Source organism: Oenanthe melanoleuca, chromosome 4 (genome assembly GCF_029582105.1).
Source record: "Oenanthe melanoleuca isolate GR-GAL-2019-014 chromosome 4, OMel1.0, whole genome shotgun sequence".
NCBI lineage: Eukaryota > Metazoa > Chordata > Aves > Passeriformes > Muscicapidae > Oenanthe > Oenanthe melanoleuca.
This window is the reverse complement of record NC_079337.1, coordinates 65,098,503-65,242,681: the sequence shown is the minus strand read 5'-3', so window position 1 is coordinate 65,242,681 and position 144,179 is coordinate 65,098,503.

The window sequence follows — 144,179 nt, the reverse complement described above, 5'->3', positions numbered from 1 at the left end:
AATTAAGTATAATTTATTCAATTGTTTTGTCTACAGCAAACCTTGCTAGCAAAGGTTAGGGACCAGTGCACTGTGTATGGTGCTCAGCTTAGATGATTAATTTGTAACAAGTCAGAAGAAAATATTTGAGGTGTATAAACACAGGAGTTGCCTCAGGTGTAAGATTGTGATTCCCTGTGCCCTGATTGAAGGAAAGGTCCTGGTTAAAGTTTGGGGGGTGGAAGTCATGGAGCTGGTTTGTTCATGTGAGGTCAAAAAGAGAACAGGTTAGGGACACCTGGTCAGCACCAGAGACTGACTGGGACAGACTGAGGAGAGGGAAGGGAGTTGTAATTATCAGTACAAAGTATTTCAGAATGAGATAACAATAATGTATCACATCTCTGTTGAATCTGAGAATCATAAAATCACAGAATGGCTCGGGTTGGAAGGGATCCTAAGGATTATCCAGTTCCAACCCCAGGTTTCTCCAAGCCCTGTCCAGCCTTGGACACTGCCAGGGGTCCAGGGGCAGCCACAGCTTCTCTGGCACCTGTGCCAGGCCCTCACTACTCTCACAGTAAAGAATTCTTTCTTAATATATAATCTAATCCTCTTTCAGTTTAAATCCATTGCCCCTTCTTCTGCCATGCTCCTGAAAAAAGCCCCTCTCCAACTTCCCTGCAGGTTCCCTTCACTGGGGGCCACCATTAGGTCACCTTGGAGCTTCTGTTCCCAGGCTGAACAATCTCAATTCTCCTCCTTTCCTCCCAGCAGAGCTGCTCCATCCCTCTGCCCATCCTGCTGCCTCCTCTGGGCTCTCCAGCAGCTCCAGGCCCCTCCTGTGCTGTGCCAGGGCTGGGGCAGCTCCGGTGGGCTCTGAGAGCAGAACCCCCTCTCTCCCTGCCCAGGATGCAGCCAGGGCACAGCTGGGGCTCTCTGGGCACAGGGTGGGTCATGTCCAGCCTCCCTCCAGCCCCCAAATCCCTCCTCCTAGGGCTGCTCACCCCAGCCTGAGCCCACCTTGGACCTTGGCTGTGCTGAACCTCTCGGGATTCCCAAAGGATTCATTTCCAGCACCCAGCACTCCAGCAAAGGCTGCTTATGTCCCTGAGTTGTTCAGACCCTAAGCCATGCAAAAGCCAGCTAATGTGAAGAAAAATAGGTTTTAGTCAGGTCCTGAGCATGGTCTCAGGTGCATTTTCACTTTTTCTGGGTAGTAGGTGTGCAATATTCCCCACCAGCCACTGCACAGTATTTATAAACCTGTTCTGTCATTAATGATATTTTAGATTTGTCTCCAGATGTGCTGTTTTCCTGCTCAGAAAGCATCCTTACTTAGATGAAACACTATTTATGAAAGAAATCAAATGCCACTAGGGGAGTTCTCTATGTGAGCCATGGCTCCTAAGGCTCCAGGTCTTCAACAGATAAATTTTAATTGGCTTATGTTGCCTTGCGTTGCCAAGAGCTTTCTGCTGATATAAAGACCAAAATTTTTTTAAAACTCTGGACTTATCCCCAAATGTAAAAGCTTTATTTGGGTTTAGTGTTTAGAATCCACAACACAAACAAATAAAATGCTACCACAGAACTTTAAAAGAAACAGATCAGTACAAATCTTTTTATTGTTATTCTTTATTCTGGTTTGTTTGTTTGGTTTTTTTTTTTTAACTATATACTGCCTGAAAGATACCAGCAAACAGAGAAGGATGAAAAAATTTAGATTAATGAAAAAAAGATAATGATAAATGACATAATAAAGTAAATGATAAATTGTAAAAAAATATAACAAATCAATTACAAAAGATAACCAACTTCCTTTTATAATTAGAGTGGAAAGAAAAATTAGTGGATTTTCCTAAGAACATACATAGATTAACATTTCCAAAGGGAAAGTCTTTAAAAGGATTAGATGTGCATACTCACAGGTGGATTAACTGCTGTGAATTTAAAATGTCAACTCTGTTCCAAGACTGTAATACCAAGAATATTGAACAAAACCTCTTGTCCCTTAACACAGAAAGAAGTCTAAAGAACAAACACAGCTCAGAGAGTAATTAATTATAGAAATGGGATCATCCAACAATTCCCTCTGTACAGGGAGAGATGAGAGAAGAGTTTCCATACACCATACTTTGTTCAAAAATCAAATTCTCTGGTAAGCAGGGGAATGTATTACATTTTAATGGTCTAGACAGACTAAAATAAGTGAAGATAATATTCCAGTAAATTCCCAGAGAAGGAAATTTTGATGAAAACATTCCATTTCACCTGAGCTTTAGTGCTGAAATTCTTCAGTGTGTGAGCCCATCTGAAGAAGGAAGCCCAAAGGGACACTCAGGGACAGACAGAGGGATAAAGCAGCAAGGAAAATCAGAATTCACAGCAGAAGGAAGCAAGATAAAGACCCTTCCACACCCTGCCATGGGTCCTTTTGGAGCTAACATGGAGATTATTGCATCAATGCCTTTGCTGCATCCCCTGCTAAGCACAAGTGCAAGGTAAATGCCAAGGGCTCTGCACAAAGGGTGGTTTGCCTGAGATTTTCTTGCAAATCCAACAATTCTGATGATGAATCATCTGATCCACTCTTTACAATTTTATCAATACAACCTCACCAAGAATTTGTTTTTCTCTCTGTAATTTATTAAGAGATAATTCAGACTCAGATATCCCATTGTCCTGAAAATCAAGAAGACCAAAAGCAGCAGCCATGGAATATCCCATTTTGACTTTAACCCTTAACTCTACAAAGCATATGCTGATTAACCTTGTGTGTGCTCTGCTCATTTTCCTGGTAACCAATTCTTTAATCTGATTTTCCCATCATCTGTGGCATTTCTACTCTGATTTATGGACTGAATTGCTTTGTCACAGTCATTGGAGCTTTTGGAGGAAGGGGCCATAGAACTGAAATATTGCTCTTTCAGTCAGGAGGCAGACCCTGGAAAAGAAAAAAAAAATGTGAAGCTTAAAAAGGAAACTGAGGGTTTTTTTGTGTTTTTTTTTAATTATTATTATTTTTCCCCCTTCTGGTTTCTTGAGCCCTAAAGCATAACAATTTCAAAGTTTTCTTTGAACTGCTGAATGACATGATTCCAGAAGCTATGGCTGTTAATTGCCAGATTCACAATAAAAATCACAAAACATAGCAACCCTAAATAATAAATTCATTTTCCTTCCACAAATTTGTGTGATTTAGTGGAGGTAGGAAGGGAAAAATGAGTTTTCATTTCATTTAAGAAGCAATTGGGAAAGTAACTTGAGAAGATCAGCTGAAGCCGTTGGGGAAAGCATGAAATAAACATTTCCAGAATACAAAGACAGAGAATTTTTGTATGACAAAAATTGCTGTATATGACAGGAAATGAGATATTTTGTCCCAGCAGAGAGCAATCTGATTGTGTAAGGCACTCAAGGTGACAAGAGTGATAATAAAACCTCCTATGACAAATTAGCAACTGCAATATTATATCAGCTCATCTGCACACCAAGGCTGCAGGAGCTGAAGTACAAATACATTGCATTAGATGTACCATTGGCATTGCTTTCCCTGACCTCCCTCTCTGAATCACAGCAGTCCCTCTGTATTCAGCTCAGCTGGATACAGAAACAGAAAAATACTCAGCAGAATGCACTCTGAAATCCCATTTAACTCCTTAATCTCACAAATTCAATGAGAGGAAGCTGAGGTGGGAAAAGAAACCACCAGGTTATTCAGACATGGTTTGCCCTGTGTGAAACCACTTTGGATGTCTCTAATCACCTCTGTCAGCCACATTCCTTCACCTGTCTCCCAGGTGCATCCTTCCATGATCCTAGAGGTGAGGCTGACTGGGGAATAACTCCCAGGGTTTTTATTTTAACCCTTTATAAAAGTGGTTGTGATGTATTGTCAGTCAGGGGAACAGGCTGCCCAGAGAAGTGCTGGAGTCACCACCCCTGGAAATGTCCAAAAGGCATTTGTATGGGACATTTGGGAATATGTTTTGGTGGGGAATGTTGTGGTGCTCATTTACTGGGAGGTGAAGGTACAACCTTTTGTCTTCCTTTTCTGAATAATCTATTTGTAAGACACATGGCTCCACCTTGTGCTACAGACCCTGTTTATCCAAATGTGTCAATACATTGAAGAAAAAATTTTCCTTCTGTTTTTCTCCCAGATCCTGATTCCTTGGTCTTACATTCACTGTGTGTTGCCTCATCTGGTTTTGAGCAGACTAATTTCCCCTGCTGTTATGTACATGTGCTCTTGATGATATCTGCAATTCTAAAATCTGAATTAGTGTGAGGGATCTCAAGTGATCATTAATTCAACCTGCTGCTCAGGAAGCCTAACACACAGTCAGCTCCCTGCCTGTGGGTCTGCACTGGTGGCAGTCTCAGGATTTTCTCTTTTTAAAATGAACCTCATGATGTTCCTGTCTGTCTATGGCACTTCAATGATGTTCATCTGATTGTGTTTTCCTTAGATTTTCCTTGGACTCCTTGGCACTACAGATTTTCATGAAAGCTACTTGAAAAAGAGAGAGGAGTTTCCAAACAAGTTCTCTGTTTTCTAGTTTGTGAAATATTACAGAAAATACAGATTTTGGTAAAGGAAAAGGAAATAATTGCCAGGAGGGCTGGGGGCAAGGTACTGAGGAATTCAAGGGCTCTTTGGTCCCTTAGGGTGCATCCCACTGCCCCCAAAGACAGCAGGACACTCAGAGAAGAGAAAAGAGAACCCATTTCTGCACAAACTCTGCCATCTCACAAGTGGCAATTTTGCCTAAGACAATGGGACCAAGCCCTACACTCTCTTCATGTAATATCATTAATCCAAAGGATAAGGAGTAATTATTATTGCTGGTTTGTCACAAAATGCAACCCACACTAAGTGGTACCATAGACACAGATATAATTTGACACACAATGGAACATAACACACTCACATCCAGATGGCCACTGATAAAAAGATGGTTTTAAATACAGCCAGGAAATGCCCAGCCTCACTTGCATGGAGATGTGATTCAAGCCCCTGATTTCTGAATGCCCATGGAGCCCTGGAAAGAGGAGCAAAACACTGTCAATATCCTTATCATTTATCATTTATGAATTATCATTAGCAGCAGGAAACTAACAGTCAGAACCCCACCACAGCATTTATCCTACAGTGATTGTAATTCTGATGGTGGGACATTTTAACTGCAGAAAAAAGTGCTGCTCTGAGACAGCTAATCAAAAATATCCCACTAATAAACATAGTGGTCCTAATGATAATTTATGATCAGCTCACAGCTCTAACCAACATTTTGCTGTTAATGGATGGTGCTAAGTGGAAAATAGAAAGTAAGGGCTCAAAGGGAGGTTTTACATGTCAGAAAGCAAGCTCTGCTCATGCTGCTCTAAAGTGATGGCAGAGATGTTCAGTGCTGTGGAGTCATAGAGATGATTGAGATAGAGATAGCTATTTAGAAAGCCAATCCAGGAAGCTGCAAGCATCCTTTAATTCCACCTAAATATTATTTTAGTTACTGCCAGTTACTGCAAATATAAACTAATGTTCTTTTTACTTGTATCAGCTAAAGAAATATCATGATAGATTACACCAGTTATAGAAAAAAGCAGACTTATTCTGGCTTTGCTGTTACAGCAGTTCAAATCACAAGCCAGCATCAGTATTTTTCCTCATGGAGTCTGAAGGCACATAAGTATTAAAATGTAATTTGAAATTTCTGGCCAGGTCCCAGAACAGTATTGTTTATGCAGTGTTTGACAGTGCTATTCAAATAAATCAAGTAACAAATGTGTCATGATTACTGTTAAAGTGGAAACTGCAGCACTAACAACTATTAAGATAAATGATGCCATGCGTGGAAAGTATTTTATGGGTGCTCTGTCTCTGTGCAGGGGTGTGCAGGCATGCACAATCAGCTGTCTCCCAGGAAAATTAAAACTGCATCCAGGGATGAATATTGCAAACAACCAGCTCTGCAAACAACCAGCAATGACAGCATATTCTCTTGCTGTGCATGGCATAAAATAGACTTCTGCTTTGATATTTCACTAAATCTTGGCTGCTTTTGGGTAAGCTTGGGGTTTGGGGCATTTTGTCTTATTATTATTTTTTTCCCTAACAGAAAGATTTTTGGCAGTAAACAGAAAAATACAAGGAGTTACTATAGTCAGCTGTCTGCTTCTTTTTGTAGCAGCATGTTGTTGGGAGATATTAAATTGTAATCAAAAGTAGAATTTAATCTCCAGCAAAAAGAAGGCTGGAATTAGAGATTTAGGGAGGGACTGATCACGTTCCAGGCCCCATCTCCACAATGTGGATGTCTACAGCTGAGCCATTCAATTCTGTATATTGTCATGTGAGGGACACAGGCATTTTTAGAGTAATCATCTGGCCTAATTGAGATGTTTATATTTAGCCAATGTCACTGTGACACTGTGAGCATCTCTGAGTGCCTGTGGGCACTGTTTGCAGTGGTGCCACATTATCTCCATGCAAGGCCTGGACCATGGTGGGATGTTCTTCTGTCTCTGGTGACCTGAAACCAATAGAACATGGGAACATAATTATTTTGTTGGCTGTACAAGGAGCTTAGAAATGTTCCTCACCTTCTGGGGGTAGCAGGAACGAGTCTGAACCCAGGCAGTGTAAATTAATGCAGATTTCAACGGGTGGGCATACCTAAAATGCAGAAGCCTGACACAAATAAAAATAAAAATTTGATGAGGATCACAGACCAATGAACACAGGCACATCTTGTACTGTTGGTGGTAAAAGATGCCAAGCTCTGAAGTCTTTAATCTGACTCTGTAGGGTCTCAGAACTTGTGTGAGATCACCTTGGCTTTGCTCTGACCTGTGGTTGTTTCTCTGTAGTAATAAATATTAAAGAATCTCTTGAATGAGGAATTGTGTTCTAGTTTAGTTTTAGTTTGCAGTGATAACAAGTAAAATTAGGAAACTGAGTACAATACCAGAGTAAAGGGTTGTCCAGATTGAAAATGAACTTATACAACCATTTTAATTGTATTATTATTAAGCTTTACTGTGATTATATATGTAATGACACTGCCCAAATTAACCAGACTGTTAAAAATTTAATTGTACTAACAATAGCTCCATATGTATGGTATGCTCTCTTTTGGCCATAACAAAACTTTGGGTATAACAAGATACTAATGAGCTTGAGTAATTAGGTATCAACAGCAGGTTTAAAGTCAGAGGAATATCAGCTTAGCTTCTATCCTTCTTTTAGCTTTGGAAATAATAATGAGACTAACATTCTCATCAGAAAATTGATTAGAGTGTACAAAATCCATTGGCAAAATCTTTGATTAGGACATTGATGATGCAATACATTCATTAAAGAGCTCTTGATGGCATTTACACTTGTCTACAGTTCAGCAAAATTCCTCTGGCCAAAAAGGTGAGAGTCATGTTTTAAAACTGATTTTGTAACCTGGGAGATCAAGGTCCTGGCTGATATGAAGAAGATGTTGCCCTCAGGGGCAGCAGCAGATCTCAGATGCCAGGATATGCTGCAGGAGTAACACAGCCTCTGTACCTGTAGAGGAAATTTCAGTTAAAGGCTCATTTTACTAAAAGAAAGAACAAATGAGTGCACAGCTCATCCTCAATGTCTCTACCTGTTATCATGGCTCTATCCACATGGCAAAAATCCATGACCACTCATAGTGGAATTTCCACACACTTCATCAGCTGAGCTCAGACAAACCATGGACAAACTTGTTAAGCATGATAAAAAAGTGTAGAAAGGAGGAAAGACTTTTATAACCTTTCTGAAGAGTTTGAATACCATGCTTGTAAATAAAACTCTTGTACTGCTTTGCAGCTAAATGCACCTATTAAGATTTTAATTAAAGCTGATGGAGCATGTACAGAAAAACTGAAAGAAAATCAGGACTTCAAGGAACATTCAAAAATTTAAGGAGGCATTTGAGACCATTTGAGAGCAGATGGGAGACTGGGGAAGGCCAGTGCCAATAGACCTGCCAGTCCAGCAGAAACAGGTGAAAGCTGATATTTGGCCTGCTTAGAAAACTCATTTATAAAGCAGGACTTCTATATGGGTGGGAAATCAAATCCAGCTGTAGAGTAAGATTCAAGCCTGAGCATGAATTTCCCACTGTGCACTAAGTCTAGATATGCTGATTGTGATTTTTTAAGCTATAAATCATGTGATGTTTCATCCTGTCTTAGGCAGATAACTCATTTTATGGAAATGAATGGGGAATAGATCAAATAAACACTTTGTACAACAAATCCAGTTAGTTTGGTATTCACAAAGTATCCCTTAGCCATTAATAACACGAAACAAGAAGAAAAAACTGATTTCAAACATGATCATGTCATTTTTGATGTCTGGAATCAGTTGCTCAGGGCTCTTTAAAGCAGTCACTTGTGTTTCAGGATAATGATTAATCAGAATATTTTAAAGGCTGATGGGTAATTCAGTATTTATAGGAAGCTTAGTTTTTGGTCCCCATTTTACAGCTCCCTGTCACAGGATTGATGATTGCTCTCTGTAGCTGACCAGTGGAAATTAGTGTTGCTGTAAATTTTCATCCAGCTAATCAGCAAATAATATCCAGAAAGAAAGTAAATTCGTACTCTACTCATTCATTATGAAATGAAAAATAATTATTTTTGTCTTGGCTGATTGCTTATTTTATATGTATGCATATGCAAAATAGAGATTCAGATATAACATTGTGTCATCTCTGCTCCCCAACTTATTGTGAACTGTTTCCATTTTTTTTTATCCTATAGCATAATTAAAATCAGTATAATATTTTCCTTTATGTCTAGTCAACTGTAATTTTCTATTCCTTTAAACATTTTCTTTTTCCTCAGACTTATGAAAGAACATAGGAGAATTATTTTTAATACTTCCACAATTGTTTTTCCTACCCTTTCACCTCAAAGTTTCATATGAATGTGATAATTTCCTACCTTCCTCTTTTGTTGTTTCTGAAATAACACAGAAGTCAAACATGGAATTTCTTTTCTTACCAAGACATCACCAGACAAGAGAGTCAGTTTGGACATGCTGAGGGCTTTAATGTGATGAGATGCCCAAAATTTTTTTAACTCTTTTAGTTTGTTTCTTTTAAATATATATAGATTGTTCTACATCCACTTTCTGTGAAAAGAAAACAGCACTGCCATTTGCTAATAATGGATATCTGGGAAATACAGTATACCATAAGATCCCTGAGGAGAACAGAAGTAATTTTCAGTTCACTTAGAGCCTGGAGAAAAACAGAATTTTCTCATTTGTGGGGAAAACAAAAATACAGTGGTTTATGTACTTTCTAGGGTCTGCTGTTCAAAGTCAGAAATGCACATGCCAGAAGAGCTGCCAGTTTGTGCACAGATCTAAAAGGTGTTTTCCTGAATTATTAATTCCCATGCCCATGAATTGTTTTGGTTTCAGAGTACAAACAGTCATTACAAGAAATGGCAGCAAAAAGCTGAAGACAATGAGGCAGCTTGCCAATATTGCAGAGTTAGACTAGAATGTGAAAACCTTGTGCTGAAGGTTACTGTCATGCCTTAATGAAATTTTTTTGAAGTTTATGACTAAAAAGTCCAGATGGTAAACCAACAGCTCAGGTGAAGGAATGAACCCACCTCACATCTTATAATAAGCCAAATGTATGATTTAAAATGGCACCCAGGTGAGTTTTTCATTTCCAGCTCCCTCATAGTTCTACATAATGAAAGATTTGATAATGTATAAAAGTGATTAAATGCAATGCTGATATCCTCAGAGTCATCTTTTTCCTATGATATTGAAAATATCTGTGGTATATTATGTATGGTTTTGTAAATGATATACATTTTTCATAGCTGCTTTCACTGGCAATTTTCTTCTTCTAATGGCTGCATAATTAAACAGTAATGGGATATTTAGGCTTATGTATATTCATGGAGAAGTAGTTATAACAAAAACCCCTATAATTAACTATGACCCCCCCCAAAACACACTTGTTTATGCACCAATTTTTATTTTTTATAGACCTTATTTTTTCCTGCAGATAATAATATTGACAGGCAATATAGAATATGAACTTCCAAATCCACATGAGTTCTTTGTGGCTAAAGGTTTGTTTTCTGCCAAGTTTGTATTAACTCTACAGCAATGCTTAGGGCTGGGATTTGTGGATTTTCAATGATCTTGGGACACATTATTGTCTAGTCCAAATATACAAAGAGGAAAAACTCAGGGAGATTTGTTTGATGATTCCTTTACTGAGCCTGTGGTGCAAAATTTGCTTCTTCAGTATCTTTTCCAGAATAACGAATTTAAAATTGTATCCACTTAAAATTTGCACCATCGTCTCATGATGGTATTTTGTGGTCTACCAGCTATTGAAATATCCAGATCAGTAGAAAATAGGATATTTCATGTTTCCACTCCTTCCCAGTGCTCTGCAGAGAGGCATGGGAGTTCATGCCCTCTTGGATTTTCTGAATTTAAAATATTAAGCTCATTAAATTCAGGATAATTTTGTCATTGACTTCTATGGTGCCAGCATTTAGTCCTTTCTCTTTTTTTAAATACTATATCTATTTATAGATACAACCTCGAATTTCAAATTAATATTCATATCATAATTGTGGATTTTCAACATTAGCAGGACAAAATAACAATCTGAGTAATTAGATTAGCATCTGTCTTGTGGTGGGCTTTATAACTCTTCTTCTTCTTCTTCTTCTTCTTCTTCTTCTTCTTCTTCTTCTTCTTCTTCTTCTTCTTCTTCTTCTTCTTCTTCTTCTTCTTTCTTCTTCCTTCTTCTTCTTCTTCCTTCTTCTTCTTCTTCTCCTCTTCAGCCCTGCATACTTTGATGGGATTATGGATGATCTTATGTTTTCAGAGGCTTGTAAAACCTAGAGTCATGCTGAGAAACATGAGTGAGGACAGAAGGTGTTTTTCTGGCTTGTAACTGTTTTCTGACATATTTCTAGGCTCTGATTTTCAGATATAATAGATGAATGGAGATTCTGCTGACTTTGAGGAGTCATATTCTTCTTGAATAAAAATGATGTCCCAGACTGCACAATGATATATTGAGGTTGAATTATTGTTTGTGGGTTATATTGTATTTTTTTCTCTTGATGCTAGGCAGTTTGGCCAAGAATTTCTGCTCAAAACATTTTCTTAACACTGGATGAAAAAACGACTTTTGGTGGTATTTGTCCATCTAGTATTTTTAAAATGTGAGACTGGAAATTTATTGCTTTAATCACAGTAAAATCTAGATTATTGTGGTCCTCATATTTCTCTGTTGTGTCCCACAAGACTTGTACTGAGGCTGAGATCTGAACTTTTGCTTCTCCAGCCAAGATCCCTCAGGCTGACTTCTGCTGACATGCATTATACACATCTGGCTGCCATGAGAAATCATTTCTGTGGACTTAGAGGTGAGACTGTGGTGAATTTTGGGATAGATAATTCAGTGAGAACCTTGTCTAGAATGATTTTGTTAAGTACCTACATTGCAACTCCTTCAGCTTATCTTGGTGCCTTTTGAACAAAAGTAGCTGGATATCAGCTGAGATTTGTCCAAAGATTTTTTTTTTTTTTTAACTGGATGCTTTTAACTGGAAAATTCGCAAAAGGAAAGCCAATTCCAGTAAGGTGAAAGTAATCCTGAGATCACAGCTAGTCCTGCTTCTGGTTTTATAAAACTGTCTTTTTAAACATAGGGATTTCTTGCACACACACTTATTCCCCAAAACACTAATGAAAGTCACAATGGCATCATGTCCTACTGCATTTAATTCAGTGGAGTAGAGCTGAGAGACAGAAATTATTATTGGCTCCTTTAGCCAGCTTTCTGCTACTGTGAGGTGATTTTTTTTTTCCCTCTCTCACTCCTAATATCAGGACCTTAAGAACAAGAGGTTTATTTAAGGTGAAAGCAATATCAGGAGTCCAGAAATCCAAAGCAATATGTGAAATCAAATGTGATAAATTGCAATGAAAAGGCTGTGGTAGTAGTCTCTAACTCAGGAAAATTGAATTCTTAGGAAATAGAATACAAATTAAGTTCTATCTATTGTACAGACCTGAAAAACTAAAATATAGGATCAGAGCTGAAAAATGTATTTTTGCAAAAAGCAATGCAGATGTGCTAATTTGGAATGAACAGTAATGGCCCCCTAAAATGCACTATGTCATAGATAAGTAATTATATTAAATATGGAATTAAGTATGTATGCATTTTTGTATATAATAATGTTTGGCTGTATGGTTCAGGAAAAAAAAATTCAATAGTAATTTTTAATTAAGCCCAGAATTAGCATCACTATTTTATGCTGTTGGTCATCCTTTATTTTGAAAGAATTCTTTAAAAGAGATCTTTTAATCTAATGCTTATTTAGTCAAATAGTAATAACTTAAGGGAAAGCTGGTCAATCAATAGTAAAAAAGGCACCAATTTTCACAGAGACAATATTCATAATCTTTCTCTCTAGCTGTAATTTAAACTGACTGTTCTGTGTGGATCAAATGACATGCTTATTTATGGAGAAATTACCCTTGATTTTAACAGCATGGTGGTAAAAATTATCTGATAAATCTGGGAGTATTTTTATGGCATTTTTTTATCAAAGGGGTAATGGTATAACAACATTGCAATCAAATAGTTCATATTCCTGTCATTGAGATGTTCCTACCACTGGACATGTGTGAAAAGTCTTTCCAACCATGTTTTGGGTTTACATTTCATTACAAACTTAACTGGAACATCTTTCTGTACAGATCTCCAAAAGATTTTCTAAAGTATGACAATGGGGGCTGTAAAGATTGGTGCAGAAATAAAGAAGTTTTCCAACCAGAAAAAAAGTACTTTGAGAATACTTAATTCTCAAAAAGTGCTCAAAGGTTGGCAGACATGAGGAAATGGTGCAACTCAATGAACAATGATTTGCTGGTTCTTCATTTTGTTCTACTGGAAGATTAAAGTGTGGATATTTTGGATTTGTTCTTTCTGAGGATTGAGTGACTGAGGTTTTTTGTGTGAGCTCCACATTTTAACAGACACTAAAACTGCAGAGCAAACAACTGTTTTTATCACACCTCTCTCTTCCACAAATTCAGCCTCTTCTGTTGAGAAACGTGATGACAGCTCAAAATAATAATTCATCAGTGCCAGAATTTACCATCAAATGGAGAGCAAAGACTATTTTAGTGGAATTTTGGTAACCATCTGAGCAGCTTCACTTCTGGTTGTGCAGACAATGTTACACCAACCACCTCTGGTTTCAGCATTTTTATAAATTATTTTTTCAGCATAGCTAAGCCATTTTTATTCCAATATTAAAAACAAGCAAAGAGCTCAGGGAGAAAAATGTTTTCACAGACTTTACAATCAGAATAGCAATATGTACAGATGTTTCCCTTTCAAAATAATTTGCAGTTTGAGAGCTATTGAAGATGTCTGCTATTGAGATAAATTGTAGGTGGATGTGTTAGTATCAAAATTGTTATTATAAGAAGCCAGAAACAGAAATTATTGCAGCCCAGATAGACACACAAAAATGGTGTTCTGAAGAAGAACATTTCATCCTTAAAAGAATAATAAAGAATCCAGCATCATTGGTTTTGTTCTCTCAACTTTGTTGCAAACTTTTTTGTATGTATCCATGTAAAGCTGCACACTTGTACAATTGAGAATATAGATAAATAAATCTTCACATTTAATGCATTTACACACTAACCCATGCATATTGTGTGTTCAACTCCCTTCTTTATAATACTCTTCTTTCTTTTCAGACATTTTTTTTTTATCATTTGAGATATTCCAGTTATGGATTCAGATTTTTTTTTCTTTTCCCCTGAAAATTCTCCTTGAAAAAAATAAAAATCCATTATAAACCCTATGCTCTATGAGATAATCAGGCTTTGACAGTGGTTGGGATCACTGCTGAGGGCAAATTCAGTGCTGTGTGCAATTGCTGGTGTGGAAATAGATGAACTCAATAATTCTATGCTCAAAAAACTGTTCTTTCTTTTCTGTCAGCCCCATTTCCAATTCTTCACATTGGCTTCTGAAAGGTCAATAACTTACAAGGAATTATACAGAGCTTTTTTAGTTTGTTTGGTGTTTTTTTTTGTTGTTGTTGTTGTTTTGGTTTTTTTTGTATGGTTCTGAAGATTAATCATAATTCAGCAATTTACTTCAAAATTTAAGAAGTCTTTGGAGAAGCAGAATAACCTTTAACCCAGAAGTGCTTGAGGAGAACACAAGTCAGACAGTGACATTATGATACAAATCTGATTTTCCAAGAAGGGCACAAGGCTCACACGGTGGTAGAGCTAAGCTCTAACCCCTGAGGAATTTTTCAGTGAACTAGTGAAAATTTAGATCAGTTGTTCACTATTACTTTACAGTGTGGAGATTCACACCAAGCCATGCAGAGAGCTGTAAAACCAGCACAGTACATCAAAAGTGAGCTACCCATGTCATGAAGATAAGAGCATCATAAATCTGGATCTGAGAGGTAACAAAATGCCACGAGTGATAGATCACTTCAGCTGTTTCAGCAATGCTGGGATCACAAAAAAACGAGTGGTGGAAGAACTGAAGGTGGGATAATGCACTCAAATGAACAACCAGAGAAGAGTTCACAACAGTGGAAAATTTCTTCTTGTGCTAAAGAAATCCAAATCACTGGCACCAGTGATTTATTTATTTATTTGAGGAAAAGAGTGGAAGAGTGCTCTGAGAAAGTTTCAAAACCCGTGTTATGTTGGGGCTACTACCAAAAACATGCTATGATTTCACATTTTAATGAAATGGCTGATTTTGGGTTTTTTTTTTAAGAATGTGAAGCAATTAATTTTTTTAAATGGTGTCAATATGCTTAGTCTATGCTTTTGCTTTTCAGTTTTTAACTCCTTTAGAATCAGGACAAGGCCTTTGTGTTTTCACAGCTACTCTCACATCACTATTGTTAAAAAAAATATTATTTGGAAATTTATCCACCATCACCAGCTGAAATTAGACATAATTTCTTTATTGTTAGTTTTTTTACAATAATGGAATTAAAAGGCATAAATTTTGTGGAATTATATTATTTTATATGTTTACAGGGTTTTTTTCACATCTTTAAAAAAAATAACAATTCATTTTTTCTAACTTTTCGGTTAAATCTCCTTTCAGATTATGAATTCTATACTTCTTATGTCATTTTAATTGCCTGTGCTGTGGATGGAGGCCTTCAACCTGCTGACAGCATTAGGTATGACTGCAAAATGCACTTTCAGGATTGATAGGTATTTCTACCTATATTATTGTTCATAAATAAAAATTTCTTCAGCAGACATTGTATAAAATTGTTCTTCTAAAGATAATTTCACACTGGATTTTCTTTACAGATAAGATGAACTATGGAAGAGATAAAACAAGAAACATAGAGTTAAGGCTGATTACAATGAAATCCTGTTATATAAAGCAGTGATATCTAAAGCCTAACTCCTAATCACCTTTGAAAATTAGTGGATTATTCTGAATGACTCTGCAAGAAGCAAGAAATTAAAAGTAGTCTATAGTTCACCCCTAAATTCCATGATAAGTCACAACTTAAAAAATAAAATCAGGGAAGCTCAAATTTGAAAATGTTTAACACCTATGATTTAAAATAAATAAATTAGTATTAAAGTTTTAAAACAACCTTAACTGTGCCACATAGTGATAGAATCCAGATGTGCATGTATTGTTGTGAATTTATAGAAATAGATGCCTGTCATCATGACAACCTGAATAAATGAATAAATCTTTTCAGAATTAGTATTTGTGCCACTGCATGGTGACTTTGCATTTCTTGTGTTTTCTTCCAGCAATACAGGGACTCTAAAATGGTTTCATAATTTAATGTGCCTTTTTGAATTAAGGAAAAAATAAGTTAAAGGTGTCCTTTCATTTTCTTTTTTTTTTCTTTTTTTTTTTTTTTTTTTTTTAACTTATATGAAATTATTAAGCAAGTAATACCTAATGATAGAACAGTAATAAGGAACTGGGATTAACACAAATGGGCCACAGATCATAGCTGGTTTATCTGGAAAGCTGCATTCCCAGAGACTGAATAGCCTGGAAGAGTTGTGTGGTATCAGAGTTATTTTAAAACCATCAAGATCCTGCTTTTATTTTTTAATACTGATATTTAGTATTTCGACTCAGAAATACACAAACTGAGCACTGCTGGAAATAGGGCTGATTGTAATGAAACTTCATTCAGAACATTCAGAATTATGTATTTTTTATTATGTAGTATGTATTATTAGTCCTGGCAATACTGCAATTTCTAGATTACAGAGAAAGGTAGAGAAAAAAAAAAAAAACAACTAACTTTTAAAACCCACTTGAAGACAAACTTTTTAAAATGCCACACGATGATGTTTTCTTTCCCAATTGCAGACTTTCCTTTCCCGGTTGCAGACTTTCCTGATTGCAGACTTTCCTTTCCTGGTTGCAGACTGTTCTTTCCTGGTTGCAGACTTTCCTGATTGCAGACTTTCCCGATTGCAGACTTTCCTTTCCTAATTGCAGACTTTCCTTTCCTGATTGCAGACTTTCCTTTCCTGGTTGCAGACTTTCCTTTCCTGGTTGCAGACTTTCCTTTCCTCGTTGCAGACTTTCCTTTCCCGATTGCAGACTTTCCTTTCCTGGTTGAAGACTTTCCTTTCCTGATTGCAGACTTTCCTTTCCCGATTGCAGACTTTCCTTTCCTGGTTGAAGACTTTCCTTTCCTCGTTGCAGACTGTTCTTTCCTGGTTGCAGACTGTTCTTTCCTAATTGCAGACTTTCCTTTCCTGGTTGCAGACTTTCCTTTCCTGGTTGCAGACTTTCCTTTCCTGATTGCAGACTTTCCTTTCCTAATTGCAGACTTTCCTGGTTCCAGACTTTCCTTTCCTGGTTGCAGACTTTCCTTTCCTGGTTGCAGACTTTCCTTTCCTGGTTGCAGACTTTCCTTTCCCAATTGCAGATTTCCAGCTCCCTTTGCCATCAGGGAATGCTGCAGAGGGGCTCAGCTGCCTGTGCAGCCCAGAGCTCTGGAGGTGTGATAGAACCAAGAGACAGAACCAAGAGATGCTTAAGGGAAAGCTGTGCTAAAAACTTCAGTCAATAATTGATCATCAGCTGGAGAAGAGTCAAGTGGCTGGGCTGGAAGGTAAATGGGGTCTAAAACTCAGCAGGTTTTCATCTAATCTCTGGTAAATCCATCCCTGAGTGCTCCTGGTGCAAAGATAACATCGTGTCCATGTGCTTTGGGTGTGAAATGCTTTGTTTGAGCAAGAGAAAGACTGCCAGTGGAAAATAATGAAAGTAAAGACCTCCTAAAGACAGCCAGACTATCCTTCTGCTCCTGTAGGCTTGCTCCTGGCACTCTAAATTCCCTGGATTTATCCTTTCCTGGGAGATGAGAGGATTGTTTTTTCAGGCAGCCCATTTGAGAATTGAAGCTAATCCAATTTAAATAGCCATGAAAATTTAAAGTAACCTTCAAACAAGCCAAGGTGGTGCTCCAGGATCTTTTTGTACCTTTGTGCTCTCTCTCATTTCCCACTCCTACATTCTAAGTTCCACAGGTCAGGATAACTCTCATGTTAACAGCACTCTCCGTGTCTTCAGAAAGGTGATTTTCTCTGCTGGGAATCCTAAATTAGCTTTCCAAACAAACTGGTTTGGGTTCTGGAGTTGTCCCTCTTTTACTATTAACTGTAGATAATATCTCACCTTTAATTAGGAGCTTTGTTTTAGAAAGGTTTGGTGAGGTGGTCAACTGTTTTAATTGATAAGGTGTATAATTTTTTTGTTTTTAAGAGCATATCTATATATATAGATTAAAAAAATCCCTACATTCCCAGTGTCTAGAAACTGTGGCCTTAATTTTGTAAATAGACACAAAATTTGTAAGAAGTCTGGAGAAATTAGATAAAAGGCTGCAGTTATATCTGCTGTCCTGAAGGAGTGAGAGAACAGAACAGGTATTTATGACAATTAGCTCGAAATGGTTGTGGCAGGAGTCATCTTGCTTTGTTTTAGAGCCTGCATTGCAGAGGTCCCTGTGTGAGCCCTGTGCCCACATCCCTGCTGGACCAGTGCATCTGACCAAACCCAATCAGCCAAAACTGTGAGAGATGAATCCTGTCCTTAGTTTAGCTATCTCTAAGCTTTAATCCTCCCCCGGAGGTGTCTTTTCACATGGAAAATAAGGGAACTTCTGCCCTGCATGGGTGCTTGGGAGAAGAGCTGAGAGTCCTTCTCCACTGCTTGTGCCACCAGGAGCCACATCCTGGGGCCATGGGGAGTCCCTTTCACCCTTCAAAACTTTTCAGAAAAGAAAATAAATCTAATTTTCACTTCCAGCATCCTAAGAATTGCTCCAATAAAGGTTTTTCCTAATCCAATCTCCTGACAGCACATTGCAGAATAGAGTTGAAATATAAGCATGAAATATAAGCAATCAAAATATAGAGAGTGACTGATTCAAACTGACATGCTCTGCCTTCCTTACAAATAAACAGATTCACTCTATTTGTTTCAGTTTGGGACAGAAGTTCAAACTCACAAAAATACCCGCAGGACAGAAAGTTCAATTTTGTTTCTGATGTAATCCTGTCCTGAAATCTATTAGAGCCTCCTGAAGAGAATCCTTTTAATTGACTCTTTTTGACAAGTCATATAGCTTTAAATTAACATAATGCTCTCATGTTGCTCATTAAATAGGAGATATGATGGTAAAGTAGATGCAGCTAATTAGTAATGAATAAATTATTTATGGCTTCTTAAAAAGATGAGTGACCTGTAAGTTAACATTGTTGGAGAATTATTTTTTAATTGGATGTGATCTTACTGCTCTTCACACTTCACCTCAAAGTTTTAAGCAGCCATTTCTTAATTCAAAGATCTGAAAGTTCACCTGCCAGAGGTGGTGGAACAGGGCAAAGTAAGAGTACACTCCTGTGAACTGTCTGTGCTGGGATCACTGGAACCTCAGAGTTCTGCAGTAAACAATTTGCAGAATGAAATCCAAACCCACCAAATCAGCAAATAAATTAATTGTAGGTTCAACCTTAAGTCTGGGGCACATTTACAAACATAATTAAGTGCTGAGGTACTTAAATCTTATTTTTCTCCCAGTAACATCAAAGAATTGCTCGTTATTGGGAGAAAAAGAGACAGGCTACAGCTTTTCCCTATTGCAGCCTCCTGCTTGCCAACAGGATAGTTGGATTAAAAAAGAAATAGTCATTATGCAGGCAGATTTTTCTCTGGGGACATTGTCTTTGCAGTCAGCAGTTTATGGACTTTCTGGATGCCAGTTTATGCATCTGATTGTGTTTAGCACTCAAAAGGATGGAAATTCTGAAATTGCAGAATCCTTTTCTAATCCATTTAAACTTTTATGGGAACTTCCTGGCCATTTCCTACTTGTTTCTATATAATTTGTTCCTACAATTTGAATTAAAAATCTCCTGAATATTTTTTAGCAATAGATAAATACATCCTCTATAAATCTATAGATAGATACAGATACATCCTCTATAAAAATATGGGGATATACTTTGCTTTCCTGTGCAGTGATTAAGATGTCTAAAGACAAAGTGATTTTTACTCTCTACTGCAGCCCTATAGCATTTTTATTTCTTCTTCAATTTCAAAAGTTATGTTGAAGATTTATAATACATTTTTAATAATTTATAACAAATTCTACATAGTTTTAAACAATATTATATTAATTATATTATATTAATTATATTATATTATATATATTATATTATATTATATTATATTATATTATATTATATTATATTATATTATATTATATTATATTATATTATATTATATTATATTATATTATATTGAATACTGAGTATGTTCAACATCCTCCTCAAACTTTCCCACAGAATCAGAGAATGTTTGGGAAGGGATGTTAAAGCCCCTTGAGTTCCAGCCCCTGCCATGGGGATTTCATTAGACCAGGTTGCTCAAAGCCCCTTCCAGCTTGGCCTTGAACACTTGAACATTTTTAGGGATGGGACCTCCCTGGAATAGACACATATTTTTTACTTACACACACATATATATATTTTTTTTTTTTTTTTCATTTTAGTGCTAGTGCTGCTTAACAAACTTAATAGTTGTATTACTTCACCTGGTTATTCCAACAAGATTATGACACCAAACATAAGGACATAATTTCATACAAATTTACTTGAGCTTTTGTAATGATTCAATACTTTCTGTGGCACATGAAAATATTGTAGTTATTTTAAATTTAGTTACAAATCACTATATAAAAGTCCTGCATAGCAAATACAATGTAAGGATCATGTTTTTCTCAATAACTGCAATGTCTCAATCAGTTCAGAATCAGGAAAAAGAGTGTACTGCAAGTGTGTTTATTTTTCATTTGAATTAAGTTATTGTCACTATTAATATTTTAGACATGTCATAAATATTCAGGAAGTTTTCTTTATGCTTATAGACTCTGCAGCTGATGCATACATAATTCAAGGGGAAAAAATATAGATACTCAGGTATTTATTAGAACCACATAGTCAGAAAATGTCCATGCACAATTTCTGTGAAGATTATTCTATATGAAATTTATCTTTTCTCCTTTACTAATTTACCTTACTTGATTTAATAATTAAAGCTGATAAAAAAAAATCTTTTGCAAACCTGAGCTTTGAAATATTTATTAGAAAGGAAACAAAGCATCATAAGAGATAAATAAGTGAAACTGGTTGCTGGAGCCATGTTTGAGGAGTTCCTAAAAGAATGAATATTTCCTCCTCCAATACATGGTGTTTTCACTAGAACCTGCTCCCTTCCTTATGGAATGTCTCATATTTTAGATGTTTTTTCCTTCTTACCACAACAAAATTGCAATGGATCCAGGGTTAATCACAGGGAGAGCTTCAGGCTGCTAGTGAAGCCAGGGCTTGGGCAGCCAGCTGTTCAAACAACCTTTTTTGGTTTTTTCCTCCAAAATGCTTCAGAAATTAAAGCATTTCTGGAATAGTCAAGGCTTTGGCCTTCATAAAAACAGAAAATAAAAAAGTTCCTGGTCTTTCAAGTTGAATTCTCAGTCCATTATGACTGTGATTGCTTTTCTCCCACTTTTGTTCTTGTTTTCTCAATCTAAATAAGATTATTGCAACATCTGGCTTCTGATACAGCTGTGATCTTTTCAGATGTGCTGTGTTCTTAGGGATTTACTGTTTTCTAGGGATTAACTGTTTACTCAGCCTGATTATCCATTTTAAAGTCATGAAAGGAGACCCATCAAGCCAACTCTTCTTGGAGTTCTCTTTTTTCCTGAGTGCATCTAAACATTTATGTGATAAATATAACGATGGGCTTGAAAACAGATGTCAGCTTTCTGCCTGACATCCCTTTGTTAAATGCCACCCTTAAACCATCTCCAGATGTCCCTCCCATCTTTCTCTGTGTTCTTTACATCCATTACAGGGAAAAAGAGTTTTAAGTGTTTTCACCCTGACCTTGATCCCATTGTCTCTGATCTTGTTAAGTGGGACATCAACATTTTTTTTTCCTGGTGACCTGATTTAGCTTCACAAAAGATTATTTTCTCATTTAGTATCTTTTCCATACCAAATGGCAGGTGATTTCCATCTAAACTCTAGTTAATTGCACAGGTGCTGTGCCTGGAAATACAGCAGGCTCCAAATGGTTGAGTGCATCTGAGTGCCTAAAAAATACCAAAGGGACTTGCCTAATGATATTCTTTAAAAAAAGGGGAACCTTCCAATTTCCAATTTTTTGACTGGCAATTTGTTTCTGACTGACCATTGAGGAACACAAAAGGAGTGAAACACAGTCAGCTTCCAGGAGCATTAACAATTTTTCTAAGATTTACTTGAATGCTGTGTTGCACACCAACCTTGGTTTTAATGGAGAAATAGATATTTTAGAAAGATGTTTTTGGCAGAATAATTTTGGGTTGAAAATAGGTTTCCCTTTCTTGGGAAAGGAAAAAGCAAATAAGTCTCCCCAAATAAACCCACTCAATAACTGCAGGAAAGATTATTCAGCCATGTCCATTATTTTTCCTTAAGATTACACCTTATTTCCTTTGGAAAATGGAATATTTTGCCTTTATTTTATATTGTTTTGAACACATATTAAAGCAGTACCATTTTTTAACTCACTTGAAACTTTATCCTGAGACAGTTAAACTTGATTCTGAGTCAATTAAAGTGTGCCACACTTTCCACGTGACTGGAAAAACAAATTGTATTTCCCATAATGTGCTGCACCTGTCCTCTACGGAAAACATGATGAATCACATCTCCAGATCTAATGTGAAAAATGCATTTTGATCCCCAAATCTGAGGTGAGAACAAACCTTAAAGCATTTGAAGCTCAAACCTCATGCTGCCTTTCCTGTGATACCACATTACTGCACAATGCCAACACTCTTCCAAAATAAATTGTTACTTCAGTCCAACAAGTCAAGAAGTTTCTCTCCTATTTATTATTTTTACTGCATAATAACTAATTTCACTCTATAAACAAGGCCAAAACACATCCTGGTTTCCATCAAAAAGGTATTCAGAATTTTGTGAGATATTGAAATATACAAACTTCCTCTAGACAGAACATTGGTTTTTAAACTCACTTCTATATCCCATTTTTTTGCAAAATGTATTAAAATAATACAGAACATATACCAAGTATAAGTAATAAAAAAATAATAACTGTGCTGCCTGTACATAAAGAAATTAGTGTTTTCTTCTGACTTTTTTCCATGGATTTTACAATGACTTCTTCATGGATTTTATGATGACTGCCCTCAGACATAGATCAGCTCACCCAAGCTGTTTTTTGCATTGATATTTACAGTGGTTTTCTTTCTCTATTTCCTTCACACTATAGTAATATTTTACCATCCCATGCCTGGCTAAAATAGGAGCATAGCATCTCATTACACTTTCTATTTCTCATTGTCTTTTAATGAAGTGTCCCCCTCTGGCCACACAAAGTGAATCTAGTAATTTTCTGAACTGATTGCTCAGTGCCTTACAGCTTCAGGGGCGTTTGCAGGAGAGTAACATGAGACTAAACTCACTGGAGCTGCAGGGCAGTCTTACATCTCCTTGTGTTTTCCAGCTCGCTGCCTGAAACTCAGAGAAACTCAAGAGTGCTGAGGACAAAAAAAACAAAAAAAAACCCCCCAAAAATTATTATTTTCCCATTATGTGTGTTTTTATCTCAGCTGTGTATTCACTGTAAGTCCTAATATTGATTGTAACATATTTCTTCATTCCCGTACAATGGGAAGTTTAATCATCTGCTGAATGAGACATTTCTGTTTCTTGTAAGTTCTGCTTTTTCTCAAAACCACTGAGTTCTTCAATTCAAATTTATTCTTCTATGTTTCTAATAAGGTTCTAAATTCTTTTTACTTCTATCATTTCCTTCAGGCAGACAGAACATGCCAAAAACCTACAGAACTTCCTACAGAAAATTTATCTTTAACATCATAAAATTTAGGATTAACTTCTGGAAAGAGTCTTCTGGAAGGTGAAAGCAAAGCTTTTGCTCAGTGAGGGCTGCTGAATTTTCAGTAAGACTTTTCCCTGCAGCCAGGCAGGATTTATCATTCAGGAATGTGTTTGTAAAGAAGTTTCTGGGAAGGAAAAGCAGGAGATGGATCCTCAGCCCGATGGATGTTTGGACATGGGGCAGGGAGAGCAGGCAGCCTTAGATTGTGCATTGCCACTGCACACCCAGGGTTCAGTGTCATCTGGCATCTGAGTATCTTCACAGGACATCATTACAACGTCTGTTAATTTACCAAAAGTATCAGTTGCTGTAAGATAAGAAAAAGGTATGATAGAGAAAAGTCAGCACACAACTTCGTAGGGCTTGCGTGCCCCATCACAGAGAGATTTGGGATTTCCATTTTTTGAGGTCATTTGGACATATCCTGGTAGGGGGAAGTTGCATTAGAACTACCACTGGCACCACCAAACTGCCTCTAGATGGAACTTGAAGCACTTTTGCTTCAGACTCAAAGTAAAGTTGCATGAGGTGTGGAGATGAGAGCAGTAAGTCACCATCAGTAAGGGTAAAACCTGGGATTTTGAACAATAAATGCAGGCAAAAAATCTTCTCTGCATGACAAATGCTAAAGTGCATTGCATTTATTTAGGGAGCTAATTGGAAACAAATAAACATTTGGTGCTGCCTCATGAAACGTTCTCTGTACATCGAACCTTAAAGGCATTCCTCAAACTTCAGATTTTCAAAGTTAGGGTTTTTTTACAAACATGTTTTAAAATATGCTTTGTTTAGGATTGTTATTCTGACTTTTTGAACTCACAGGAGATTCATAGATGGAAACACACATGAGGAAGGAAGTATTTATCAGGGTATAATAAAGCTGGATTTTTTTTTGTTGTTGTTGTTGCATTCTTATATTTTCAGAAGAAATTTTTCTTCTTCCTCCTCCCCACCAAAAATCATGCAATTACATTTTATCTTAAAATTTAATTTAAACAAATGAATCTGACCCCAAATATTTCAATCCCCACCCTCCTCCTTCCCCCCCCCCCCCCCACCCCCAAATAGCTATTTAATGATTTAAGTTCACATGTTAAGGGCAGGAAAGAAACCAATCCCAAACCTCTGATTTTTGACTGGGAGACAAACATGAGCATGGTTACGAGACAGAAAATAAATTTAATAAATGGATAAAATTATAATCTGGATCCAGATGATTCAAGAACTGAGATAAAACCCTTCTGGAACTTTTGGAAATAGCAGAAAGTTGAACAGCAGTTGTCATACTCTGTATATAGAGTTGTCCAAGGGAAGAGTGGCTACATTCCTGTTGCCAATACAAAATCAGAGAAGAACTTTAAATATTATTTGTCTAACAAGATCAACTCCTCTGGGGAGAATAAAATAATTCAGCCATTATTTGCCTCTCCCCTCCTGTACCTCTCACACTCAGTAGGCTGAATTCTTTTATTGGTTATATTTAAGTGGGAAATATATATATATTTTTTAAGAATACACAAGCCATGCCATTAAGTTGCTCTCTCAGAACTAAGTGAATGTATCCATACATTTCTTTTTTCCCTCCCAGATGTTTTTTTTTTCTTTGAAACTGCTCACATCTCTATTTGTCTGGTGCAGTAACCATTCCAGAGCATTTCCTGGAGCCTCTAATGTGTCTCTTGATTTATATCAGATTAACTTTCAGAAGGGTGAGTCAGGAACAAGCAAGGAAACTGAAATAAGGTTTGTTAAGTGATATTTATTCAGGAACACCAGAGAGAGAAGAGGCTGCCCAGTTTTTTCATCCTTGCAGACTTTTGCAAATCCAGGGAAGGTCAAAATGAGTTTCTGAGCTTTGGTTTCATCCTTTGTGGATGTTTGTCCTCATCATAAGATCCAAATGGGATTTAATTCAATTGAGTGGAAGGCAGGAATAACAGACATCACAAGCCTCAGTTAAAATGTGTTGGCAGCAGTATCTGGGAATCTTGTGAGACAGCTGCACTGGCCCTTAGCAAGATTTTATTGTTGGGCTTTCAGTCTATTTGAACCTAAAACCTCATCAAATCAACAACTGAAACAAGTTTCAAAGTTAGGAAGAAGAAAAAAAAAATATAATTCACTGCAACAATACTTCCTAAACAGCAGAGGACATTAGAGAAATGAAAAAAACAAGATGAAAGAAAAAAAAAACCCAAGAAGCAAAATCTATTCTAAAATTATGTACTTACAAGACAAAGAGAGGAGAGGAAGAGGAAAGAGCACTAAAGAAATGCTGAATATACTCTCTCAAGAAAAGTACCCAGACCAGACTGGCTTGTGGGAATTTTTATTGGTTCTGAAATTAGAAACAGGGCACTGAGGTTGGGGAGAGGGGAGTGTCTCAAACCAGCTGCAACTCATTTTAATTAAGGGCTAATTAGCAAGTAGAGCCTGCTGGAAGTGGGAGAAGTCAATGTCCCTATACAATACAGAGCAGCTCACTAAAGCATTTTTTGAGCAGTTAAGGACATAGGAGAAGGGAGAAAAAAAATAGATAAAATGTAGAAAATCTTGTATTTTTCTGTAGGTATTTTCTTTCCAAAAATCTGTATTTCCTTAGAAATTCTTGCTCTGTTGATAGAAAAGGGTTAATGATGAATATCTAAAGAAGTCAGGTATAGAAATTTAACTGCCTAAATCTCTGCTAGCAAGTTTATGAGATTTATTTTTTCCCTCCTTTTTTTTTTCCTTTAGTTCCAATGGTAATTATTCAGGAAGTTGTAATTCATTATGGTATGGATTATTTTTTTTTTTTTTAAGTTCAATAACAGAGAATGGTAGTAGTAGTCTCTAATCCTGAGATATTTCTGTGTTGCCTGGGTACTTATGATCTGTACCTCATTACAAGATATAAAGTCGATCTATGTTTGCAAAATCTGCTTTAATCTTCATTTATCTAAATCTAATCTCTTTCATATGTGAGATCTTAATAGGTGCCTATGTGATATTTCCTGCTGTACTAAATTCAGTTTATCAGGGCTGTGAAAAAAGATAAGAAAAAGAAACTAGGACAGTTTCACCAGCTTATTTAATATTTTGAATTTTTCCAGAGAATAATTAGCTATTTTTGTGAGTAATAACAGCAGAGATATTTTCTGTCTAGAAATGGCAGTGTGGTCTCATATTGTGAGTTCTGTGTGTATTTAAAAAAAACATTCTCTGATTCTATGAGTAAGAACTTTTAACTTTAACATTACCCAGTCAATCTGCAGACCAGCTGGGTGAAGGGCAACAGCTCTGAGGGAATTCTTTTAATGGGAAAGATGCAACTGTATAAAACTTAAATATCTCAGGGCTGTGAATGTGTTTGCCAGTATTTGATAAGGTTTGGAACGAACGAGATGGAGATAAGGAGAGTTTTAATGATTGAAGGAATGGCAGTTGTGCTCACCTTTTTAATCAGTGAGGTGTCAGAAAAGAACAAGCAAAGGATAGAAATATTTTAAATTTCTGATCCTTTGAAAAGTATGTAATAAGTGTTCTTGAAAGTCAAAATCAGGTGCATGAGCAAAAGGAAGGTGACTGCCCATGGGAAGTGTGGATTTAAGTGTAAGTCGTGGGTAAGTTTTTGGGGTTGTTTTTTGGATGTCATTTACCTTGACTTCATTAAATTTTCAGTATATTCTTCCATGCCATCCTTTTTGTCTATAATCTAAAGAAAAAACAACTCCCAAAAAAACCAACAGAACAGAAACAATAACAAAAGAAAAACCTAGCAAACAAAAATCTACAACCAATTTATGAAGAAAATTTCATATGTAGCTTGGGTAACAATGTATTGTAGCTGAATGTGAGAATAGTGAAATTATGATGAGAATAAGAATTCATATTAAGCTCTATCCTTTTATAAATTCTACCATCAAAGAACCAAGCAGAGGCATATAGTAATAATTCATAGCATGATATATTTACTCCTAACTTGCAGATATCTTCTAAGTAATATCCAAATAAGAAATAAAACTGCAGAATGAAGTGGCAACTACCATTTGGAATAACAAGATTCTTAATGTGAATTAGGTGAAATAAAAGTGAAGCCCAAATCTAAAGCAAGAGAAAGTGATCTGGTAATTCAGATAAAGTAGTTGTAGGCAGGTCCTGGCAGGACCTCAGAACTTGGAAAATTACTTTGTCATTGTTGTTTGTTTGCCTAGGAGGGAAAGGAGTTCTTATTTTCTGAAGCTGTGAAACTGTCTGTTTAGAAGATGTGTCTTCTCATTAACATGAAATTTCTTCAGTGCTGTAATGAAGGGTTGGCTTCTGGCTATGTTAAACTTAATTTTAATTATTTTTGACATAGTGCCTTTGTATCTGGTGATTCTTATCAAGCTGGATAGCAGATGAATAATCAAAAGGAAAAGTGTATCTAATGCTTAATTCATGGTAATTGGATTGATTTTTTGTGATCTGAGTAAGATAATCTGTATAAGATAATGTATTGGATTAATTTTTTTTTGTCCTGGTTTACTGTATTAATTTGGAAACATCAAATAACTACAAAACCCTAATTTAGTTGGAGCATATTTCTATAAATAACTTATTTGAATTGTTGGTTTGGGCAGCCAAAACAAGAAATTTAGAATTGCATGTGAGATTGTTGAATATGTGGATGTCATAATTTTCTCCATAAAATGATATTTGGCAATACCTCTCCTGGTTGTATTAGGGTGAAGCAAGTTCATAGTAATGTTATGCTCTGGAACTATATTTGCCAGCATCAATAAGTTAGTTAAAATACAGGGATTAATCTTATCTGACTTTTTTTTTTTTCTGGACTCTAAGGTCAAGTCATAACTTCCTCTAAAGTTTTACATAAATAAAGTTTTCATCACTCTTAGTAACATTTCCAAAACCTGGTCTGGGGGACTAAAGTGGAGTTCAGGCACCCTCAAAGGTGATGTTAATACTTCCATCAAAACAAGATTGTTTTGTTTTGTTTTTTCAGTTACTAGCAATTATTTTGTTTGCTTTAGTCTGATTTGGGTATAATTAGAACTACAAATAGAGAAAACTCAGTTTTCCTGCCAGCTTGGTTGCCAATGTTTTAAGTGGAAGTTGGAATTCAAGTTCTTCACCTCCTTGCTGTTCCTAGCACATGGCTACAACAAGGGTAGGTAAACTGTGTCTGCTTTTTGCTTTATTAAATATCAGGATATTTCAGTATTTTTATGTTCTCTTTTACATTGGCAAAGCAGCTTCCTGATCAAGAAATTACCTCATTCTTTATGAGAAGCTTGTTTCTGTGCTGATCAGGATTAAATTTATTTCTTGTTGTCTTGAGGTCTCTGAGCAGCCAAATTGATGGTCCAAAAGCTGGAAATATAAGGTATGTAGAGCTTAACTTTGATGGTTGGTATGGGTTGGATATTGCTCCATTGTTAGAATTAGAAGTTTTTGAGCTGTGATGAGATCTCCAGCACTGCTCTTTTGGTCATTATATCTACAGAAAAAGCCTGGAAGTAATTTTATGACAGAAATATTGAATGAACAGCTTGTTCTCGAGCTTAAAGGAGAGACTGAGTTCTAAGTGCATGGAATTGCAGCTTAGAGTTACTGCCAAGCACTATTACTATTCCAAAAGAGAAGGAAACTATTGTGACAGTTCTGAGGAAAAAGAGAGTTTGGGTGTGTGGACAGAAGCTCTGTTAGGGCTCTTTGATTCAAGGTCAAACAATCATTCTGGTCTGACTTATTTGGAATTTTCTGTTGCTTTGCAAAATGTGTTATTAAGTATAAATCCACAACCATTCAGCAGCCAGATCTGCTTTTTGAAAGGGGTTCTTCAGGGACAATGGGAACCTCGTGGGAACAGCCACTCAGTAATACAGAATTAAACTGATGAAACTCTCACAAACCTCTTCTGAAGGGATGCTCAGATCTTTGCAGCTAGGAAGATCAAGAGAGTTAAACATTACCTGTGTGAAAATGAAACTATTTTTCTCTGTGAGGTCTAGCTATGGACAGGAGACATTTTCTACATATTTCTAAGGATCCAACTTTGGAATATTTTGAATATTAAGCTGCCAAAAGGGTTGGCAAAGGCACTTTAACTTCAAGCTGATTTTATGGTGTTTATTGGCTTGATTTAGCTTTATCCAGTTCTAGCTCTTAAGCTCATTTTTCCCCCATCATCCCAAGTATGATTCAATGTCTTATTTCATACACTTGGTGAGCCTTTAGAGATAAAATAGGAAGTATTAAGTTTAGGGCAGGATTGAAGTTTAGGACTAAATCCAGACAAGCAAGGGAAGTAGTGCATTTCTTCTGATTTATGAGACACACTGTGCATTAAAATGTTGTACAAAATATATTGCAGTATTTATTTACTCCTACTTTTATGCCATAGGATTTCAGTTCTGCATGGCTTAGGAAATAACTTCTTAATTTGTATCTGCAAGCAATTATGTCAACATCTCACATAAACAATTTTATTACAAAGTATTAAAACTAGTATCTGGAAAAACACTGAATATCTCCCATGTGTCTGTCAGCTTATACTAGTTGCAAGTAATACTGGAAGAAGCAGTTTCAGTGTTAATTCTATATTTAGCAGTGGTTTTTTTATAATATTCTTTGATATCAAGGGTGGTAATATTCTGTCTCTAGCTGCACAGAGAAGCCAAAATCCACCTCAAAAATATTCCAACCAGTAATAATTGAAATTAATTTTTTATGCTAATCAGTCACTTTAGAATACGAAGACACTTTTGTGCTCAGTAAGCCACACTGCCATGTCCTGCTGTTGACCCAATGAAGATTTCTGACTCATGTTAGTATCTTAGATGGAATGATTTCTTCCTGTTTGGAATAACTATAATGCAGAACTTGGTCTAAAGTATGATCCCTGTTCTCAGAAATGAGGCTTCAATCTAACCTCCAGATTTATTTAGTTCTGAGGGAAAATTATGATGGAAATTGCATAGACCATGTAAAGCCTTTCAGCAGCTTGGGGAAATGTTGAGTACAGATGAAGTCTTTAATTTAATGAGTATTTGTGGTGCTGAAGGCAGGAGTGGAGCTTGCAGTGACTTGAGGTGAATCTGACTAGAACTGACTTCTCCAGATCTAAAGAGCTGCTTTTGACCTCTGCACAGATTTTTGGGCTTCAAAGTTGCTGTGATTGCCTCTGCCTGCATTTTACCCACCATATATTTGTGAGTTTTTGTATTTCAGAGGGTGTAGGAATAAAGCCTAAAGAAATGAGATATGTGCTTGTGCCTCTGAATACACTGGAGGATACCTGGGTAAAATTAACTGATAGCACAGCTAAGCTTAACAAATTTCCAATTAACATTAGAATTAATGTTGGAATGTGCTTCTTGTGTAACATTGTCCACTCAGAGCAGATGTGTGCTATGGATTATTTCTAACAGCAAAGCTCACTGGGCTCAGTAGCATACACAGAACCCTGATTTCTAGAACAATTTTAGAGCACCTGATAAAATCAAGTAAAATGCAAGCACACTTCTGATTTTTAAAAGCCAGACCCAAGTTGATCAGATTTTGAGGAATAAAATCTGAATTACAAGCTGGTACATGACTATCTAAGAAAAATTTGATTGCAGCTAAATTTTAGATTGAGGTTTAGGGCAGCTTGGGGCTTTTTACAAGATATATGCAAAACAGCCTTGCCTCTAGGTTTAATCAGTTTGGAAATCTTTGTCTTTTCAAAGAAAGGCCAGGCAGAGGCTTTTAGTCACAGAAGATTAATGAATGCTGTTGGGGATTTTAATGTTAGTTCATTCTTCTTTCCTGTTGTCTGCAGTGATGTCAGTTGCTCGTGTTTTCAACCAGTGAAACACAAACTGAAATTATAGGTTGCTAAATATAGATAACTTGCCACATCATTTAGTTTGACAACTTGTTTGTAATGAAGACCCCAAAGCGAAATCCAAAATGTTAATTGGGGCAGAAATGAAACCTTGCAATAATGTTTGCTCATTGCTTCTTAATTACAAATTAATAACGGGTAGAAAATATGATTATAAAGCCCAACAATAAATTATATATGACTGCTGTTACATCTGAGGAGAGTTTTTTTCTCTCTGGATTCTGTTTAAAAAGCAAGGGTGACAATTTCAAGGTAAACATTCTGCAGCACAGGGATCTTTGTTAAGAAAAGTTAAATAAAATTGAACTCCCCCTTTATAAAGAGATTAAATCACTTTTAGCAGTATAGGGAAAATAAATAATGCATGTTTTATAACCCTAGGTTGAATTTAACTGCCTTGAAATCAAGGTTATTTGTGAAGGGAATTCTTAAATCTCTAGAAATTTGAATTCTAAGTAGGAATTATTTTGTTTATTTGTGCAATAACATTAGTACAAAAAGATGCAGATTTACTATCCATTAACTGAAAATAAAAGATGTGGGATTATATAATATATATAAGTAAATGCAACTGAATATGTTTTATTTGTCTTGAGGGTGCTCATGCATGTGTGCATGCAAACAGGGAATTGCAGAGTTTTCGGAAGACATATTGCAAAAATTATTCATTTGCATATATTAAAGTTGAAATTCATCTGACTTAGAAATTAATATCCCAGCTCGGATTTTTTTCTTTTTTTTACTAGAAAGGCTTTTTCTTTTTTTTTTTCCTATGAATATCCATGTCCCATGAAGTAAAGATCAGGTAAATCACTCTGGTAGAGGGCTGGGTTCCCAAGACTTTCCCCTCCATATGAGAAATTTATCACTTAGGTTACACAATCATGATTTTTGCCTAAATAACCCAATCCTACTTTTACTTCTGTAAATGACAGAGGCAAAACTAGTGGTGACAGCAGCAGTAGATTGTTGTGGGGTCCCTAAAGGGATGTGCCCATCAGAGGGAATAATGGTGAACACCAAGATTTTCTGCATTAAATTATTTTGATACATTGATACAAAAATTATTCAGCATAACCAAACTAAGACTTATTTAAGAGTAGAACAATCTTACTGTGCTGGTGATCAGTTGGCACAATGGCTGAGGCTGGCACAGGTGTAGGATTAGCTTTCCCTGGCCCTTCCTTTTTGTCTGAGGTGCCAGAACACTTCTTACCTGGCTGTTTCTCTTCCATTTTCACTCATTGCAGCTTCACTCATGCCCAGCAGAGTCCTCTTTGCTATTAATTCTTCAGTAGATGCTTCTATTTATTTTTATTCCAGAAATTTTCTCCCAGTGTCCATTTTAATCTTTGGTTTACAGACTGGTTTAGACATTGGCATTTTGTCTCCTTCACACACAGATTTTAATGAGTGAGAGGAGCTGCATCACAGCCATGGTTATCTCTGCAGGTGCTCACCTGAATAATGGAAATCCCACAGGTTTATTAGCAGCTGCCAGACCTGGGAGTGTGCCATCCTGGCTCCTTCCTTTGCGCTTCTACTGACAGAATTGATTAAAATAATTATTTAAACCCCATGCTCTGACAATTCTCCTATGGATAAACTCCTATAACTAGCTATGGTTTAAGATCAGAATAGAAACTGCTTGCCTGGTGTGTTTTTTAGCATTCTATGATGAGGCAACTTAGCCCAGAGGAGTTTTTCTTTCTTGCAAAGCAGTAATATACTTATAATTTCTTTACAAAGAAAAATACATAGTCTTGTAAAGACTTTCAGCTCTTCAGGGTCAGAGGATGGTGGTTAATGTAGTGACATGAGCATCCTTGGTTATTCCAGCAAAGATACTAACACAGGATGTTATAGGAAGGCTATTGTAGTAAATAGCTTTGCAATAAAAGCACAGCCTTTTGTAATAAAAGCAAAGAGTGGAGAGCAGGTGCAATTGTTCATTGCATTCAAAGTGTCAAATGGCTTTTTCTACCCATTTCTATAATAAAAGAACAAAAAAAATATTAATGTAGCTGCTAACTAAAAATCCTAAACTGCCTTTGAGACTGTACTTAAAAAGCTAAATGGACTTTTCCATTCTGCCTATCTGGCATTTACACAGTGTTAAACCTAAATGCATAATTTTCTCATTAACTGATGTTGTAGATCATGACACAGTTATAAGTGTGAATGCACCCCATGCATATAAACATGAACTCTATTGTCAGCTAATTCCATAAGTGTCTGCTTTGAATGCCAAGGGAATTGTCACTCCAACTGTAATGCAAGAATCTACCTGTCTGCTAACAAATAAGACTGATCCATGCACAGTGTATGAATATGAAAAGATCAAGTTTTTATCCAGGGACACACTAGGTTGAAGGTTGTTATTTTTGGTTTTTGTCTGGGAGCACAGAACTGGTCATATGACTTTTTTTTTTTTTTGGTCTTTTTATGCAGAAACTTAATCTTTGAATGGTGGTCTGCCCACTCCTCAACTATTAAATAAAGATTCATTAAAAGAGCAAGAGGAGAAATTATAGGAAAATTGAGAGAGAAGAGAGAGTAGAGATATGAGAAATTATTCCAAGACTCTGAAGTTTTTTGCCTTCATAGTACCAACATAGATAAATTGGATTCTGGTAGTTTCTGTCATTACTGTAATGCTGAAAAATGTTGCAAGCAGAAATTTGGGCCTAAGTTCTATTCTTACAACACAAGGTATTTAGAAGAATAACTATACTACTTTAGAAGAATAAACTCCCTCCTTCTCATCAGAATTCTTTGAGGTGTTTTAAGTCAGTCACATGCAAACAGAGTAATTTTTAAAGAGCAGGTCTATCATTTCCAATATCCAGTTTATGGAAGACTGAGGAGCTAACTTTGAGTTGATAGCTGTATAGTTCATAAATTTAAAGATGTTCTTCAAGCCAAAGGGTACCTCATGATGATTTATCATTCTGTGCAGTTTGACTCACAGAAATTCAACTGATGCTTCTTTATTAGATCCAATAATTTTATCACTTACTGGTTCATGAGCAGAGTATGTGACATTGGGAAAACCTCAGATGCACAGTCAGAGCAATTTGTTAAATAATTTGTTAACACTTTCTGTAACTGGATACCTATTTGAACAACCTCCTCCATAGAAAAATGGAGATATGTGAAATTCTTTTTTGGTCCCATTTGGGGAAATTTTCATCTGATATTTTCATATAACAAGAAGACATATTAAGGTTGGTATAAGCACTGCTGTATTCTGTAATGACAGAATCCTTGAGCTAAAGTTTCCAGGGTCCTGGTACCCTTTATACAGTATGCTACAGTAATATTTCATACTTCAAATGAGTTTGCAAGGCATTCAGAAAAATCTGTTCCTGACATGAAAATATGGGAATGGCTGTAGTGCATCAGAGGAAGTGTGCACCTAACCTTGTGTTCTGTCACACAACATGACCAATATTTGGTAAATGGAATAAAATATAGGAGGGAGAGAAATCAGCAATGATCTTTTTCTGGAGTGTTTTCTTCCAGTTTGATGAAATTTCAGGTTAGAGTCCCTCTAACCAGCAGAAGTGCCTTTCCTTTATAGCCCACAGTGAAATGTTTATTTTATTATTATATTCAACTTCATCAATTGCCTTTTCAATACTTCTAAAAGTTTGATGCACAACAGCCTGTTGCAAGGAGTACTCTTTTAACTCTCCACTTTGAAAATGCTTGCTTATTTTGGATCTGCCTGCATTATAGTTCATTCCATTGAAAGAGACAATGAATGACTTGTTATCTTTTTATCTTTTATGTGCCACTGAAGGCATCTGTCATGTACTTCTTCACTCTTTTTTTTTTTTCCCAGGCTGAAAAGAGCTGGTCTATTATACACTTATTATGCTGATACCATCCTGTACCTTTGATCAGCCTTGTATTTCTACAAGGACTTGCAGAGGTACTGAGAAGCTAAATGACATTGCAGGGCAATTCCAATGCTGGGATTACAGGTTTCTCTAAAAGATAGATTGTCTTACAATGCTGATTGCTTTTGAAGCCACACATTGTACCTCAAAGTACCTCTGCATCAGCTGGAAGTGGCCATAGCAGATTTTCTTTGAGATGATTATTAGTGTTACATTCTCCTCCAAAAACACATGAAGCCAATAAAACCCAGGAAGAGAGGAGAAGTATAAAGGAAAGTGGGATTATATCCATGCTCATATTGCTGAAGAATATTAAAGTCAAAAGTTGTTTCAGGATCTGACACTGTTAGAAGAGCCAGGTAGCTGGATCTGTATATCTAATGTGATCTGTATGTCTAAGGTTTAATACATCTAACATTTAAAGGAGTGGTAGGAGATTTTACCATTTGAAGAGTCTAAAAGACACTTCAGACAAAAAAATGCTTTGAAACAGTTTATTTGCTTTTCTAAAAACCACTTGTCTCACCAAGAAGGACCTGCTTTCTTCCTCCTTGTTTTGTATTTCATATGTTGATTCTCTCAAGAACATAATATTTTTAAGGATTCTCTTTAAACTTTGCCTTGCTTAGAGCAAGGGAAATGGACTCTTCTATGAAAGAAAGACATTTGAGAACAGGTGTAGAATTTACTTTCTTTGCCTGAAGAGATGTCCTGGGAGCAGTGCTTGTGGTGTAGCCTGGTTCTGAGAACAGCTGTAAAGCCCTGTACATCCAAGCCTGTCTCCATGTGCAGTTCAAGCTGCTTGAGTTCCAGCTGTCCACAAATCCTGCTTGTGTCAGGACAGTCTTTGTGGCCTGTCAAGAAAGAACTCTGCAAAAATGGGTTATGCTGAGATAATATGCATACAGTTTTCAGGACACTCTCAAATGTATTCCACTTTAATTTAATTTTTAATATTTTTCCCCATCCTGACAAATGCAATGAGATCTGTCTAGAAGAGACCACAAGGACCATTGCAGAAAAGCAGTGAAGGAAGGTTAGTTTGCTCCTAAACTGGCTCTCACATCCAGAAATTCCATGGAGATTCTATTTAACCTGATAAGACTAAATAATCAAATGAAGCAAGAAGAGAATGAAAACCGAAAAAAACTCCGGAAATCTTTTAAAGTGAGTTCAAATATTTAGCATCAGAAAATACTGAGGACAGGAAATCCACAAGAAAGGAAACACACAGAAAAAGAAGTGAGAGAAAATAGATGTTCTCAATAGAGCACACTTCCACAGAATAAAGAAATAGAAGGGGGAGAAAATAGTTGAATCTGAAAGATGATGTAAATTTTAAATTTTCTGAAAGGTATTTAAAATTTAATTATTCTTTTCTTTTTTTCACTCTTTCATTACCAATATGCCTTGAAAGGAGCCAAATCTTCTTTCAAACTTGGTTTCAGATCTATTGCCCTGATGACCTGATCTTACTTGACATTTGCTTTGCTTTTAATTTCCATTTTTTTTTACCTGTGTGCCAAAAACTAAATTTCATGATAACCCAAAGTATCTGTGAATCATTCAGGAATATTTGTTGAATGAGCAGTAACTTATCTTTATTTTCCTCCATTTGCTTCCCTGACTCTTGCAACATTTAACCACAATAAAACTGAGAGGAACTTCTTGATTCTTCTAGTTTCTTTACAATGTTTTGGAATAAAACTTAATTAGATGTAAATCCTAACCAAAAAAAGGTGATATTTGTAAAAGAAAAACAATTGGCAGGATTTCTCTTTGGGTAGAGAGTGAAAATTGAAAGATTTGTCCTAGAGTAATGTAGAATAAATTTTCTTCTTATAGTCACAAAATCTCCTTGTGATATTTTGATGGTGACCAACATTTTTATGAGCTTTGCCAGCAACCTTTAATAGGCAAAGAATAATTTGAACTATACATGACATTAATCTAATTTAATACAGTCTTGGAGGATTCACAGAGCCAAATCTTACAGTTTTTTTACATTTCCATAATTTTCAACAGAACTGGGTCTCTTAAAGACCATATGTGTGTGTACATATATATATATATATATATATATATATATATGTTTTTCCTTGACACTGTTTCATTGGTATTTCTACAGACATTTTAATCATCAGCTAAATTTTCTCACAGTGACTGGGTAGCTTCCTGAGTAGTAAAATATAGTGTATTACTGAAAATGAAACAGCTGCATTGAAAGATTTAGCTATATTTCATATCTTGTTAGTCATCCAAAATACAGTCGCTCAATAATAACATAGCTCAATGGAAAAGCATTTTACCCAGCAGCATGAGAAAGAACCAGAAATACCCAAAAAAATTGTCATGAAATTTTATGTTTCCAGGACCAGAAGGAGACTGGCTGTCACTGACTGTGTCTGACTGAGGTCAGTTCAAGCCCAAATGCCAAACCCTAAACCAGCAACCTTGAATAGAGAAATGTCTCATTGTCTCTTAATCATGAATGACTTATCCCAGATTTGCTGGAAAATTTTCAGATCTGGGAAATGAACAGACACAATACAGTAATAAGTGCAAATCTGTGTGCTCCCTGTCCTAAGAATACTCTAAATTTTTGCAGGGAATCTGATGTTGATTGAGAGGAGCATAAATGAGACTAAAGACTAATAATTACCTTTGTCTCAATGTCACTCCTTTTGTTTTGAGAATTGTTCACCTTCATCCATCTCCAGCATCAATATTTCAGTTTGGAACTACTGCTGTCATTCATGCTCATGTTATATCCTTCCAGCCATGTTGATCTATCTGCAGGATTGGGGCCTTGATTTACATATTTGAGCAGTATAATTATGAAGGATGTTATCTGGGTGAAAATGTGAGACTGCCAAATAATTTGCAAACTACACAAATTCAGAGCGTCTGCCTCCTGAGTATTTTTGGAAAGGTATGGGGAACAACCAATTGATGATTAAGAGACCTCCCAATAGACAAACTAAACAAAAGGTAACAATTTATCCCAATGTTTTGGTTCACTGCTGATGAATTTTCTTAGCATCTGCTTAAATGTTTGATTATTCTACAACCCCATCTGTTTCTGGCTGATATGAAACTCTGTGTGATGGGGGAATTTTTAACAGCTTGCACACCTCATTTAGCAGAGAAGACATAAAATTAGTGCCCTGATCTGTTGAATTTTCTAAGGGTAAGCCCACTCTGATAACAGCATTAATCAATTCATTAGCTGAATGTTTTGCCAGCTTTCTTCATGGCACTACTGTGGGGTTTGAATGTCCAAGCATCCCTTCCAAGATCTGTCACATTCCTCAGACGAGAAATTTGGCTAAATGAGAGTTATGATTCAAATTAAATGTTCCTAGTCTGGCAGCACAACATGATTCTGGATCAAAAATGGAGAGGACATACCTAGGATGTCTCTTAAATATTTTCTTGTTCCCATGGGAAGCTACAACTCCAGATGTCTGCTGGAAAGGCAGCAGTCTGCTGGCCAAGGAGGGCAATGCCCAGTGCCTGTATCAGCAATAGTGTGGCCAGCAGGACCAGGGCAGGGATTGTCTCCTTGTGCTGGGCACTGGTGAGGCTGCTCCCCAAATCCTGGGACTCAGTTTTGGGCCCTGGTCTCTGGGAGAAGGGAATTCAGCCACCATTAAACTTTTCTGTGCTTCCTACCATGGGGCCAGAGAATGCACTTGGTGCTATTATTTACTGTTGTGAAATAACTCCAGGAATTATGCTACTGTGCCGTGCAGTCATTCTAAAGGCAAATTAATAAATCTTTCTGTGTAGCAACTTCCTCTCTGTGAAGTTAATGTCATGGTACTGTTATTTTTATAAAATCTGTTACAGGGTGCCAGGGAAACGATTTTTCCTTTGCAAGAGTGAATTTTCAGGGTGTATAGAAGGTGACAGCTAAGCCTGAGATTATCATGACCCCAGGCCAATGTGTATTTTATTACATGCAGAAGTCCTGCTCCTGTGCTGCTATCTCTATCAGCAGGAGAGTTTTGTTCATCTGTTCTATTTGTGCAGTTTCTACACAGGGGTTCCCATCTCAGGTGAAGACCTTAGACAAGGCTTTAATGTGAAGAAAAAGAAAAGTATAAACATTATTGGCAGGAGGTTCCTATTGGGGCAAATTTCCTCCCACTTTATGGCAGCAGAAGGAAACTGCTTAAGAATTGCTCATTCCTTTCTACAAATCTGCATTAAAATGGATCCTTTGCTTCAGGAACTCCTGCCCTATGGAGCATGGGTGTGCCAAGGCACCCACATTGTTAGGATAAACTTTTCTGCCTGCTCAGAGAGTGTATAAATAGTTTAGAAGAAATCAAGGGCTTGTTTTTAATATCAGAAAAGTGGGCATATGCTGAGCTCCCAAACTATTACTGGCAGAGTTTGAATTAGGGATGAGCTCAAAGCATTAAATCCTGATGCTGGAGAGAAGCCTGGGAGCATCAGAGAGAACTGAGCCATGGGTTTTTTCTGGAGTCCTCCCTAAAGTAGAAATGGAGGTATCAGCCCCATTTACTTACAGACTCAGCTCACATGATTAATCTACACTACTGAAAAGTTTCTTTACAGTACCAGACACATTTTCACCACGAGTGGAAAGGACAATAATAATACATGGGAAGATAGAATTTTTCATCTCTCCTAATGTTTGTCATCACAGAGCATATCAAATTCTAGGTCTCTGTCTGGAACACAAAGTGATGTTTCCTATAGCAATGCATAATTCTCTGCATCTCTTTCTCATGGTGTGAATTCCATGATTTCTGTTGTGCAGTCATCTCAAAGCAGCTTTAATTTCCCTTTATTCACAGGTGTTTGTTACACTTCAGAAGCTCTCTGTCTATATTATCCCATCTCTGCTAAAGAATAGCCCAAGATTAAACAGAAAGATGTTAGCTTTAATTCTAGCATAATTATATTAAATTTCTACTTATGAAAAGAAAGATTAGTTTCCCTTTTTGGGGTACTTTTAAATGAACGAGCAGACAAAGCAAGGTAGTTTCTATGCTGAGATGATGTAACTATTAAACCTAACCTAGAAGCTTTTCTGAAGTTCAGTTTTTCCTTGTGTATAAGAAAGCATTCTAACTAATATAATCAGCCTGAATAAAACTAATTATATTCTTATTTGCTATCCTATGTCATGTGTATAATATTTGCCTTTTCCTGTAATTAGGAGACATAAAAAAGCAGAAAGGTTGTACTAGTAATTAAGCTACTGGAAACCAAGGTGCATTTTCTTATGTAAATGCAAATAAGTGAGTCTATCACCCACAATCAGCAGAAGCCCTGAGAGCTTTGAAGAGCAAAAGGGCATTTCAAGACTGCTGTGTCTTTCACACTGTAATTTTCAGGTAATTTTTTAAACTCCAATTGCTTTCTCTAACTTCCTTAGAAACTTAGTGAACCTTTCCTTTCCCTGCAACAAAACCCTGAAGCCAATGGTTGGAGATATTTTTTTCTTCCTATCAGTTGCTGCTTTGTTGTTTTAATGTTCAGCTGCACAAGTGGGTTCTCAAAGCAGCAAGAACATTCATTTCCTCTAAAACTGAGGAAATTTTCTTCACATCACAAATTACAGAAAACTGACAAATGCAATAATAAAACTATTGTGTGTTTAGGCCCTTATGTTTGTGAGTTCCTCAGAATTTGCAGGTGTTCCCTAAGTTTTGAACATTCCTAGATTTTAAGGCATTGCAATTTCTCCCCCAAAATCTGATGTTTTGTAACAAGGAGGGAAAAACAGGATCAGGCAACTTAACCTTGTGCATCCATTATAGGACCACATCCCAAATCCATATGCATTGAAAAACCTTGTTCTCCACTTCCTCATGGCATAAACATTTGTAGGTATATTTGTTTTAATGTGGTGTGACTATAAATTATCAGTGTTATGCATGAAGCTGGAATATTTTCAACAGCAAAAAACTTTCTGAGTCAGTAAAGGCCAGATGAGTGTGTGAGAGCTTTCAGAGAGATCCAGTTAAATTACTGATTATTATTTTCAAGATCACCAGGACTGTGATCCACCACCACATGTGGTTTTTCTGTGATGGAAGGCTGAGAGAATACAGTGGTCTTTTCCAAGAAAATGAACAGAGTGAAGGAATGCAGAATTCAAATGCTCAGATTGTTTTTGATAAAGATCAATAAAAATACCTACTCACTGCATTGAAACAAGTACCAGTGAGCCTCAGCTTCTGCCTCAATATTAACAGAGATTAAACACCAGGCAAGCCTGTGCAAAAATATTGCAGCATTCTTAACTGGAATTCAAAAAGAAATATTTAGAGAAACATTTGTCACTGAAGATTTAGGTCAAGTTGGTATTGTTTGGTGGAGGGAGCTGACTTCTAATGTGCCCTCATGTCCATACACAGTTCTTTTGTGCAGATCATCTGTTTTTCTCCACTACATTAACTCTATTAATTTATGGAGTTGAACTAAAATAGAAATTTTAGATATACTTAAGGTAAGTGTGGCATAACAGCAATTGAGCATTCAACTGTGGAGACAAAGGTAACAAAAAATGAAAAGATAGCAAACATAAACTGGAACCTACTTAGACTGCACCTCAAATCATTACAGAAAAATGCTTTGGAGTCTTTAGAACTAATTCTTTGTGTAGCTGAAACTTAAAAACAAAACATAAAGACATTTAGAGAAAGTCTAAGAACCAAATTTGAAACTATAATAATATCATCAAATGCCTTCCTGGCTTAGCCTTTTGTAGCACAGTTCTTTGTCCATTATCTCATCTCAAAAATGCATAGCACAAATGAAAAGGACCCAAAGAACCCTGATGAAATTCTTGAGGGCATAAGAAGAATGCTCAGTTTTGAGATGATTAATATAGGATGTTGCAGAACTGTGCAGGGTAATGAATGTCACAGAGAAGGTAAATTGAGAAGTCTTTGTTTACTTTTTCTTTTAATATAGCCCAAGGGTATGTGTTTAAATAGGAAAGAAATCAGTATGAAACCAATGACTTGAGCATGAGTTCTTGCATGTGATATAATCACACTGCTGAGCTCATTGATATGGTACTTAATGGAGGATCAAGCCCTAGAATTGTTCATTTACTAAAAAAGACTAAAGTTTTGCTAAATGCCCACAGTACCAAAAGATAGGCAATGAAACTATTGGGATTTACCAAAATTCAGGCAAAAGAAAAAAAACAAAACACTTAATAGTTAGGTGTCTAATTGTTCATAGCAATGTACTTTTGAGTACAAGGCAAAGCAATTTGCCACTGATGATTTCTGTATCTAGTACATGATGGGTCTCACCTGGATTCATTTTTCTAAAAGTTTCTAGAAGTTTCTACTCAAAGCCAAACATCCAAATTCCCCTCTGTAGTTACTGGCAGGAGGCAACTCCAGAGTTAGGCTGTTCAATCTCTTCCCCCAGCTTAGATAAATTAAACTATGTTTGAGTTATACTCAGGCCTGAATGACATGTTAATATCACAAATAACCAGTTTGTTCAGCTCTGGACAGCCCTGAAATTTGTTCATTGCATACCTCACCTCTATGGATGTTTCCAAAGTAACAGCAAAGCTTTCTGCAGCCAGAATTTCTTTGAGAAAACCTATTCTGCTACCCAGCAGTAAAAAATATGCTCTTCAGATGATGTAAACAGCAACTAGAAGTATTATTCATAAAAGAGGATCTTACAGAACATTAAAAAATAGAAACTGCAGAGCCAGCTGCTGAAAATGTCCACTTTGGAAACAAAAAAACTGGAAGAAATGCATTGGGCATTTCCCAAATTGGGTTGTTCTGCTTGTAACACTACATTTTTCAGCTTAAAGACATTCTTTTGTAGCTCTGCCTCTTCAAGTGATTGAAAATGAAATATTCAGCAGGTTTCCACTACAATCTTGTAATGCATATTTCTGAAATATTACAACCCACTTTTTGAAGGATGAAGAAAAAGCACCTGAACATGTACTGAAGTCTGCAGTTTGTAAATTCTTAGTTCCTGAAGTTTTGGTCTCTTTTCTATGTCATTGGCAATTAAATCACCACCATCTGCTGATCAAATAGCAAACACAGAATTCCAGGGTGACAGCATTATCTGTTATGAAGTTTCCCTGGTGTGTCACATAACAAGAGAGTCCTTATTAATTCTTACCTCAAACAGCAATAAATTGGACTGAAGAGGCCTTTGTGCTCATTTTTCCAATGCCATGTGTCTGCCTCATGTTTCATTGCATGGGTTTTCTTTGCTGAAAGGGAATTTTAAACATACATTTGCTTCAGCTGGGAAAGGGGAAAATGTTTTACTCTCTCACACTTCAAATGTAATTTCTCATCCCAAGTATTGGCACCTCTAAAAGGTAAGTTATCTGACATTGAGTATTTTAGGAAGGGAGGAATTACTCTGTCTGTGCCATCTTTGAACACAAAGACAACATATATGACTAAAGATTTATTACCTTTATTGTCTGTATGTCCAGTGAAGAGACTTCAACCCCAACACTAATGCACTTGAAGTCATTGAGATGTTTGTTGGTGCTCCTGATGACATTGGCTCCATCTGGGGAATGGGTTTGGTTTTAGAGAGTGACAATTTTTACATTTCCAAGGAGGCCAGACAATCTCAAATGGTCAATTCTGTGCAGCACAGAAAATATTCTCTGTATTTACAGAGATGCTGGCAGGTCTGTCCTGGTGAGTGCATCAAACATTGACATTATGATGTTTATGTGCCTCTCTCTGTACCACCACAGTTTTAGCTGTTTTTGCTTTATATTGCCAACAGCTGCAATGATGGCAGCAATGTGAACAGCCTGATAGAAAAAAAAAATACATTTCTTCCTAGAACAGTATTTACTTAGGCAGAGGAAGGATTTCAAACTATTTCTTCCTATTCATTGGAGTATTATAGCAAGTCCCATGGATTGGCATCTTGCCTTTTATGCAAGCTGTTGTATAAGCCATCTTTGTAAAGAGCTCTCTGGAAGAGGTTTTGGCACAAAAAAAAAAAAAAATATTTCAATCTAATTCTTCTACTCTTTCTTTTGATTGTCTTTAAGTGACCTCCTACTGAGTGGCCCCTAAATTGATAAATTGAGTTAACTGATCTCAAAAAGCAATAAACTTATTGATTATATGCTGTTAGACTTTGTCAGTGAAAAAACCCCACATTGAAATTGGCAATGTTATCAATAAAAATTCTGCACATGAAAAAGCTTCTCTAGTACAGCATTTCTCAAAAAAAAATTAATGTTCTAATGATAGCCTTACCTATAGCTCTAGAAATGAACAATTCTGTTAGGAAAACAGCCTTTGAGCAACAACCAGTAAATAAAGCATTGATACATCTAATACATTTCCTCCCACTCTTCTCTTGGCACTGTATTGGCTCCCAATGTGAATTTCTGGGATATCTGACACCCTGATGAAGGACATTTACCAGGATGTACAGAATGTAACTCACCCTATACACAAACAAGGACACACAGCTCACTGCAGTTATTTCTTGGATCACTTTAACCCATCCAGCAGCTTGAATCACGGGCTCAGAGTGGAGACATCCAGCTGAACAGCCAAAAATGCACAACCAAAATAGTGGAAATGCAAATCTCATGGCAGTTATCTCACTCAGCACTGTGCATCAGCAGGGGTGCTGCAGGTTCAGGCTCAGAAACCCACTTTGTGCAGTTCTGAGTGAGCAATTCATCACCTGCTTCAGCCCAGGCAGTGCTGGAGCCTGAGTTTCACTCATCCAGGTCTGAGTGCTCTGAGCACACAGACATGAGAGCAGTCTCTTAGCAACCCTCACTGACAAAACCCCTTTGCTGTTTGAGGCAGCAGCCCCATGAACATGTGGCTGGTTTCATGACTGGTGTATTTTCATTAGAAAGACATTCACAGTGTAGAGCCAGATGTGTTTAGGAAAGGGGTCAGCATTTTGTCCCAGAGTTGGTGTCTCAGTGACAGGAGCACACCACTCAACACCATCGTGCAGTGGGACCTTTCCCTAACCCTCTGCAGGGCTTTTTCTGGGCCTAGAACAATTTAGTTGACTCAAGGACATTCCTACATCAAAATTTTGATCTATCAGCCATGGAATCCCTGTCTGGGAATCTCCTAACTCTCCTTCACTGTGCTAAGAAACCTGGGCTCTCACACTATGAAAAGGTGTTTTTTTTGCAGAGGCCCCTCTGGAGCCATCAGCTCCAGGTGGCAATGTATTCTCTATTTTATCAATAAAGGAATGGGAGGGAATATATTTTTAATGTATCTTTTTGTTTTTTTTTTTTTTTAATTTTTTTTCATTTACTGTAAGGAGATCTGCAAAATACAAGCTCTGACTGGTCTTTGAACCCTTCAATGGCTCATGAATCCCCCCCACTTGCCTCCCACCTCTGGTCTTTGATTTCTAAACATCATCTCTAGATGGTTTGCAACAAGCTAAATCCAACAAGAACAGGGGAAAAAAATAGGAATATAATGTCTGTTTGTGTTTATCACAGCCCATCAACAGATCAAGGACTTGATTTCAAGCTTTCCATAGTGCCAGGGTAGTTTTGGGGCTTGGTGATGTTGACTCCTCAGTGCTCCCTATGAAACAGCTGTTTGGGATGCATTTCATTCACTACATTTTTCCACTGAGATATTTAAATTTATGGTGATTTGCATTTAATCAGGTTTGCTGATATTTGAGTATATGAGTTTCTTGCTCTGCCATACTGTCTGAATAACATTAAGTTTACTACAGATGTAGAGAATCTGGTTAATTAAATAATTCATATTGCCAAAGAAATACAACAACAAAACAGCTTACTATAAAATATATATATAATGCTACAACACCAACCAAAGCAGACAAAAATGATTTTCAGATATTAGTCATAGATAGATATAGTTGTAAATACATATATACATATATATACACACATCAAAATCTCAAAAAAGAAAGTGGAAGTTACTCTCAAAGTCCCAACGCACTCTTTTCAAAGAAAATAGTGCTTAAATTTTATTGAGAAATCACTTACAAATGTATGCAATACTTTTCACATTTTTTGCATAATCAGAGCTCTTAAAAGTTTAATCAAACCACCACCTTCCTCAAAAATTCATCATAAAAGTATTTAAATTTTAAAACACAATTATCTGTCAAAAGCACTTGAGCACTTCCAAATCCATAATAAGAAATTGTTCAAAAAGTTCTGAGGATGCTCCAATTAACACAATTATTCAGCAAGTGAATGAATAAGCAATACCCCATTTTAGGAAACCAAAAGCAGTATCAGTACACCATTGCTGAAAATATATATATTTTGATATCTGCCATATTTTGATAGTGTGTGTCCATCCCCATGTTCTTCAAGGTCCTTCATTGCAGCCAAGCTATATATATTAAAGGATTTAAATTGTCTTCTCTTGGTCTAATTCCTGCAGCCACATATCAGTCCTGACTGCAAATTCAATGCATTTCAACTGAAGCCAAATTTTACACGGGGCACTTGTTGACAATAAAAATACAGGCACTGGTGGGTCCTGCTTAAAAGGCTCAAATATGTCAGCCAGCAGCTTCAGGGGATGACAGCCAATTTCATCCCTGTTTTAACCATTGCAGGTAATCACTGAGGCACAAATGAGCCACACAGAGCAGGGACTGTCAAAGAGAAAATGACTGAAAGTCACTGCTGGGGAGAGTATCCAGCTCTTTGTACCTGGGGATAATCATGGGTTGCAATACAGGATGTGGCCAGAAATGTGAATTCTGTCCCCACCTGGGTGGGGCAGTGACCCTGATCTCCTGGCACACATTATCTGCTCATGGGCATCTTTAAACCAGCTGGGCAATCATCTTTATCTTCCCACAGCCCATCCTCCCTCCAGGAGATATCTCCTGTTCATGGCCACTGAGTCCCAGGGCATGACTGATAAAATTCCATCATCCCACTGGGAGATGCTCCAGCCAGGGGAGCAGCCAAGCCTTTCCTACCCAGATCAAAACTGACATTTGGAACACCAGAGCAGCCTTTGCCACTGGATTCCAGAGGAAAGCCAGACCTTTGCACATCATCCCTGCACCTTCAGAGGAAACTGCACCTTCTCCAGGAGCACTGCTCCAGCTGAACCACATCTGCCCCTGCAGGAGGATGCAGCCACCATTGAATGGGACTGTGCCAACACCCTGACTGACTGACGGGTGTCAGCTTGGATTCTGACTCTGGCAGGGTTTGGGATTGTTCTGTGTAATACTGCATTTCTATTTTAATTTTCTTAGTAAATAATTGTTATTCCTAATTCCCATATCTTTGCCTGAGAGCCCCTTAATTTCAAAATTATAATAATTTGGAGGGAGGGGGTTTACATTCTCCATTTCAAAGAGAAGTTTCTGCCTTTATTGGCAGACACCTGTCCTTCAAACCGGGGCACCAGGTTATACCTGTGATGGTTTTACACTTTTTTTTTTTTTTACACTTTTTCACCTCACTGTGAAAACTCTTCAACAACAGTCTCTTCACAGAGGAGGAAGTTTTTGTCACTGTTTTCAGGGTCTCATTCAACAAAGACAGATAGTGATGGAGAATTTTCCTACGGGACAAATTATTTGTCCATTCTAAATTTTGCTTCAAATTTTTTTCCAACAAAATCTGTGTTCACTTTATCATTAAAGAATAACAGAAGGATGAGGGGGCATTGTTTTGCCTAAAGCTTTAGCTAAATATTGGTTTGAGAAGTTTTTGGGTTTTTTTTGCTTTTCATATGGCAAGGATATGGTATGTGATACTTAACATTTGCTATTTTCTGTCAGACTTTAAGTGAACTAGGATGTGGTACATGTAAACTAGAATTAATTGATCAAAACTGTCAGAGCCACATAAAAAGCAGTAAGAAATAAACTCAGTTACAGGGATATAATGAAAAATTACATGCTATGACCTACATAATATATATTAACTGACAAGTAAATTATAACTAATATGAAGACATTCCTTTGGAAACTGGAAATCTGCCATCAAGGGTAAAACTGAAGGTACAAACATTTAGTGGGCAAAGAAAATATTAAATATCCCCAAATATTCAATGTAAATATTGGTTTTGATCTTATTTTCTCTTTCCTTGAGAATGAGAGGCAAATCTGCTGCAGCACAAGTAAGTGAAGCAAATTAACTGTAGAGAAATACTAAATAACCTGGAGGTACCTTATGGAAAAATCTGAATACTGAATACAGGGATTTTGCCTCTGTCAACAGCAGGGAGCCACTTTAGTTTCTAACATAGTATAAAAATGTTCTAATTGCCACAGTACATGGCTGCTGTGTCAACCTAGCAGTGTTATCAGAGCACCAGATAAAAAACTTTGGTGTGTCATGAGGCATTTGAATAAGATGAAAAATTTTATATATGTAAATAAAAATGTGTCTGTTAAAAAAATAAAATCTAAAATACATTTTTTTCTTAGGCCCATATTTTTCTATCTTTTTAAGCTTCAAACCATACATATGTATTCTATCTGATGATAATGTTAATTGAAATATTATTTTGTTAACAGTCACTGTATTAATGTGACAGCACATTACAAGAGTTACAGAATATTGTGGACATATATTGCCACCTTGTCAGCAGGTTTGAGGGTAGGATGGGTTGTTAGTTACCCTGCTCTGGACCTGGCTGCATGCTCTGCCCTGATTTAAACTCTCCTGAACTGCTGCCCAGACTTGAGCCAGAATTTTGCGCATTAAAATCTGCATAAATCTTACTAATGCAGACAGCACAGCAATACTTTTATTGTACTTTACACGAGTGGAATCATTCACACAGGTCCTGTGAGGCTTGAACAGGGGAGAAGTCCATTTAAAAATTAGCATGTTTAGTCTAGTTCTGTGCCCTTGATCGTCCTGCTGGGGTGGTACATAAAGGATTTGCTGTTAATTATCCAATTGCCTGCTAAAGGCTGCTAATTCTGCAATGGCAAGGCTTGATGGCTGCATCAGGAACAAGCTGAGTGAGCTCCCTGCTCCTCCTTGGAGTGAACACAGGGTTAAATTTGGGCACAGGCACAGCAGCTCACATTAGAACCCTCAGAGAGAGCAGCTCAGGAGCTGGGGATAGCCCAGGGTTTCATGTCTGGCTCCCAGCTGGGAGCTCACCCTCTCTGTCCTACACAAAATTATCATTTCAGTGACTTCTGAGTCAAATCCCAGCTCTGTGCTTCTCCAACTGCAGCAGCAATAGCCAATTTTGTCTAGGAAAGTGGAATTCCAGGTCTTTTTGACTGTCACATTCGCTCCAGATTTAATGTTAGAAATCCTGCCTGCCACAGTTATCCCATCTTCCCTCTTCTACGTTATTAAAATTTAGCAGTATATCTCTCTGAATTCATCAGATCTATTCAGAACTTGACAAAAGCTCACCAGATTCTCAGCAAATGTATCCTTCCATGTCCAAAAGTGACACACCTGCTGTACATGTATCTACACCACTAGAACTTAAAATTTGACTTTCCTTCAGTTCATCTTGAATATGAAATAAGCCTACAGACCTTTGAAAAAGAGGGAGAAAACTCTATGGATTTATCAGACTGAGAACTAATCCAATCATGTGTTATTTTCTCTCCATGCCATTTATTTAAATTAATTTAATTAATTTTTGCCTAATTTAAGGACTGAAAACACAGATGAAAGGCAATAAGAATTAATCTCTTTCTAGAAATGGTTTTGTGTGCCTATACAAGCAGCAATGAGTATTCTTGCCTACCATGAATATTCATAAGCCCTGACTGTAAAGCAAATGTAAAATGGTTATAGAAAACAGAGACTAAGATGTTGAATTTTAACATTTTGTGTCTAAATTACTTCCTTATTCCTGACAGCTGATCTGTCCACAAAGAGAATAAATGGAAGAAACAATTACTGTATTAACACAGAGGGCAATCACTGTCCTAGGAGGAAGATCTGACTTTAGTGAGATACAAATGGAACCACCCTTGTCATCTGAAGTTTCCTTCCAGAAAATCAACATTGTCAGCTCCAATTAGAGCTGGATTGTCACAAATGTTCAGTTTTGCTCACTGCTGAACATCACTTTGGCTGCCCAGCTTTCTACTGAGCTCCCAGCCTTGAATGAGCCCCTGAGGTCCCCTTGGGGAGTCCAGTCAGTCACCCCAGCTAAAGAATCCTTGGATTATAATAATGATAGTGATAATAATAATAATAATAATAATAATAATAATAATAATAATAATAGCTATTATTGTTTTTATTATTATTATTATTAATAATAATAGCTATTATTATTGTTTTTATTAATAATACTAATACTAATACTAATACTAATACTAATACTAATACTAATACTAATACTACTAATAATAAAGTATTTAATTTATGGGCTAGTCATGTGGAAAACACAAAGAAAGAGGTGAGCTTGGCCATCTCAGCAGCTAAGAAAATCTCTTCTTCTTTTCTAGCATTCTCTGATTTTTTCTTCTCAGGGAAGGTTCCTAGAGCTCTTTGCTTTTCTTTCTGCCTGTGAAAGAATCCACAGAAATTACTGTGTGTGTTTCATGCCTTTGGGTGTGAGAGTCATCAGTGAAGCCACCCAGGTTTTGCAGAAAGAACTCTGCTGCCTGCATACCAAGGCATGGTTTAATCAAGCTAGATATTTTAGCAAGACAGAAATTAAAATTTTTCCACTGGAAAAAAAAAAAAAAAAAAAAAAAAAAAAAAAAAAAAAAAAAAAAAAAAAAAAAAAAAAAAAAAAAAAAAAGATGGATTAAATATTTCCTTGGAGAAAAAAGGCAAATCCTGATGAATTCTTTAAGAGGCCAGGTACCTCACCTGAGCATCAAATAAGTCAGATGGCCTGAAGAGGAAAGAGTCTCCTGTCCACAAGGACAAGTTTTTAACCACTATAATCTCTGCAAGTTACTGGTTTTTAAACACATCTTGATCTTGAAAAGGGGCTGTTTCCCTGGCAACAGTGTTTATTAGCATGGAGTAAATATAGTAGTTGTAGAAAATATTCTAGTGTGTGGAGACAGAGAGTAACTGGATTTCTTTTGGCATTGTCTTGCCATTTAATCTCTGCTTCCAACTATGACATAGTAAAATGTACTTCTCTTTTCATTTGAATAAAACTATTAGAAGGATAAAAAGAAAGATTTTAATTTCAAAGACAACTTTGCTGAATTAAAACAGTGATAGAGAGAAGCTTTGTTTAAAAATCTTTTCATTTTAACACAAATTTTGATCTGAGACAGCCAGGAGTTCCATATTTTTTCTATAAAATTATTCAAAAATTAAGCTATTAATTAGGGCTACTTTGCCAAAATGAGTATTTGGGTATAAGCATTTAACTCTGAACAAATGTACAGAATTAGTTCTCCTTTAAAGGAATTAATTTCTATTTTTTAACAATTTTTTTCATACTTTCCTTGGTTGTGGGGTTTCTGTCTTTTTTATTATTCAGTCAAAATGTTCAAAATGCTACTCCATAGTATCATTATCCAGAAAAGGTTGCAAGATGCCTTCATAAGGAATCTGTATTTTGGTAGTATATAATTAAGCTGATTGGAAGTATTGTTCTCAAACTCCAGCTCTTTGAGATGCAGCTTCATGGCTGTTAAATTTACTCCTGAAAAAAATTGCTTTTAGCTAAAGTGAATTTTTGTCTCAAAAGTTTTTTACTGTCTGTGATCTATAGCCTCCCCTGAGGAGGTCCTGGAAGGAGGTAAAGGAACCAGGTAAAAAAGGACTTTTATAAATGAAGTAAAAAAATAAGTTTTGATTTAACACAGTTTCTTTAAATAATAAGCATTAGAATAAAGCAGCGTTCTAAAAATAAACAAGTGTTTTGAGCAGCCACATCATCTCAGCCCAAAGCACAGAGTCTGAGTTAATTAAACAACTTAGCTTCTGCCTAGCTCATGCAGGAGGGAGACATTATTCATCCCATCCCTCACTGCTCGATTTTGGGCAGATGTTTGAAGCAAATCACAGCAGTCACTCTCAGTCCCTCTCAGACAAGATTAGGCAGCGTTGTTTTGTGTCATTTACATTTGTTACTGCTTCTTTCTCATTAAAAATGGATCTTCAAAGGAACTCAAGGTAAAAATATTCACTTTACTATGTTCCATGATCACATGAAACAGCTGAGACCCACAGAAAGGCAGCTCATGGTGCTTCTGAGAGTCACTTTGTGGCTGCTGATACTTTCATTTCAGCAGGGAATTTTGTCCCCAGGTGACAGAGTGGTTCACTGTGTCTGTGGACTTAGAAAGAGTCACAACATCCTCTCTAAAAGCTGACTGGTTTTTTGCCACAGAGATGGTGAAGTTCAAAGAATCAAGTATTATGTACTTAAATAATATTTAATATCTTCATCTATGAGTTGGTTGCAAGTTGACTTACATCAGTAGTATTTCTTCTTAAATATTTGTTTTCTGTGAAGGAACTAGATTCACAGAGTTGTAAAACTTTCAGCCTGGTCTACAAAAGGCCATGAGAAGGATTTGTTAAATCAAAAAGCAAAACTCTTTCTACATCACTCCTGACAACTCCAATCCAAGGAGCCACAGAATGGTTTGGGTGGGAAGACACATTAAGATCATCTCATTTCATCCCATTCCATATTTTGGAATAGCAAAATCTGCCTCTTCCACTGAATTTTCCTGGATGATTTTACTGCACTCCAGCACATTTTCACTACCACTGGCAAAAGTATGAAGCTGAGAATTTTTAAACTCTATTAATTCCCCCTGTGTAACCTAATGGCTGATGAATCTGTTATAAATATCTTTATCAATACCAGAATTCAGAGGTTCATCTTCACTGACTGCACTAGTAATCTCTAGTGGGATTTTTTTCACCATCTATGGGAAAAATGTGGGGTAGGGGAATTGATGTGTGATTGATCACTGCTTTCCTGTGGAATCAATCCCTTGAGAACATTTTATAATGCTTATTCAAAACATGCTCATCAACAGCACTTTTGAATTAACACGGTGTAGGCTTTGAAGTGATGATCAGCTCTTCAAAGGAAGGATTGAGTAAAAGTTGTTTAGCATTAATCCAATGTCAAACATGGTCTCTGAAAATCGTGTGGCAGCATCTGTTCTTTGATTAGATATTTAAACCACAGACATATTTTGTTGCCTCTAGATAGCACATAGACGTAAGAAGAGTTAAAAGTCATTAACAAACACATTTTGTACTGGTGTGAGCATGGCTTTCCCTCTGACAGAAGCTGTCACTGAAGCTTCTGCACATGAAAGCATCAATCAAAGGTTTTATTTGAAAGAGCATATGTGTGTATTCACTTTGGCTTTGCCTCCTCTGTACTGAAATTTAGGTACTTGGTTTTTGTTACAAGTGACTCATATCACAACAGGATTAATATATTCAGGAAAATTTAGAATCAGGCATGAAAAGATAACAAAAAAAATTCTAAGATTGCTCTAAATGTTATGAAAATAAATGCTAGGAGGACATGTTCAGATTTCTTTATGTACATTTTCCATAAATACCATAGCAATTGGAGGCACATAACCCAAAACATATTTATCTGCTTTAGTTACCAAAGAAAATGCTCATAGTGCAATTGAGGCATTAGAAATAGTCACAAATTTTTATGACACTGTAATAGGTTGAATATTAACAGAATAAATTTACAAATATTCTTCTTAGATGTCTCAGGGGAATAATTCACTAAAATGCAGGAATTGATGGAATGCTGGCCTTTGTGGTTTTTACTCCTGTAATTTTTCCTGAGATCTATTAATACATACTTTGCTATCAGGTCTTTTTTTACTGTTCTTGAGAGGTACTTACCAGGCCATGGGAATCCAATGATGATGCTTTTTCTAGAAGTCAACTAAATCCTGGGCACAAGAAACAAGAGATGGGTCCATGATGCCACAGTTCTCTCTTCCTTCCCATTTTACCTCCTGCCCAAATGCAGTTTGGTTGGGCAATTCACCCTAACAATATTTTTGTGGACCACTGAGTGATAAGTAAAATAAACCCTTGAGTAAGAGAGCAGAAAAAAATTCAGCAGCTTGTGCTTTGGGAGAAGAGAGGAAGAGGAAGAAGAAGAAGAAGAGGAAGAGAAAAAAGGAAAAGGAAAAGGAAAAGGAAAAGGAAAAGGAAAAGGAAAAGGAAAAGGAAAAGGAAAAGGAAAAGGAAAAGGAAAAGGAAAAGGAAAAGGAAAAGGAAAAGGAAAAGGAAAAGGAAAAGGAAAAGGAAAAAGGATTCCCTCATCTTTCTTTTTCTCATAATACAGATGAAAATATTTTGAGCACAAGCTTTTTCATTGGTTTTTTTTTTCCAATATGACAGGTTTGGTTTTGTAAGTAAAAACAATGGAAAAAATGGAAAAGGAGCTGTTTTCAAGAGCACAATATTAACAATTAAGAAATAATGTAAATATTTTCCCAGTGAGAAAATAAAGGAAGATTTGAAGAACAAAAACATAACATTAAAATCCTGCAGCAACATAAACACCCATATTTTCTGTCCCACTATATATATATATATATATATACACACAGAAGAATACACTATTATTATTTCTATTACATTACTGATGAGACACTGCTTCAAGAAAAAAGAGATGTAGTGAAGATTAAACTCTTCCAGTCAAGAATTTGTTCCTGCATTCCTGACTCTTTTCTGACATTGCTGGCATGAAACATCTTGATTTTCCTTGGTGATAGGTGCTACATGAAGTGGAATATCTACCAGTCCTGTGTAGGAAATCCAACTCATTCACAAGGCATTAAATGATTCCTCTGGAATAAAATCTCTTCCAAAAAAATCTTTTATCACATCAGAGAAAGCCCTCAGCTCCACAGATCATTGAAACTAAAAAACTTTCCATAATTTATTTTCCAGTACTATGAGTGCTAACTTTCTTCAGTGTTTGGCAAACCACAGTGATTTACATCAAATTTAGCATTTATTACAATCACCTGGCAAGGAAGCAAAATTCCAGCAAAGCATGCTGATGATTGAAATAAAAAGAGGAGCTGGTTTGGAAAGCAGAAAATGGTGATTGCCTCCACCATGCTCTGATTTTGCATTCACATGAATGACCATGAGCTGGGAGTTGCTCTGCATAACCCACCCCGAGCCAGCACTGGCACAGCAACTGGCAAATAAAACATTAAACCACGGACACCCACTCTGCTTTCAGCAGCAGGCAGCTGTCTGCAGTGCACTTGGAAACTTTTAATCTCCCTCTTTAAGGTAAAGATGGCCTTTCTCTTGTTTAAAACGAGCTGGCATGTAATTTGTTGTTCAGCTTGTTAACCCAGGAGGCAGCCAATTCCTGTCATTTCAAATACATCTGAAACCAATGAAGCTCATTTGGGATTTTGTAGTTTGCTGGTGGCAGTTCTGCCTTGCCCACTTATACTGGAGTTTGCTTCTGAAATGCTGATCCCACCCAAACAATTTTACATTAATTGCTACACATTTTTATGTACATTTCTTATATTCAATATATTGCCAAACTATAATAGTTATATTAATTACAGATTAGTGGTTGGTTTATTTAATTTATGTTCACTCTGGTTTTTACTTTCCCTTTTTCATCATATTACAAAATAAATCACAACATTACACAGTGCACACTTTTGTCAGAGCAGCACTTGTTCTGATGTTCAACACAAAATAGTTATTTACTAAATCCTTGAAACAATGGATATGCCATTTGGGTCTACACTCTAAAATTATAGATAACACTTAAAAATAGAGAAATGTAAAAGATATAGAAAGGAAGGATCAGTGGAAGGTCTTCTGGCTAAGAAAAGGCATAAGTAAAAAGTCAACTCAAAGATTTACTAAAATCATATTTTTATAGGACAATGAATCCTTGGGTAGCTGAGAAAACCATATTAATGTGGGGAGACCAAACAAGAGGCTGTGGTAATCATATCTGCAGTGGGATTAAACAAGATGATCTCTAATTAATTTCCTTTTGGGAAAAATTAATGTTGCTTGTTTTTTTGTTGTTGTTTTGTTTTTGTTTTTTCTCCTGTAATTCCACACAGTTTCAGATTTTCACCTTGAAAATTCATTCCTTTGGGAAGATTACACAGTTCTTCCCATACCAAACTAGAAATGTGGGAGATGGTAGAGTTTTGTGAAAAGAAAAACTCACAGATCAGTTTGTGACATAAACTGTGCTATCAAGTCAAACCAAAGTGCTTTGATCAATTTGGCAGAAAGCATTCACCCACCACAGACACAACTCAGTGAAATACTTGGGGGTTATTTTATAATGTGATTACAGTGACATGTTCTCAAATGCTTTAGCTGTTGTCAACTATTTACATGGAAAATTTCTTTCTCCAATGCACATAATTCTAAGATAATTTCTGTCCAGTTCCAGAGGTAACCTTTTCCTTACAGGAATTGTGGCATATATAACCATGGTGAAAAAGAAATTGCCTTCACAGTGATGCACACAACAGTTTCAAGAAGGATGCATATTTCAGGATGTCAGTAATAAGTCCTGAAGCATCACAAAAGAGCCATTTGTGATGTACTTTGGGTCAGCAGTGATGAAAAGTTATTGCCATTGGGTCGTTGCTTGACTGCCTGTGTGAGCTGAGTTGGTCTAACACAGAGTGGGCAGTGGCAAAGTACAATCCAAGCACCAAGGAATGCTTCTTAAAACAAGAAAAGAATCCCAGGGGAAAAGAGGGAGAGGCCCAGGGGAATAAAAATGGATAGACCTTGTAAGATGTGTATTAGTGGGTTTGTTTTGTTGTTTTGTTTTTAGTAGAGTTGGGATTGAAGGACAAGAGACAGGATTTTTGTGTTTGGACTCAGTTGTTTATTGATTTTTATTTATAGTACAGTGAGTTTTACTGCACTTTTAGCTAACAGGCTGAAAGTGAAAAAATGGAGTTGTATTTTGTCAGTTACAAGGTTTTTAAAGGCAAATAGTCCAGTTAAAAGCTAACATTCATATTATTTATACTTTTTACATAATGACTAAACACTTGTGACCCACAGTGTGGTACTTTCTATTTAACTGAAAACTAAGAAGAAGAAGGAATGAGAAGGAAGAAGAGCCAACATCTCATATATTCTATCTTGTTTTCTACTTATTATTATATTCTAAAACTCCAAATTCCAAACCCTTCACCATGTGATATTACACTCTTCTATTCAAACAGCACACCAGTGATTCCAACTCCATTATTTAAATTTGGAAGCCTTCTCCAAGGCCTCAAGTCCAAATTCCCTTGGGGATCAGTGCCAGAAAGCACAGAAAATTCAAAATTCCCAGGCTTCAGGGTTCTAACAGGTGTGGAAAAGTGACACACACTTGGAATAACCACAGGGATAATTGATTACTTTGGGTCTCTGACTGTAACTCATATTTACCACGAATTAATTGCTACAGACAGAGGTATGTGGCTGAGAAACTAAGACAGTCTACTTTGGTGCTTGATCTAGAAAATTCCCATCTAATGGATGATTTTGGATTTAAAGGCCTGCTCTAACACCTCTGTGTGAAGCCAAAGGCATGCAAACTGCAGTGACATGGAGATATGAAGAATGATATCACAGCAGCATTTATCACCAGATGTCTAACAGGAAGGGAAGGTCCCCTTCATCCAGCTAAAAAAGGGAAGCAGTGTGTCTGCATAATAAATAGTCTGACTGGAAATGTGACACATCTTTTCAATTAGGGGAGGGTGGCCTTGATGGCATTCTGCAGATTATTATATCACACTCAGGTCCTTTCCACTGTGAACTGCTCTTTGCATATGTACAATTCAGAAAAAACACCCTTGAATCAATAATAATTTCAGAACTCTGAAATATATTCACTGATCTCATTCCAAAGCTTTCCTTGGAATACAGATTTATTGCATTATACCATGGACAATTAAACATAGGATGATAGGCTTGTCCCCTCATCTATTCATATTATCTAACTGCAAATGTTTTCTTAGCAAATTGCATAAGGAAGATAAGCAACAATGGTTAATCTTACAAACTTTGTGTCCTTTTTGTTTTCACATGTGAATAGATGTGCTCTGAGCTGCATTGTTTAGGCAACTGATTTCCTCTTTTCTATCTCTAATCTATAATCAACAGCTTGCCAGCATCAAATGCAGAGGCTTTCAATTTGTATTCACTTCAGTGAAAAGTGCAAACTGCTTCTAGAGCAGAATATTACCCTTTGCCTAAAAGTAAATAATTACTCAGAGAATCAAACATTTGAACCACAATCTTTGAAACTTGCATGGCTGGATCAAGTATCAGAAAATAATATTTTAAAAAATCAAGAAACAGCCAAAGATTTAACTCCAAGTCCAGAAGTTCAGCTGATAGTCATAAAACTCATGAGCTGGCTGATCTGAGAAAGCGACTCAGCTGAAACTGCATTAAATAAAAAATAAATAAATAAATACACAAATAAATAAATAAATTAATTAAAAAAAAATTTAAAAAAGCAAAAACAATCCTAAAAGGTATTGTGAACCTTCATTACTTAGCACTAAACCAAGACTTCATACACATTATGAGGAGCAGGACTAGTGTAATCCATAATCTCTTTCCTTCAGAGCTGTGCTGCTTGCTCTCCACAGTTCCCTCATCAGCCCTACAAGCTGCTCAAAATGCCTAAAATGGGACTCCTGGTGATTCCAGCTCTTCCCTCTTTCCCAGGAAACAGGCTGTTGTAGGTACTGGAGCAGGAACACCATTGTCCCTGTCCTCTCCATCCAAAATTCCTGATCATTCCTCGTTCTCCAGGCACCAGCCACAGCCACATACTGAATTGTCTTCCATGGATTTCGTGGAGATTCTCATTTTGCAGCTGCAGGATGGAGGTGGCTGGAAGAAGATGGAGACAGACTGGAACTGGACAGAAATGGATCCAGCTCCAACCTGGATAACAAATTCCTGCAGGCCCTCCTGTATTTCATTATATGTGGCACATTTTATCCCAGGGTTCAAATGGTGAGAGGAGAATATAGGTATTAACTTGTACAAGGTTTATATTCAGCAAGTGTGAGACTAATTTTATTTGGAAAAAAAAAATTCATCCTATCACCTACACATCCTCCACTGCCATTGATCAACTTTACTTTTTAGGACACAAATCACTCTGTAACTTGCCAACAGCAATTTTTGTAGTCTGTCAAAAGCATTTTTTACTACAATTTCGATGTACTTCCAGCTTTCTAATATTGTTTCCTTCACTCTTTCTATTATATATATTTTTTATAGGTTGCTTGTTTGGAAAAACTTTTGTGCTTGTAAACCTATGAAATGCTGGCCTTGTCAGATCTGTGAAGAAAAATTGTTCTATACCTTGTCTCCTTTCACAACAAGAGTTATGTTAGATATATATAAAGTACTGATTTTCAGCACACACAAACACACAAAAAAAGTGAAGCCTGTCCTCTTTTCTTGACAGGAATTGAGAAAGCAGAATACAGCAGAGAAATTCTGCCTGACTGTAACAAACATGTAGATCTGACCTTTGTCTTTTAAAATGAAAAGGTAGCATTGCACTGTCAGCAAGAGGCAACCTATGATTTTTATGCATGTGTGGTTAGATGGGAAGAACTCTCAAAGGAAAAAAAAAACAGTATCTGGCAAATTCCTAGGCTGCTGTTATTTTTGTTATTTTGTTATTATTAAAAGATAATGCACTGTTACTCAGAAATTAATACATGTTTTCTCTAAGGAAAAAGTATATTCTCCTTATTCTACCCTTTAAATAAGACTTCAGAAACATGGAGAGATTTTAATCTCCAGGAGCAGCTGATAACTTGGAAAACTCTTCCCTTATGGTTGCAACAATCAACAATGGCCATGCTGCACTTACAGGGTTGAGAAAAGTATCTTTTGGTGCTGTGTCCAGTCTGTTATTTAATGTGACATCTGCTCCTTTTCCCAGCAGTAAATGGGTGATAAATCAAGGTAAAAAGTACATTTGACAAATTTAATAGTTCTAGGGTGGGGGAGGCAAAGATCAACTTTACAACATCAAGACTGTGTGTTTCCATACAAATAAGGATTCAAAAATGTACATGTGACAATGCCTAAAGAAATATAGTTGTAATTTGTTATTTCAGTCAGCCAGTGCCCAGTTACTCAGCAGAGACAAAAAGGGAAAAGCAAAACTAACTTCTTGAATCCCTATGACCCCTTTGTTTTCCAAACATGAAGCAGTATGAAGATTTCCTTCATCTCTACTCCTAAAGATTTCTTGGGGTCCTTCTGATAGTCAGCATGAGCAAGATGAGCATTTAGGTTGATAGATGAGTATTTTTGGGTAATAACTTTAATTTGTGCTGGGCAATAACCTAACATGCTGAATCTGGGTCTTATTACTCAAATCCCAGAAATTACCAGCTCTAGTGATTCTACTAATTGTTTATATTGCAAGACATCAAAAAGTTTCTGAACTGAACTTCAGGCCAGGTAAAAGTTGAAACACTTCAATATTTTAGGACTGTAAGAGGAATTACTTGGAATTGCTTTGCCATACCCAGAACTAAAAACTTTGTCTTTCCAGTGGTTTTCTACCAACAACCCACTCATGAAAATCTCCTTTATTGATGTGTCACACTGCCCTCTGCCTACAGTTTTTCATAGCATCATGTTACATCTCTTGCAGCAATCCAAACAAACAGTGCAGACTCAGATAAGAAATGAATCCTTTCATTCTCCTTGTGTCTAAGATGACAACCAGTGGTGAAATGTTATTCTGTGCATATGGCTCTGAGCCATCCATATGCAAAGGCTAAATTGTTGGAAGGGGAAACGTCCTTGCAAGGTTCAAAGGTCTTTTATGATTTTGCTTTGCCAGCACTGATAGTTTTAAATGGGTTTTTAAGTCCTGAAAAGCTCATCTGGATGACAGGTCATACACATTTTCGTGTGCTGACAATTTCTGAAAGGAGCATGAGAGAGAATAACTTTGTTTCATTAGCATATAACCTCCTTAAGAGAGAGCTCTCAGTGACTTTATAGCAGTAACTGTGATTAATTACAGCTACTGAGAAGATCAGTCTGACAGTTAAAATAACATTTGTTTTTCATCCTTTAATATTTCCCTGTGAAGAATTCATCCCAGATATCTGAGCAATGCCATGTATGTGTATTTTACTCTCCCCTGGGCAAAGAGATGTGAAGGTCTGCCTCAAACACTTTGATGACTTTTACTGCCTTAATCCTTAAGAAAATCCCCAGCAACATGAAAGGTCATGTTTCAGTTTTCCTTGAAATATTTATCCTAGGTAGATTTAGAATTAAACCTGGCAAATCATGGCTGGCTGTCGTGGGGGTTTTTTGTGTGTTTTGTTTTTGTTTTGTTTTGTTTTTCAAGTATCACTCGTTCCTTGAACACAAATGAGAACAGGATAAAACCAAAGAAAAACAAATTATAATTAAAGAAGGATAATTAGATAAATTCCACTGCAGGATGAAAAGACTGAGCCTTCTGAGGAAACTGCAAAATGTGAGAACCCACAGGTCTGCACATCTGCTATTCCTGGAAGCCCCTGGCACTGCTATAGTTTGAGCTGCATCTTTAATGTCAGTTCATCAAGAAGAATTTCTATCTTTGCCCTGTGACAAAGCCATAGAACTATTTTACAAAGAGGGAAATGTCAGAAAATAAAACAATTCTATGACAATTTCTTCTGGAATAGAAAAATGTCGATATGTTCCACGGGGAATGTCCTTGTTTAGTTCATTCACTTAGGCAGCAAATCTTTCTTTGCTGTCCTCTACATTTTCCTCCTGGTCTATTTCTGCAGCTTTTCACTCAGCATGTTTATGAAGACTCACAATGCATCCAGATTTTGTGCTGTGCTTTGGATGAGAATTTTAAATGCACAACTGACACCTCATGTCACCAAAGGGGAGGAGAGGCTCCTGGTGTTAGGACAAAGCAATGGGATGTTTTCCACATTTTCCTACTCCAGTGCAGCTCAGAGCAAGGGAAAACTTGGCACAGTGTCAGTGCCCTGGCTAAAGGGGTTGGAATTTTGTTCATCTGCAGCCCAGTGATCCCCCTCTGCTGTGAAAGTCTTCCTGAAGTTAAAGGATTTGCTAGACCTGGAAGTTGCCTTCTGCAAAGCTCAGAGGTGTTAGCAGATTCCTGGTTAAACACGCTGTAATTGCAGAAATTTGGCATCCATCTCACAGCAGGCAGAGTGTGACACGTTCAGGTGACAGACAGCTGGCAGGAAATGGATTTAGAAAGGAATTCCACAGCCCCAAATTGTGGAGGGTTTGTCATTTTCTCACCTGGCATTTCAAAGTTCTGAAGTCTGGCAAAATCTTCATTTGGGGTTAGGGTGAAAAGCTTGAAATTCCTCTAATAAGTGGCATTAAAAAGAAATCTTTTTCCTTTTTTTTCTTCCCTCTTTTCCTAAGTGGAGTAAAAATATGTTTTTTGTTTTTTTTCCACTTAATCCTTTAAAATCTTAATAAATAAGCACACAGACATGCACTGTTTTGGTCTCAAAGGCAGATTTCTAAACGAGTGGTGTTCTAAAGAGAATCTTTAGCCAAAGTGAAATAATTCCATTTTTCCAGATAGAAAAGACATTACATCCCTGCTCCTTCTAGATCTTCAGGCTGTGGGACTTGTTTCAGAAAAGCTCTGGAAAGCTCTGAGAGTTGGACTAAGCTTTAATGAGGCTTTAAATGAGTCTTAAGTTATTTGTGAATGGAGTTCAGAAAACTAAAGTCAAAGCATGATTTTCTGGTTCAGGATTTGTCTTTTCCTGCTATTTCTTATTATTTGATCCTTTTATGCCCAAAGCATCCTACATTCTTTGGCTCATATGTGCTAAATCTTTTAATTCAGACTTCAAGGATTTAATGGAAATTTAAGTGGAGTTTAGCCAGACTGTTCAGCAATTTGAAGGATTAAGTCTTTTTCATATAGCCTACTTCTCTGTATTAGAGCACTACACTTATTTCCTTTTCTTTCCTCTTTTTTCTTTTTTTTTTTTTTTTTTTTTAATACTAATGTTTTGTAAGGATTATGTGAAAAATTGAATGCTTGGTAGCCAAATTTCTGTTCCAACTGATGCCTGCATCTAAAAAATTTTTTCTAATAATTTACAAAAAGCAGAATGTGGGATTTCAATGCTTTTTATTCTGAATTTCCCAAACCACTTGCCTGCGTTTTGGCTTCAAACAATACCAGCTTTTCTTCCTTTTGAGATCTATAACCTCCAATGTTTTTAGAGCCATCAAACCAGAAACTTGTTTTCCAGCAAATCATTCTTCCACATCACAGTCTTAGAACCCTTAGCCAACATTTATACTTTCCTTACTTGCCAAATAACACACCCTAAACTTCAAGAAGATTTAGCAGGACATTGAGGATGAAAAAAAAAAAAAATATTGATAAGGGATTGGCAAATCCATGCTTTCATTTAGACAAATAAGCATAAAGAATTGTACTTACAAAAAGTCTGGTGGGCACAACTGTGATTGATGGAAGGAGAACCAGGTGGCCAAGTAACTTTATGTACATGTGAGACACAAACTCTTGTGCAAACTCCTCACTCTCTTTGATATCTGTGCAGGAGCTGCCTCCAGCCACGGGCTGTGCAGTGCAGGATGCTGCATAAAACAGCTGAATTCAGAATATTTTGCCCCAGGAATTCAAGACAGAGACTCCACATACTCAGTTTGCAGTAGGGCCAGAGTCATTGCTGTGAGAGCAGGGTGCTATCATCAACATGAAGGTTTTTGGCTGAAGATCAGTGAGAATTCTGCTTATAATGGACTTGACAGGATCTCAGCAATGTCAAAATGATAGAGCAAGACATTTAAAGATGTGTGAGCACTCAGTGTCTTCACAGACCTGGATAGTTAGTGCACACTCATAAATAAACAAGTGACTGGAAGTTACCAGCTTCAAGCTTCCTTGACATTTATAACATTTCCCCTCACCTGTGAAACCATTAACATTGCTCTTTTTGTGGCTTCTCTACAGCTCTGCAGTGAGAACAGGGACACATATCTCAGAAGAGATGCTCTGGGAGAACAGCTCTTTTAACATAGGAACCAACAGGGAAAAAATACTCTCACATTGGAAGAGCAGTCAAGGAAAACTGTTATCAATAACATTGATAATCCAAATAATCTGTGAGTGGAAGTTCTGAAAAAAAGTTAAAGTGAGTAGTTGAGAGAAAATGAAAGTGGATTTAAGTTACATTAATGAAAGTTACTAAGGGTAAATTGTAGTGATAAGGTACTAATTTTTTTCTTTTTTTTTTTTTTTTTTGCTATTAGACAAAAACAGCACTATGATTCTTTTTAGTAGGCTTTAGAAACATCTGTTATGATACCAAACAAAAAGGTACTTAATCTTAAATGACACAGTCTTTTCCATTTAGAATGCAGTTTGCAAAATGAATACTAATCTCTTACAGAATAATAGGCCACCTTTACCTTATTTATTACAGACATATTGTCATTATCAGCTATGCTGAATCAAGGTGACATCATATGGGACATAATGATTGCTTGCTGTATGAAGTAATCAAAGTATATTCCTTTGGATTATTAAAAACTGAAGTAAACTCAGAGAAAAGCTCTCTCTCTTTCCTCCCTTCTCCTTTTCACTTTGCTTAGGTCATGAAGGCTGATGACCACCAAGAGAGATGGTAGTTGAACAGGACACATTTCTTCCTAGTGTTTGTTATTTTTATTCCTAAAATAACCTATTTGGACCACAGGAACAAATAAAAGCTTTTAGCTAACTCTGTTTTGTTCATGGAAAATATCCATGGGATGTTTGTGATGTGTGGTAGGTGTGGCTGCCAAAAGAGATCAGGACTCTTTATCTTCTGAGGTCTGGGAATATTCATTTCACTTAACCTGAGACATTTGCAGAAGCAGTGTGAAGTTATTGATCCCTCACTGCTGTCTAGTGGCTGCTCCAGGGTGTGAAACTCACTCCCCTCTCTCCATTTCCTTTCCCCAAGCAATAACATCCAAAGTTGAAAACAAGCCCAAGCCAGCAATATCTTTCCCTGCATCAAACCCTTTGATTTTCAAGACTAATATAATTAATTTCTGTCCACTCAGTAGCACCAGGATCTGCACTAGAATATCAGTATTAGTTAAAATGTTATTCTAAAGATGCAAGACATTTTATGATTTAAATTCCTTCTAAACTTCCCTAGTCTCTGCTCTGGACCTTCCAGAAATAAAAATTTATTTTGATCCCTGAACCCTATTTTTATGGATTCATGGACATAGACTTGCTAATGAAATAAATTCATAAACTGGCTTTTGGTGTTCAGGGGGTGATTGGTTTACAGGCAGATTGTTTGTTTATTCAGTGACCCTCAATTGTGTAAGTTAAATTCAGGGCATAGAAAAGGTTAGAAGGAGTTATTGAGATTTTTGCAACACTGTCCTTACTCTCCTTTTGTTGTACTATCTTCTGAAATATCTGATATATAAACACTCCTGAAAGTATCTCCCTCTCAGAAAGAAAAGAAAACATGGTGTTTGAAAGGAGTTCTAAAGGACAGGGAGAGAAAAGAAATAGCAAGAAGACCTTTCATATATAAGTATATTTTTTAATATATGTGTCTATGTGTATATATATTTCTCATTCCCTTTTTGCTTTGTGCAAGATAGTCTTACTGGTTCATAAAAATGTATATGTCAGTACTTATATATGAATGCATTTAGAAAGAGCAGAAGGCCTGCACTGTGCTGCAAGTGTCTTTGCTATTACAAAGTGACTGCTACACTGTATTTATTAAAAATCAATATGTCTTTTACAGATACATCCCCAAGCCATTGCTGTCTTAATGTTCTGCCTCTAAAGAACAAGACTCTCCCATTCAGCCAAAATACAATTTTCTAGCTTGATCTCTTGGACTCTATTTGTTTTAAAGAGAAGTCATCCATATCAGTAAAAATATGGTGGCAGTTTCTTTAAAATGAAGGAAGTCTGTTCTATAGATTTAAGGTAAAATGATTAGAGAAGTGCAGGAGCTGTGCACAGTGCACATAAGATTATTCTACTTGTTTAATTTCTAAATAAATGTATGTGTGATGATTTAATGTTCTTCTATCAGGGGATGTTCAGGTTGGACATCAGGAAGAATTTCTTCATGGAGAGGGTTGCTAAGCATTGGAATGGGCTGCCCAGAGAGGTGGTGAAGTCACAAATCCCTTGAGGTGTTCAAGAAATGGCTGGACATGACATTCAGTGCCATGGTTCTGCTGAAGGGTGGTGTTTGCTCAAAGGTTGGACTTGAGGATCTTGGAGTTCTTTCCCAGCCAAAATGACTCTGTGATTCTGTGATTCTGTGATTCTTTGATTCTGTGACTGTGTGACTCTGTGATATGGCATTGGTCCATGTAGAACAGTTTCATAAAATGGCCGGTAGCAGAAACCTGAAGGCAAGTGTAAGAACAAAGTAATTGTCCAGAGATACTTTCCTCAAACACTCCAGTTTCCAGCAGTCTGTGTTGCAAAGAAACCTTCTAATACATTTTTCTTCCATTCATTTTTAATTTTTTTTTTTTTTTTAATTTTATGCAAGACTCAGCATCTAAATACTTTGGGCCAAAGAGTTTCTCAGCTTACATGTATTTAAATATCTGTATATTAAATTAAGATAGCATTAAGCTAAACCTGTCAAGTTTTGAATGGCATTTGCATTATCAACTTGAAGCTCAGGCTGGCAAATTCTTAGGATCCAGTCAAAGACACCTTTAAAATATGAATTGCAATCTCTTAAAATGTGCAAACTGGATAGGTGGAATACCTCCTGTTAATTCTGGGGACAGCAATTCCACATGCAATTGGGTTAGTAGTTCACTCATCCCAGTTTACCCATCAACTTCAGTTTGTTATTCATAGGAAAGAGTTTCCCAGCACAGCAGGAGTCTGGTTGGCAAATGGGGCTCTTCCAGGCTGTCACAGGTTGAGTAATAAAATGCTGACTGAGTAATTGGTCCCCAGCCTCTGTGCTAAAACCCCCAGCACACCCTTTGTCAGATTGGAAATTGGGTTGAGGCCTTGGAATTAAAGAAGTAGTTGAAAGAAGATAAATTTTAAGTATTATTTCCAATTCTCAACGCTTTCCCTACTGCTCTAGACCAACACAGCACTCCAACTTCTAAATTTCTGGTGGATTTCTGTTTATCAGGTTGCAGAGTTACCCAAGTGGTCTAGAAAGGCAGGAGTGTTACAGTACTTGTGCAAAATTATTGGATTTTGACATGAAGACAGTTGAGGAAAGATTGCATCAGTCCACACAACTCTTTGCAATTATATATACAAACTCTCTGGGAGTAGTTTTATTTGTATTGCTATTATAAAAATGGGGAAAATAGTGTCTAGGGACTTTACAGGGCCAAAATACTGAGATCTGTTTAGTTTTTTGTCCTGACTGGAAGTTTTCATTGTCATGAAATAGAAATAAAAAGGCAGCAGGAAGTCATTAACCCTGTGACCCAATAAAGAAATTCACCTTTGGGTCCATGACTAGCTGACAAAGAAAAACACCAACAAAAATTGTCCCCCATCCTACAGACTGCTAATAAAATGTGCAGCAAAAAAAACTTTTATGCCAGAGTATAAAAGTAGCCTAAGCATCTACAGTAAATTCCTTACATGCTGTTCAGTTAAGTTCAAATCATCTGAATTATTGAATATGACAGAGAAAACCATTCTCATCTTGAAAAGAGCTGCATGCTCCTTGAGGCTGTTGAATTCAGGGAGTAAAAGTAGTGCCAGGCCCTTCTGGTGCCATCCCCCTGGTGTCAGCAAGCTTCCATCAGCATATCTGACAGCAGAATTTAACTCCTCATTTCTATGTAAGAGATGCCTTTATGGTAGGATTAAGAAGCCAGGCCACTGCATGCTGAATTTAAATATGTCAGTCCCCTAAGAACTGACAGTAGACAAAAGAATAAGGTGTGTATACAAATGAAAACCCACATTTCAACCTTCAAATTGTTTTTATATATTTTTAAAAAATCAAATTCATACTTTAAGAAGGTGTCTTTATGTCACCTAAAAAAATACTTACATTTAAGTAAAAATTTAGCAAATTCCTTAAGGCAAAAATAAAATTAAAATAAAAAAGATGTGTCTGGATGTATCTATCACAGAAATGGAAAATGTACTGAATAATCACAGAGTTCAGTGTATTATGAAACCTTCACTCTACTGAGTGTTTCATGTGTAGCTTTATGTGAATGATGCTGTGTTCAGCCACAGACAATGAGAATCAGCTGAGATCAGGGGCCAAGGACAATAATCACTGAATAGATGTTTATAGAGCACATGAATAAATGTTTCATCCATTCCCCCTGGAGAGGAAAGGCAGTCAGGGCCACCCAGGAGACAGATCTGTCTCAGACCAGCTTTGCTGTCACTGTCTGCTGACTGTGATCCCAAATCCATCGAGGAAAACTCAAACACACCTGGTGACACTCTGCCCTCACATTGCCAGGATCTTGAGTCAATCTTTTTCCACAGAAAATTTTCAGGAATAATTCCCATTGGAGTTTGGCACGCAGGAAACTCCAGGGGTCACTCTGAGTAGTCTGGTGAGTGCAGCCACCCTGTTTTGAAGGGGAAAGCATTTGGCTGCAGAGGCAGTGAACAATTTTAAAAATTGGTTCCTACTGCCAAGGAATGCTTCTGATGAAGTCTAATTGTTTAAATGTTTTCATAAGTGCCTGATTTCCATTTAATCCATCCCTCCATTAAGAACCTGTGAGACAGCAATAAAATGCAGAATGAAGAACCATCACAGATCCTGTTTGGGATCTCATCTGAAGATTGATCTTTGCAACCCTTAACAAGCACAGTGCATCTTCACATGGCATACAAAATGCCTGGTTTTGTGACATTCAGGGCTATGCAATCAACACATAAAAAGGTGGCTTATTTTTTTTTTTTTTTAAGAAAATATTTAACTGATGCTCCTAAGACTGAAAATACTCATCAATTTAGCAATGATAATATTGATCTACCAGTCACCTCAGTGGAGAACAGAGAAGAACTGGTCAGGTCAAGCAGTTTTTAACATTTTTGTTACCAGAGATTCATGGAAAGACAGAATTTTGGTTTTTAGACCCTAAGAAAAGTGTTTTTATTGACATGCTTTCCTTTGTCTTTCCCTAAGGAAGGTGCCTAGAGTTGAGTTCCTGATATAGATATTTAATGGACTGTGTGCACTGAGCTTTCTTACCCAAAGTTAATAAAGGTAAGGAGCAACCTGGAACTGATTTCCATGCTATAAATATAAAAGTTTTGCTGCCATTAGACAGAAAATAGCTGGCTGACTTTTACTTAAGTATAAGAACACTTTCTAGTGTGGTGCATTCTATTGTACCAGTGTATTTGTAAATTGCAACAAGTATTTGTTAATGGGGTATGAAAAAAAATCTCCAAGTGCTCAAAAGCTTCATGTATACTAGGTGGAAACAATTATGACTACTATCTTATAATGAAAGATCTGAAAATATACTAGATCTAAGGATTTCTTTAAACAAAGCAAAATTTTTTTGCAATATTTCATTGGTAATTCTATTTTTAATCCCGATGGCAGTGCAAGTTCTGTGTCAATTTTTTTTAAAAATTGATATATAGGATGATGAATTCTTTTGGAAAAGAAGCAATTAGCAATAAATAGCTTGCATTCCATAGTGTGATGCATCAATTTAAGGCAGACATGGTTTCTGATCACATCCTTCAACTGAGAAAAATTTCTCTCTCTCATATGTACTTCTTAGTAATGTTTGAAATACTAAATCACCTATTTCCAGAAACTCTCTAGAAATGTTTCCAACATATTTCAAAACTTATTGCAAAAATGAAAAAGATAGTAATATTTCCAAGGGTATTATTTTGGAGGTTGATCCTTTTCTATGTTTTTCAGTCTTTTGTGTTGACTTAAAAATCTATTACTATGCAACAATGAAGAAAATCAATGGTGTCACATTATATTTATTTTTAATCAGCAAAGAACACTGTTACCTGTTAGGTTTGGTGTGAAGGTTTTGATCATCCCAAAATGTCTCCTCCTGACTCTGAGCATGTTCTTTCTGTGTGATGTCTCACACCCTGATTTTTATTCTCAGATTGGCTTTGCCAGCCACTTTTCAAATCTGGGAGCATGTTCTGGAAATTTGGTAAGCAATCTGCCTGAAGGAGAAACGCCACCAAAAACATAAATTTTGGTTTTGGCAAAGAATCATAGACCCATGGAAGAATTTCTGATGGAGAGGACATCAAGAGGTGTCTAATCCAACATCCTGCTCAAAGTCAGCTCAGCTCTGAGGTCAGGCCAAGTTTCTTAGGTCCTCTTTTAGTCAGGATGAGGGTGGAGGTTGCAAAAGCTCTTTGGACAACCTGGAGCTCTACATGTTCACACAACAAAAGAAACTTTTGCTTGTGTCTAGTGTACACCTCTCTTGTTTCAGTTTATGCTGCTGTCTCTTGCCCACCCAGCAGACACTGCTGATGGGTCTGACATGTGTCTTCTCACTGACTCAACCTCTACCAGATCTCCCCACACATTTCCCTTCTTCAGGCTTAACAATTCCAATTTCCTCAGATTCATCTCATGGGCTTCAGCCTCCCTACCAAAATATTATTAAAATATTTTTGAAATGAGCACTCCAGAGAGATCTCTTCAGAGTACTTGCTCATTGTGATCTTTTTTAAACAGAAAGATGCATTGTTCTACCCACAGGTGATGCTACTGTGAATAATTCAGAGATGATGACCATCTCCTCTTGTAGATGTTTGAGTGCATCTCATCTGTGCACTCTGAGATCAAGTCTTACTCTACATCCCTCTAGGATTTTCTGGGAGACTCCTTATTTGAGATTGTAAATTCAGTGCACAGAAAGTAAATTCACAATATTGCTCTCATGGGGAAAAGCATTCTCATGTTCACAGCAATTATAGTAATTACATTCACTTTACCCTCTTTTAGCTTAGATGACCCTCACTCACAGCCCATGGCTTGTCCTTCTCTCATCACACTGAGAATGTGTCCACCTCCCCCCTGAAGGGAGCCAAGCTCATGCTAAAGGTTTTCCTCACTGAGCTGAGCATTCTGCCACCCGTGGAAAATTGTTTTTCTGATTGCTCATCTTCCCACTTCGGATTGTTGGTAAAATATCACCAGCAAATATTGCTCCCTGTATGCCCCTTGAAAACACAAAAAATACGTGGAAAAATTCTCCCACTGACCCAATGAATTGAATCTTTCATCCTTTGAGCAAATATAATTGAGTTGGCTGTTATGGTGGTTGTTTTCAATTATTGCCTCAGAATTTATTGGCTTGTCTTCCTGCTAGAGACCTTGAGAGTTGGACAGGGAGTTCTATCAGTGAATGCCTTTAAGAAAACTGTTGTGGCAGCTAGTTTTGGTTAAATTTTAATATTTAATGTAATTGTAGTGTAGAGGGCACTTTGGCCCATTGTCATTGCTGAGCAGCAGCTGAAGCAGCAGTCAGGATGCTCCACACAACCTAAAATGATGGCAGGTAACTACACTCAAGTTATTGACTTTCATCTCTGATCAATAAATTAGATGTATAAAGTTGCTTGTCCCATCCCAAGGTGTCTCAAGGTGTGACTTTCTTCCTTGTAGTGGTGTTAAAGAGTTCCACCACACAGTGGGGTAGAGAGGAAATAAATGGAGAGAGTTTATGGCAGGGCATCTTCAGGGGATTTGTGGCAAGCATACACCAAAATCCAGAGCTGGACCTTGCACAAATCTGGCCTCTGATTTTGGTGCATCCGTGGGAATCCATTCAAAACCCCTGCTGGATAAATGTTGGTGGTGATGGCTGTGGAACTGCAGGAGCTCAGCACCTGAATGCAGCTCCAGGATGGCAAGAGAGGTTTGTAACCTCAGCTGCACAATCCACTCTGAAATATTTTGGGTACTTAAGCCAACTAATTTAAAACTAGTCTTGCAAACCCCAGTCACACACCTGAGCACAGGACAGACAGACTTTTCAGAAAGCACCTGCTCCATCCTGCTCTGCTGCTGATGGCAAGACTGAGGAGAAATCCAGCCTGTGCACCCAGGGCAGGCTGTGACCTTCACTGAGAGGAGATGCTGTGAGGGAAGCAGGGTGTGAAATTGGAGCTACCTGCTGTAATTTTGCAGAATTAAAATGAGATGAGCAGCCAGTGTTCCCAGCCAGCTTCTTGCAGATCAAAGCTGGGCTGCTCCAGCTGACAGGCACATGGTACTGGAACAGACTCACAGCTGACACTGCTTTCCTGAGAAATGCCATCCCCTTGCAAAGCTGCTGCCCTTGATAAAATGGATCAGAGGGTCACACTCCTCTCTCTGCTGAAAGTTTATCACACAGGCAGATGCTCAAGCAAAACTGTTGAGGGGATTTGCTTCATCTAACATCCACCTCCTGCCAAATGTCCAGTTTGATGTGCCACCTGAGTTGGCATGTGTTGAAGTCAGAACTGTTTTTTTCTTTCCTTTTCTCTTTTTCTCTTTTTCTCTTTTTCTTTCCCTTTCTCTTTTCTCTTCTTATTTTTTTTTTATTCCTTTCCTTTTCTTTCCTTTTTCCTTTCTTTTCCTTTCTTTTCCTTTTCCTTTTCCTTTTCCTTTTTGTTTCCTTTTTTCTTTCCTTTTCCTTTTTTCATTTTCCTTTACCTTTTTTTTTTCTTTTTTTTTTTTTTTTTTTTTTTTTTTTTGTTTGTTTGTTTGGTTTTTTTTTGTTTTTTTTTTTTTTGTTTTTTTTTTTTTAAGTGCACCATACTGTGCTCATTTGCTTATTTCATAAGTTTCTTTTAAGCACATTTTGAATCTCTCTGGCTCTCTGGAATTCTCCTAGCCTACCCCTCAGTACTGCTGACACCCAGAGCTGGTGTGACCTGCAGTGATGTGAGAGCAGCTAAAAGAGCAGTGCCTTGTTCCTGGCTGCTGTGACTCTGCCTGAACCATTGCACTGAGTGCTCCGTCCCCACATCAGTTCTAGGAGGACTGAAAAGGGTAAGTGAAGTTAAACCAAATCAATCATAAATGATAAATAATGTGTGATGGTACAGATCCATGCGGTGTTAACTTTTGGTGTGACTAATGGGGTAAATATGTGTGAGTTACCCAGGAGTCTCCCACTGCCCTGCCAGCAGCATGTGATTAATTCAGTGCTAACAGCCCATAATGACTTCTGAGTTACCACATGAAGATATATCCCTAGACTAGATATTATGTAGACATTGAATCTCACTCACTCACCATTTTCAGCTATATCTCCATAGCCAAAAATGTTACTTCAATATATCACGCAAGCATCACTTGTAATTAAAATGAAAATAGGTAGTTTTCTTCTTTTTCTGAGAAGCAATAAATTGTCGTTTCTGGTTTGCTTCTGGTGCAAACCCAATCCAAATCAGTGATAAAATAATCATTAGTAGTCCACATATAATTAAAAATTAGTATTTGTATAGTTATTGTTTGATTACTACAACAGTCCAGGAGTAGTGTTGGAGAAATGTGTGGGATCCTAGAGCTCATGGGGCTTTCCACAGCTCATCTAACTTAGGAATGTATATGAGGACAAGGGGGAATGGTTTTAAACTGCCAGAGGACAGGGTTAGATGGGATATAGGGAAGAAATTCTTCCCTGTGAGGGTGAAGAGCCCTGGCACAGGGTGGCCAGAGAAGCTGTGGCTGTGTCTGGATCCCTGGAAGTGTCCAAGGCCAGGCTGGATGGGGCTTGGAGCAACCTGGGACAGTGGAAAGTGTCCCTGCACAGGGGGTGGAACTGAGTGATCTTCAAGGTTCCTTCCAGCCCAAACCTTATTCACAAGAGAGTAAAGTCATTTAACTTGGCTCATTCCAGCTACAGATATGAGCCTGAAGTTACCCACCCCATGGCTGATAATCACAAGGGCTTTTGTTGCAGTGTGTTTATTTCCTCCTGAGAAAACCTGAAAATTCCTCATCTTTGCAGGGTTTTTGAATCTTGCTGAAGTCCTGCCTACAATCCCAGGTCCCTGTCTCTCCTTTTACCTTCCTGCAGAGTCTGATCCAGGAGGTGCCAGGGAGGGTGCCCAGCACTCAGAACTTTGGCCACTACCAGGTCTCTGCTTCAGCAGCAATGGCTACATGAGGAAAGTGTTACTAAAGTAAAAAAAAAAAATAAAATCTAGTTTCATCCTCACCTGTAGGGACAAACCAGACATCACAGATGAATTCTGCAGCCAGCCAGGTGTGAAAAGTGTATGTTGAGAGCAGCTCCCATCACTTATCTTCGAGCACAGCTGCTTTCCAACAATTACAACTCACATCCTTTTTCAGCCAGGCACGTGCCCTAAACTAGACAGAGTCATGATTCTTTTTGCTCCTTCCCTGTAGCCTGATGAATCTTTAATTCTTTCATTAAAGCTGGAGCAGCTTCAGCAGGACTTGTCATGGCCTCCCATTTTGGTGACTAAATTTATTTCCATTAATCTGTTGCTAGCAGCTTTTTACTGCTTGTGGCTGGCTCACCTGAAGAAGTTTTTGCTGACATGATTGTGTTGGCTGTTCATTTGCCACTCTGTCCTTGGGTACTGGCATCTGGTCTGTTGGCCAATTTCATCAAGCTTGAAAGAAGGACAGAAGTTTTGCAGATAATTGAGTACTGAAAAGCATTATGAAGATGGGCAGGTGGATAGAGAGGTTAAGATTACTCAGTTTGGCAAAAAGGAGGCAGAGCTGAAGTGTCAGCCTTTGAACTGGGCAGTGGGATTGTTTCTTGTTGCAGCCAGGCTGTGCAATGTGCTTGTGCAATGATATGACACCCATGGGTGGGGAGAGTCACACAGTGAATTTCAAATTCCAGCAGTTCAGGCTCTGCTCCTTCTGGTGAAAGTAACTCTTCTCCTTCAGAGCTGCATGCCCCAGGAACTTAAATGAGATTATATTGTTGGTTCTTGCTTGTCTGCTACTTGTCCTGTTCATAAAGTCATGACAATTTAACTTTTTAACATTACTGATAACTATGTTGATTAAATAAATATTATTATCACTATGACCTGTAAATAGAAAAGAAAAATCCCATTTGGATTCTCAGCTCTTGGTTTACCAGTACTTTCCTGCTCCTTGGGGAAAATAAAATCTAAAAATTATTTAAAAGGACATGGAGAACTTGGAAAATTATGTATTTATGGTGAGAAATACCCTAAGCAATATTTGGGGGGAAAAAAATATGCAAGGTTCACTTTTGATACCTGGAGTTGGATTAAAGAGAAAGAGAGAAAGGAAGCATGCAGGTAGGAAAGCAAACATTGCTTTGAAAAAAGCTGTTCAAATACCTGATCTTGGGACAAAATGTTGATCATCTCTGTCCAAATTTTTGTCATGATTTCCCAAATATCTTGAAATGTGCAATTATTTACTTTACTCTTCTCTGTATCTCCCTAAAAAAAAAAAAAAAAACCAACTACTTGAGGGCATTAAAAAACTGAAACAAAACAAAACCTAAAAACAACAAAAAACCCCCATAAGGAATAAGAGAAATAGAATTACAACTCTTTCAAGATTAGAGAAAAAAAAAAAGCCCAGTTTTCACAGTTGTCACTAAAAGAATCTGTGCAAGACTTGTGTTGCTTGAAATATTCATAAGCCATCCCAAAAAGGGAACAAGTAGAGAAGTGACAAAATTTGCAGATGACAGAAAATGATTCAGGACATTTTAAGCCGAAAGACATGCAAGAAATTGCAGCAGGTTTTCCTGATGCTGGGTGATAAAAAGCTACAATTGCTGCTGGAAGACAGTTCTTGTTAACTGCAGAGTAAACAGGACAGAAATTCTCTCTGTACATAAAGAGAGGCAACTGCTAAATTAACTTTTGCCATTCTGAAAAGGATCAAAAAGTCACTGTTTCTGGTCTCTTCAGAAATCCTGCTCAGTAATAAAGAGCTTTCATGAAGGGAAATAGAGCACTGCTGTTAAAAATGATAGAGAATAAAACATAAAAAACATTAAGGGAAAAATTTAAGAGAAATATTTAGATTTGTGCCTGTTTACAAATTCTTTTCTTGACTTTGAAAAAGAGATAGAATCAAAAAAATAGTCAGGTGAGAGCAAATTAATGAAAAAACTTCTCTACAAAGTATTTTGAGCAATTTTGCAAATTTAAGCAAGTATTTTGAGACTTTTCAGATGAGAAAAGTGAAGGAGAGTATGACAGTGTAACAAAATCATGAGCTTGCTGGAGAAAGAGAATGAGGAATGGTCAGCAGAAAGTTCTTTCATTATTCACTTTTGAAAACTGAAAAAAACCAAGTAAGGTGCTCTGAAACTGATAGAAATAATAATTTATTTTTTTTTTACCCAGTATATGATTAACCAGTGGAATTCAATGGGGATTTCAGAAGGTCAGAAACTAAATTGGTTCAAAATCAGACATTTGTGGGAGAGAGCTCTTGTGGCAACTGCTATAAATCCATCCTGCAGCAGGATTGACAAGGATGGGGAAGGTGGGAAGGCTGGAGGGACACAGCACTGCTTTGGTGTTTTGAGAGGGTTTTTTTGTGTAACACCTTAGGGCCACAAGCATAATTGCAGGTTTCAGCTCCTTCACCATTTGTGTTGTCTAAATTCCTGAAATGCTGCCCCATGTCTTTAAAGGTATTGCTTTCTGCACAGCTATTCAGTATTTGTTTTCTTATTTAGTGTGTGTGAGAACAGTCTTTAAGTGTCAAAGAGACACAGCAGATGCTTTCCAAATCCATTAAACTCCATGCACCAAATTCTGCTTCTCCTGTGGTGTCAATGGCCTGGAACAGAAAGTAAACCAGTTTGGGGTAAGTTATTTTCTTTCTATTCCAATAGCTTGATTAGGTATGTTGAATTATAAAAAACTCCCCTGACAAAAAATGTATTCTGGTTTCATTATCTGCTGCTATCTATTTTATCTATCCAAAGATACTTATCTTATGGACCCCTGAAAAGCTTTTAAAATGATAGTGATGAGCACTGCAGCTTTCCCTGGCCTGCCCTTTCTGACTGCTTGGGTAGACATTAATCCTGTATTTCAGGAAATAGTAATTCCTGTATTTTGCAAGCAGACTGAAGGTAAATTGACAAATTAAATTCTCCATGTATTTTACAATAGAAAAATGCAATGCCTAGTGAATCCTTGCAATGCCTTAAATCCCTCATAAGTACTTGTAAACTCTGATTTAATACCCTCTTCACTGCCTTTCACTGGTCTAAATGTGTTCAGCTCTTGAATCCCTTCCTAGGAAGAGTCCTTCTATTTGGAGAAAGCTGGGAAATTGTTTAGATAAGCAAAGGAGTGCTCACAATGTTGTCTCAGAGAACTTTCTATTCATTTTTGGAAATATTCCAGATTCCAATTTAAAGTAAAGGGCACCAGACTGAGCTCAGAGGGGTAGAGATGGGGATTAAAAAGACTGATTCAGCTGCAACAACAAATATAAGTTTACCCAGGATTTAGCACTTTCCTCAAGCAGTCTAAGGAGGAATGGTTTATTTGAGCAAGTTCAAATGATGAAATATCTTAACACTGGTGTTAGTTATTGTATTTACAAGGCACACAGAAACACTGATTTAGTAGTTGTGGCACATGTTCTGTATGTAATACACTCCAATCACACAGCTTAGTGTTTCTGTACTGCAGTGAATTTTGCATACAACAAATGTTCCCCATCAGCTCTCCTTTCTGTTCTCCCCCTCCATTTCAAACCCCTGCCCTTCCAAGAATATATGTTATGTTACTTCTGTAGTGAGTTAAAGAAGTCCAATCCTTTTTTTTTTTTTTTTTCTTTTGCTAATGTAAGCAAGAATGCTACAAAATTAATCTTAAATCTGCTTTCTTAGTATTTGCATTTGCAGCAAATCAGCTCTTGGCTTCAAACTTCAAACTCCCTGATGAAGACACACACAGCTGGCTGTGTACAGCCATAAACTCCATGTTTTCTAACAGCAGAGGTCTTGGCTAACCTCTTTTTCAACTTTGCTCCAAAGGACCAATTAATTTAGACTATTCAGATCTGTGGCTTTCCATTCTCCTTGGAAATAGTAGGACTGTTTTCTAAACTGTAGCCAAACTGATTTTATCAGTACCTGTGTTTCTCACCATCAGCACCAGGAGCTGGTGCTACAAGAAAGAAATCCCAGGTATCACTGAAATGAATGGATTTGCTTCTCTTCCAAGTAAAGGCAAAGGGAATTTCCTTCCAACACAGCATATCAGAAGTGCTCAGAAGATCATTGAGTTTTGGCCTCTAATTTGGTGTGACCTTCTCTTGCTTTCAGCTGTTCCCTAAATCAAATCTCAGCTGGTGATTATTGAATGGTTCAGTCCTTTTATGTTCATTTTTTCCTCTGTCCTTTTTCACAAATGGAATCAATTGTTGCCAAATAATGCAGAGCTGTTTGGAGTAAGAGTCTTGGCATTAGCAGTCCTGGCAGTCCTGTTAGATTTGTTTAGTTTTCCTTCTAATCTCTGCATCCAATCCCAGCTTCACAATTTGCCAGTCTAGAAGGCTTAAAAACACTCCAAAAAAACCCCATCTGACACTGAAATGGCTTGGTTTCCTTTATATAATTATTTCCATTCTGATTTATTCTCCCATTTTGACTTTTTTCTCCTAAATTGTCAAACTATGTGTGTTGCTTCCACCATCTTCATGTGTCACCCAGCCCACACTGAGCTAGCACTTTGGCACAACTGTCCTCTTTGCTGTGCCTGAAAAATCTTTTCCAGGACAAGAAGGCCATGTTAAATCAGTAGGTCCAGAAGACTTTACCTCCTTTGACACCTTACTTGAAAAATACCTGGTATTGAGGTTAAAACCCTGACATCCAGCAGGGTCTGATGCTCCCCAGTGGAGCTATTATAGCAGAAAACACTGAGGATGAAAGACCTGGCTGGACAAATCACAGCTCCTGCAGATTTCACTGTACAACTGGAAAACCTTTGAAACTGGTTCTGCTTGCAGAGGGGCAGCACATTTTAATTGTGTCAAAAGCACAGTCCAATTATTGCTTTATTAAGCCACCTATTTTGAATAGACTTTTATCTTACTGGCTGGTTTCAGGATGTAAATGTGCATAGTTCCTCTCCAGAAAGCAGGCTACATAAATAAATAATCCAATGAAGGATTTTGGATTAACACTTTAGAAAATTTGGGGCTAATTCTGAGAGATTTTGAAATGGCCATTTCTATTTATCTGGATGGAAATTCAGCTCTGGGAATCCGTACAAGATCTCTGTCAGTCTAGGATTTAGCAAGATTAACCTCCTTTCAAACCAAGTTTATTTTTAGACTGACAGCTCCTTTTCATCTCTTTAAGCTATTACTGCCAGTTAGTAGAAGCTTTCTCAAACAGAAAATAACAGCTTATTTTAATCCTGATTCAGGAAAAGTTAACTCAAGTTCCACAGAGATCTGATCAGAGTCCTAAAGGTCATTCTGAGTAGAAATCCTAGGTCATGGCCTTCATAAACATTTTATAAATAAACATAGTCTCCCATTTCAATAATACACCAAAAAATATCAGCACTGAAATCTCAAAAAATTACATATTGCAATTAAACATTAAAAAAGGCAAAAAATATAATGAGCAGAATGTATATCAATTGCATCCCCTTTTCTTGACATTAACAATTCTCATCGAATTTGGATTTGAATGATATGTATTTGTAAGCATTGGAGTAATTTTCTGAGCACATTTCTGAGCTAAAGGCTGTCCAGCTCTTTCTGCTTCATCTGCTGACAAGCTCCTTTAATTTGACTGTTTTTCATTTGGCTTTTCCAAGCAGGAGCAGCCATGGTTAAAGCAAGCTGACATTCCACTGCTCCAGAGGGGACTCGTGAGTCAGGAGACAGGTCAGCAACTGCTGCAAAGCAGATCTGTGTGTGTTGGACAGCCAGAAATGCAAACAGCAATTATAACAGGCAGAGCAGGTAGGACTTGGCTACACTCATCCCCATATTTGATGTGTTGCATACATGGGGATTTTATTTATGAGTGCAGATGTTTTGTATTCTGCTTATTGTTCTCATAGAGGAAGAAAGGAGAAAAGAGCTCTGATGTTTGGGCAAGTTTGATTTCTGGTGTAGCTTCAATGGTCTTTGGTCCTTCAAGTCTTTAAACACAATCTGTGTCTTTAACTCATCTTGTGCCTGTTTCATGCATTTATAACATTTTCTTATACTGCACTATTTCCTTAAATCCTCTTCCATTAGCCTCTCTGAATTCTGACAGACAGCAATTTTGAAATACAAAGAACAAAATAAGATTTAAAAACAGTTTACATGCCATTAACTTTCCACACAATGAGCAAAAGCTTCTGGACATTTGTAACACCAAATTTCAGCAACCATAATTAAGTTATGCTCAGTGTAGTTTGATTTCTCTCATTACATGAACAGTCTAGCACTGGAGTGTGATGCCACAGTGAAATAACACTGAACTTCAGGTTTTGCTGGTGACTACAGCTGCTGTGGGTTTGTTTGTAAATAATTATTTTAGTGTTAAGTCTGCTCTTGCCTTTAAATCCCAGCCTAGATTTCTGCCTGGTGTATCAGCTGTCTCATTTGGTTAGAGACTGTCACATGGGAAGGAGCATATATGATATATGCAGACATATATTTGTGTCCCTCACCATGCTTTACTGGGCTGGTGTTTTCCTTATTTTCACATGAAAATAAATATATGTGGTGCAAAAGCTACATCAGATGAAGTCACAGCCTGCAATAGAGGTAAAAGAAATGGGAACAGATAATTAAAGAAATAGTTTAAGAAAGACTTTTCTGGCTGACATATGAAGTATGTCTGAGTAATTTTCATACTGAAAGAAACATTTTTCAACATTCACACAAATTTCATGTTCACATGTAAAGGCCTTGGTCTGATTGTCTTTCCATTTTTCCTTGCTGTAAACAGGGATTTGATATTTGGACACTAAGAAAATTATATTGGTCTGAACTTCACCAAAGTGTTTTGTGAAATGAGTCTCCAGTTCTGCAATGATTGCTGTTCTTTGATTCCTGTAAACAGCTGAGTAAGCTAATAAATATGTAAAGGTGATTCAATTAAAAATGGCATTGTAAAGCAGGAAAATCCAGAGTTATATGAATAATTTCACACCCCATGCAAAATTGTCAAATTTTATCAGCTAGCCTTGTGTAAAAAGAAAACAGCACTTTTTTTGACAAGTCAAGCAGCATTCATAGGCTAAGAGGCAAATTTGTCCATTTTGCTGTGTAAATACTCTTGGGAAGCAGAATTATGGGAAAAAAAAAAACCTTGTAGGTAACTTATATAAAGCTTTAATCCAGGATAGGACACATCTCTATGTTGTTTAAATGTTAGATGTCTGAGTCCATGCAAGGAATTGGTTTTCCAGTAAATGGCCCATCACAAACTGCCATGGATCTTTTACTCAGACTGAATTTCCCTCTCAGGATTCTCTATTTTTTTTTTTTTTTTCTCAAATGGTTGTAAAGGGAACATGTGCTAAGTAGCTCAGATGTACTTGTCTAACTTTTAGATAAATCTAGGTTAGATAAATTTCTCCCTTCACCCTCTACAAACTGTTTCAGAGCAACTGAGAGTTCTTATAGTTGTCTTTGGACTCTGAACAGGAAGGTATTTATTGACAGGGAAAAAGAAAAGCCATCACTAATCAACTGTTATTTGCTTTTTTGCTTTCTTAATGTTTTTCTGCTCCCCAGTTTCTGGAGATTTTTTAATACAGCCCAGCAATGACATACACATTTTGTGTGTTATTATTTTTTTTTTAATTTTTTTTTTTTTTTTATTTAGATACACTGAGGGATTAAAGCATGAGTGAGCACTTTCTAAATGCTGGGGGTGTTATCCAAATGCATGTCAATCATACATTTGCAGATGAAAAGAAAAAAATATTGTACAGTTTGATAATGACTAAAATCGAAGAGAATAATTTTAAAAAAATTTGTACAATTTGATAATGACTAAAATGAAGGAGAATCATTTTCCCTTGACCATACATTAAGCAAGAATAAAGCAGAGGCCTTATTATAAAGTAGAAAGTATATGTCCAAGTGTATTTAATTTGAAAAGGGGCTTTTTAACTAAGAAAAAAGAAGAGAGTAAAAATCCATGTTCAAGAAGAAAGACTTGTTGAAGTATAAAAAGGCAATTTGCCAAAAGAATTATGTTTCTGAGGGAAGCAGTGCATGCCAATTTTTAATCCAAAGCAAAATGTCTGTAGCTGAGGTCTTAACTCCTGGAACAAAGGGATTGTTTGCTACATAACTCTTGTAAAACAAGCAAGTAATCTCTGCACATGCCTGTGCAAGAAATGAATGGAGCATTCTCAATTTATAAATGAGTAACAGGGAATCCTGAACATTTTTAATTAGTTTGTTCAGTTCCACTATAAGGCAGCCAGAATAGGACAGGGATGGCATGGTAATAAGACCCTGTACTAAAATGAAACCCCAAAACCTCAAAGAAACACTGTCTATATTCTTCAGCAGAGTAAACCTGATATTCTAGACCTCCAAATTTTCATCTATGTCCCTGGATGCAGCTTTATTAACAGAGCTAAATGTATGAATTGGTCATGTTCTTGAGTAAGGAAGGAGAGGGACAGACACCAGTCCATGCTGTGGATATATGAAAACAGGTGAGAGAGTTGGGGTTGTTAAACCTTGAGAAAATGAGGCTCCAAGGAGGTGTTAGCATTTTCCAGTAGCTAAAGGGGCTACAAGAGAACTGGAGAGGGATTTTACAAGGAAATGTAGTGATGGGTCAAGGGATAATAATTTTAAACTGGAAGAGGGCAGATTTAGATTATAACTTGTGTGAGTGGTTGTTTATTCTCCAGCCCTGAACCTTCACTGCCTGCAAAGACATCAGGTGAATTCTTCAGTGTGTGAGTGGCAGGTCTGGTATGGCATGCTGTCAACACTGGGTGCAGTGTGAGCCTTTGAGACTTTAAAATGAGTCACTTGGCTCCCTGGAGCTTCACTTGGAGATTTAGGATTACACAGAATTATCCAATTAGTTTTTAGAGGCTGTGCTAAACTGGAAGTGTATCATGGAATCACAGAGTGGTCTGGGCTGGAAGGGACCTCAAGAATCACCTGGTTCCATCAGCACCCACCAGATCAAACTGCTCAGGGCTCCATCCAGCCCTACACACACTGGGTCCTTCTGAATCTCAAGGCCAGGGCTCAGAGGAGCACAAATCCAACCTTGAAGGTGCTCTGAAATTTGCTGAGTAAAGTGAGGGCACAAACCTCCTCACAGCTGTGGGAAAGAACAACACAACCAAAAACTTTTCTCCCTCGCCAAATTTGAAAGAATGTTGTCTCTTCTAAATGAAGTGGCTCAATGTTTTGCTTTGGTGGGAGATGTAAAAGCCATTTTTGTACTTGTGAAGAAAACAGCTTAAACTGCCAATTGCAGCCCTTTGGGGCATTTGTTCTGCCAGTAGCACTCCATAAAGAGCCTTGGCTTATCTCCTCTTCACCTCCACAGTGTCTGCTGGCATTGCCAGTCTGCAGATAAACTCAGCTCTGTCTCAGGAGGCTGGAGACTCACATGGGATTGGACAAAAGGGGAAGAAATCTCTTTTTGAGACCCATATGTGATTAATCACTGGCTGATATTCCCTCCACTTCTTTATAAATTTGTTGCATAAGACTCCTGACTAATCCCCCTGAAGGGCTGTAATTTGTGACAAAAATTGAAGGGAACAATATTACTTTAAAACAAAACAAGTAGCATGTAGGAACAGAAGCCAGTAAATACACACAAGGCAGGTCTTGTGGAAGCAAATTGATAAAAATTCAATTTGATTAGGTTAATTATACTCAGAAGGGTTTTTCCTGCCTTAAAGAAAACCTGTTTTGGTTCCCTGTAGATATGGATAATGTTTAATGGAGCCTTGTGGGTATTGGAATACAGTTACTTGTGGCTGCCTGTTCTTCTCAATGGCTCAGTCATAGGTGGGAAAGCCCTAAAATTAAGCAAAAATCAAATTCTCTACTTCCAAGGCATAAGTACTTCCCAGTGCCTCTTTCTCAGCTTTCAATAAAGCAAAAAAACCCAATCTATCAAAACTATAGCATTGCATTCATGACATGCACAGCTGGCTCCCTACAAAGCAACAACATTACAGATGAAAAATCAGACAAAAGTACATTTTAGAATGTACTTCTTACCTAAAACTCCTTGTCAAGAAAAAATTCTTGATCACCTGCCTGAGGAAGCTCAGGAATCTATTAAGTTTTAGGCTGACAAACTTTTAGCTCTGCAAAATGCTCTAGAGGTCACATCCCTGGGAGGGAACATGCCTTGCTCTAATTAGGATGTGTCTCAAGACACATCTCAGCCAAGAGCAGGTTTAAGCATCCATGGTTCCTTGTAGCTGACATTACAAAGGGATGTGCATTCAGAAAATAGTTCAGCTGCCTTTGTGAGTTCTTAAAATATAAAAGTCTTCTGGTCAAATTATTATTATTTTTCTAAGATTTCTGAATAAACAGAAACATTTCTCATTCCTCATTCCTAATCTGTGTATTGTCTTCTTTCCACATATCACACCATTGCATTGGCATTTCTGAAATGTGAAACTGCATTTTCTAGCATGATTATTTTCTTCACAAGCCATATCCTTTCCAGAAGTAACAGTTGTTAAAAATACAATTTACCCATCTATCACAAGTCTTGCATTGGTTAGTGATCAGTCCATTCACAGGTTCTGCCTTTACAAGTAAGAATAATGCAGTACAAAACTTAGTCTAAACAGGTTTTCCTTCTTCTGCTTGACATAGCTTTCAATTTTCTTATAAAACATTTTACCCTTCCACAAGCATACAGAAGAATGGATCAGTGGTGGTTCAGGATTTTTTGTGATGCAGATGACAGAAGTTTTAGAAGTTTATTGTTTTGGTTTTTTTCCCTGATTGAAGGGTATTTGGGATCCCATCTGATCTCACCTTATGTCTATTTTAATCTCTTCACAGACACTACACAAGCTCATTCTGTGTTTTCCTTTACAAGTTCCCCTCTCCCCAAAACTTACTAACAAAAAATGCATTCTATCTTAATCTTTAATTATTTTATATTTATAAATCCAAATTAAGTTTCTGTGTCTTTGATTACAAGATTGCTCATTTTCCCATTCCTATTTATATTCTGCATTATTGAATGAAGGTAATTAGAACTATATTCTATTGCTAACAAGATTGCACCAATGATTAGGATGAAGAGTGAGAGTGCATTCCTAATGCTGCTGAAAGTCTATCAACTAAAGGGTCTTCAAATTTTGCAAAAGCAAAAACACTGGATATAAATTGTATTTCATCTTGCTTGTCTAGCTTGGAACAAGAATGGACCCAACCATTCCTCTTGGTTTGTAGCCTTATTTTTCACAAAGCTTTGGGTAATCATGGTGTCTCTTCTGTCAATCCTTCTGAGCAACATGAATTGAGGAACAGATCTGTGACATCATTCCCCAATTCTTTCCTTTCCCTGAACTTATTATCCAGGTCTCTGGGACCTTTCCAGAGATTCCATGTCAGTGCCCCTTTTTCCTTCTTCATTTGTAATATATTTTAGACATCAAAATGTACTGTGAGATGAACACAGACTTTTTTTTTTTTTTTTTTTTTTTTCCCAGAGGGTAATATGAGATACAAAGAAATTAGGGGACCTCTTTATGTCACAAGTGAAATCTGTGGTGCATCTGGGGATTCAGCTTTGAATTCTCAAATTCCACATTACTGACTGAAAAATGCATCCAAAACTTCCTTACAGCTGGCAGTCTCAGCTCTGTGTTAATGCAAGAGAAGATGAAATGTGGAAGGTGCCAAGGTGGCTTTTAACTCAAATGACTCTTTATCTGTTAAAATTAATCAATTTTTTCTTCAGGTATCCAGACATCAATCAAACTGACTTCAGAGGGGAAAAAAAAAAAAAAAAGACAGAACAAAAAACAAACAATAGGAAAAGTATTTTATTTTCTGGGGAATATAATAGGATCTAGAGTGGACTATCTACTATCTGAGTCAGAAATGCTTTAAAATATTTAAAATCTATTTGGCTGATTCTGCCAGAGTCTAGGAATTCATTAGGATATAAAGGTATTTGTGGTCTGCAGGGAATAATATAAAATGGATGGCTCCTGCTACCTATGAATAACTTATTTGTCACATTTGAGTCACAACATTTCACAGCCTAATAAGGAAAGATGTGCAGTTTTATGTGTTTAATTTACATATGTAAAACTGAATTGAACATTTCTTTGCATACCCTAGCATGGTAAATAACAGTAGATTTGTGATAACAGGATTAGCTACAGCAGGTTCATGAATTACTGTGTAATGTGTCCCTGTACAATTTCAGTGCAGCCCATTTTTCTTCTCCCTCTTTGCTGCTGCTCTAAATTCTTTATCTGGGAAGCTGGAGACTAAATATAGCATTCACTATGCCTTGAACTGGGATGGATAGACTGAAGATGGATTTGAAGATTATATATCTATGATTGCATGAATATTCATGTTTGGAAAAAAAAAAAATCTTTGGTTATTCCACCAGAACTGTACATTTTGTGAGCCCTGGGTCACTGGCCAGGGAGGAAAGTTCTCATGGAGCAGAAGGAAAGCATCAAGATTAATCCTCTCTTCTCCTCTACCCATCAGTGTTTTCCTGGTTTTTGTGATCTTTTCCTAACCCTTCAGAGGACACAGGGGTAGGAAGAATATTTACCTTTGCAGGACCTTCCTCCAGGTGCTCAGGAAGGTTAGGCAAGAGCTGGATGAGATGTTGCCTGCCCTGACAGGTTCATTTCTTTTTTCAGTCCTACATAAAGTTTCCAAAGAAGTCAGGAAATTAAACATTAAATCCCTTTTCCTAGATCAGATCTCTAACCATTAGGCTAAGATTTTTCTATATCTTTATCCACTACAAGTAGAAGGGCAGAAATTAGGAACCTTCCCTGGGATGGAAAAGATAGAAGCTTTAATCTCTTTAATCCCCTCTCAGTTCTTTTAAAATATGTATTTTTAAATCCATAACAGAGGATGGAATCCAGACTAAGGAAGTAGAGAGTGAATGAATTTATATTCACACTCACATTTAGTGTTTCTCAGTTGTTCTATCCAAAAATTTTCCAAACCTCTGGACATTTTGTGGGTTTTTTTCCCCAGATTTTTTTTTCTTTTTGTTCTCCTGTTGAGGTGCATTGCTCTCTCCTTTCTTATATTGGTCACTTGTGCTTTTATATTTTGGATGCTGTGCCAGAGACTTCCAGCTTAAGGCTGAGAGTCTGACTCTCTTGTGCTGTACATATTCTATAAGTAGTAAAAATGATAGTGCATATGAATTTATCTTTCATTGTCAAGTGCTCACATTGCAGATAGTCTCATGCCACAGTGTGAGCAATTTTTTCAGGGAAATTTCTTGGAAAAATAGGAGAAAGCACATAAAAGTTGGGAATTCAGTGAAAACTCAGGTATGATTATTCAGTGCACCCTGAGGTAGCTATGCCCCTTTCCCAGGAATCATACATTGAATTTAACAATTACTGAGAACAAAATTTGTTGAGAATTTGCAGTCAAAGCTTGTTTGCATTTCATAAAAGAACGACCAGATTGATGGTGAGCTGCTGGTCAGAAGCAAGGAGGTTTCAATCAGCCTTTCTGGAAAGAAACTTTGAGGAAGTTTTTATATGGGAATTAGTCAGGATTCCCAGTCAAGCAGGTGAGCTGGGTCCCCACATTGCCATGAGGATTGGGAGCCAGCCCCAGTGAATTTGGGCTAGAACAGCAGGGTGAAATCTGTGGTGTCCCTGGAACAGGGCTGCCCAAAGAGATGGTACTGCCATGTTTTTATTGAATTCTGTCACAAATCCTGCCAATTTTAGCCATTTTCTGCTGATTCCTAGGGAGCAGGTGTGACATCTTTAGCATGCAGGCTTGATGTTTATTATGTGATTCTTATTTTTTTTTTCAGTCTGTGGTTTTATTCAGGAACACTAAGGGATGATAATTTTCTTCCAAGAAAAAGTTGCAAATCTGAACTTCTTCTGTAAAATATTTACTTCCTTTCTCCCTAGTGTTCTTTTTCCTCATACAAAGAAATCTGGAGTTTGTAATTTCAGGGATGATTTTTGTTGGACTTTTTGCAAATTCTTTGTTTTTTACCATTTTATAATGCACTCTGTCATCAATTCCTGGTCTTCACTAAATAAATAGTCAGAATTAGAGAAGTTCTGATGGAAATTGTGGGTTTATATGGAGAAGAAATATTCAAACAGATCCTAGTTAAAACTACCAGAGATTTATAAAAGAAAATAAAATGAACCTTGTACTTAATGTTTTAATCCAAATCCTTTGGGATTACAATGAGACCTCCATGGGGAGATATTGCACATCTGCTGATGGGGATAGGAGGATTTTTTCATTCTTCTGCAGCATCTGGTTCTTGCACTCATCAGGGAAGATGAAAGTTCATGAGTCTGATCCATTATAGCAATTCCACTGCTCCACAAAATCAGGACAAATATATTCATTCCTTTTTTCCAAAGCACTGTTTCTCAACTGAGATACTAAAACATGAAAGAACAGTGACTGCCACATTCTTAAATGTCAGCTGAAAACAAGAACACCTATTAAACAGCAATATGAAGATCCATATCTAATTAATCTGGCAATTATGATGACAAAATAACATAAACAATTAAGTTTTAATTATGTCTATTAAAATAGTTTAAGTGCAATCTACTTGAATAAGATCATTAGGCTTTAACTGAGATTTTTCAAAGCAGCTACAAGTTACTAACCAACCCAATTCCAAAGTGTCAATTAGCACAGTTTAGCTACTTTCTCACTGATATTTAAATGGTTTTTGAAATGCCAGCAAAACACTTTAACACATCTAGATGCCTGATAGGTTAATAAAATAGTAACAGATTGCTTTCCAATGCATAATTTCGAATTAATGGCATTATATCTAAGCTTTCTTCAACAATAGCAATCTAGTTTTTAATTCTATTACAAACGAAAATTTGCAATATTAAGTCTATAATTAAAATCTTAATTGAGTCAGAAAGTCATAACAATAAAAAGATTGTTGAATAGTGCATTTATTTTATTATTTGTGATTCCCTATGTTCCCTTCAAAACAGAAATAATATTCATATTATTAATTAAATTCCAAATACATATTATTTAAAATTAATGTGACTCTCTACATTGAATTAAATTAAAGAAGGATATATAAAGAAGGCCATATCTATACTGTCTCTATTTACTAAACAAGCATTCAGTGCATCATTTTCCTGGCCCCAAGATTTCCTAATTTAAGGAACACAGATCATTAACATAGATCAAAATTGCCTGAGTTTGCAAATCCTGGTTTTAGGTTTCTGTGTCCAGGGAGGTAAAGGCAGGAGGTGCTCCTGCTCATGGCCTCAATAACATCTTTGGAATAAAGTGTTGATGAACTTGAGACATCATGGAGTTATCCCACCCTTCTTGTTATGGTGCTGGGAGAGGAATAAAATGTTTTCATCATATCACTATTGAATCATTTTTATTTATTGCATTGAGGAAGTAAATGATGCACTAATTTTAACATGTTAATAAAAATATAGTGCATTACACTCAAATCACAATCCTACACAAATTTTGTTGCAGCAGCAGTAGAAGTTATCTCTCTTATCTGTTCTTTAAGCAACTTGTAAAATATTTTAGTCATTAATCAGCCTCAATTCTGTCTCAAAATTTCTGTTTTCCTGTATATGCTGTTTTTAATACTGTATTTCTCAACAGAAGTTCACAAGTGATACATTAAGATATACCCTGGGAGAACCTCTGCTTGCCAAATTATTTACTTCATTATTTGCTGTTCTGATTTAGTGAGAAAAAACCTACCTTTAATTCCTGTAAGACAATTAGTAGTTTTAGGCTATGCTGGTAAAACATGCTGTAGATTGATAATGCTTGAATATTTGGATTTTAGCCTCAGTGTACATCAGCATGTAGCAACAGGATATTATTTAAATCAGACAGCATGTCCTCTCATCCAATTCATATTTTAATAATCTAGAATTCATCTATGGGACAAATGAATATGAGATTAACCAGAGAACAAAAAGATAAATAAAGCAATAATAAAACACAGAGGTAAGGACATTATGTAAATTGCACTGCTAAGTTCATAAATCTGTAGATTTGATTCTCCTTTGATCCATCTTTTTCCCCTTTTGATTTCTTGCTGGTTATGTAATTTGTATAATTTTTCTCTCACTGGGATGCAAATCATGACTCAGCTAGCAAAACAAGAGAAAAGCAGTAGGATTCAACTCCCAGATTATAACAATGCAATTTAGGTGAGTGATAACAAAACTGCATTTGTGGTGTGGCAATGAATTTATTCTTCTGTGTAAAGGAAGGGAGAAAGAGGAACAGTCTGGGTTACACAGCAGGAAGAGCTTTTCCTCTGCAGAAAAACCATGAATTAGAACATTATGGGACTTTCTGCAGCCTGTTACTCCGTGTCTCTAAGAACAACTTTGACAAATGTTCATCATGAACTTTTATGATTAATTAATCCCATCTCTGTGCCTGTGTGTAGTCAGCACAAAAGGCCTCTTGGAATTCCATCCTGACCCACTTTCTGTGATAAATCATTTTAGAAAGTTTACTTTTTGAAAAAAAAAATATTTTACAAGATATGAGCAAAGACAGTAAAACCTGGTGAAAAAAATAAATACATTTATTTAAAGTATCATCATCCAGGAATATGCATCTGAAACAAAGGTGTTTCCAAAGCAGAAGAGGAAAAATAACCAAGAAGGGAATCCTTTCTTTGTATCAGTGCCTCAGGCAGCCAGGACAGACAACTCTTAAAAAAGGGTCAAATTGACTGAAAATAGTGATTCATCTTTCAGTTATTATCAATCTATAAAAATTATTGTCAGAAGGATATCAGGCTGTGAAATAAACCTAACCTAAGAAAGAATAATTATGAGAGATCTCAATCACAAAAGTGATAATCATGAATTAATTATATGATCAGTGGAGACAGCTTTTTGTATGGGGAGAAAGACAATTTTAAGAAAATGTCTGAACAGTTAGTCATGCCAGTTTTCAATTTGAAAATTCAAGTGATGGAAGATATTAGGGGGTGGAGGAGAAGGGGTGGCAAGTTGGATGGTGACATATTATATATATATATTTTTTTTTTTATTTAATTAATTTTTATTTTTTTTTATTTTTATTTTAATTTTTATTTTATTTTTATTTTTATTTTTATTTTTATTTTTATTTTTATTTTTATTTTTATTTTTATTTTTATTTTTATTTTTATTTTTATTTTTATTTTTATTTTTATATATAATGTATATATGTATACACACACACACACAATCCCACCTCTCCTGTCTGTGATACTACTCTCTCACACAGTGCCACAGAAAATGCATTTCTCCAATTCCTCACTTTCCCAGCTCTTCCCCACTCCATACCTTCTAGGCAGTGGTTTGAGGCTGTTTACTACAATGACCAGCCAAATTTTGTTTAGGATTATAAATACTTGTTCCACCTCTCAGGCATGGCTGACACCTCAGGATCAGGGAGACTTCTGCATTTCTAGAGCCAAGTCCTGGTCTAACCAGCACCCAAACTTCCAAAAAAGGACTGCTCAGAAAGCAGATACTTTGTCTTATTACCTCTTATTCTTTTCTCTTGGTGGATCACAAATAAGTGCAGCATACCTGCAGCTGGGGAAGAAGATGGGGAAAAAATTATTGACAGAAAACAATGCAAAAAAACAGGAGAAAAATTCAGAATCTCATTTACTCTTACAAGCAAAAAACAATGATAAGTAAAAACTGTTTTTCTTTACTATTGAAAATGCAATTTTCTTTTCTTTTGAAAGGTATAAAATAGTTATTTGCTTTCCCTTTACTTTTCGGACTGTCAAATGATCATCTTATTATTTTCACTTCCTTTTCATTTTTACCAGTTTTAGAAACTGATTTAATGGCGATTTCAAGATTTTAATCAACTTTCAACTTATCCCAGTTTAAAAAAAATTGATTAAAATGTTTCATTCATCTCTGTGCTATTTTACAAATAGGAAGATTTGATATTATAACCTTAGCTTCAACCCAAAATTTCCTATTGTCAGTGAGATATAAATTCTCCTTTGCACTCAGCATCAGCTGAGCTGCAGCATGTGTAGCATCCTTACTGACTGCATTGGTACCTCCAGAACAATGTATGGCAACAGTGGTGACAATCCAAACCTCACACTTGGAATCAAACTGCCTTAATCTGTATTAAAGTGCTAATTATTTGATTTCTGAAGCTGGCAATTAAGTACAGCTTTGAGGATTTCTATGTCAGCTGCAGGTAAACATTCTTCAAAGACTCACCACAGCTCATCAGAATAAATCTCCTTGGTGATACTGAACTCTCTGTTGCAGATGTGTCTCAGCATTATAAATCAAAGTATAAAATGAAATTAAATAGGGTGTTTGTCTTTGAAAAGAATACATTTTAAAAGCAAGCAAAAAAAAATCCTTGGTAGGTGCAATCTAAAACTCAAAATATTCAAAGAAAAAAAAAGGGATTAAATTGAGTGTTTTTAATCAATACAAGTCTCTGCATTCCTCCTAATACACTGATTAATTAGTTTTATGTAATGATCTGAATAATAACATTTCTTCATGTCAAATAATCCATCCAATAGTACTTCAAGAAGAAAATATCATGTTCTACTCCATTATGACAGTTTTAAAATATTGACTAATTTCTTAGTTTTTCTTCAGGTGGTTGAGTAGGTTAAAGAAGAAAAACTAAAGTACAGACAATTTATTAGGAAACTACAATAAGAAATTTAAAGAATTTTACTACCTACGAGATACTATTACCTATAAAAAGGATATAAGGAAAAAAATCCTTGGCATCATGGTCTCTACTAGTATAAGCAAATCTCTGAATAATCCTGCAATAAAATTCAGCAGAATACAAATTGAAGCCATGATGTAAAACTATCTTGAGAATGGTGCTAGAACGATTTGATGACAGAATTGTGTATTCATCTACCTGTTAAACTTTAGATTTTAAGGAAACCATGGTAATTAGAACTAAAATTCACCTTAAGAAATCATCTAGCCTTTTGTCTTCCTCCAAGGACTGCACATGAAGGATTTCTGACTGATGGCTTGTATTTGATGTCATTGTTCATGTTATCATAAAACACCAAAGGAATATCTGTCTTTCTCCCTTTGTCTCTCTGCACCCCTGCACTTTTACAGCAATAGATATTTTAGGGCATTAGGTGGTACAGGCCACGTGGGACAAATAAAACAGGAACAGAGAGGTGAAGGTGCAGGGCTAAATCAGGTTGTGTGTGTGATTCTGATCATGGAAGAGGCTCTCAGCAGATGGGGGTGGTGAGAGGATCTATATTCCAGCACTTACTGTGATTTCTACCTTCATGTCAGGCTGTTGGATGAAAATGAGAGTCTTTAATCACATTTAGCAACTGAAAATTTAAGTATAAATCCACCAACATAAAAATTCCTTTTGAAATCTGAGCACCCAGCCTTTTACGGTCTCATATGAAAGTTTAATTTCAAGTACTTTGATTCAAACGCAATATTTTAAAAAAGAGAAAAGCAAAAAATTTAACTGCATCCCCCAAGGCACACTCAGTAGTTAATTTGACAAGAAAGCCATCCATTAGGAGTGATCAAGTGATGAGTTATCTCATCAAAACCCACAATACAATAATTAGAACAGTAGTAAGGAAGTCAAGCCAACAAAATATTTAACTCATCCTATTTAATCAATTCCTTGGAATTAAACAAAAAAGTCTCACTTTCAGTCTGGCAGTTTAAGATATGCAAAGGCATCAACTTTCCAAACAAAGCACCCAAATATGTGTATTTAATTTAGCAGTCAAGAAAGGCAGCAGTTTTACAAATCTTCATTTGTATTGCTTCATCTCCTTTCTCCTGTCTGTGATCAAAAGGTGGATATTTTCAAATAAAACCAGAAGGCAACACAACAGAGCTCTGAGACTGAGGCATCAGCCTGGATATACTGATGATAATAATAATAATAATAATAATAATAATAATAATAATGATATCACAGTGAAATTCCACATGCTATGGAAATTTCTTGCCAAGGTGTGTAGGCTGTTTGGAAGGATCTGTGACAGGCAGTTAAACCTCTCTGTGCATTAAATCTGTGGGGATTTATCCTGGATTACATAGACTGTGTCCATACTTGCCCATAGAACAGTGTGAGGGCTTGGGCTCAAGCTCAGATCTGTGACAATCTAATTCTAATTCATCTTCTAGCACAGTCCATAATCTGGGTTACACAAGGCACCAGTGAGCAGTTTCTGGGATAACAGGCAAGAACCAGCAGGCAGTGATCCCAAAAAAAACCCAATGTGGTTACTGTCACCATGTATTTGAAGAAAGACCTAAATCACTCTGAACATAAATTGGGTTTATGCCACAGGCATCAGGGGCAGAGGAGGGACCTTGGGCAGATTAATTATCCAGTGCTCATTTTTTGAATGAGTTTATACTGAATTATCTGTATTGATCAGGAGATACTTACCTGGTGATAAAAAGGTAGTAAATCATCATGTTTGCATACTCTCCCTCCACATTTTTTGCTAGGGATATTTGTGGTGTATTTCAAAACTGATCCTGAACCTCAAACCTGTCCCTGGAACTAACAGACCATAAATTGTTGTTAAACTTTGATTAACCTCCCAGCTGGCAAATCCTCACCACTGTAGGTTTTCCTTTTAAATTGATGTGTTCTACCAAGCTCTTTGATAGTATGATGGATCAAGCTCATCACTGAAGCTCCACAAATTTACACACCTACACTAAATTTTCTCCACCATAAAATACTCTACTTGTAATACAGGAATGAGGTTCTCACTAGTGCTATGTTAAGTGAAACTGAACTGGATCAGCTGAAAAGTAGGTTGTGAATAATAGAAAAACTCCTTCTTTTTTAATAGTTGTTAGATGAAAAAAAAGAGAACAATGTGAACAATATATGACCTGGTGACTTGCACTGGAATGGGAAGAATCAACTCTTTGAGAAAATGAAAAAAGCAAAAAAAAAAATTCACAAAAAAGGAGAGTTTTAAAAGAAAAAGTTGAGAAATGAGGAACTAGGACAGTCAGTGGCTCTGCATCAGCTGCAGTATGGTCTCTAATGACTTCAGTGACACACAATCAATTTATGAGCTTTGTTGTATTACATTTGCAGACAATGCATGTGTCATCATTTCCATGTCCCCAGAGAATGGGAAGTATTATATTATACACACTCAAGAGTGCAAATGCCAGCAAAATTTGGCCATCCTAATTCACATGAAATTAATTTCTGCATAGTTCTACTCAGATACTTTGCCTATCCAATAGTTGTCTCTCATAATGTTTTCTTTTGCAATCTTTGAGGAGTCTGCTGAAGTACTGATGTGATCAGAATGGCAAAATCAGATTTTGGAACCTCTCAAATTCTGTTTCTGCTGAATGATTTTTAGTGGTCTATGCCAGCTCTCAACTGACATTTCTTAATACTCTGAAAAATCCCATGTTAAAGGGATTTGCAAGCAGGGATTTGCTTTTTCACAGCCCAAACCTACCTCCATAACTGAGATTCAGCTGTTTTATGCCTACCCTAACAATTGCACTTTCTACTTTGTCATAGAGAAGCCTGGGCATAAATAAGTAATTAGAGAACTATTAAGGATTTCCTGTGGTATCTTCATATTTAGTGAAAATCTGTATTTTTAAAGAATTCCAGAAAACTGTAGGACTCAATTTTCTCATCAGCCAAGACAGCCAAGTACCATTTTCACAGATCATGTAGTGTAAGTGACTAAATTCCTGATCAATACTCCCCTGTCACTCATTTCTATTCCTGATCAGTCACACACTGTTAACTCCCTCTTCCCATAACAGAATTTATAGTAAGATATCAGGATTTATATGGTATTAAAGGATAAATAAACATTTGTCCAGAACACCTGGTGGTAAATAATGTACAACTCTCTGTTGATTCCTGAGACAGCAGAACTTGTCTTCAGGTCTTTCAGATCTTCTATAAACATTAAGGTTGACCTACACTGAGAGAGGAATAGGAAACTTTCAATCATGAAGAATGCAGCATTTATTATTTTGGTAATGATTTGTATAATAAATAAAATACATATTAATTCTAATCTATCTAATATATAATATATATCTAATTATATCTATAAAATATATAATAATTCATATAAATGCATAATACTTCATATGTATAATACTTCAATGCTTCATAAAATGTGTAGCACTTCATAATTTGTATGATAATATCATTTAATAAACACTATCAAACAGGATGGTGAAAAAAATGACACATGCTTCAAAAGCAGACAGATTTGGATAGCTTGGACTTGAATATTTGTGCATTATTATTTAGGTAGCAGGGGTTGTGATTATCCTCAATTTATATAGAATTCTGATGAATACAAAAAATCTAATTATGAATTATTAATATTCGAGCAGAAAGGAACTCATGCTTCCCAGATAAAAAATTACTGATTTTTTTGTGGCAGAGGGTTGGGACATTGAGGAGGAAATTCTGAGTTTAATAACATCTTAAATATTACCATCATTTGCAAGTTATCAGCTACCTGCAGAAAGTAATATACAGTAATGGAAAAGATGCTTGCATCCAAGCATTTTAAGCATATTGCTCTTCCATTCAAGCCAAAAGTTTAATTTACAGACTCTTTAGAAATCCAGTAGAATTTCATGGTTCTGTTTACTGTTCCCATTTAGGAAATTGAGTTACAAGTTCTCAGTCTTAATGCAGGAGTGCAAGAAAAACAGTCTCTTACTTTTTGAGCAGATGGGAACCTAAGACTAACCTCTCTTTCTATTAAACTTACCAAATTCTCACACTTGCAAGAAGTTTGCAGTATCACAAAATCACTGTCTGGTTCAAACCACAGTTTAACTGAATAATTGAACTGAATTGAATAATGGAATTGAAGAATTGAATTGAATAATGGAATTGAATAATTGAATTGGATTTGGCTGGTGTGTTTTGTGCAATGGCAATATGGCAGAGGTCTGGCTCAAGGGGCCAATTTTAAGTGTACAAAAGGCCCAGGGTTTGGGGTTTCACAGTAGTAAATTGGGCAGCATTGGGATATGGTGGAATGGGCTAATCTCACCATAAATGATGTGCAGGAAGATTAATCTAGAATAAACATCCAACCCCCAAGCACTGGTCTTGAATCTATGACATTAATGAGATTTACTTATGCACAAATCCAAATTCCAGAGAAGGGCAAGACTGTAGCACAGCTCAGCCAGTGCAAGACATGGCTCCTGAGCTGGAACTGAGCATTCTGAAACTTTAAACCAGGCAGGAGTTTGACTTTCTGCCACCCCCAGAACAAAGCTCCTCTTGGAAGAGGCTCTCTGAGCATTGCCCTGTGGCCACCACAGCCTTGTGATCCACAGGTGAGCCCGGGGCTCCCTTCTCTTCAGAGGAATCTCACTGAACTCTGACTTGGCAAAGTCAAGAGGTGGAAGTCAGCCTCTTCGTTTTGGAAAATTGGCCCCATGGGTTTTCACTCGTATTTTAAGGTCTACACAACTGTTTGAAGAAAGAAGAGGTGAGAAGGGCAGGAAACCTTCTTTTTTCTAAAGGGTTCTTGTACTTATATCCAAGACTACAACAATAGAAAAGATGAGAGACAGGATGCCCCTGACTGGTAAAGCTCTTCCTTTCCTTCAGATGTCTTCCAAGTCATGTGAAAACGAGGCCCACCAATTCTTAATTCTTTGGAACACCTTTTGAACTTGTGGTTTTCAGATCATGAACTCTTGCACAAGAAGCGTTGCAACTAGGCTGAAAATTATATTTTGGTGATGTCTGTCCTCCCTTTAGCATGACTTATAATGTGAATATATTTCTACTATCTTCCTCTTCTTGAAACTATCTTTTCAGGTACTTTGTTGGCTTGCTGTGGTCTGAATTTTTTAATTGACATTGAATATTTGAATTTCTTGTTTTCCCCAGTTAGTTGTCCTGTTTTATGGAGCTGCTTATAAATGTTATATGATCTCTGGCCAACACTTAGGAGCTTGCTTGCAATTTTCTGCCAGGATCCTCCAATCAGTGCTACGTGGTCTTTGCCTTCATGCATTTTTGGAGGGACTTATATGTCTAGGATTTTAATTAGTAGTGATTGGACTTTGTAATCATATGTGCTTATTTTGAAAGACAGAAACTCTAAATTCTATTTTACATATGTTGAGGACATGGTTCCTTCCTCTAGAGACAAAATATATGTGTGTGTTTAATGGGAGAAGAAAGGAGAGAAGGGTTTGGGAAAAGAGAATAAAGTGACATGATCCATGGATGTGGAGAATTAAATGAGATTGTATTGAAACTTAACAAGTGAAAATGCCAAGCTACATTTGACTTTCCAGAATGGTAAATTGCAATCTTAGAATCAAGTTCCTCAAGTTCCCCTACACAAGCTGGTTTCCCTTCATGGATTGTTCTCCCTGGATACTTCATGTCTGGGGCAGTGTGCTGTGAAAATACCAATTACAAGCTGTTGTTGGACTTGTCTGTTGGAAATGCAACTTTTTTAATGGAAAATGCTTACTTTAAGATAATTGTATGAACCACCAGATTTCTTCTACATAAGAAATCTGCCCGGCATAATATTGAAGGATTTCTTGAAAGGAAGTTCTGAATTTCATATGTCAGCCCCAATTTAGGCAAGAGGTTTTATCCAGGCCACAGCCAAGGGAACATCTTCTCTATTCTACATTTTTATTGCGATATTATCTTCATTATGCATCTAACTGCTGCTGTTGTTGTTCAATTTTATTTCACAAAACAGAGTATGAGTTATGCAACAGCTTTTACCTTTATCCCCATGTGGAAGAATTAATACACATTCCAGCCAAATTCTCTAGGCAACAATTGCAGGTTGCAATAATAACAGTGGGAAATGAGATTGCTTCCCATATCTGCAAATTAGTACATTTTGCAGTATATACAAGGTTTTACATAATAATTTGTAAAAGCCTCTAGATATTAAGAAGCCTAAAGTGGTAAAATCCTGAACCAATGTTGTGGACATCTTATGCAACCCCCTGGTTTAATGGAATAAGGATTTCACCTGTTCTGAATAAAACTAGTTTTAATTTAGCTGCAAAACAGGTAGAGTTCTTGTCATTCTGAGATAACAAAGTGCCAATGACATTTAAGTCCTTCCATTTTTCTTGTTAGAGACTCAATTTTATGTATGCTCCACTAATTAAACATTTCCTAAACTACTTAACAGATTTATTCATGCCATTCTTACAAGTGAACATTGTTTTGGTTTCTTTTAAGATGTGTTGAAACTAAGAGCAATGCTCAGATAATCCTGCTGTCTTCAAATCAGCATATTTAATACATATAATTATATCATTCTCACAGTAAACTTAGTGCACAAAAGTCAACAATCAGAAGAAGAAATCCAAACTCCTCAAACATTAATTTAAAATGTGTTTTTTTGGCATTCCTACAGGACTTCGGACAAGTGTCTTGTTTTGGTTTAAATTTGAAATGAAAAATATTATAATTTGGAAAAAGAAAATATGGCTACATTGTTTTCTAAATGAAATGTTGCATTTGAAGCAGTGGTTCATCATGCAGCAAAAATGTCCTAAGGCTGGGAAGAAATGTGTACTTGAATTTACATTTTTGCTTAAAGCCTGAATAATAAATATTTTCTTTGCTTTTGAAAAAAAAGTGGAATGAAGGTAATGACTTGCACTTGAATAAAAATTATGTACAATAGCTAAAGAAGTAGTTTAACATTGAACTTTCAATGCAATTAATTTACTTAAGCTTGAATCCAGAGTTAAGACTTTGGTCCCTAAAAGTTGTGAATTGGAGCATCAAAGTCTTGAGTGCCTGGCCCTCACAATGAAACCCAGGATGCTCTCTCAGGCATTCTGATTTTTCACAGAATGTTTTAAAAGTCTTGAGCTAGGAGTTAAGGAATGGCAACTTGGCCAACATAACCTCATGGGGAGCTGAGCAACAGGGAAAACAAAGGGCAGGGTGGTGTGCAAATTCTCTTTTCCTTGCAAATGCAGATTATTATTATTATTATTATTATTATTATTATTATTATTATTATTATTATTATTATTATTATTTTCTGTATTTCAAAAACCTGCCATGACTCTCCTGGTTTAACAGCTGCATGCTGCAGCCTGCCTTATTCTAGTACTGCCTTTTTGGGTGGACAGCTCACAGCTCAAGAACTGCAGGTGTCTTGAAAGATTTCACTGTTCCTGCACACACCAAGACATGAAAAGTGAGTAAGGTTTCCTGCCAGAACTTCCCAGCCATTTCTGGATTAGGTGTGTATTAATTACAGCAGATTCCATGTCATTTTCTTCCTGAATTTTCATGGTTCAGCTCTTTCAGCTGCAGAAAGATTCATTTTTTAGAAGCACTTGATGAAGAGTTTCTGATTCAAACACTGACTGAGAGAGTTGTAAGACTTCCACAGCTTTTCAATTAAGAGGAAAAAACTTATACTAACTATGGGTGCAACATATTCCTGTAGGTTTTTGGTTGTGCCCACGTTAGAACAGAACTGAGTCATGTTGGATCACTCTGGAGATTCACAGTTGGCTTGTTTTGGGAGGGAGAAAAGGTACATTACTAGCAAAAGTCTGTAGGAGGCTGTTAACTCTAGACAAAAATCCCTGTGAATAACCATTAATTGTACAAGAAGAAGGGGTACCTTAGCCAGCAGGGGCTAAAAAGTGAAGCTTTGCTCATGGTTCTCATCTGGAATTTTGAAGATTTCAGGTTCCTGTCCCTGACTCCAAGATGGAAATTAAACCACTGTTTTTTCCGTACTCCATTTCCTCTTTTTTATAATAAACTTTTTGTTCACTACTCGCTTGTTCTGTTTTTTTTTTCCTGCCTCTCACAAAATATTTTTCTAGCAAACTATGGTTTCCTGTCACAATTACCTAATTGGTTCTGCTACAATTTGGTAAATAATCCTTGGACACTGATTTTACATTCAAACACTGTCCTCACAAAAACATTGCTACTGTGTACCAGAAAGAAATCCATGCTGGACAGAAATTGCAGTGCTGAGTGTCATTAGACTTCTTTTTGAAAGGAATTCTTTTTTTCATGCTTTATAACATGATAATTGGTTCAACTGTGTGGAACCACTTTTGGGTCCTGCAAGGTCCACAGAGCCAGATGCCACACCAAACACTAATCTCTGTAATGGGCATAGTTCAGCACTGTATTACAGACAGCTTTACAGGGTTTTATTCATGTTCATCATGACTGAGATATAAAAGATTAATAATCACAACTGCTGAAAAAAAAAAGGATCATTATGCAAATTTTAACATTGTGATCCTGGAGGGAAAAAGCTTTCCTAACTAAGCACTTTAAAGAAGATAAACAAGGTATTTTCAAAAAGGTCCAGCTAACAGCCTCATCAAATAATTCTATGATACCTTCATTATTGCTAGTCAGTCCCTGCAGAGAGACAATCTCCTCTGTTTTACATAGTACTGAGTCTTTACAGTTGAAACCTTCCCTTCAATATGATTGTTAATAAGGAGGGGTCATTAGCATATATTCTAATGAAATCAATAGATTGTATTTTGTCTAAACAGCTTCATGGACTCCATTGCAGGATTTTTATTTTGATGGCTGTGGATGAAACCAGAATTCCTGATTGGAAGGACTGAGTCCAAAGCCAGCATTAATGTGTTTTCACATAGGGTCAGGCTTAGCAAAGAAAGCTAATGGAACTCTCTGAGAACAGGAGATCATTTTCTATTAACTTTCACACTATGGGAAAAAAATCCATTTTTCAAAATATTCAGCAGACATCCAGTGTTCCTACCCAGACTTACTCCTTATGGACTTTTTTTTCTCCACACTGTGTGTGCTGCCTAGATGTGTTTTGCTTAAATGGAAATTTTACAACCAAGAGGACAGAGTAAGATGACTTAATTACATTTCTGAAATGGCAGGCTCTGTTCTACAGCAGCTCTATCAACCTTCCACAGATTCTTTTTAAAAATGAACCATATTTCAAATTCAAGTTCAGTAAAGCCTCACGATTTATTCTTCTCTTATTATTCCTCTATAAAATGAGTTATTCTTAACTATTTTTAGCATATTTAATCCGTAGTTTGAGTGTCACTGAAGTTAACCCAAATCTATGGATGCTATTTCATGTCAAGACCTCACAATAATACCTCCACCTTCCTACAACCAAAGTCTGCAGTACTTGCCTAAATACTAACTTTAAAAAGGAAGAATCACCTGTGGTCTGAGGCTCCACTTCAGAATTTCCTTTGGGGTGTTTTGTTTAAATCTGCAGGAGAACAGCTCAGCATGCACAGGGTCAGGGCTGTGTTGACCTCCTGATTGAGGGCAGGAATAGTAGAGAAAATTCTCTGTGGGTCTGGCAAAAAAGGAGTTCTTCAGCAGAAAGATTCGTCTTTTGTCCTCACTCCTTTAGGTCTTTGGCTAGAAAGATTATGCTCTCTCTCCAGCAGGCTAAAAAAAAAAATCTGTGAGAGTAAGAATTTGATGTAGTGTGACAATAATGGCCTTAGAAAGTCACTTTTGTACTGGTGGGCTGAGGCAGATTGAACTTGAACTCAGGCAGGATGAGCACAAGGCACCTCTGAGCTGGAATTATTCACACCAGCCTGGCTGAGAGAAGGTTCTGGCTGCGTTTGCCTCCTGCTCTCTCTGCTCCAGGGAACCAGCTGCAAGATCTCAGCTTGGAGCTGCATTGCAGACCCTTGACATCCCTGGACTCTGAGGTTTGGGCCATCCCTCTGTGGTTTCTCAGCTAAAATCTGGCATGACACAAATATCTCAGTGTGGAATCAAGTCCTGCATCTTTCCCAAAATCCTGAAAATATGGTTGAATCTTTTAAAAAAATTGCACAGAACACAGAATCTCAGAAAATCAGGTGCACCTGGCATATTTCACAACCTCACCAATCCAGGTTTTGGTTACTCAAGCACCTCTTTTGATTTAAGGCTTCATTTTGCCATTGTTCATTCATTCATTGCCATTCATTATGACCACACCAGTTCTTGAGCTTGTTTATCAAAAGCAATAGGATGAGTTTAGTTGTCCCTCTTTGCCCACAGTACATTCAGCTCTCCATTTCGTTCACTTTTTAATAATATATGTACACATTAAATTGAGTTATGAAAGGGATTAGGAAGAAATCTTGTTATTATTCTTCTATAACACTATATATATGTATATATGTATATATGTATATATGTATATATGTATATATGTATATATGTATATATGTATATATGTATATATGTATATATGTATATATATTTATATATAAATACACTTATTTATTTATATATTTATATATATATATAATTTTTCAGGCAAGAAAAACCAGAATTGCAAGCAACTTAGACAATTCATTTTACACCACTGAGTACAGGCACATACAGCCTGAGGTTTTGCTTTCATTAATATCTCATTTTTCTATGTGTGCATTTGTATTGACAGTGCAAATTAATGTTCTAGCAGTGGTGGGTTCTGATGTATGGCAGGAAAAAATAAAAGCAATCAATACAACTTATAAATATTGAAGTGTTACTGTATAGAACAGGAAGCACTGGAATAATAAAACCAAGAAGAAAGAGAAAGTTATCAAAAGTACAAATCCTAATAGTTATCTGCAACATGGTTACCTCGATTTTCCTGTAAGGTTTTATTCCTAGAAAGGTGCCAAATACTCTCCTCCCATTATCTATGGACTTTGCCCAGTTACTGATATAACTTTCCCTCTCACCACCTCTGAACTCCTGTCATCCCTCACAGCCCCTTCTGCATCTTCTGCCAGCATCCTGTGTTATCCTGAGAGAATTCTGTATGTCACATCCAGCACTTTCTGTGTCATGTCCAGTAGCTTTCTGTGTCCATGTGCCATCCCTGACAATATGAATAAATTAAGGGAAGCAAACCAAGTTATTCCTGATGAGACAAGAGATGCAGAGCAGCCTGGGAATGGGTCCAATGGTTGGCACAGGCACTTTTCTGCAGACACACACATGATGAATTCTGTGCCTCACAAACCTTGGAGCCACAGAACCTTCCACTCACTCATCTTGCCCTTCCATGGAAAAGCATCTCTCACACCCAAAGTCCAGCCCAGGCAGCCATTTCCAAGCTTCTTAGGAAAGAATTTCCTGGTATGTGAATAGGGAAACCTCTGCTCTGGGCTTAGAAGAAAAAACAAAACCTCATAATTCAAAGAAAATGTCTGATGAGAAGGTCAGTGAAGAAAGAAAAAAAGATGCATTTATGCAGTTTTCAGCATTGCTCCTACAGTGCATGCAGTAAGAAATCTCTGCTTCCTGCCAGATGCTGATAACCCAGGCTTTATCCACAAGTTTCTATTGAAGAATTCTTTTTTTAAGTGATTAAGTGATTTGCTATTATACTAACTACAGTCTGCTTTTTTTTTTTTTTTTTCTTTTTCAAGGAATGGATGTGAACTCGAAGCTCCCACATAAAATCCATGGAAGCTGCAAACTTGACACCCAATTCCTCTTTCCAGTGTCCTTTAACTAAAACATGAAAAATGAAGAAGTCTTCAGGCTTTTTCAGCAGGAGGAAAATTTAATCATTGACTCTGCAAGATGATTTCTGCATCACTGCTGAGAATTTCCAATCACACAAGTGAAAAACTCCCAGCAAAGTCTGACCTGCAGCTTTGCAGAGCAGATGGTTTGCTGCCAGGAGATGTTGAGGCTTCCTTCTTTGAGATGTAGGTCTGCTGTCTCTCAGAAGCAGAGGGATGAGTTGGTGCAGAGCATTTTTCCCTGAGACAGCTTCCCAAAGGATCTCCCAGAGCTCCTCATCACTCCCTCTCACAGAGTTCAGCCTCTTGCTGGAGAGGGTGAACAAATGCAGCAGATGAGAATATTGCAGCCATAAACTAGAAACCACTATTTTGTTCTTTACATCCTGTCATTTTTATCCAGGAATAATTTGTTTATATTTACATTTATATGATATTGAAAAATATCAAATACTATATTTCCTAAAGTTATTCTATTCTTCTCCCTTAGAAATAAGCAGTAATTGCACTCCCAGCCAGCTTCCAAAAGATTGATGCAAATAATGTAAGCAGCTGTATTTTTACATTTTGTTTAATAAAATTGCTTTTATGTTAAGGTCTGCTATTAAACATTTGATAGCTTCACACAAAAAAAAAAAAAAAAATCTGTTACAGAAAGGCAATTATAATTTGAAGAATTATTGCCATAAACTTTAATGTTTTTCAATTACAATCTATTGTAAGGTAAGGATTTCTTAGAGCAGTTGCATTCAATGTTCCATCGTAAAAAAGAGTAATGGAATAAAAAATACTGTGGGATGTATGGAATTTTATGGCAAAAAGGCAAAATATCCTCAATTTTTTTTCTCTGTAGTAATCTCTACCTTTAGTCTTATTAGTTGCCATGAAAAAATACCTCAAAAAGTGCCTGTAACCCAAATAATTATATACCTGGTTGCATAACTTGTTGATAGAAACCGAGTATCTAAACTTTTTTTATGCCTTGGCCTTGCAGCTAATTCATTTTGCCACTGCTGTCTCTAGATTTATGTGTTTTAGCTAAACTCTTTTGCTAGGACTGGAGAGAAGTATCACAGGAGGTGATTTAGCTTTTCCTCTCTTTTGGCATTAGATACTCAGGTAAAAGCAGCTGTGTTTCACTCCTGGGGGACTGAGATCAGGGAAAATTAATAATTGGATAATTAATTTCATAGAGAACCACACCTTCAATGACCTTGACATCATTAGCATTGCTCAGGTCTCACACAGCACTGAGATAAGACAGTGCATCAATTAAATCAGTGTGGAAGAAGGTTTAGGTTGGTGCTGGGAAGAAATTCTGTGATTGTGGTGAGGTCCTGGCACAGGGTGCCCAGAGCAGCTGTGGCTGCCCCTGGATGCCTGGAGGTGCCCAAGGCCAGGATGGATGGGGCTTGGAGTGACCTGGGACAGTGGAAAATGTCCCTGATCATGGCAGGGGTTGGAACAAATTTATCTTTAAGGTCCCTTCCAAGCCAGATATTCCATGATTCTGTGATTTCTATGTTCTTGTAGCAGTGGGGTTGGACCTGTGTGATCTCTGTGGTGTCCCCAACCCAAACCACTCCACATTCTTTGATTTTATGAAAGAGGGAGTGCACACCTTGCAGCTGTGCTCTGGGAAAGCAGACAGGGTCTGGCTGCTCTGCTCTGGCTTTGAAAGCCCCAAACCACCCACCCTGCAGGCACTGAGACACAAAGGGTGACTGGACAGGCACAAAACTCCACAGACAAAGTGTTGAGGCACTTTCCATACCCAGCAGTTCCCCAGGGAATGTCTCTGTGCTCAGATTTAAAGCTTTGGTGGCAGGGCTGACCCAAGGAGTCACACCTCACCTATTTCTGACCTGCTGACAAAAAGAGCAGCTGGTGACTCCATCAAAGCAGCTGCTGGGCTAGAAATCACTATCTCAGGCAGCTTACAAAAATCTATTACTGTTATGTAAAAGCTCAAACTAAGTGATCAAACAATCTGGTGTTCCACATCCTTCCAGTGATGGATCACAGACCAAAACCTTCCAGTTATAAAGCTTCACCTAAACAATGGCCTAAAAAGAGGGAAGAAGTGACAAATCTGAAGCCCTCTCCTGACTCCAGTGGTGATAAAACTTCTGATCTGCTGTAATTCATCAGAGCAGTTGAGCACATTCTTATGTTCAGGCTGGCACAGTGATTCCAATGAATTTTATTAAATGCAGCAAGTTAAGTGCTTTGCTGGCTCCCAGCTTGACACAAATGCCTCTTGAAATGACTGTCATGGTATTTCTGTTCAAGAAATCAGTGACTAAAGTCCTATCAGCTGGAGTCTCCAGCATGCCAAAATAAGATTTAGTGTGAGCATGAACATTCTCCTCTTGGGAATTCATCTTCAAGTTAAAAAAAAAAAAATATCTTAATTATAGTTAGAAGATCTTATATTGAAATTAATATCACTGCCTGTTGAAATAGAGGCAAATAACACAAAACAAAACAAATTTAAATTATTTAGGAATTTTGGTGGTGGTGATGATGCTGCTAGTTTTTTTACATTTGGACCATCACAATAACTCTTCAGATACAAGCCAAAGAGAAGAAACACTATTTTTCTCTTCAGCTGTGCTGAGTTTGAGCAACTACCCATTTTAGTTACATACAGATGAGTAAATATTTTCAAGAGTTAATTTATCTGAAGAGGATAAATTATTCCAACTACTTGTTAAGAAGTAAGGAGAAAATTTATATTAAAAATTTATAATAAAAATGTCATGCTGGTGCTGTAAAAATTGTTTAAAAATTAAATTCAATTTAAAATGTAAAATAAATGAAAGGGTTAATACAATACAGAATCTGAAAATAAATATTTGATTTTGGGATGAAAAGCAATTTTGAGTTTATTTTAATTAACCTGGGGATATTGGTTGCAAGGAAGCCCATTCCACTTTTCTCTCTCTCAAACACACAAAAGAATCCCTTCCCCATGTCCTGTATTTGGTTTTTACCTCAGGAAAGCTTCACTCTGAGCCCTGTAACTGAACACAATGCAGGAGAGAAGAGGCAAATGATACAAAGAAATAGGAGAGTATTTGTCTAATAATCCTAAAATATCTATTTTGGGTTTTATATAGGTTAAGCAGCCTCCAGAAAACCTGAGAACAGTGATTATACTTCCTAAGAGCCCAAAGGTGACTGAATCTGAGGGGATGCAGTAGAGATTAGTGATTTTTCTGCCTCTGTCAAAGACTTTGGTTTAACCATCCCCTTTCCAATTTGAAACATCAACATTTCCACAGGGATTGGCCACAATGCTTTTGATTATCCACTCTATTCAGATATATTTTGTCATGCACTTTCCAGAGGGGAAGAGTGCTCAGGGCAGGAGGGTTGGATGCTCACTGGGCTGTTCCAAGCCTGGCAGAGGATGATTTCATTGTTCAGAGCATTTCAGGACACTCAGGAGCTGCTGATCCCTCTTTTCCAGACTGTGCTGCTGCTCTGACAGCTGCAGAAGTGCTCAGCTGATGACTGGCAATGCCTTGTTTCTCTAAATAAATAAAAATTGAGCTTTTATTGGGGATAGCAATGGAAGATCTCACACTTTACTTTCAGACTTGCCTGCTTTTCCCAGATGTAAAATCATAAACTTGGCACCACAAGCACCCAATTTGGAACTCCCTTGAATTCAGCCAAGCTGAATGAACTTGAGCTAAGTTCATGGGGCTGTTTTCCACATATGGCAGATTTGTTTGTTAAATGAGGTTACCCAGCTGGGAGGAACTTCATGGCTGACACCCCAATTTTTATATTCATTATGTAAGTGATGAGTGTGGAAAGATTTATATGGAGGGATCTTGGCCAAGTCAGCTCAGGCAATGACATACAAGTGAAAAGCAAAGCAGTCTGATCCCTGATCCCTGATTTTCTTGGAACTAACAACCCATCAGTGCAGTTCACCTGGGACCTCATGTGTCAGCACTCTGGAAAACTCAGCATGATTTCAGAAAGGATTGTTTGACTGCAGTCCAAGCAATAATTGAAAGAGATTTGGCTGATGCTCAATCAAAAATGGAGTTTTGGTTCCAAATTATTTGTCTCTAAGCAGAGTAATAAATTTTGGGTTTGAACACACAGACACTTTTTTTTTTTTTTTCTTTTTTCCCCTAAATAAATTTCAGCTCTAACAAGGAAGTAACATGAATATTTTTTGAATGGCTGGAGTGGAGTCATAATACTTCTCACAAACACCTCTATTTTCAAATCCTGAACTTTGTATGAGACCTGTGATTCTGACCTAGGACTATGAAAGGCCTGGGGTGGTGGAGAACCCAGCAGCCCAGATCAGCTCACCTTTATAAAAAGCTGTGGTAACCTTTAAGAGCTTGTTTGCCATGTCCCTGGTGTGGTGAGCAAGCTGGGGGTCCTTGGCAGGTGATTCCCTTTGCATCTATTGTGCTAAACAGCCTCAAGTTTTAGTTTTATTTTTTATTCTCCCTCTCTCCAGCTCACCTGCACACATGCATTTTAGCTGCTAGCAGCATACAGGACTGTGTTTCAAGATGCTGGACTGAGTTTAGATAATGATTTTAGTCCCAGATACAATTTAGGAATACAGAATATAACACAGAGCATCAGCTAAGAAAGAGAGCTGCTCTGCACTGACCATTCAGCCTGCTGTCACAGCAGCCCTTAAACACTTTTTTTATTTTTTAAATTAAAAATATTGCTGTTTATATGCAACTCTTGGCAGCTTTAATCTGAAGTGCCAGACTCAGCCATAGCATTTTGCAGTGGAATTGCATGAAATTCAAATCAATAAAAACTGGCATGGTGTGATACATGTGGTGTTTAGTAAACAAAGCAGATGAGATTGACCTGAGTGAAAGCTGTGATCAGCACAAACACACTGAATACAAAATGTGGTGCTGATTTGTGGCACAGCTGAGCTGGATGTGCATTTACCCAGCTCCTTTGGGAAGATCTTATCATTTTTAATAGTGATCCAGCCTCAAATCTAAAGCCCAGTGCCCTGTTTGTAAAGTCTTCCCATTTTCCCCCATGTCTAAAAAATGAAAATAAAAATGGGATGCACAGAGATCCTCTCAGATATTACTGCTTTGCTCAAAACCTATTGGACTCCCTGCCCTGCTCTTGCCACTTAAAAATCCCTAAACAGAAAAACAGGGGAACAGAAATAATGCTTTTTAAAGCTAATAAATTGAAGACAGGCTTTTAGCTGGTTTTGGGTAGAAAAGCATTACATCAGGTTTATTTGAGTTTTCTCTCTCTCTTTAAAGTAAGCAAAAATATGGAATGTAGATACAGGAGGGAGCAAATCTTTGGCACAAAATTTACAACATTTGGCTGATTAAATGTCTGTCTGCTTTCCCTGATATTAAATTCTAATTCTTGTCATTTAGGAAAAAACAGCAATGGAAAAGGAAAACAGGATACAGCTCCAGCTTATGGAGACTGGCAGCCTAACACATCTCATGCCTCACAGAGGCCATGGAAGTGTTTATTTCCCATCCAGAGCTGGGACCAAGGGACTTAATGAAGTGTCTGACAGAGGAAAAATGTTAATTGTTGTGCATGGTCAGACAAGTGTCATTACATCAGTTTTATAATTGGGCACCTGTGTTATAAAGAATTTCCTATATTAGGTCAGTGGAAAACAGCTTCCTTCACTGCCAGCTACAAATCTGAATTATTCAAATTCTGCTAATAAATGCATTATTAGCTAAAATACAACACCAGCTGATTCTCCAGGACATTTGTTATGAAATGCTGCTTTAGTTCACATGCACTTGCTAAGCCTGTGAGATTATCACCTGATGTAAAGATAAAAATTAAATGCTGCCAGGAATTCTGAGCAATATATTCCAGACTGTCCTTAAACTAAGACAGCTATATAAGCCCAGTTTGCACTTTTTTCTGCTGGGTTTTCTTCTATATATATATTTTTTTTTTCCTTTCTAAAAATCAGATTATCCTTCTTTACATGACATCTCAAGCTCTTGCTTAGGTAAATTTTTAAGTTCTTAGACTGATCCAAAATGAGGTTCAGATGACTTTGGGTGAGATCTAAGAAATGAACTTTAAAACATCTGTGATCTACCACCCCCAGAGTCTTTTAAACTCTGAGTTTTCTGAGTGATTTTTTTTTTTTTAATTTTATGTTCCAGCATAAATGCCTTAATCTTGTAAAGACCAAATATCCCATGAATGACTTTGATATAAAAAGATTTCAAATCATTTACAAACTCAGAGGTTTTGATTTAATTAAAGTGTACTTAACTATCCCAAGTGGAGGCAATATATATTTTTATTATTAGGATATCTGCACTATAAAAAAAGGTGATACTTTATTCTTAGCAATGAAAATTATCTTTCAGCACACAGCTCTCCAGGCTCCAGTGTACACAGAAAATGAAATTGGAATGATTATAATGTTGCCATACTATGAAATTTAAGAATGGATAGTAAAATCTCAATTTTTTTAACACCTTAAGAGGAAAGCTTCTGTCAATGTCTATTTAAATTCATAAAACTTTACATAAATTCAGGTGAAGGATGTCAGATAAAAATAGAGCAGGGAGGAAGATGGAGAGCAGAGGATTTGATCTACCACTATTGTCAGTGAACATCAAGACCACGGATATTTCTCCTTATTTACTTTTTTATCCATTTTTACCTGATTTGATAAATCCTTCCAGTTCACTGGCAGGTGGCAACATTTAGTCTTGTTCATCCATTTCTACCTCAGCCATGATTTTGTGGTGTTATCCAGAATGGCAGCAGGGATCATCCTGTGCAGCTGGGGAGACTCAGAAGGAACAGAGACCTCTGGGCTGGATGTTATCTGTAAATCTGGGTGTCTTCTGCAATCCCCTGGCACAGGAAAACGGATTTGTCACCAGTCAGGTCAGCAGAACAGAGGGGAGATTCATTAAAAGATAATGTGGCAGGATGGAGCTAACAGAAAACAAGGACAAAATTGATGTTGTAAGATATTATCTTATGAGACACAGGAGGTTTTTACAAAACACTCTATGTTCAGATATTTTTCCATCACCTATTTTTGTCTCTGTGCTTTTGAAATCAAGCTCCATTAAGTTTTCATGAATCTTAGGACAAGTGCTGTGCTCTGCCAGGAATTGTTACCTGGCAAATGGTATGTGAAAAAAAAATAGAAATCTGGACAGGAATAACTACTTACTACAGCATCTCCCAGTTCCTTAATTTATGAGGGCTTTTTGGTCCTCTATCCAGAGTTAGCTTTTGTCATCTTTCCAGCTCAAATCACTTAAAAAAAATACTTTGAAATCTTGAATGAAGGAGTCATAGAAAAATTATTCCTTTCCCAATCAGGAATAAACTGTTTCCTTCCCAGTCCTACTGACTCTCACCTCACTGTTGTCTTTGGGCTCTTCATCTTGTGACTGGTTGGACCAGGACCAAATGTCTCTCTGGAAGTTGTTAAACTAGCAAGAAGCCAACCAGAAAGGCAAAAAAAAAGTGATTAGACACAGTCCTTTTCTAGATGGTTTTCTTTACTAATGTATCACCGTAAAAGTCTTGATCTACATTATCATGAATGAAATATCAGGCAAGGGAAAACAGACTGAATGATTTAATTTTCCAGTTTCTCAGGTGCCCATCCTTTTATTGTTTGAAAAATGTGATTATCTCTCCTCTCATGAGGAAGTTGCACAGACAAGTTCACCTGTGCATCAGAAACCAACTCCAGGGCATTCAGCTTGGTTATTGTGATGGATGTTAGCTGTGGCTGCACCTTCCAGTGCTAAAAGACAAACCTGGCAGTTCTCTGGCTTGGCTGTGACCTCTTCTCATTATTTCTCTTTAATCTACTATGGTTTTGTTGTTATCAGGGTCTTTGCATGTTTCTCTCATGTTGCAATAAAGCAGATGGGATTCAGTTTCTTCATGAAGGAAAAGCTAATTCTTTACTCACATAACTCATTTTTATACAGTTTTTATAGACTTTGTGTTTAATTGGTTAGTACTTAATTCATTGGATAGTTACTGGCATTTAACATTTCCATCAAATCTTTCTCTTTGTGGGTTGTTTACATATTTTATTCCCTGATTCTCATGGGACAGAATTATTGTTTATGCAGGTGCAAAGGGTTCTCTTACTAAAATAGGTTATTGTGCTGTTTTTTCATTATTCTAATTCCTCCTTATGGGGACTTACAAACTAGTTGCTAGCTTAGCTAGAGTAGCAGGGCTTAAACCATATTTTATAAGGCCTTTCTTTTATCTCTTTACCTGTCTGCAACACTCTCATGGCACTGGTTCTCTTTCAACAGCTTTTTCAAACACCCTTCACTCTTCTTCACAAGCTGCCACACTGACATCCCTCTTTACATGAACATCCCTCAGCTCTGCAGCTGCTGGTATCAGAAAGGGAAAAAATAACTCAAAAAAACCCCCAAAGATAGGAAGTTCTCTTCATCCCCTTCCTGCTGTGAGAAATGTGATTCTCTTCCACTCCTCTGATGCTCACACAGGGCATCACTCACAAGATTTGCAAAAGGTTGTATGAATGGAAGGAACAGTACTACAATAATGAGGCACTTTCTCTGGAAAAATAGGTATAACAAGTGATATGGCAACTGTTTGTTCCAACAACACAGGGCATGTTTCTTTGGAGTGAAAATAATTAATCATTGGAACACATTACTTGAATCTTCCAGCAATGATCTTTGCTAAACTTAAAACTGAGAAACTATAGAGACAAATGTGGAAAGGTATGTGTATGAAATGCAAATCAGAGTATGGATTGGAAAGATAAATTATTCAGTGAAGAATTACACTTGGAAAGTCTTGATCTTCTGTTTTTTTGTCCCAAACTGCTGTATTCAGCCTGTGCTCTATGGAGCTGGGGACTACTAGTTAGGAGTCAGCAGCAAGTAAATAAGAAAAATATGTTATTCATAGTCTTAAACTTGCTAAAAGAGGAACTTTCCTGTGCTGAAAAGTACACAGGGTGTGTGCAATTCTCTGTGACTGGAAAGCACTGGACATAGAGGCAGGAAATGGCTCCTTTTGCCATCTCAGCTGTTTTCTGAGTAATTCCAGCTATTGAAAAAAACAACACAAACTAACAGATAAATTAACATGAATCTCAGCCTTCATTCAAAGCAAAGACCTGTCCCTTAGCTGCAGCAGAAAGATTGAAAATATCAGGAGTGGAATCCAGAAATCAAAGGACAGGTGGTATTTTTGCTTTCCACCTTAAGTCCCTTGAGTCTACTAACCCAAGTTAGCTGCCATTAGTTCATTTTCCAGCACTAGAAAAAAAGGTAACGTGTACATATTTTATAACTTTTATTACTATATCATAGTTAGATTTAGTGAAGCAGCCAAATGCATAACTTGATATTTAACACCTCATTGTAGTCTATTTCTGCAGGAAGTCTTTCCCCTTTTTTGTCCCCAACACGAAAAAAGATTACAGAAGTCCAAATTCCCCTCTTCCTCCTCTTTCCCCCACTTTATATCCTGAGCATGATGCCACAAGGTCTGGAATATCCCTTTGCTCAGGGGTCACCTGTCCTGGCTGTGCCTGCCCCCAGCCTGAAGGGAAATGGGAAAGGCTTTGGCTCTGTGTGATGCTGTTCAGCAATAACAAAAACATCTCTGCATCATTAGCCCTGTGTTCAGCACAAACCCAAACACAGCCCCACCTCAGATTAACCCTACCCCAGCCAGAACCAGCACTTGCAGTGAGTTGGGTGGTTGATTTTATTGCCTTTTTTTTCCCCATGTCACAGTTTTTCACAGAGATGAGAAAGGAACTCACTGTGCATTGCACACACAAACACAGCCAAGTATTTTGGTTCTTCTCCCAGAACTGAGTCCCCAGCACTGCTGTGAAGCTGCTGGGAGCTGGCAGAGCAATCTTGGTACTGGTGTAGCAGGAAGCAGACAAAGCAGCCCAGCCTGGGATCTCGGATTCCTGGAGCTGCTCTGAGAAACTCACAATCCAGGGCAGGTTTTTCCCTGCTGAGGGGCTCATTATTGCTGTCACCTTTTCTGTCTTACAAATCCACAGCTCTTGTACTTCTCCCTGCTTGTCCTTTAACTCACTCCTGTCTTAATCTCCCTCTTTGTCCCCCCAGTTTTTTTTACATTATTTCTGCTTTATTTTCTTTTTCTCCTTTAAGCCTTCTGAAGAATAAAAATTACAATTTACACTGAAAATAGGTGTTCAATAATTCTATAGAAAGGGGTGTAGCTTGGGACAGGCACTGGGAGGGTCAAGGATTGTAGATGAGTACCTTCTACTTAACTGGATTTCAAGCTCTAACTGTATTTGTATTCAGAGCTGGTACAACTGGGGAAGGAAAACCTCTAATCTCCAGTCAGATAAAATGGTAGATGACAGAGATAATGAATGAAAGTATCAAAATTCAGTTATGTCTATTTATATATTTTAACATAAATATAGACTGGTGCACATGCTGCTTCACAATCTTTATAATACATAAAATTTCTTACATTAAAAATGAAAGAAAAATTATCTTCCCTCTGACCTCCATACTCCCACAATCTAGGATGTTATTATGCTTATTATTATTTACTATTGTTATTATTATGTTATTTGTAAACTTTGCCTGAGTTTCAAATGCAGGCAATATCTAATTTCTCTTTTCTTGCTGACTTTTGAAAGTGCTTGCTGCTGCACAGATGTGCAAAGCCAGCTCAGTATGAACATATTTGGCAATACATTTCCACATGATCACTGTCTCAGTGTCACAGTTGTAGATACACAGCTGTGACAACCTGCACATCCTCAGCCCACAGATGCTGATGGCCATGGCTGGAGAAAGTGGAATTGGAAGAGATGAATGGGACAGGAAGGATCCCTGTGACCTCATGCCTCACATACACAATCTTTTAAGAATCTTTAGTAGAGAATGAGCTAAAAAAACCCCAGTGAGCTCAAAGGTGTGAACATCCTGAGCCTTTGTTTGCATTCCTGTATTGCAGCTGTCATTCCAGATGCAAATCTGCTGTTTTCATGCTGATATTTGAGATGGCCAACATGCCATCCAGGACAGTGCTTCTATGCCTTGCAATAATGAAAAAAAAAAAAAAAATATGGCAAGTAAAATGTTCAAATACAAATCTAGCAGCTAAAAAAACCTGCTTTTCACTTAAAAGTAAAAATCCTCTCAAAGCCAGGAAGAGGCTTGCATGAGAGGTTTTACAATCTAAATAGAGATGAGAGATAGGAAAAAACCTTTTCCAGCCTCCCAGGCTGTTGAATCTCCATTATGTGTATTCTCTGACCTTGACAACTTGAGTCTGGTTTTGCTCAGCTCACTTTTTTGCTTTGGCTTTTGCACACTACATGTCCCCATGTGTGCCTGGTGCATCTGATAAACCCTTTATCTCAAACCCTTTCATTATCACCATCCCACTGCTCTCTGTGATTATGTATTCAGAAATTGATTCCCACTTTTTATCCTGCCCATTGCACGAACATCCATTTCCAGCCTATTCAGTTTGCAGTTATGTTTGTTCATGATTTTTCCATGGGGAAAATGCTGGGAAGAAACCACCTTTTCTTTCCACTGTCCCTGATCAAAACCTCTATTGATACTTCCCTTTGTCCTGACACTTCTGAGAAATCTTGGTGGAGGTCCTGATGCACAAGAAAACCAGTCTCCCTTGCAGAACAATAAACCACCAATATTTCCCTGTATTTCCCAATCTGTGTCACAGCCATTTGCTTCCTCCAATCTCCTATAGAGATTAGAATCTGCTTTGGACCCACATTTTAAAAGTTCTTAAAGTCAGGTCCTGGCTTTTGTGAAAGGCCATAAGTGTCACCACAGAAATTATGAGGATGGATAAAAAGGTGTTGCTATCTCATTCTTGGAGGGAGTTAAATCAGGAAGACAGCAAGTAACACATCAGTGTCAGAGCTGCAACTCCCATCTTCTGAGTTCCAAAATGGGCTTTCTGTATGAAAACAGCCTTTCCTGCTTACTAAATATGCATTGGAGCTGTGCATTACCTCTCTCTGTGTTTTGTAGGGTGTGATTAGTCATGCTGTGGGACTTTGGTTGCCATTCCTTTCTGTCAGAGCAGAGGTGTTTCTATTTAACCCATTGCCCATGCTGCCTTTAAGCAAATGGAATTGTTCTGCCACTTTTCAGAGTCCTACATTTATCATTCCAGGACTCAAAGGCAAAAATAAACAACTTACTCCTTTAATCAATATGATGGTGAATTTTATTTATCCCACAGTTCCCTTCACTCTCTCTGCAGTTCTCTTCATGCTTTCAGAAATGCTGAACTTCTAGGGATTTTTTACCCATTTAGCTCTTGACTTTCCACTTTCTTTGCTTGTAACAAAGACAGATGTGTGTTGACTTCTGTGAAGCTGCTCAAATTTAGGTGTATGGTCATATTTATGTGTTTATTTTATTTTATTCACAGCTACTAAAGTGTCAATGTGAGCAATGCCAGCATCTAACTTTGGCTGTCTTGGTCTTACAGTATTTTAGAAAACTATACATAGTAGTAAACTTTAATATTTCCAATTTGCCATTAAGCTAAGTTCATCTGAAGAAGTTTGGATTTGAATTTTATATCATTATAATTGTTAATAGGCATACAATAGGCCTCAAATCATAGCAAGCATTTTTTTAATAAGAAAAGCTTTTCTCACTGTCAGTGATGAACTCTATCTGCACTGTGTTATTGTAAGACCTGCTTAAGATTTATAACATCTGTGAATGGCTGAATTTAATTGTGTATTTTTAATAACAGCATAGATTTGGCAGAGGGCAGTCAGCCAGCCCTTCCTGATGTAGCTGCTTAGTCAGTTCTGTGTGCTCTGAGACCTCACCACTTGATTTTATCTCTGGCAGTACCTATGTCCCATGGAGACTAATACACACAGAGGGAGTCATACCTCTGATTAAGGGGTCTGAAAACACATTTAGATATCTACCTTCAGGGCAGAATTTATGGAGAACAACAAGTTCTTTGCAAGCTGTGTTTCAATGCCCAGGATGTCACATCCCACTGGCACTCAGCTGGTGCAAACTGGAAGGGTCCATTAAGTTCCCAATGGGGAGTTAAGCACTGCCAAAGTGTGAGCTCCTGGAAATGATGCAGCTCAGGAGGGCTGCCCATGTGACAGTGAAAAGTGCACTTTTTTTTCTGGTAATAGCAGGAGTGCTGGCAATTCAGCACTGTCAATTTTAAACTTGGATGGTGGTTTGCTGCCTGGTCTGCCTGACCAAGCTCTGACAGATTATAATCATCCTCAGCTTCCTTGGTACCAAACTGACCATTTTACAGACATTCAGAGGTGTCTGTTCTTTCTGAAGGGGTTTCTGCCTCCTGTGGGGATGCAGAGCATTTCTCTCTGGAGTCTGAAATCAGGTGGAAACACTAGAGCTGAGTGCCTACACAAACCCTCATAAATGAACTTTATTGCACTTGGTGTAGCTCACTAGTAATGGCTAGGTTGGCTCCCACATCAAACACTTATTCAGGGCATAAAGCAGCTGTAAAGAGAAACTTTGGTCAGCACTTCAGGTACAAACATCTACATCCATCTAATATTAAGTGATAAGATTCCCACAACAGATATCTAGAAGTGTGGCACTGAATTTGCATTAAATGCAAAATTTCTGCAATGATCTTAATGAGGAAATGAGGAAAAAGAAAAAATAGATCAACTGGTGCTTTGATTAACTTTATTTTTTAAAAAAATATTTAATCAATCCCATACAAGGTGAGGCTGCTAAATCATATCACAAAGTTTGTCCAATAGATGTTCTATGCAATCTTTTAATAGTTTGGATATCTGGGATCAATAACACCTATGAAAGGTAGTTTGTTCTCCTTAAAGTTTCTGTTCTTACACTGTAGCAAATAATCCTAGATATTTCTTAAGGTATATTATTTTCATAATTTAAAACTGGGCAGTACAACAGAAAAATCTTTCTGGCAGAGAGTCACCAGCAAAAGATTTGTCAAAATTATGTAAGTAATTAATCCTGTAAATAAATTTTAAAAAATATGTTAAAGACACTGAGTGGCAGGTATTCTTCTTTCATATATAAGGCAATGCTTTGCTTGTCTTCATTGCAGGTTAATGAAATACAAATAACTTCCATGAGTTATCAGTTGAGAATGATCATTTTTTTGACTAATCCATGAGACCCTTTAGGCAGCTTTAAGAGAAATGAGATTAATCTACCAGTGGCAGTAGTTCTGAATAAAACAGATGCCCACACAGCTCATTTTCTCAGCCACAGACCAGATGATGGGGCAGAGTGAACCTTCAGCAAACTTGAAGATTACGTTAAATTATGGGAAGAGGCTGAGGCACCAAAATGTAGAGTTTCAGACCAGCTGAGTTTGTTAGTCTGGAGCACTGTTAGCCAGGAGACAACTTGCAGGAGAAAATGAAGTTTTTCAGGTGAGCTGGGAAATGCCCCAAAATCTTGCACAGAGCTCTGCAAACCTTGGGAGCTCCCTGCTGGAAAGGGCCTGAGAATTTCTGTGGATGGAGTGGGAGCCAAAGATACTCTTTCCAACTGAGTTAAAGCATTCATGAGGTTCAGGTCATTTAGTGCAGCACAGGAAGAGGTTGATCAAATAGGTTAAAACCTCTACCCTCAAACTTTTAGACTTGGCTAGGTAAAATAACCAGTTAGATGGTTCATGATTGCCCACAGTCCACCTTTGATCCAAAGGTTGAAGGTTTCTAGAGGTTCTTTCCATACAATAAATAAATGATTCTCTATCTACACCAGGCTCTGCAGCTCTCAGTTGAAGATAGAATATTTCTCAGTTGATGCAAGTCCCCAGACCTGCACATTTCAGGTCTGTGCACCAACCTCAGCTCATGTTCTGGGAGCAGAACAAGGCTGCCCTCACTGAAGCAGCAGTATTAATTCAGGAACAGCATTATACTGACATGACTGCTGCATTTCTACATCAAGAGCTTTTTTTGAAGTTAAATTGAGTATCTCTGTAGAGTCCTGTTGGAAGAAGGCTTTAAAACAAGTAACAAACACACTGAAAGCAGCAATTCCAGTACACAAACTCTGTAAAATACTACACTAATTTTGTAAAAGAACAAAAAGAGCAAATTTTCTGCAACTTTAAACTCATTTTGGACACCACTGATACTTTGCAGAGATATTGAATTGCTTTATTATTGAATATAATAAAGAGTTTGAACTGGTATTTTGGTTTATATCAGTATTGGAGGTTTATATCAGCATTTCTCTTTGAGATCCTAATTATAGTTTTCAAAACAGAATTAATCACAGAATCACTAGGACTGGAAAACATCTCCAAGGTCATCAAGTCCAACCTTCATCCTTGTTGGCCAGACCAGACCACTGAGTGCCACATCCATTTTTTCCCTGGACACTTCCAGGGACAGTGACTCCACCACCTCCCTGGGCTACCCATGGCAATGTCTGACCACCCTTCTCATGCAGAAATTCTTCCTGATGTTCATGAAACCTCGCACAGGGTGCCCAGAGCTGCTGTGGCTGCTCCTGGATCCCTGGAAGTGTCCAAGGCCAGGATGGACAGGGCTGTGGACAACCTGGGACAGTGGAAGGTGTCCCTGCCCATGGCAGGGGGTTGGAACAAGATGATCTTTAAGGTCCCTTCCAACCCAAACCATTCTGTCACCCTGTGACTATATGATTTCCAGCCACCATTTTAGACTTTCTTTATTTCAAGTAAATAAGTCAAGACTTATTATGGTTCATGTGTGAAGGGAAATCTATTCCCCCCAGTCATTTAGCCATTGTCAGATTGCTTATTTGATGCTCCAGAGTCACAGCCTTTGGGTTGGCTGCACATTAAACACTGTGGAGCACAGTTTCCAAGTTCTGAACTTGCCATGAGCAAGAGATGCAACTTCTGTTGCTGCCCCCAAGGGCTATTACAACATCCAGCAAGATGCTGTGGATAAATAATGAGTTTTGCACCACATATGTTAAATTCTACATTATCCTCAAAGGAACTTACTGAATACAAAGTTTATAAAGTCATTAGAGGCATAGCCTATCTAATTCTTTCTTTAATATATGAAATCTCCTTGACTGACTGAGCAAGGAAACTACTCACAGGAAACTCAGCTGTTTAGCAATGATCCTCTGGATGAGTTCTCAGTTTTCAATATAAGAAAGTTTTTAAGCATGTGAATGCTATCTGAGCTTCAAAGTAATTACTCTTACTTTTCAAATTATACACAAAAGCTTAAAAGCTTAAAATCTTTTGTCAGTCACAGTTCATCTCAGAAAGAATAACCATTGTACTGTGCTTTACCTTTGAGACAGTTCTCACAGAAAGCAGAATAAGGTATCATTTCTTTCTCCTTTGCTGCTTGAGCAGATAGTGGGAAAGTTAAACATATGGTTAACTGCTGTAGCATAATATAAAGACTTGAGAATACTCCAGCTTAGGACAGAACTCCAACACAACCTTGTTTTCTGTAAGCCATCTGTATTCCTGTAATTGGCTGCTGTTGACCCCTCAGAATGTGTTTTCACACTTCTCTAGGACTCACATTTTGATCACCAAAGAGCTCTGATTTGGTTGGCAAGCAGAAAAGTCAGAGCCAAAATTGGCACCTAGTCAATGCTGATCAATAATCAGGATCACAGGTCTCCTGAAGCTGGTGTAAGAAGTGAGAAGACGAAACTAAATTTGCCCCATGTGGCATAGCAGGGTATCAGCATTCAGATGGAAATTTTCAGCTATCCCCAAAATTTTGTCCAGCAGTTCCTGCTGTATTTACACCAGCTGAGAGGCATGGCTTGTATGCTCATATGTGTTAATTAACATTAATGTGGATGAAAAGTCTGATCAGGAATTCCTGCTGCAAAATTGGCCATTATACATAGATAAAAAACTAGTAAATAATCTGTAACAAGTATTCCTGCAGGTGCAGGAGGCCTTTAGAACATCACAAACCACTTCCATATGGGCTATGTACTGGCAGACTTCAACTCCCCACTATTGAATCTAAGAGGATAAAAGACTTTTCCAAGTAAAAATCTCACCTTAGGATTTCAGAAAACATTAAATACACACAAGTGTTTATATATTTGCTCTGACACACCAGAGACCATGATCCTAAATTTGGCCAAGCTTGTAAGATTCTTTTTACTCATTTCAATGGATTTCTAATCTCATGTGGCTTAGTCTGGCAGGACTTAAAACTGTTACCTTTGATGGTTGGCCTTTAAAATCAATTTTTATATTGCAGTCTATACAAGGCCAGCACTGTCCATGGTACATAAAGTGCCAACAAAGAGATATCTAAATGAAGTCCCTTAGGACTAATGCTAATCAAGATTGATGAGCTAGAAGTGAAGATTCCATACAAATATGTGCAAGGAGTTTGTGTACAACCATCAACTGGAAAGGACCTGGAATGGGTGGGATTCATAGTATTTATTAAATTATTGCCACACACATTCACAAAAAAAAGAATATTTTTGTAAGAAGTGTTAGGGAAAGAAGTCATTGGCTGGATAGTGGGTAATCTTATTTATTAAATTGAAAATAAAAAAGAAAATGCCTGATAATAGGTGTTTAAGACATTTACCTTGCCTTTACTATGACCTGCAGTCATTGTTGGAAACATTGGACAAATGTTGAAACTAATTATGCATTTCCTCAGGAGGAAGAAAGAGGATGAAGGAATGCTCTTGGAGTGAAGAACAAGCTGGAGGAGATTAAAGTTGCTAAAGAGCATGAGATTTTTAAAAAATCTTGCACAGTGAGCAGATGAAGCAAAAATTGTTTACAACAATCACAGGGAATGGACTCCCTGAAATGATGGAGGTTCATCTTTTGTTGGAGAAATGCAGACAAATTAATAAGGGGAAACATGTACTGCACCAGAAAAACAATGGTAAAATCTGAAACGAGATCAAAGCACAATGTAAGATTTACCAAAGTGACTGCTTGTCACTTCTGCAATTTGTTATCTTCCTGTTTCAGCTTCATTTCATCAGAGAAAAGGATATTTAATGGTTCAAAAAGGGGAAAGAGGCAATTGCAGAACTGTTTTATACATGTGCCCTGAAGTTCTAGGGCTGGAATAAGGTGGAGGTTGATTCTTTGAATTACTATCTGAATATTTTTGAATATTTTAGAACAAGAACCTGCTAGGAGGATGGGGAGGAAGGTGACAGTCTATGAGATAATGCAGACAGTTGGACTCCTGTGTTTATTGTAAGGCTGGAGACAAAGGACAGAGTGCAAACAATGAGGGTAATAAACATAAGGGTACAATTATAATTGCTAAAAATATAATTACAGCAAAAAAATAGACAAAACTCAACTGACTAGATCTTGGATTCAATTACAAAATGAGCTGTACATTCCTTCTGAGAGTAATTTTTTAGATGGATGTAAGCAAAAAATATATAAACAGAAGAGATTAGGTAAAAATTATTTGGAAAAAATGTCTTTGGGAAAGAAGTGGTTGGTTCTGTTTAAAATGTTCTTATGCAAGAAAAAGAGAATAACTAACTTTAAGTGAATTATTAAAGAGCAGTAGAAAATGGAAAGTGTTAACTTTATACTGCTAAACTTGAGATATTTACAAATATAACTTCATTTAATCCTGTTGTATTTGCTCCATTTGCAGCCAGCAGAAGTGGACTTTTCTAGGACACAATTCCTTTGAAGACATCCAAATTAGGCCAGATGAATTGCACTCAAGTAATGACTACATCATCCCAGGAGTACAAAGAAAATGTAAATGCCTCCCTCATGGGTAGATATCTACACTTGTAGGCATTTCCAGTCCTGTGATATGAATCTCATTGTAACACTTTATTTAGGGTGGCACAGGAGGGCAGCAGCCACAAGCAGTGGGTAAGAAAGGATTCCTAAAGTTACACAGCCAGACCCAGATTCAAGCATTGCAACAAAATTGTCAGATAACAATATCAAACATCACCAAGTCAGAAGAGTTTTCCCTAAGATATGGACCTCAAGCAGAAAAGAAATATTAAGTGTCAAGCATTTTCATGTAAAAAAAAAAATGGGAGGGATTTTTCAGCCCTTCTTTCAATTTCTTATGAAGTGTGTGTTAGATTATGTATACAGGAAATATGAAAAAATAAAAGAGAAAGTGCACTTCATCAAAAACTTTTTACATTAGTGGAAATGTTTATTTGACTCTTTTCATTGAGACTAGCAAAATATATCAGAGTCTCCAACAGGAGCTGAGAAACAGATGGGTAATTGAAAACAAGAGCAAAAGAGCAATTTTTTTTTTTTTTTTTTTTTTTTTTTTTTTTTTTTTTTTTTTTTTTTTTTTTTTTTTTTTGGTGTATTTTGGGACCTAATGACCATGGCAAAACTATTTAAGGTGGGATTGGATTTACATTGCATTTTTTTTTTTCTCAGAATCCTTCCCATAGCATCATTGATGAGTCACTGCTTCCTAATCAATATTTTGATTTCCATGTATGTGTAATCTTTCTGTCTCATTCTCTCTCTCTTTCCTCCCAAGAAGTAAAAGAACCTTTAGGTGAGACAAGCAGCCACCATATCACAAAGAAATCTGGGAAAAGGGTGTGTAACAGTCAGATCCACACAGTCACACTTTATTTGTATTATTATATTGGGAAAAAGAGAAATGTACTTAAAATCTTTATAATGGGAATGTTTCCTTGTGTTTGGATTCTGTTAGGCATTTGATGCAAACCAGATTTGCAGCAGAAAATGGATACAAGCAAGACAACACCTTGAAAATTGAAGTGTAGGAAACAAATTAATGGATGCCTGTGGAGTGGTCTTCCTCTGGCAATGAGAACAATTCAGTGCTGTAATAAATTAAACCAGATTATTTCTCTGAATAGAACTTTATTGCAAATGTCTTCTCTTGTTTTGTTAGTAAGTAGCTTACAATTGGTTGTGATACCCTACAACTATGTTGTGTTTATTATTCATAAGAATTTGCCAAACAGATGCACTTTTAAGTAATTTCCAAGCTCTGAATCACTTGCTAGCTGCTTCTCAGAAGCTGTACTACAAAAGCAGTCTGTTACATACTTAATGTGGGATTAATGGAATTTATTGTACACTGGACTTGGGGTCAAGCCATATTCACAAGTCTGGGTGCATTTTATTATGTTGGTTGCTCACACATTTTTCTGCGACTTGATTAGGTGACAAATATTAAAAAAAAAAAGGAAAGAGAAGGAGAAATGTATAATAAATAAAGCAAGTTGCTTTTTAAAATTTTAAAAAACCCACAACCTGTTGGATTTAATAACCTCTCAGGATTCAAGAACCTTTTTGCAAGTGGAAAGCACATGCTCAGATACAGACAAATGACTAGCAGCACTTTATGAATCAGGCAGACTTGATGTTTTCCTCTTTCCTGCAATGAACTCAGCAACCATGGGAAACTAGAACCCTGTTTGGCTTTGATCTGGGAAAGCAATAGATAGATAAATTTAAAAATCAAAACTAAAATGTGCACAAGGAAAGAGATACAAGACACAAACATAGAAAATGGAGTGAGGACATGTTTTGTAATTTTATTTTGATTTACTACCTTTATTTTGAGGATAAGGTAGATTTTTTTACAGAGCAATAAATTCTTGATCAGCCAGGAATGGGTATGGAAGCCGAGGAATCCAACAGACCACCAGGAGTTCCTTGAAAATCAGTATCTTGACAGGTTCAGCTCTCCCTGGCTCAAAAACTTGCTTTTTCCTCTGGGACTATATTTGCAAAGCTTTGGTTTCCTGCTGCAGGTTCATTTCTACTTTCTTTCAGTAGATGAGTACAGTGAAGGTGGTGGTGAGGATGTGGCAATTCCAGGTGTTGGGAAATGCAAATGGAGCTGCAGAAACAATCCCCTGCACTGTCTTTGGAATGATTCACTGCTCCTGGAGCCACAAACTGCTCTCCATGTGTCCAGCCTGCACGTTTTCAGGTGTTCAGCTTCCCACCTGTCTGCTGCTCCTTTCCCTGGGACAGTGGTCAGTGTGGTGGACAGGTCAAAACACTGCACAGGACCCCAAGCAGGGTTTAAAAAATTACCACAGAGCTCCAGTTTTCTCTGCTTTCATCTGCTGACTCACCAGACTGAAACAATTGTGTTTTTGTCATTATTCCTATCCTATATTAGCTACTAAATAATTTCTGGTCAATTCAAAACTATTTTACTAATACACCAAAGAATTATAACTACATGGATTCACTCCAAAGGCAACACAAGCTCCAAATATTTCAGTAGATCACAACAAAGGGTTTTGTGATATGGGATGGTTGAGCAATAAAAACTTGAGCTTGTGAAACTGTCATTACTTTCTTCCTCAAAGAAATGATTCAGTGATTCAAAATGCAAGGATGGATGGGCCATCTGATTATATTGTCTTCATCAAATCCACCTCAAAGCAAAGAAAAAAAAAAAATGCTAATGGAGCATATAAAATGAAACTGTAAAGTCACATAAATATAGGCAACATTTCACATAAATGCAAGCAACATTTCTTTCCCTTTTAAGCCATTAATGTTGAATACCATAATGTATCAGTTCATAGTTTTGCTTCACTACATTCAGAATCAAATCACCTCCCTTGTTTTGAATGAGGTAAAGTTGCTTTGCTTTTCAGGATGCTTATGGATTATCAAATAATCTATAGAAGATAAAGTAGGTTAGAATAAAAAGTGTATCTTGAGTTATAAATACAGTATTTTGACCTAAATGCTGTGAATCTTTTTACAAGCAAAAATTTTAAAAGCTGTACACTTGTACAAAAAGTATTACAGAGAATGATAGCATATATAAATTATTTTATATTTTCTTGAAGTAGTAAAAGAAATGTAGTATATGTCTATGGATGGAAACTCCAAATGTTAATGTTAATACTCTTTCAAGAAGTTATTCCAGAAAAAGAGAAAAAATAAAAGTAGCACACTGTAATTTTCATATCAGGTTGCATTTTGTGTGTGACATATGTTGGTGCCTGTGCATGCATATTAATATGGCACTATGTAGTGCAAGAGCTTTGATGAACATTCTATCTTGAATGATGATATCCCTGTTTGTAAATCCATTGAAAATCAATCTCCAAATTTTGTTTAAAAGTTGTGGTTCAACATGTAAATAAATATCTCTTATTTCAGATTTTTCAGGAGATTGTGTCACTGTTGTAACTGTAAGCTGAGGCTGATCTTCAGATATTAATTTTTAAAGGTTTTTCTTTTTAGTGTTCCTCACCTTTTGTTAGTACAAAACCTATTTTTTGTAACTGATTTTATTGTAAGAGGGAAGCCATTAATGGGACAGCTGACGTGATTCATTGGAAATGTGGACAAGATCTTATCCAGCCTTCACCAGGAATCCCTTGGATATTTTATATTCCTTTTAGCAAACTGGATGCTTTTAGATACTTTGAGTATCTAAATCATTATAAGGTTTTAAACAAGAATCTACCACAGGATGCCTCCCACTATCCCAGTTTGCTCCAAGCCCCATCCAGCCTGGCCTTGGACACTGCCAGGGATCCAGGGGCAGCCACAGCTTGTCTGGGCACCCTGTGCACCCTCACAGGGAACAATTTTCCCCCAAAATCTAAATCTAAATCTAAATCTAAACCTGTCCTCTTGTTTAAAACCATTTGTCCTGTGTCCTGTCCCTCCATCCTTGTCCCCAGTTCCTCTCCAGCTCTCCTGGAGCCCCTTTAGGCTCTGGAAGGGGCTCTGAGCTCAGCCTGAGCCGTTTCATCTTCTCCAACATCCCTGTATTATGGAAATGTGCATTTCAGTCCTAGAAGAAAACAGGAAATAGAAAATAGGCTATATGAGGGTGCACCAGGATAAAAGCAGGGATAGGAGCACAGAGGATTGTTACTGATTGGGTTTCCTCCATTTGCACAGCCCATGTGAAAGGACATGATGAACAATGAACATTTCTAAAGACTTGTTGGCACCTTAGGGAAATTATTTGCTTCTTTTTAGTCTAAATTGGTGTACAGAAACAACTATCAGCTTTTCCCATTGAGTGCACTTCTCTTGTGTGTCTTTAGTGCATGACTGGTCTTTGTTATGTGTTATCTTTGTGTCATTTCCTAAACAATTCTCTGCTGACTATGAACCTAGAGAGAAGGAAAAACCCCTGAAATAATGCAAATAAATAGGTTGGGCTGTTTTTTATTCATGAATGCCAGTGGTAGATACATTTTGCACATGCATTTTAAATTTATCAGAGATTCCAGTTTCAGTGCTCAGATGTTGTATCAGTGTTGTCAGACATTGCTGCACTGCAGAAATAAGTCACAATCAGATGAATGACTGTGAGGGAGAATATTACATGAAATAATTCCAAAGGAGAACGTTAAACTTTGCATTTTCAGATGCAAGCAAAGTGATGGTTTGATGAAATGGTATCAGTAGAGCAGGAACCTCCAAGGGCCCCTCAGCAGCCACAAAAGGGGCTTTAAAAAGACTGCAGTAATTGCCTGCAAAGAACTGTGTGATCATTAACTGTTAACCTGAAACTTCAGTAATGTTTTATTTTACCCATGAGTGCTTTTTTCTCTTTCAGAGTGAGCTCTGCTGTACTGTAAATCTTCCAGAAAAATCCCCTCAACCTTGCTGGTGCTGTGGTATGAAACTCCACCTGCCTCTGAGCAAACATGGCCTGGCTGGCTGCTGGCACCAGCAGAAAATAATAGCATAAAATCATCACTTATGCAGTGTAATTGGAAGGATTGCCAAGGATAATATGGGGTATTTTACTAAATAATGAGGAGAGAAAAAAAAAAATAAACTGGAGATGATTTTTAAAGCAAGTTAACCAATTTCACAAAAAAACAAAAAACAAAAAAAAAAAAAAACCAACATGGATTTATCACAATATATAAAAATGTGAAACTGTAATTTTGTGTCCTGGAAACTTTATTGACAGGTTACCATGGGCTTTGCTGTTTCCTTTGCAAAGGTTACAGCAGAAATTCAGATTCCTACCCAAAAATGTCCACAAGCACTGCCATGTTATTGAAAATGGGTAAATAAAGTCATCTCCAGTTTGTTTTATTCACTAAAGGGAGGAGGAAGGGTCCTTAATAAAAAAGTTTGTAAGAAAATATAGATTAATTATTTGGACTTAGGTTTCATAGAAATATGGACTATTAATCCAAATTTGGGGTTGAAATGATACCCAGGCTGGGTATCCTGTGGGGTTTTTCTTGTTTTGTTTTTTCAGAGAGTTTAAACCTAGGCAGTCATTTCATTCATCTTTTTCCTATAGGACAGAAAATCTCTGTCCTCACCATTTCCTAGACCAAAAAATCAAGATCCAGTGGTTTTTGATGCCTGAAAGGTAACTAGAGCATAATTACACAAACAATTGAAATGCAACAGCTGAGCTAAAGTTCTAAGTCTTCTCTTGTTGCTTTGGGCTCTGAGTTCAGGGGTTCTCACAGATGGATCAGAGAGGGGGAAATAAAGAGAAAAGAACGTAGGGAAAAAAATAGAATACTAATACAATAGATTTAAACATGTACTAAGTGAGAAGGGAGCAGAAATATTTTTGATTGCTGCAATTAGCAGAATTATGGAAATGCATCTGTTCATCTCATGCCAGTCTGGGGGTAGCCTGGAAGATCTACTACAGGACAGTACAGAACAGGAGTTGATATAAACCTTTAACTTGCTTTTCTTACATTTTTCCCATTGAAAATAAAGTGTTTCACACACACTGAAAGAATTTTATAGTCTGAATTCACATCTCTGCTGTGAAAACCTTGTGGTTCTAAGGTCAGAAAGAACTTCTTGGATTGCTCCTCTCCTACAATGTTCATATCAGTCACTCAGCACTTCTCAGAAACTGGATGGAAGAACAAACAGAAATAATCTCATGAATATGCATTTTATAATTTATAATGCATATTTTGAAATAGAAATAGGGCCTAAGCTCCAAAATCTTACCATCAGAACAGACTGAACAGGGGTGTGTGTATTATGTATCTGTATATATGTGTATGTTTAAATAGAATTTTGATTAAATTTTTCAACATCAAAGAAAAATGATGTCTTCTAATTAAATTTACAAAACTCCACAAACCAATCTGTAGCTTTCTAGTCCCTGTTTGCAACAGTACTGTTGAAAAATCATTCCAGTTAATACACATAAAGAAGCTACACATCATGCTAGGTGATAGGCTATAGAAAATCAAAAGCAATAAAATTAAGGTTTAAAAAAACCCTTTTTATTTCTTTTTAAACTATTCAGCTAGTTAGTGATGAAGCCTGTGGAGAAACAGAAAAATAATTTTGTGATTGAGTTACCCAAAATTAGGCTGAATAAAGCTTGTTAAACAATGCTATAGAGAACAATTCCACACTAATGGCAGTGAACTTAGATGATCTCAGATAATCTTCTCCAAAGCTGATTCTTATGGGGCTACTTTTTTAGCTGACATACCCATTAATGGCTTATAAAGGAGAAATAAAGAGAGGGAATACAAAAGGCTATTAATCAAAGAAGTTTCCCCTAATTGGTCAAGGGACCTTTTTACACTAAGACATCCATTAGAGTCTCTACCACTTTCATCACTCTGTTATGTTGCATATTTTCCTTAATGTAAATAATTTATGTGCTTGTGCATTAGAAAGAAAGCTTGAAAAAAGCAATGTAGAAGGTGTTTGATTTGTCGTATGCTTTAATGCAATGGGGTTTTTTGTTGTTGTTGTTGTTGGTTTTTTTTTAATTGCCATGCCTTTTAGGTCCAGTAGGTTTTATTGTGTGATCAGCAAAATGACTTTGGAGTCAGACCCAAAGCACAGCCAAGGCACTCTTGTGCAACTGGGACCTCACTTACAACTTTAATAGTGCCCAAATATTACCATCCACACAGGCAAGGGGTCTGGGTTTTATCTCTGCTGCTGCAGTGACAGAGGAGACATCTCAGGTGTGAAAAGTAACTGGAGCTATAAAGTCCTAACTGGCTGCAGATGTGCTGCAATGCACAAAAGTTTCATAGCATGCTGGAAATTAAAAAGTGAGAATAAATCCCAGTGTGAGCCCCCCAAAAAGAGCCCCTAAAAACCATGCAGGGCTGGTCTCAGGAGCCCTTGCTCACCATGAAATTGCCCTGTAGCCACAGAGTATTGCCACTGGGGCATTGCTGCTGCTGTGGCTTCTCCAGACTCTTCTGTGCTGTCCCTGGGAAGCAATCTCTTGTCCTCATCAATAAAGAAATCACAATTAGAGCTGGTGAAGGCAGAGCCTTTGTTCAGTAAAATCCAAGTGCCACTTTGGGTGTGCACTCAGTGCAAGCATGGCTGGTTACCCACTGCAGGTGATGGCTCAGGCGGGGACTGCCAGGAGGCCAAGTCATCATCATCCCTCCCTGTGGGATGTTCCCAGCTCCTCTTGAGGCTGATAAATGGATCCCAAATTTCTTGACCTGCTGTGAAGAAAGCGAGCTGCAAAATCAGAATGAAGACAAGGGATAAATGTGATCTCCAGTGTATCAAAGGGTTACAAAAATTGCAGACCAAGCATTTCCACTCTGCTTAGAGCATGCTTCATTTAGATTAACACTGCATGGACTTCAGGTCTCATCTGTTTGCTAAAGGATTTGCAGGGTTCCTTCCTTTATTCATACTAATTGCTTTTATTCCAACTACCAACCACTCCAGGGTTTGCTCTAATAACTGGGAATCCCAAACACCCAGATGAGCACTCACAAATTGAACCAGAGAATAAAAGTCAAAACAGAAATTTTCTCACTATATTACAGCTGACTCATAACAAACAGTTCATCATAGAATCATCAGAGCATGGCTTGGGCTGGAAGGTTCCTGAAGGACCATCCAGTTCCAACCTCTCTGGCATGACCAGGGACACCTTCCACTATTCCAGGTTATTCCAAGCCCCATCCAGCCTGGAAAACCTGCAGGGATGGGGCAGCCACAGCTTCTCTTGGAGCCTTTGCCTCCCACCATCCTCACATTAAGGATGTTCTTCAATCCTTACTCATATTCAGGTGTAGATGTCATAACAACCTGAGTCCTTACATGGCAAAAAACAGAGAAATTTGCCATGCTGTCATTTTCCTGCCTTGTGTCTATCCAGATCCTGTGTCTCCATCATAATATCAAATTTGTTATTCTACAGAGGAGAAAACTCCCATCTGTGGGACCCTGAAGGAAATCTCTGTTGCAGAGCATACAGATCACTCAGTCCTGTGCAAAGTACTGTCTGCAAACTCTTTTTCATTTTTACAGATATATATATATTTTTAAAAAAGTCTTGCAAAGAGATAATCAAATAAAACAAATGCCTATCAGGAAGAGAGAAAATCATATTTATATTCTATTGTTTGTGACTTGTACAAATGTACACAAAGTTGTCATCAAAGTGGTGTTTTTCTGTTCTTTGTTCCTGCATACTTCATTTTGATGTTCTCACAAAAGAAACTTCACCACTGAAAGGACCTTGAAAACTTAAGAGTAGGCAGTCATTTCTATCTTTATTTCTGCCACAAAAGACAAAATAATTTTATGAGACAGCAGACAATAAGTTCTCTTTGCTCTTCTGATATGGGAGCCACATTTTCTGGGTACAGAGTGTATTTAGTTATAGAAAATTGTTAAAAAGACACCAGGTGTAATTCACTCAAGAAGCTGAAAACTGCAAGGCAGCATGACACCTTATTCAAAGTGGCAAAAGTGAAGAGTTGTGTTCTTTGACAAAACAAAATTGGACCTAAACCATGAAGTGTGTATTGCCTGTTATTTGAAATTGCCAGTGAGAACCCCGTGATTCCAAAGGAGATGGGACATAGTCCATGGTTGTCTTCCATTGTCTATGGGAGATGATAAGAAGGAGACATTTAAAAGGAGCAGAAGCAGCTCTTTTTAGCCATCCTGCCAAAATCAATAGTATTTTAGAGAGCTTCAGTGAGAAACAACTTGTCGTGCCAGCAACTGACACAGTGTGTGTCAAAGAAATTAAACTCTTCTTTCTACAGGCTTTGGTGTAATTTAAGGGAATGTGAAGGAGGCATTCTGTGAGCTTTGCAGCCCTAATAGGGATGGAAGTTACCTCTCTGCAGCCTCCTGTTCTGCAAAACTGCCCTCAAGGTCAGCAAAACTTCTGTCTGAAGGTGAAGAGTGAAGGGCTGGAGTGAAGAGTGTGCCTAAACCTGAGCAGAGTGGTTTGAAAGTTTTGGAAAACTGCTGACAGACACCCAGGGTGAGCTCAAGCAGCCCCTTTGGGGACAGGAGAAATCTCCACCCCACCACAGCCATCCTCAGGTGTGTGTGCTCCAAGGATGTTTGAAAATTGACATCTGTGAGCCCTCAAAACAACCATTTCCAGCCTGCATTAGAGCTGTGGTTACTCTTGTACCTGTACCCCTTGTCTCACACCTTCCCTGCCCAGCTGTGCTCCTCTCCAGCAGCTGGAATGCAGGGGGGAGCTGGGGCAGCATCCAGCACTATCACAAGGGGTCAAAAATTCCCTGCTGAAAAAAATCAGAGCACATAAAAACATGAACTCCCTTAAATCTGCCTCTCTAAGGCACTTTTGAAACAGCTTCACATTTTTAGTAAATGGTCCCAGTGCCTAAAGGGACTGGAGTGACACACAGGGGGAATGGCTCCAGACAGAGAGGGCAGGGTTAGATCAGAGATTTGGGAGAAACTCCTCACTGTGAGTGTTCAGACCCTGCACAGGGTGCCCAGAGCTGTGGCTGCCCCATCCCTGGAAGTGTCCAAGGCCAGGATTGGGCTCTAATAAACCTGTGATAGTGGAAGATATCCCTATCCAAATCATTCTGATTCCATTAAATCACCTGCAATTAATGAAGGGCTCTGTGATCAGCTTAGCTGCTGAGACTAATATAGGACTAATATAATATAGGACTAAGATTGAGCTGTTTTGCATCAACTTGCTAAAAGAGTAAAACTACAGAAATCCTATCACATTAAAAAATGAAACATTAAAAAGGTATAAAAGTATAAAAGTTCTTATTTTTGCCCTGAGGGAAAATGATCCATAACAAAGCACAATCCTTAGATTTGGTGATTTCCAGCTGTGAACCTCCCTTGGAGATTTTACAACATCTTCCAGTCCAGTACCTGCAATAACCATGGCTCTAAAACATGGGATTGTACCTCCCATTATCCCCACATCTACTCTTCTGAGAAGAAGATGAAGAAGAATTTATATTCAGCTTTTCCCACAATCAGAGTGTTTGTCACAGAAGGCACCTACTGTATGCAGTCTGATAAATTTCTTAAAAATCACCTATTTCCTTTGTTTCAGCATTTTCTGGTGACTGATGTATCCTGTATTGGTCTCCAGTTGCCCTTCCATTGTGACTCTAAGTAAAACAATGAAACAGAAATGTAAAAATACAGAGTTGACTAACTCTTCAGGTCTGGGATTGGAAAGAAGACCATCATGGAACCTTAACATTTATTTTTCCTCATAATTCTTTAGATGAAAACACTTCTGGTAAAGTAAATATTCCTAGGTTCTAGTGTAATTTAATTTGTCACTGTAAGTGGGATTTGTTCTACATTCTCTTAATAATTTACCTGGGAAGATTTATCTCTGAGTGTAGAGATGTAAACATGTCTAAAACCCACTTACCCTGTGAGCAGCTTTTTTTTCTGAGCATTCACAAATGACAACTAACATGTTTACAAACATTGCACCATGATAATAATAACAATGAAGCCTAATGCTGTGAGGCTTCTGAAAATGTCATTTTCTTAGAGAAAAACAGTGCTACACCTGGTTTGTCCAGTTATTTTGGGGGGAAGGGACTTTTAGCTTTAATAATTTGATTAAAAGATTTATTTTCTAAAATAATGTTCACGTACAATTTCTGGATATTAAATGTTACAATGTAAAAAAATCTAATGAAATTCCATTTTTCATCTTATGGGATTTTATTATACAGCTTTTGAATTTACTTCTGCACCTTGCAGGAGGTGATAAATAACAGCAGCTGTTCAGTCACATACATTGTGGCTTCATGACTTCAGAATACTAATTTTGACCACTAGCTTTAAAGTGTCAGATCTCAGGTGATTATTTTCCCCATGTTTATTTTCAGGGTCCTTTTTCTAGACAGCAGTGAACATAAATATAGGTATGGCAACAGCTCAGCACAAACTGTGTTAGAAAACCATTTATCTTTGCTTGTTGAAATAGTTTTTGTAAATATCGATTCACATTCATTATTTTCCATACAGATTCCTTTTAATGCAGCTACTTCAACAGCACACAATGAAGTGTGCTCTCACTGGAATCATTTGCATATTTTTTTAGATCAGTAGTCTATTTAAAATTGAGTTTGTCAGGCTTAGATTTCATTGCCTATTTGTTCTTTCATATTAAAAAGAAAGAAATAATAGGTAAATGAATAGATAAAATTTGTGAAGCTCCACTCATTTGCTCCACAAAAGAAAGCCAAGATTCTTGCTGTCAATGTGTCCTCACTGTACCTTGGTAGAAAACCAGCTGAAAAAAGTGATGAATGCACATTGGACATTTAAAACAGACAAACCCTGATGTGAATGCAGCAGCTGCATGGATTTGGGTGTGATATGGATTTGGGTGTGATTTACAGAGTGGTACTGCAGTGGATTTCAAAATGGAAGTTTGCTGCTCACAGCTCTCAGCCAAGTCCCAGTAGGTCTTAAACTTCTGTTGAGACCTTCCACAGGCTGCTCAGGTGAGCAAGAAGTAACTTAATGCCTTCATATCATTGATTCTCAGCCTTTGCTCCACTCTAGGGATGTGGTTTTTCTTAAAAGGTGAGAATGGAATTGCAGTGAAACATTCATCTTATATCTGACAATTCTGATGAATATTTTGAAGGAAAGTAAATATCCCTTCCTAATTCCCAATGTTGCCTAGTGCTAAACAGGGGAAAGTACCTTCCCTCTAATAAAGTCATAACCTCTGAGCGCTGGATTAACAGGTTGCTTAAGATTGCCCTATCTCATGGAACTGAAAAAGCAGGGTTTAGCCAGACATGTTTGTATTTCTTAAAAAAAAAAAAAAAATTAAAATAAATAAATTTAATCATTTGTTCTTAAAACAGTCTGTTGTGGTGAATTCAAAGAACTAATGGCACCAAGTGTGGTAGCAGCTCTATGTGAGGCTTGCTTTATGCTCTCTTGTTTATTTTGGGATTAACTATTCCCTAAGAATGGGGTAGAACATGTGTGTAATCTGGGAAAAGTATAATATTTGGTTCACTGGTGCCCCAGAAGGCATTTCTTTTGTGCTGTTAAATGTTAGCACTGACTCTCCAGTAGGGCTTGTGACCTTCCCTAGGGTTGCCTTCATACCTGTCCCAAGCACTGGCCACAACCCAGATCTGCCTTTCTCAGCTTTGTGTAAGGCAACACAGAGAAACAAAAAGGGATTACTGAGCATCAGTAAAAACAGCTGTAGAGTCCAGGGCTATTCCAGCACAGAGTGCTCTCCTGCACTCCATGAAACATGAAAAACGTGTTTACTTTATGTAATGCAAACATTTATGTAATTACATAAAACATTAAAGATATTCCCACTTCAGGGGAACATGTATAAAATCACAGCAAGACTGAATGACTCCAGATCTCAGTCCTAAAACTTTCCATGTGTTCTAGTGCTTGCTTATACCTTGACAGCACATTCCTACACTTCTGCCATGGAAATCACATTTTCAAACTTTACTTTTTCTTGCATGAAACAGTGCATGTCACTTAGGCACAGTTGAAACTACAGAGGTTTTAAGGATTTGTGTGGTTTCCAGGCAACTAATTAGTTTTAAAGAAGTATATTGTTTCTAGGCAACAAATTCCTATTAACTTTGAGGGAAATTGGTTTTGTTGCTGAAAATCATAGACAGGCATACTTATCTGTAAAGGAAAATAATATCTTCAAGGTATTTAGAGGTATTTAAAATAAAATGCTTTGTTGAAACTGAAACATTTCAAAATAGTGGATGTTGCTAGAAGGATTGTTTTTATTCTGCTGAGGAGTAAAAAACAAAAACCAGAACCTTGAAAAATATTGAAAGCTTCAGCAAGTAAGAATCCCTTAAAACATCAGCTGTAGTTTTCTTGCAGGAAAACCAGCAGATAACCTGTTCCTGATTCAGACAAATACTGTTTGCACACACTAATCATATTTATCTCCAATAAAACTTGGTCACTCTTCCTTCTACACCCCCACCAGAAGTGTGTGGGGAGTGGTGAAAATATCTCCTAAGCAATACAGCAAAAAGGGAGTTTTGTCATTGGGATGGATTAAAGGTTTTGACTGAATAAATTACACTGCTGAAAGGAGTTTTAAACTGCACATCAAAGGCATTTCTTTGACAGTCTAAGTTATCATTCCTGCCAGGGTGCAGGTCTGCAGGATAAATTCAGCTGTTCCCACAGAATCCCTTCCCTTTGCAGGAGGAACAGACTGTGCAGCACCATGAAGGTGCTCACAACAAAATGGTCTTTGGTGTCTTTCAACCTGAACAATTCTGTGATTCTAGGAAGTATAAAATAATGAGATATATTGAGATCTTGACCATCAGAAAAAGAAAGAAAAAACCAAACAAATCAGTCTTTTAACAAAAAATGAGTTTAGACTTGTTGCTTACACACTGTGGCTTGGCTTTCCAAATACTTGAAATTTTATTATTTTCATTCAGTGATGGGGATTTTGTCGAGCTGTCAGAATTGACTTATAACCTTCATTTCAGAACACTTTAATGATCTCAGTTTGGGTAATCTACAAGCAAATAAATGTAGCATTTCTTAAATATTGTTAGAACTTGAAAATTTGCAAGAAGAAATAATTTAATAGAACTCAATTATTTCTTTAAATAGAGAAGCTCTGTCAAGATCCATCACTCTGGTATCAGTTATTATTATTATTATTATTATTATTATTATTGTTGTTGTTGTTGTTGTTATTGTTGTTGTTGTTGTTGTTGTTGTTGTTTTATTATTAATATTTTCTTCCAGCTTTCTGAAAATTCAGCTTCACCAATAGCCTCTGATGAAAAGTTTTGGCATTTTATTTGTAAGATGAGTGAAAGAAAAGAGAGCAGAGCAAGTTGCAAGAATAAATAACGAACAAATAGATGTGTTCCTCCAACATCCAGCACTAGGTGTTTACTATGTTAAGCATTAGCAGACAAAAAATATCTTTATTAACATTATTAACACCATTTGTAGAGTTCCCAGGATCTCTTCCTAATACCTGATCTAAATCTCTCCAATGACAATGTATGCATATCCTGTGCAAAGCCTGCTGGCTTTGAGATTTTTCAATTTAGGTGGAATCAGGCATTTCTGCTTAATTTTTAAGAATTTAGGAAAAGATCAAGCTACACTACACACAAAGCAATATAATTAACTCATAAACTGCAATTTTGCTCAGCTAATTAAAGCTTCATTAATGAAGTAATCAAATAAAGGTCATAATAAAGATTAAATCCATGAATCAGTGTTTTTAAGCTTTTAATTAACCAGAATAATAAAGAAATTACTATATTAATTTTTCATTTAATACTAGAAAAATTGTTCAATTTTTTGCCTTTTCATGGCATTATTTGGAGTGTCTGGCTTCTTTTTATCTAAGACTCAGAGTTCATCCTTTCCTAGTTGGTGTAGGATCAGTTGCAAAAAAAAACATAAAAAAAAAAATCCTGGCATCTGTGCAAAGCCTAAAATTTCCTGTCCTTTAACATTTATATCATCTAAAAGGAAGTGGATAACTGGTTTTTATTTTTAAAGGAAGTTAATAAGGAAGTGTCACTTTTCCACAAAGCCTCTTATTAAAAAACTTCAGGCCAAAAAATTACAGATAAGGTTATGACACTTTTGGTTTAAACCCCACACCTTTCATATGAATTCATATTGAAATCAAGCTTGCAGACCTGATAAGTCTTTTTAAAAATGTTGAGAATCAATTTCTGGAAAAAAAAAAGGAAACATGAAAAGGATGGACTTTGCCTCTAAGGTTCAACCAATTATTTTTTATACACAAACCAATCCTATCACCCAACAAAACACAAGAATGTTGAATTAGGTAATGAAGTCCTTTTTTCTATTTAAACACTTACTTATTTTGCACATTTGACACTTCTTTTAGCAAGACTTTGTTATTGGCTAAAGATTCCATTCATTTCATTATAAAATTTTCACAGGCCAAACAAAACTTATTTGCAGAATATATTATCTCATTCATTTCATTTTTTAATACATAGGAGAAATACCTGCAGCATTTAAGGAAACATCCCAATTTCTGCAGTTTGGTGTTTGTATATTGATGGCCAAATTGCATGAGGCTGCTGCTTAATGTTTGAATTTTTCTTAAACCCTGGAAATGTGCTCCATGCATTGAAAACTCATTTGAATACAGGGAAGAATCCTTGCATAGAAATGAGTTGGTCAATCCCTTCCACAGCACCAGCTCACAAATATTTGTGGATAATAGAAAAGATCCTGCTTGAATGCTTAGTGCCAGCAGAAACAAAAAGCACCCAGCTTAAGCCATTATTAAGATACAAATAGGCTTGTAAACAATTTAATTGCATAAAAGAGTTGGTTTCCTTGGGACTACAGCAATTTGCATAATGAACTGCAGCAGCAGCCCTTCAATATTCTCTGCTGACATCAAGGGAGGTTCTCAGCTCCTGCAATATTTGCGTTCAATCCTTTTATTCAGGACAGGAGCCCTGAAATGGGGAGGTGTGTCTGAGGGGCAGGATTCGTGGAATTGTTCTGCACATTTGGTTTCAGGATGGTAACTGGTAAACAACACATGCTGCTTTCAAATAATATCTTGATAAGAATGATTATCTCTCTTACCAAAACTCAGATGTTGTAAAGAACCTCTCAGTCTATTTTGTTCCAAGCCATGCCTGAAGCCATGGCTTAGACCTGAAGGTTTCCCTTTTTATGAGCATCATCTCCTCAAGAGCTTTTTTATTTACAGTTATGACTGTGGGTTTGTCCTGTTCAAGGGAATGGATATAATTCCATTATTTACTTGTCTAAACATAAATGCTTACCTCCATGTTGGATAATCCAAGGAAAATCAAGATATTGGAACCACAGAATTGGAAGGAGGTCTCTGGCCTGATGCCCTGGCTCAGAACCAGGTCATGAATCCAGGTCAGGTTGTTTAAAGCTTTATCCATTCTGATCTTGAAAATCCCAAAGTGTTTTAATCCCACAACCTCCCTGGGCAACCTCTCACCCTGCTTCATTGTGCCTCAGCTCTCCTGTTTGGAAGGAGTCACACAATTATATCCTAGAGATATTATAAAACCATGGGATGCACTAAAATATCTGAAATTTTTAATAAGGAAGTGACCATGGTGTTGCTGATGAAGATTTCACCTGATGACAAAGAGGGACTAAAGTTGCAAGGCTGTTCAACTCATCTTTCATCAGCACACTAACCTGCAAAACTTGCATTTCCAGAAGCTAGAATTTTACAAAATTTTAGTCTAACACTATGAAATGCTTGCAGTAAATGGAAAAAATCCTCTTTAAAAAATCAATCTTGATAATAGATTACTAAAACCACAGATATATTGATATAACACATATATATTGTTATAATACATTGTAAATTTAGTTCTCAAATAAGGCTCAAAAATAGTCTTGAGTGTTCCTTAATTTGTGAGAGTTTTTATTGATTGTTATGATTTGTTTGTTTGGTTAAATTTGATTTTCTTGGGGTTTTTTTAATCCCAGAACTAGTATGGGTTAAAAAAATAAAACAAAAACCAAAACCTTATCAGGTTAGGATGTTTTGCAAATAAAAATGTTCCCAGAATTGTACAGCTCTTTTAGCTGTATTTCAGTGCCATCATTGTACCAAAGTCCCCATTTTGACTAGCCAGGATTCTCTGGCCTGAGGTTCAGCATCAGCAATAAAATTGCAGTAAATGAAAATATTTACTGAATACAATTTTTATTTATTAGTTTCTTTATTTTATTAGTGTGAACCTTGGATTCCTATATTCCTATCTAAGTATGTCTCTTGGACGATGGCAGAAAGGGGATTTAGGGGAGGATTAAGGATAAATCCTTTTCAAATATATTTTTACATGCAGCCTTGGGAAACTCATCCTTTTAAAAACCCAAGAGTTATGAGAGACACCATTAACTGCAGCCCTTGCCTTGGTACTCTTGGCTACATCTTTTCCATCACTTTTCCTTTTGTTCAGAAATATTAATTCTGCTTTCATTTTCTCTTCATAAACTCGAATAGTGAAAAATGACTGATGTAAGGTTGGGTTGGGTTTTGTTTTTGTGTTTTGGTTTTTTTTTTTTTTTTTTTTTGTCTTTTAATGGTCCTTAATGCTTAACTTGAGAATTTTTAGCAAGTGTGGTAAATGCTAAACTGATGTTACCTGGATGTCAAGGGCCAGAATCTTTCCAAGGATATATAAAATATTTACTGCAGGTGCACAGGCCAACAATTTGCTGGTGCAGCACATACAATAGTTTTGGGAGCTTTGAGCTCATATGAAACTGGAAAGGATTTAAGGGTGATGACTGCATTAGCACTGCAGATTTCAATTTCACTGTTGTCCTGATACATTTTATTCAATTTCTAGGAATGAATGATGCCATTAACACTGAATTTCTTCCAAAGGAACAACACAAACATATCAACTAAATTCATTTTTAATCCATTTCCCTTCCTACTGTCAGCCAGTATTCTTGGTCAGACACTTTGGAAGATTATTTCCTGGACAGAAAAGGAATGAGAAATGCTATTCTGTCTAAAATTATGTTGCATATAATATTTCTGAAGGATTATAAAATTCATGCTCACAATAGCAGCTGATTGCTCCCTGTATTTTCATTACTTTTCCCTATTTTGATCTATTCATGGTGGCATTGGAGGGAGATTTAAGAATTTTATTTCTGTGTGGCTCTGGAAAGTTAGATAACGACTTTTTCAGCTCGCAAAAAAACTATTATCTACTCCCATAGTCTTCTTAAATGGGAAATATCCATTTATACACAACTCATGGAAAAGATAGGAGAATATTCATGTGATTAAAGGTTCATATTGCAGTTGTGTGTCACTCTCTGTCTGGAAGCTGCTGCTTTATTCTGTCCCCAGCTGCTCCTCACCTGTGCCAGGAATTTTTCTGCACCTTCCAGTTTCCAGCACACCAACTTCTGTGCTGTGTCCTAGGCAGGTTCAAGCCCTATAATCAAAATTATTTCTATGTTTCCAATGCAGGTGTTTTCTGAACCATCTCTCACTATCTGATAGCAGAATTACTGTGTGGCTGTGCTGGAGGAACCTCTTGGAGGAAGAAGGAAAGGGGCTGAGCAGGGTAGAACAGAACACAGGCATGCAGAACTTCCAGCTGAAACAGCAACATCCCAAATCTGGGCTCCAGTTGTTCCACTTACTCCACAAGAAGAAATTTAAATCCAGAGGGGGGAAATCTCTTTCTGTGAGAGGACCTTGGAACAACCCCAGGAAAACCCTGAGCCCTGTACATGAGTTTGAGAGGTGGAAGACAATGAACACCTGTTTCTTTCATGTTCAAAGTTTCCCTTTATAAGTGGCAGGTTCCTTTTGCTTTTATTCCTTTGAAGAATTTAAGCTGATTCATAGTTTTTGATGCAGACTTGTCCAGGACAATGACAGTGATGATGATGATGATGGAAGTCTTCTGTGGAACAGATTAAAGGCATTCCCACTGGGTTGTTAAGAGACAGAAGTTGAGCTTTTGTAAAGGGGCAATATCATTTTGTGAGCAATTTTATCTTCTCACTTCTTAGTCTTGGTAGTTGAATCCACCTTGGGTGTGAGTCTGCTGCTTTACATAAGCAGTAAATCAAGTCAACTTTTTAACAGTGGTTTTATTGATAATAAAATACTACATTCTATACTAAAAATAAAATACTGTCCTCACTAAAATATAAAAGAGATCATTTTGAATAAAAAAAGCATTTTCAGACTGGTTGAAAGCTAGTAAAGCTGATTTTGTTAAATTTAAAATTATTCCTTCTCAGCTTGCCTCCATTCAAATAGTGTTTCTGTAATTACCAGGTCATAGCAATTGTTAAAAGATAGGGAAATAAAATGGTTTAACTACATCCCTTTTTTCATAATATTAAAGCTATTTAATAAGAAAATTTATATTTTTTTTCCCTGGGAGAAAAAAAAATTAAATAAAACTTATCAAATTATTTCAGAGATAACAATAGGATATCATTATTAAATGTATCATTATATGCAGAACAAAATAAAAATGAGATCAATATGACACCTTGTAATTTTTCTGTGTGGGATTAAGAATTTGTGAGCAGTTTCCACTGCTCACCCCTCTGAGAACAGATTGCCCTCTGTAGGACTGAGTACAACCTCATCCAAGGGGAAATGCAATGCTGGGGGGTCTGGTGAGCCACAGGAAAAGCTCCCAAATCCCAAATCTAAATTTCTGTTGTTTCTGGAAGCTTGGATTGATCTGACTCTAGTAAAATCTTGAATAGCATCTTTGGCTATTGTGGGAAGATATTACCTAACTTTTTCTCTGAAGGTATTTTCCTTAAGATCCTATCTTTGTATAAGCAGCCTCATCAAAGTCAGAACTTTTCAGAGGTACAGAACAACACAAAATTGACAGTTGTGTTGTGAGTGATGGAGATAAAGGGATGAGAATTCATAGCAAGACGTGATTTTCCCTTTGGTATTTACCAAATAAGTTTGAGTTTTGCCTTTGTTGAATTTCTGAGAAAGAAAGTTTACAAAAATTGGTTTTCTCAGCTCTTTGTTTAACTGTGGGTGTCATTTTCTAGGTGGATGATTTGACACATTTGGAGATTTTGCTGTCTGTGGAATATTCACAACATCTCACTGAAGAAAAAGTGAGCATTGCAGAAGCTCAAAACCTCTGACAAGAGAGGCTGAAGAAACCCCAAATATTGATCAAAGTTATGAAAATTACTTTAGTTCCAGCTCAATTGAGTTCCTGGTTTTGTCACTACAAATCTGGTACTGATGTCAACCATCAGTTTTTGTGGATGACAATTGTGCTGCTACTGAAAATAGTGTGTGAATAAACTTTTA